The sequence below is a fragment of the Populus euphratica genome, unplaced genomic scaffold, assembly GCF_000495115.2.
Source record: "Populus euphratica unplaced genomic scaffold, PopEup_1.0 scaffold8.1, whole genome shotgun sequence".
Taxonomy (NCBI): Eukaryota; Viridiplantae; Streptophyta; class Magnoliopsida; order Malpighiales; family Salicaceae; genus Populus; species Populus euphratica.
Genome location: NW_011499855.1, coordinates 2,653,264 through 2,793,946, shown reverse-complemented (window position 1 = coordinate 2,793,946; position 140,683 = coordinate 2,653,264). Strand labels below are relative to the sequence as shown.

Sequence of the window (140,683 nt, the reverse complement as noted above, 5' to 3'; positions counted from 1 at the left end):
TTAAGAAAATTTAAAGGTGCACGTTCTTGAGTTTACATTAGCATTAACCATGTTTTATCAAGGCCCTTCGAGCACAAACTCAAAAGTCAAAATCTAATCACCCATGAAACCAAGCCACGCTTATCAAAATCTCCATACCTAACTAGGCTACCAAGGGCAAAATCTCAATGAGACTACAGGATCAGTGCCTAAGGAAACTGGGAAGTCGCACTGAAAAGGACAGAAGATGTTTAACTTAAGCATGCAGAATGTAGCTTGATGACATCAAGATACTTTTGTTCTTTCAAAATGGGGCAAGATATGGTTACTAGACCCAGCAGCATTTAACAGTCCTACCTGATAGTGGAAGCAGGCTCCAAAGTCATGGGGCACAACAAAGAAGTGATCAGCCCCTTCTGTACGATTCCAGTAAGGCCAATTGGAGGAGATAAGCTGTATTGCACTTCTCGTCATCCTTGGAGAATTGAAGGGCAACGGCAAGCCAGTAGGTGTGAGGTCACAAGTGGGGTATATAGGGGTATAAAACCAATCTGCTTCGTCTGGATTAAGGGTTCGGACTGGGCTGGATAAGAGAAATCTATGCATGAAAATTTCAGCAGCAAACATATGAGTGAGACATCTGGGGTCCTTCTGCAGCAATTTCTTGTTGTATTTACTAGGAAGCTCATAAACGAAGACCTTCAATCTTCCCACTGGATCATCTTCCAACACATCCCCAGCACTTCCTGCATTGTTGAAACCCAAAGTGCATTTTGTTAGTCATATCATACTCACGGCCAACATAACAAACAGCTCAAGAGAAATTAGACTAATTTAACAATTCTGTAGGGCTCATTTTTGCTGAAAGATGAAAAAAATCATCCAAGGATAGATATCAACATCTTGTAAAAGGTTTCTTGAGCATTTTCAGAAGCAAAGACAATGCATTCACTGGCAGGCACTATGTTTATGATAGGGCCATTACGGTTCATAAAGCATGAAAAACCGGGAGAATTAGGCGAACGTGTCCTTTAACTCCAAATTAAAAGGGAAACAATCCATATTACCGTTGCACTGAACTAAGTATGAACAAATTCCCAGAAGCTCCAAGAATTAATTTGCACAAAGCTAAAACCAAATGTGTTGGAACTTGTACTCTTTATGTCCAAATCCATTCTGATTCTGTACTAGCATGAGCACAGAAACCCCCATTCTCTATATTGCAATCTTGCAAAACTTCAAGTTGAAAGATCAAACTAAAACTAAAGCATCGTAAGAAAGCAACAGCAAACAATCAAACAAAACAAAATGAAGTCTAACAAAAACAAATAAAACCTAACCTACAAAAAATGAAAACCGCTTAAATTCCAATATAAAGTGAGACATGAAGTAGATAAAAGAATTGCACCTGAAATCCTCTCTGTGCGTAGTCTTTGATCAGCATTTTTTCCATCACCAAAACCGAAAACAATAACCACAACAAAAAACCACAAGCACACCCTCATTTTTCCAACCCCTGGCCCAAAATCTCGACTAAAAACCGAAATGGGTCTTCAGGGTGAGTCCAAAAAATAAGCAAAATGTAATGTTTATGAAGAGTCTATGGTTGATAAGTCATATTGATGAGTAGTTGAGGAGTTTACTTAGAGTTTGGGTTATGGGACTGAATATGAAAAAAAAGGAGAAGAAGGGTCGTTTCTTCAGGTAAAGATTGAAAGGGAAAGAAGCAGAGAAGAATTTGCTTGAAGAAACAGAGAAAGACAGCATTTTTTTTTTATTTCTTTTGACATGTAAATGCAGCAGACAACAAATCTTGCAGTATATTTGTGGGTTAAGTGAAAGCTTTGGTTGTTTTGCCGGTTTGATGACAGGTCTATCTCGTTGCCTTCGATTAACTAACAAAGACCTCTTACCTCTTTGGCTCCAATTTTTTAAACCTACGGTGGTTTCTTTTCTAGTAGCTTATATGCGGCGCCGTTTTGAAGCTTCTTCCCTTCTTTCTTTTTTAAATATATTTTTTTAATTCTTTCAACAAAACTAAATTACAGTATAATTGTAGTCAATCCTTGTATATAGAGAATCAAAAAAAAATTATTTTAGAATTTATTTAGTTTGGACTAATTAAAATTATATTAACTAAATAAATTATAGTTGATAGGAGTCTAATTAAGCTAACTCTTTAACTAGTTTAATTTTAAATCCGATCATAATTGGATTTTAAGACAAGGTCTATTTTAAACATTATTTGATATATATATATACACATACATGGTTAAAAATTTAAAGTTTGAACTTTTGTTTAAATACATTTATTATATAAGTCATATTATTTCTGAAAACACAATCTGTATGTTTTAAAAATTAGTAGATTACATTGTTTTCAATAGTATAACTTATGAAAACATGTTATTTTCTATGTTGTTTTCTTAAGTATATTTTGAGTTGTGCTAGTTTGCTAGTTTTATATATATATACACACGTTGCTATTTTCAAAAGAAAAACTACATTTATAGCTTATTTTTCTCTTGCAGGCTTTCCAGCCTTTCCTCGTCCAACACAAAGAGAAAAAATAAATAAATATCAATGATTCATGATTTGTATATATATATATATATATATAAAAAGAAGAAATAAAACCTATTTATTTAATCACAAGACCGGCCCTTTAAAATTAGAATATAATTTTTTTTCAATGGATAAAAGCACATGCGCAAACATATGGAGCTAATAGTCTCGCAATATATTATTTTTCCTAGTCAATGAGCGAGCACGTCTATTTCTGGTTGGAAATCTTCTGTGTCCTGTTCTTTTATTTCTAGCTTGAATATTCCAATGTCGTCCTTGGCCATAAAATAGCCAAACAAAAGCTACAAGGAGGAGACTTTGTCCTAGGATTTTAGTACTTTTATAAGGGTTTGGAAGCAAGAGGATCGAGGGAATGATCGGTGCTACCAGGCAGGACCCTACTGATCAAAACTTTTCACAGATTATGGGTTTAATAGTATAAAAGTTTTAATCCGAGAAAATTTCAAGTGTAACTTTGATCAATATCAAAAAATTAAAAAAAAAAGCTTAGAAGTTCACTGTAAATACAGACTTATTATACTATGTATTATATAATTATAAATATATCCCTTAATAAAAATTAATAATGTAATAATTAGCTATGATACAATAATTTCACGGGATTTATTAGTTATTGTTAAATTAATAAGAAATATAATAATATTTATTAATTTTTAAAATACAGTAAAATGATTAAATAATTATTACTAATAATGAAATTTATTTAATCGGATTCTAAAGGATTTTTTTAATTTTCATTTAGATTTTCTAGTTATAATTAAGTTAAATGGGAGATAATTTGATATTTTCAAATAAATAAAATATAATTTAAAAATCAAAACTAACTAACTCGTGCTCCGCTGTTTTCAAACCACACACGCGGCGGATTGCGGTGGCCGAGGATGGCCTCCATTGATGTTATTGAAAGAGTTTTAGCGGACCCTCTTTTTCTAGATAGCACGAGCAGTTTATTGACCTTTGATTTTGGCGACCATATTTACATTCTTTTTACCACTTTATTTAATGCAGTCAAATCAATAACAGGAATATTAAGTTTCTCTTATTTTATTAAAAATATTACCATTGCTTTAACCTCTTGTTTTTTGTTAAAAAATATTATCAACACCGAACAGCAACCCAGTGTGCGGCAAAAAAAACTATCTTTTTCACGAATGCCTTTTCTTCCACCTTTGGATATTGAATTTTGTTTGTTTTCCCACCTTTCCTCCCTGAAAAATAAAGTAAGAACTCGTCAAAGATTGGATTTAATATTCTTTTTATGGAGGAGGAGGGGTGCTCGGCCACCGGTTGAACCAGAATCTTGAAAAAGAATTCTTCTTGTTTTTTTAATTATTTTTTTAAAATTATTTTAATTTGTTAATACTAAAACTATTTTTTAAAAAAATAAAAATAAAATATTATTTTAATATATTGACGCGGAGAAAGCATGGTTTACTTGCCCAACAAACCCGCACTAGAAAAAGTTGTTGGATTCCCACGATTCATATTTCTATAAACAAAGCACAAAAAAGACATGGTAGGATCAACGAGGTGGTTGAGGAAGATAGGGTATTAGCTTTCAAGTTATTATTATTGCTTTTCATTTTTCTTTCTAATCCCTTGTATGGTTGCGAGAGAACTAATTATTTTGTAGGAACACACAAATTCAAGCGCCTAACTGATTTGAAGTTTGAACAAGGAAGAACAAACTCTCGGTATTTTCATTCCACTTTCCTCGATCATGTTAAGAGTTCCTGCTATAGAAATTCCATTCTTAAAAATGTCTGGAACATTTATGGATATCTTAATAACTCGTAAAGTCTGAGATCATAAATGTATCATAGCTCGTTGATGTTGAAGGGATCTACTATTGATTTGTACTGTGATGTAGACTTTTTTTGAAGTAAAATATATTATTTTAATATATTTTTAAATAAAAAATGCTTCGAGTATTAAACACTTAACATTAAATTTTATTTATTTTCCTGTGATGATTATGAAACATATTTTATTATTCTCTCTCTTTTCATACAGTTTTGGTGAGCAGAGCAGGCAGAATTTAGAAAATGGAATTCAGTAACATAGAGGAATCAAATGGGGTGATCACAGAAGAGAAAGAGAATGGAAATGAAATCAATGAGATTGAACAAAGCAAAGTGCGTCTCATGAGAGCCTTTGTTGAAAGAGAAGATCCCTCTGTCAAGGTTCTATCTTTTTTTCTCCTTTTCTTCTTTTGAAGCAATATGGTTAATGGGTTTTTGTTCTCACGAGGATTAGTGAGAGATATGACAGCTGACTTGTACTTGATCATGTGTTCTTTTTGTATATGTTTTTTCTGAATTAGATTAGAGAAAATTACATGTTGAGTGTGCTTTAGATTTTCATGTTAGCGGAAGAACAGAGCAGAGTCAAAATGCAGTTTTAGGCTTAGAGTTGCAGTATTACCTAATCTCACAAAAGAAAGGTCTAAGCTTTAGCCAAGTTGTAACTAGATTTTGTTCTTTAGTTTGATTCTGAACGTTCTTATCTTGATTGAAGTTGTGTTTGAGTCCAATTATCCACTTCATTTACACCCTGGGTTATGTGTGTTTATTTGATTTTTCAGGAAGTGGATGATTTTATGATCCGGAGATTTCTGCGTGCTCGTGAACTAGACATTGAGAAGGCATCGACCTTATTCCAAAAATACCTAAGCTGGAGACGATCGTTTATCCCTAATGGCTTCATAGCTCCATCAGAGATTCCAAACGAACTTGCCCAAAACAAGTTTTTTATGCAGGGTGCTGATAAGCAGAACCGTCCCGTGGTGGTGGTCTTCGGGGCCAGACATAAGCCTTACAAAGGAAGTTTCGAGGAGTTCAAGCGTATGTAGTAACCCTCGAAGCTGCATATTTTATTGTTGAATCCTGTGGTAACACAGATGAGAACTGAGTTTCAAAATTGCCTTGTTCTCTATCATAGACCATAGGAGACAACAATTTTGTTTTTTTAATAGATCTGGCATGGCAAAGTAGACTTGTGCTCAACTAACTTGGAAAGTTTCTTATCCTTGCAGGTTTTGTTGTCTACACTCTCGAGAGAATATGTGCCATGTAATTCTATCAGTTACAATTATTCATTTCCAATGCTTTTTTCTATCATGGAAAATTATATTTGCAGAAAAGGGCATGGTTGATCTATTTGAGTTACAATATCATTATAGTATGATACCAATATCCTATTAAGTCAATCTCATGCAATGTGAATCTCCTACAACAAAACTAACCGTGTATTTTGAGCAAGGTAGCTGGGTATTTGTTCAAGAACTATACGATTAGAAAAAGCAATTTCTAATAGAATCCAATCACAGAATTCTCTTTCGAGCTCATAAGTTTCAAAGAACAAGGTTGATTTTGTTATTCATTGTTGGTTTAAGCAAGCCAATCATGCTTGTGCAACGTCTTGGTTTTTTCAGAATGCCAGCTGGAGAGGAAAAGTTTGTGTCCATTGCAGATCTTAAAGGGTGGGGATACTCCAATAGTGATATCCGTGGGTATCTAGCAGCATTATCGATACTGCAGGTTTGATGTCCCACCATGCAATATTCCCATATAACAATTTTCAATTTGTTGTGTTTGCGGACTGAAGAGTCATGCTGATCATATCTCACTCGCTCTTATGCATCTTAAAAAAAAAAAAAAAAACATTTGCGTGAACATAAGATACACCAGCAGTGGTGTAGTTGTACTAAATTGTTGCTGTGGCTGAGATGCTTATATCAGCAGCCTGAATGTGTTTTTTTACAGGATTGCTACCCAGAGAGGTTAGGCAAATTGTTCATAGTTCATGTGCCTTACATTTTTATGACTGCATGGAAGGTTGTGTCCCCGTTTATTGACAGAAAAACCAAAAATAAGGTACAGAATCTCTTTCCTAGCTAAAAACGCATTTTTCTATGTTTTGATTGGACCAGCAAACGGGTGGACTTTATGGAAACAGTTCCACTACCTTTATATTTTCTTGAAACTTTCTACAAATCCAAAAATTAAAGGGTAAGAAGAGATATGGATGGTGCCTGGAACTTTACTTTTCTGAAACCAACAAACTTATTTTTCTGAAACCATTTCAAAAGGACAGTCATTTTTTTATTATTATTATCGTTATGTTGTGTTGTAGTATGGTTTATAATTCAAGGAATACACATTCTATTCTGAGTGGTCAAAAATCAATGTTTGAGGGCTGTCTATCTCAAGTTTCAGCATTGCCAAAGCCACAAAATGCCAGAAATTCCAGAATCTTTAGATGTTTGATTATGTTCTACAGAACTTTGGATTTAGACTGCAAGCCATGTATGTAGGTTGGCAGTCTTTGTCTGTCTATTGTTTGCCTGAATCCATCTCTTTTCCTCTGAACTTTCTGCAGATAATCTTTGTTGAGAACAAAAAACTGAAATCCACTCTACTTGAGGACATTGATGAGAGCCAGCTTCCAGATGTATACGGGGGCAAACTATCTTTAGTTCCTATCCAAGACGACTAACTAGTTGATTTATTACTTGTATTACCCGCATAGTTTCGGTTCTCAGCTCGACAACTTGTAGGCTTTGAGGAGTAGACAAGATAACCTATTTCTTCTGTACATTTGAGAATTGGACACGAGAGCTATGTTTATCATCAGTGTTGCTTTTATGTTATATGAACTCTTTCTTCTTCTTTTTTCCGGAATTGGATGATGCTATATGAACTCTTAAATGGCCTACATAGGAGATAAAAATAAATAAATCCCCAGCAATAACTGGGAATTCTGACGGGTGATTTTTCAATCCATTTGCCAGTGAAATTTTAGAATGAACTGGCGGTATCGATCAGCCACTTGATATTATAATGACATTATTTAATGCAATAGGAGCCTCTGATTCAAATTTAGGTTATCAACCATACACGTGGACTTGTGATATTAGCTTCTAAAATATTAACTAAATCGGTGATTCCCAACAGACACTAATTATTATTGATGCGAGTTTATTCTCCAAGCAGGACAGCATGAAGGTGTTAAAATTAAGTACCCATATAGAATTCATGTAGTATTTGGCACCCAAATACCTCCGTGTTTTCAGAACGGTGGTAAGCCCTGCACGTTTATTCCTCCGAGAGCATAAGTTTATTCCTCCGAGAGCATGATGTTTCATGCATCTTCAGCAACCATAATTCAAATGCAGATGGCATCTTTCTAACTGCAGCTAGCTTGAGAAGTGTTCTAACGTGACGGGATTGTTTGGAAATATATTTATGTTCACTTTTTAAATAGTTTTTTATATTAAAATACATGTAAATAATTTTTTTTATTTTTTTAAAAATTATTTTTAATATTAATACATCAAAATAATTTAAAAACACTAAAAACATATTAATTTTAAATTAATAAAAAAAATTTAAATTTTTTAAAAATACTTTTAAAACATTTTTAAAACACAGAAATGTAACTGAAAGATGAACATGCATATGCCCAAGGGAAATATCTTAACAGCTAATAGGACAGCAACAATCCCAAGTTCTGATTATTTGGTAGAATGAATTCTAAGTACAGCTACACTGAAAATTCCCCAACAAATATCCAGGTGTATTATTCAGAAAAACAATGCCCCGCCAATTGAAAGCAGCAGATACACAATCCGAATTGATAGCATTAAATGAAAATGCCAACAGTAAAACAACAAATTTGCAAAAATGTCACAACAATATCTATTATAAAAGAATTCCCGCCGAATTTCTCACCCAATGAGTAACTTTTCTCAACCAATGAGTAACTTGTTCTCCTCCAAGAAACTGTAAGTGGGGACCTCTAAATTAAAGGGCGCTGGACCCTTGCGAATCCTACCAGAGATGTCATAGTGTGAGCCATGGCATGGGCAAAACCAGCCACCAAAATCACCAGCATTGGGTAATGGAATGCACCCCAGGTGGGTGCAGACCCCTACCACCACAAGCCATTCTGGGTCCTTAACCCTGGCAGCATCCTCCTGTGGGTCACGAAGGGATGCAACATCAACACTGTTAGCCAGCTTGATATCATCTTCAGTTCGTCTTCTGATAAAAACTGGCTTTCCACGCCACTTGACTGTAACAGTAGAGCCAGGCTCAATGCTAGAGAGATCAACCTCAAGGGAGGCCATGGCAAGGACATCTTTGCTAGCAGACATGCTCAGAACAAACTTGAGGATCAAAAGACGAATTAAGGAGGCATACACAAACCTGCCACCAGTTAAGACAAAATAGGCAAAAGCACGCTTGCTGGGGTCACCCGGTGGATAACGCTCATGATTGTGCTCATCATAGACAATTTTTGAGGTAGGGTTCTTCACAGCTGCTACAGTAGCCGGGAGATCTGAGATGATACCCATATCCTGTCCTGGAGTAAGGGCTCCAGAAGAAAAACCTGTAATAGTTATAAGCCATTAGCAAATTCATTACAAACCACAGAATTTTAGACAAACAACATCAAATAACAAGAAACAATGGGCACTAAGCTTGTAAAGACATTGCCATTGATGTAAGAAGGGTAAGATCTTCCCTTTCAAAAAACTATCGGTTGAGAAGCAAAGGAAATCCAGGGTAAAATAAAAGGCACTTGTGGCACATTAACCGAGTAAGAACCTGCCACCTGACACCCCCGTCCCCTATTTCTACTTCTCTAGATGAATTTTTTATTTTCTTATCTGTTATTAGTAGCATTGAGTGCTTACACACACAACACAGATATATGGATGCTAGCCTGCCATTCCATTGGTGCCTTATTACACCAACAACACAGATCATAGACATAATAACTCCCAAAATATATTTATCAGAATGCACTTCATTAAAGCTACCATAACGATGTCCCAGCAGTTATCAACTGCAGCTGCTCGATACACCAATGATTATAAGAACAAAAAATAGAAGAAGCAGCACAGGCCTTCCTCCAAATGAGTACTTACACTATTTGAGCTTTGAGACTGAGCTTCAATGAATATAACACTTAACGAATTCTTAATTTTTTGTACTAAGCTTTGTTATGCACGCCAGTTACCAAAAGTGTGGCTCGCAACTTCAAAAAACTAAATATTTGAACAGATATTCGTTCTCAAAATTCTCAATAAATCCCAATAAAAAGTAAAAGAAAAATATGAAATTCAATGACACATTCATCAGAGATTTTTCAATTCACTCCAAGTCATACCAAACACAAAAAACTAAATTTGGTAATGGGACATCCAACAATCAAGATATGCTCGTGTCGTAACACCAAAAAAAAGAAGAATTTTCACAGTTGCTTCCAGCAATTTTACATTTAATTGAAGACAACGCAATAATAAAAATATTATATTCAAAAAATTAGGGTAAAAACCTTTATATTCATCTCTTTCAATTTAAAAATCTCCTCGGTCATCGAATAAACATGTTACAAATTAATAATAGAACAAAACAGAATCAAGCGCGAGGAATCAAACACAAAAAAGATACGAGGTCTAAAAATCTGAGGAAAGAAAGAGGTGACCTCTGATTAGATCTGGAGTGAAAGATAAATGGTAAGGGGGGAGGATGGATCTGGAAGAGGCGGCAGAATCACGACCATCGCTAAGGAAAGGACTGTTTTGAGAGACGAAGGCGGAGGTCGTCTGCGAGCACCTCCATGGTAAAGATGAGAGCCTCCTCCCTGCTACTCTTAGCATCTTCCTCGTATTATTCTTCTCTTCCTCTTTGCTTTTAGCCTTGGGTTTATTTTCTCTGGAGTCTACAAATAGGGGGGGCAGAGAGAGACAGGGTGATTGGGAGAGAGGCTTATAGGTTGGATTTCTCTCTCTCTCTCTTTCTTTTTTTGACAAATGTTAATTCACAGCTACAGCGAGGAGTCGTTCATTGCCTGGTCATTTCGTTAAAACGACATCGTTTCTTTGGTTTCTTCTTTTTATTTCATTTTATTTGTGAATTATGACGCGTGCTTTTTTATTATTAATATAGTCGTATTATTATAATTTTTAAAAATCTTATTATATCATTTTATGACATATTTATGATTTTTTATGTAAGAAATTACCGATGCAACTAACATAATTGGCGTGGACTATTTATAAAAATAGGGAAGTTGCTACCCCACTTTTTTCCTTTTCATTTTTCCTTTTTTTTTTCAAAGAAAATTCCTATAACTATATTTATCTAATCTCACAAAGTAAAATTTAAGATAATACTATAAATACAAAATTAAAAGAAATGATCACAATGTAAAAAATGGAAAAATGAGAAGTTAATTTTAAAATTCTTAGAATTTTAATTTTGATTTAAAAATTCATTTTATTTATTTTTTAATTCCTAAACTTAAGAGATAACAGAGAATATTGACAAAGAAAGAGAGTTTTCAGACGAAAATAATTTTTATGTTAATAAGTTTTTTTAATAAAAAGAAGTACAATAAAGATGTTTTTTCACTCTAAACAAGGTGAGAGAAGTTGATCGGTTTCTTTGTTTTTTTATTTAATTGATTTTTATTTTTAATATAATTTTTTAATATTTTTAAGATTTTATATTGAATTTTAAATATGTTTTCAAGCATAAACAAGTTAAAAACTAGATTTTGACGGTTTAAAAATATGAACCCAGCGCATCATCCTCTCCTTGTGAAAAAAAAAAAAAAAAAAAAAGGCATGAATTTAGGTCTTTTCATTAAAGCTAGGAACATGGGCCTGACCCATCAATATATGGTTTTTTTTTTCTATTCTATTTTTTATTTTTTTTGTTAGTTGTTTATATTTATATCCTCTCTTATTTTTTTTAACAAATTGAATTAGTTTTGTTTTTAAAATAATAATTAAGCTTTTTACCTTTTTTTAAGACATGATACTTTGAAAATATTAGTTTGATTTCCATAGAATTTTTCTCCTTTTATTTTTATATGAATTAGCTTTATTTGCCTGAAGTTTTTATAAAAACATAAATTATTTGTTATTAACAACAACATTGAGCCACTAAAATAAAATAAAATAAAATATTTAAAATAGAAGGATGGTCAGTGTAAATATTTTTATGTGTGTTTATCTTTTATTTCTATAGCTTTCCACTTTGATATTTTATTAGTATTAATAGCTCTATTATAATGCAATGCTAGTGATAAGACTAGTTATAACTAATTTAATTACAACGCGTGTATTTTTTTCTTTCATTCTTTCAAATTCCTCTTTTTTCTTTTTTCTTTTTTCTTTATTTTTTCTTTCATTCTTTCAAATTCCTCTCTTTTCCTTTTTCTTCTTTTTTTATTTTTTTCTCCTTCATCTTTCTTTAATATAAGGAGCAATCATACATAGATAATTGCAATTTTTAGCGTGAGGCGGTCTCCAACTCAAATCATTTCGCCACACTTTGTAAACTCAGACCACTCATGGGGTCGGTAATCTCTCTCTAAGAGGAGCCTCCTCGCAACAAAGGCATGTCATAAACCTGGAACTAGAAGGGTCATCGAAAATTAACAGCAGAGATCAACGGACATATGAACTTTATTTCATTTTAGATACGTGCAAGAACGATTCAACCTTTTCCTGTGGCATGCGGTTGCAGCGAGGATTACTATAGCTTCATGCAAAGTTCATGCATACAGAAGCACTTTCATTGGAGTCATCAAGAAAACTTGATGGACCCGCAAACAAGCCTTCACAATCAATGGTGAGTATGGCAATTCAGAGATGAAGACGAGTGTTTATGAGTTAATGGAAAATTCCAGAAGGAACACCCTTTTTTTGTCTGGTCATCCACGAGGCTTGGCAATAAGGAAGAAAAGGGTAACCACCAGTAAATCTATTTGCACCAAGGAACTGCATCCAAACCAAGACGAAGGGAAGAGGATTCATTAAAATCTCCCTGTTTATCCAATCACACAAGCCTCCCGGTTTCCATACATCAACACGACAACAAGAAAATCCACCATTTCCTGCCATTTGAATTCAATATGCAATGGAGAATAGAGAACTAGATTTCCAAACGATACAGCAGAAACCTGAGCAGGAAAAAATTGAGTGTGTTTAGAAATATAATTATAATTATTTTTTTGAGCGTCTTTAGAAATATAATTATAGTTGTTTTTTATAGTGTTTTTTACTTGAAAATATATTAAAATAATATTTTTTATTTTTAAAAAATATAATTATAGTTGTTTTTTAAAATATTTTTTTCTTAAAAATATATTAAAATAATATTTTTTATTTTTTAAATATCATTAAAAGATAGAGGGCAGGTCGGGCAAAACATGGAGTAAACGCAACAAGAGTTGACAAAAAGCCAATACCTAGACATAATTGCGGACAACAAGTGTTCTTAAAACATTAAGATCACTACTATTACGAGGATTATCTGATTACCGTATTCCACAAGGGTGTTGTTGCAGTTGCTATATACCTCATGTGGACACAATAGTTAACTGAAAAAATCAGTCTCAGCTGTAAGATGTGATTAACTGGGAACTTAAAAAGAGGATGAAAGGAAAGAGAAATAAAAAGGAAAAAAGTTGATTTGATAAAAAAAAATATATATATATATCGCTTTAATATAAACCAAACATTGCAAAACATAATAAGCCAAAAAAAATCACAAGAATATAACGAACCAAATTGATATAATACAAAGATATTTTAGAGCTTAAACCCATCACATTATAACTACTCTTCTTGTTTAACTGTTCATCACCCATATGTACTTTTAATTTTCTTCTCATCCTCCTAACTTTACTAATCGGTGTCGCTAGCGGCTCTCTTCTTATTTTAAATGGATGAGCACACAAGTGACCAAAAGGATATTCATCTGAAGCCCAATATGAATATATGTACGTAAAAAAATGAACCTACCAGGTTCAGCTCAACTTATCATTCCTGAAAAACAAATGAGACAATGATTAATGTCTATCATGGCTAAAGAAATTCAGTTCACAAATCACAAGTAGATTTTTCTGTAATTCATCAGTTTTTTGCAGAGAGAACTATCAGATTTGTAGGGCAAGACATTGCAGCATTGTGTAGTGTAAAAGACACGGGAGTGGTGAGGTAAATTAGCCAAAAACCCAATACATGGGCATCGTCGCATGCCTAACACATTAGGGGATCACCCAGACTCTAATCCTCTACAGATACTGAGGAGTGATGAGGGAAATTAGCCCACAAATCAGCCCATGTCTTGTGTCCATCAGTTACTGACTTCACAACTGGTGCCGCTTCTTCCACATCAACACGGATTTGATCCTTGCTATCCCTCTCCCTGATTGTCACAGAGGATATTGAATCAACTGTTATCGCAAAGGGAACCCCCAGTTCATCTGTTCTTGCATATCGTTTACCGATTGAGGTACCTATGAACAGCATTCTTACAGTCAGTCAAGCAGAGCAAAATTGTGCAGTGCAGAAATTTAAGCGACATCATAATACAATTAAGAATGTAATAGTGCTCTATATTAGAATCCTTACCACCAAAACAGAGAAAAATGTGTCCAGGAGCAACATGGCAGCAAGGTTCAAACACTTTAGACGGTTAGGTGGATCAAAATGCCTAGGAATGGTATAAGAAGATGCACATGCAAGCACCCAGCAATTTTAGTGTTATTGCATACCTTTTTTAGATTTTCCTAATTACTGTGACCAGTGCCCTCCCTCCAAACACACAAGACAACCAAAAATAAATTCAAAGCCATGATTTGCAATTAAAAAAACACATAGGTTATGGGAATATCATGCATTTCAGAAACATTGCCCTGAGGCTCCAATCTCGCCTTGGCATGGAAATTTATCCAATCATGCAATCCACGCAAACCTTCATTTAATAATGTACTGTTTAGTTGTCACTATTGGCAATAACAAAAAAAAAACCTTTCAAGAGCATCATAGATAAATATTGCTGCTCTTTTTCATTAAACTTTCCCTCTTTTTTTTCTTTGTTTTTCAAATAGGCACACTTCAGACCTATGATTTTTGACGATAAAATGCATGAACCCTAGCATACATGCATTCTTTCAACAAAACATCCCTAAACCTGAATCATGTGTCAATAATTACAACCTAAACATATTTCTTAGTAATCTCACAAAGATGCCTACAACTTAAGATGATTTATCTACACTCACCTGTAATATCAATCTTGTGAGAGATTCCAGCAGCAGTCAACGACTTAGAAATAATTTTGGCAACATCCTCATACTGCTGATTCTGGACGAGTGGAAACACAGTGCACTTTATAGGTGCCACAAGAGGAGGAAAACGGAAAACATTCAGCTGCTCATCCCCAGCTTTACTGGGCCTCATGTAGAAAGAGTGCTCGTAGAGACAATAGATTATACGCCCAATGCCAAAAGATGGTTCAATTACTGATGGTGTGAAAGTTCTTTGGTGTTCCTTCTTCTTCTCCTTTGAAATTGATACCATGTTCTTCTTAATTGTTACATTTTCCCCAAGAGTGCAAATATAAAATTCTACCTCTCCTTTGGTTTCCAGAGAGGCCTTCATGTCCAAAGCTTCTTTTTCGTTCATTGCCTAACACAAAGGGGGAAATCACACATTGAACAGCCACAAATAGTTTCATGATTGTTAGGTTCACTGATAAATTTCAGCTTTACCTCCAAAGCTTCAAACACCTTTTTTTGGTTACCCTTAAAAGCAAGCCCCAGCTCTTTCTTCACTGGAGCTATAACCAATTTCTGAGATCCAACATTAAAGGTTAAATATTGCAAGGGTTTACCATAAGCAGTTGAAATATAAGGAATTACAGAGTTTGGAGAAAAAAGAAAAATAGAATGGCGACAGGGTGTGATTACCTCCACCTCCCTTGGTTCTGAAAATTTTTCATGGGCTACAAGAGGAACTCCACTTTTTTCCTGACAAAGAAATAAAATGGTCATTAGTATTTACCATTTTTAGTTTTAAAAAATTAAAGCAGGTAAATACTTGGCACTTCCTTGCTGTACATGTTCTGTCTCTTGATAGCAAAAGCAGATACAATTTCACATATGATGCATGCTAAGTTTAAGGTGACAGTTTATGAATAAGCAATTTAGACATGCATATATCAAAGAGATTGATTCTCACCGAGTGAGCATGCAAGTCATATGCAGATCTATCTGCAATACCAACACACTCAATCCAACCATATGAAGACTCAATCTCAGCATCCCAACAGTCTGCAGCATAGTGGGCCATTTCATTTGCAAGATGCTGCCGGAATCGCAATCGGTCTTTGTCTATACCAAGGCGAGTTAGGAAAAGATACACTCTCCCAATGAAATAGCCGAGAGTTTCATTGTTGACAATTCCCTAGATGAAACAGGTCATTGGCATCGTGACAAAGAGGTAGATGTGGAAGGCAAAATGGTAACTGAAAGAAATTACCACCAGACTAACCTTAGAAACAGCTTCATCGAGCTGAATTTTCTTTGCAGACTGGGCAGAGATTTGTAGTTCTCTTGGGAACATTAGGAATTCAAGATCTGCAACTTCTGAGTATTTTGGGTGAGATTTGTACTCAGGATCGACAAAGTGCTCTATCTCTGCTAATGTGAATTCACGGACTCTTAAAAGGCCTTGGCGGGGAGAAATCTATACATGATAGAAAGCATATAGTCAGATCTGTGAGGAAAAATCATGATAACAGCCAAGGAAATCAAGACCATCAAGACAACTTTCATCATCATCATCATCAAAAGCAGTGAAACAAACAATTGCAACAAACAAAAGGCTATATTATGAAATATTATTGGCTCAAAACAGCATTGATTTGGCATTTGAAAACAAGTACTGCATAAAGAACTTTCACGTGCATTATATGACTAAGGAAAGAATTAAAACCTCATTTCTGAAAGCCTGACCAATTTGAGCAGCAGCAAAGGGGAGCTTCTTCCCATTGTAATAGTACAAATCCTTAAAATTAACAAATATGCCCTGAGCTGTTTCAGGGCGCATATACCTTTAACAGAAAAGGTGGGAGATGGTTTCAGTACCTAGTAACAAATTACCATGCCGCATATAAACTGAAATACCGCAAACTCAAAATGCAGATTCAGCACGTCATCATTATGGAAATTACATAAAAAGAATCAAATTATGTAAAACACTTACCCAGGGCTCAAACCAGAAGGACCGATTGATGTTTGAAACATCAAGTTGAATGGATAAGGATCAGAAAGTGGATTCTTCGTGTCTGGTGCTGTAATACCATACTCCTTGATCTTCGCCCCCAGCTCTTCAGCAGAGAGATCATCCAGGATAGCAAGTACATGTTTCAGTTCTGCAGCCTTCTCTGCACTTATGCTAAGATCTTTCTGAATCTTCTCATTACAAAAGTCCTTAAGCAAGTGATCCGCACGATAGCAAGTCCCAGTTTTTTCATCCTTGACCATAAGGTCCGTGAATTTATCCACGTGACCAGATGCTTTAAGGACAACCTCAGGCGTCACACATGGGCAATCAACCTCCAACATATTCTCCTCAAGAACAAAATGCTGGCAAAACATCACCGAAATTGATGTTAGCACTACCGAAATGCCAAATAAATTCATTTAACCTTTTACTCCAATTGGGTCGTTTTACCTTTGCTTGGAAATCCATAAAAAAAAAAATCAAATCAAAATTTAAACTTCTAGGCCTAATAGCATTGCAATTCTTTGCTGTAATCTAAAATCCAACATTGATTGATTCAGTTTTCAACAATCAAAGCAAAACAGTGACAGAGCGATCAATCATCTTTACCTGGCGCCAAAAAGAAAGAACATTAGACTTGACGGCGCAACCAGGAGGCCCATAATCATAAAGCCCAGCGACACCACGATAAATCTTAAAAGAAGGGATATAAAACAACTTCCGTTCAAGTGTATTTACCACAGCTTGACGGAATGCTTCCTTATTAACAGAACCATCAGGGCCGTTACCATTAACGGCAGCTTGAAGTTGTTTCTCCATCACGGACTTGTCTAATTTAGCGCGTCGGAGCGAGTCCTCGGAGGCGGCCATGGCTGGTGAAGGTTTGTGGTGGATTAGGGTTGAGAAAGGGGGTATTTTGGTGTGTAGGCGGCGAGAGAAAGAGAGTAAATGGAGGCCAGTGGTGGTTGATGAGGAAACCAGAGAAATGAGAATGCGCATGCGAGATTGGTGAGATTCTTGTGTTTTTTGTCACTAGGGTTTAAAGGGGGATTTTGTTATTAGTTCCGCGGTCCTTAACAAGGGGTGTTTGTTATGCTGGTTAGTGCAAAACCTATCCTAGGTTTTGCTGTGGATTCTCGAATAATTGCTATGTGGTTGGACTTTGGAGGTGGAGGTGTGTGTTTCTTTCGAGCCCAGTCCAACAATTAATATTTAAATGGTAGCCAACGGTTATTTAACAAACACTTTAAAAACTATAAGAGTGTGTTTGGTAATATGATAATAGTTATTTTTTAAATAATTTTTTATATTAAAATATATATTAATAATATTTTTTTTATTTTTTAAAAATTATTTTTAATATCAGCACATCAAAACGATTTAAAATGTACAAATCATATTAAATTTTAATAAAAATAAAAAATAAAAAAATTTTGAATTTTTTAGGAACGCAGGTTCAACTGCGTTCCCAAACACTACCTAAGACTTGAGCCGCTGCGAGTTTGTATTTTTTAAAAGAAAAAATGTTGATTAGGTGATGTAAACATGATTTAAAAAGAAATAAAAACACTTAAAGACTTGGGTTATAGTTTTGTTCTCTTATTATAGAATAATTCTATTTTAATTTAATAACATCCATGATGATGAATAAAAAAAAAATTATAATAAAAGGACATTTATAATAACTCAAGGGAAAAAAATATTTGAATGTATGAAATTAAATAAAAATAAATAATTAACTCAAGTTAATTTAAAGTAGTATAATTGTTTTACAACCTAAAAAATAAATAGCAAGTCAAATTTGAATTAACAAGCGAAACTCATAATCCATACTATGACATCAAAGAAGATTAAAGAAAATCATAAAATTATTTTAAAAAAATAATAATTATTATATCAAATAATGAGATTGAAAAAAAAATTAAATAAAATAATTTCAACCCACGTTAATTTTTTAAATTTGTGCATGAGTTGTTAGGTTGTTAACATTATAAATAAAAAAATCATGAAATAAAATTTTTAATAAATCAAATATTGAAGAGTAATGAAAAAAATTAAAATAATAAATTGAGAAAATGCAATGCATGGGATATGAAATTGAAAACTATTAAAAAATGCACAGTAGGGTAAAGTAGAAAATATCAAAAGAACAAGAACCAGAATAAAAAACAATATGTGACAAATTGGTATAAAATAATAAAATTTAAAAAAAATCAAAACCTTACAAAATATAAACATTGACGAAATTTAAAAGCAAGATAAATCAAGGGGTAACAAAGGTCTGCTCTGGGCAAGCACCATTCAGACACAAAAGGAACGCTAAAAGGATTCGATCGCGGCCCCAGAAGCTATCTTTTGGCTTTGGGCATTGACGCTAAGAAACCTCGACAATCCTTCAAGCGCTGGTGCAAAGCATATAGCGGTACTTTTGTAAATATTTATTAAATATTAAAGTGCAAATCTATCTCACCTAATAATAAACAAAAAAAAGTGAAAATAACAAAATAACCCTTGACGAACGCTATCTTTTTACCTAGAAGACATTATAGTAATGCTCCCGCGTGCAAGCCTAATTTTGATGGTTTTCACGACATTTTGGTATCTTTATCACCTAAATAATAGTAAAAAAATAAATTATCATCGCCAGTTTAAAAAAATTTATATTTTTCAATTATTTTAATATATTGATATTAAAAATAATTTTAAAAAATAAAAATTATTATTTTAAAATATTTTTAATTAAAAAATATTAAAAATAATCCGTAAATATCTATTAATTGTTTATTCCAAATAGAAATGAGAAGTAAGAATGGTTCCAATATCTCCCGTGAAAACTTGAAGGAGATTTTGTCGCTGTTTGTTTGCGAGATCTAGATTTTTTTTCATTTTTTATTATTTTTTTCTTTAAACTATTTATTTTATTGTTTTTATTTTATTTTAATACAATGATATTATTTTAAAAAAATATTACTGTATTTTCAAATAAAATTTAATTTAAAAAACAATATTTATCATAATACTAAACAATTCTTTAGCTGCCTAGGTTTGGGCTATCTAGGTTTTAGAGGTCATAGCACTGACATGGGGTCGTCATGAACAGTAACATGGCGTCGTTGTCAGATTTTTTTTTTTTTCAACAAGGCCACCTATTTAAAAATTAATATTTATATCATGTTATTTTGTGTTGATAAAAAAAAATTATAATAAAAAAATAAGAAACGAAGTTGATTTTTCTTTTTTCAATTTCATATTCGACCAATGCATGCTTGCATAGCCTTTGAACGGGTTTTTTTTCAAAACAAAAAAGAAGATTAGGATACATGTTATAAGTATAAACTAGTTACATGAACCGCATAATATTTAAGTTGATTTTCTTATATAAAAATATTTAAAAAATTAAAATCTAAAAATATTAGGTTTTTTTATAAAGTTGTATTCAAGAATTTTAGGTTTGGCTATAAAATCTGACTTAGGAGTAATGTTTATAATGTTAATAATAATATTAAATTTGCATGACTCGTGTTTAAGTGGGTTTGGCTATAATAGCAAACCCAGTAATTTTATATGTGGGTCTGGTTGTAAAGTATTTTTCTTTTTTTTCTTGCCATTTATTCTTTTTCTAGATGTCATACACGCGCAATGTCGTGAGCTTAGGGCATGCTTGTGTGTTGTCAGTTTGTGAAAAAAAACTTATATGTAGAAAAACTATTACAATTCACAATGTTTTCAAGAAAAAAACCACAAAATTAAATTCTTAAATATTTAAAAAACTACATAAACAAAATTTTGAAAAAAATCATAAAAAAATCAAAAGGAAAAAAAACATGCAATGAAACACTATAGCAATATATAATGTTTCATAAGGAAATCTATAGTTATTATTCTTAACCAACTTAATATTTAAAATAATAAAATCGATAAAAATAATATTAAAAAATAAAAAAAATCATGTGAGGGAATACTGTAGCAATTCACGATGTTTTTAAGACAAAAACTACGAAACTAAATTCTCAATCGGTTCAATATGATAAAAAAAAAAAAGAATCAACAAAGATTATTATGGAAAAAAAAACCATATGGGGAAACATTATAACAATCCACAGTGTTTTAAAGAAAAAACTACAAAGCTAAATTCCCAACCAACTCCATGTTAAAAAAAATAAAATTAACAAAAACAATCATGAAAGAAATGAGAAAAAAGGAAGAAGACAATTTTGGAAAAAAAGCAATAAAAAAATAAAAAAACATGTGAGGAAACATTGTAGCAAAACAAAAATAATGTGAGAAAATATTGTAACAATCCACGGTGTTTTAAAGAAAAAACTACGAAGCAAAATCGACAAAAACCATTTTGAAAAAAATAGAAAAAAAAAGGCATATAAAGAAACACTATAGTAATTGATAGGGTTTTTTTAAGAAAATATAAACGAAGAAAAGGAACAAAAATCTGAATGAACTGAGCTAACCCTTCAAAGCAAGTTAACCCATTAAACCCTGGATTCGCGTCATGAAAGTTTGATAACTAAATAAAATAAATAAATTATCAGGTTATCAACAATTAATTGGGCTAACCCGTTAAATCAGGTTGACCCATCAAACCCAAAATCCGTGTCATAAAAGTTTGATAACTAAATAAAAAATAAAACATTAACAACCTAAATTAAATAGAAAAATTAATAAAAAAGAAAAAACCCAAAACAAACAAAAGGCATCAGCCTTTTCATTGTGGATTACACTATGCAGTCCACAGTTAAAGGTATAAAAACGGTAAAAAAGCAAAAACAAATTATCTAATTACCCAAACCTAAGATAACCAAATAAAAAAAAAAACATCAACCAATAACTAAATAGAAAAAAATTTCACATTGATAAACTAAATTAAATAAAAAATATTAATTTAAAAGAAAAATAACAGGAAAAAAACTTACAAAAATAAAAAAATAATGAAGAAAAAGAAAAAAATCTAAATTAGTTGGGTTAACCCATCAAACCTAAGATTTGTGTCATGAAAGTTTAATAAATAAATAGAAAAACATTTAATATCAACAAATTAAATAAAAATAATAATTAAAAAGAAAAAAAAAAGACCTCACCTTTTTCACCATGGACTGTATTGTGCAATCCACAGTGAGAAATATTAACCAGTCAAACATGGAATCGACGTCATGAAAGTTTGATAACTAGATAGAAAAAAAAATAATGGGTTTACCAATAATTAACTGGGTCAATCCGTCAAACCAGATTAACTTGTCAAGTTTAGGATATGTGTCATAAAAATCTGATAATTAAATAGAAAAAAATTTAACATTAACAAACTAAACAAAACAAAAAAAATAATTAAAAAGAAAAAAATTTCATTTTAACTCGTCAAATCAGGTTAACCCATCAAATTCAGGATCCGTATCATGAAAATCTGGTAGCTAAATTAAAAAAACTTAACATTGACAAGCTAAATTAAATAAAAAAACTCATCAAAAGAAAAAAACAATTTTTTTTTAAAAAGACAGCTACAATACTTTTTAAGATATATTATAATATAATATAATATAATATATCAATAATAGGGAAAGTTAAAAGGCATGAGAAAGCTATAGTCATTTCTCTATGCCTTTTAGATTGTTGTTAACTAGTTTTTTTCTTTAAAAAATAAGATTATGATACGTGATGTATGTATGAACTATGCGACCCGTACTCCAACATGAGTTAATTATTATTGTTGTTGTTATTGTATGGAGGGGGGTTTTTAACATGTTTTTGCAATTTAAAAAAATTAAGTATGGATAATTTTTTTATGAATATAAGTAATCATATAAATCAAGAATCACATGTGCTAATAGACAAATAAAAAGTCATAAACGATACATGAAAATAAAAAATCAAGAAATAAATATAAATTCAGATATTTAATTTCAAAATACGAAGATATTTACCCGGATATGTTTCCTAAATCTGTTTACGAACATAATTTTCTATTCAAGCAAGTGATAATAGAAATATAGAAACAAATTAAATTGATTGAATAAAATAAATGGATAAAAAACACTATGCAATACTACACATATTATAAATATTACATTAAAAAAATATTTTTTTTATTTTCAAAACTAAAGTTTGTTCATGCAAAAGATAAAAAAATTAGAGATGTATCATAAAAACTCTTCAAATTTAAATGTATAACAAAAAAATACAATCATAATTTAAAAGAGGCCTTTTAAACTAAATGAAAGAAAGAAAGGGTACTAATCTATATATAAATTAATTTTGTTAGAGAAAATACCCTAAAAATCATCAATTTGAACCAAACTAGAAAAAAATAATCAAGGAAAAAAAAGCAAAGGTTATATGTTGCTGAGCTTGATAGGCCGAGCTAACCCGTCTAACCTGTTTTATTTAGACTCGTGCATGGGCTCTAATTTTTTTGTTGCAATTGAGGTGGATGATATATCGTCAACTCCATTTTTTAAAAAAATAGATAATATATTGTTTGATTCGCCTGAATTTCAACCATCATGGTTGATGCAAAATCATGATTTAAGTTTTTTGACAAAAAATCCTATTTTCAACCAATTTTTGTTCCAAACAACACATTAGAAACCGTATTAAACCTATAAATGGCCTCGAAAAACCATCAAAGAAATCAAAAATCAATTTGGATTTATATCTATTTTTTTCATGAACTTTAAAGGTAAGAAAAATATAACATGAACTCTCCTCGTCAAATGGAACCATTTGACACAAATCTAATCCGTTTTTGTGGTCTAAATAGATGTCAACGTCGTATTTATTTCTTTATTATCTGAATATGATGACCTCTCTTTATTCTCTCAGCTAGGAAATAAAAAAATAATAAAAATAAAATTTTAGACTAAAAAATCATTTTGAAAAATATTGAGACACCAAAATTGTATAATTTATGTTATTTTTAAAGTCTAAGAACCAAGATGTATTTTTTTCCAAACTCGTGACATGCTATCCATGTTCGACATCTTTTTTATTTTAGTCTCTCTTTTTTCAATCCTAGCTTTTTATTATAAATCAAAATCAATTAATTTCTAATTAAAATTAAATAAAAAAATAGAAGTTTGAGGAATAAATTAAAAAAATAATTTTACATCTACTATCAACAATGATAATATGTGAAATAACAATCAATGTACGCCTGCACGATAAAAACTCACACCTTTTTAATTTATACTTGATATTTCAATTCTACTTTATAGAAAAAACTTACCCATTCAAAGTGAGTTTTATGCAACGATACAGGACAACCTTCGATAATCCCCTAACCATCATCAATGAAATTCTAAAATTCATATTCATTCTAATTGTCACTTTGAAAACTTTCATGAACACGATTCACCTGTTAATAACAGTAATTTAGAACTCTTAAACAAGCTAAAAATGAGGAATGATTTAATATAAACAATGATATATAGTTGTTTTGATAAACATGGTATTTGACTGAACATAATAAATTTCCTTATCAATGCTAAATTATCAAATAATTAAGAAGGTGTATATAAGTATAATAGTAATTATTTTTCAAGATATTTTTCACTCATAAATATACTAAAATAATATATTTTTAATGTAAACACATTAAAATAATAAAAAATATAAAAACATTAATTTATAAATAAAAAATAATTTTGAATTTTATCCAACTTCTAGCTGGAAAGTAATATCAAATAGGGACTTATTGTTTGATATTGTGACGGCGGTTGTGGTTGTGGTTCAAAAAAAATTATTTTATAAAAAGTACTTTTAGTTGATGTTAATTTGAAAAAAATACATGTTTAGTTAAAATTGTAGTTGAAATTGAGGTGAAGCAAAAAATAGTTTAATATATTTGGTTAAAAAAATGCTTTTCAAATTGAAGTTATAAAATAATATATATATATTGATGGTTTTTAATTTAAGTATCGTAGATTTAATTATTGTTATTACATCATGAAATAAATAATACTCCATATAAAATATTTTGTATTGTTCCATCAAACTATCTACAATTCTATCATGTATGAATGTATTGTTTCATCAAACCATCTACAATTCTATCATGTATGAAATACATTTAACAAGGATTATATTTTTCATAAATTTTTTAAGAGCGCAATAACGTCAAGTAAAATATAATCAGGAACAAAATTGGAATTGCAATCAAATTTTACAAATACCACATCATCAAGCAATCTCTGTTTAATTTATATAGTGTTATTGAATAATGTTTAGTACTAGTTTTTTGAATGAAACACTATTTAAAATAATTTTTTTAATTTTGTTGGGTCGAACCCGATTCAATGTATTTTTATCTTTAAACTGGATCGATCCAACCATAATAATAAAACTTGCATCTACTGTTCACTTGAATAGTTGATGCATGTTTCACTATTCATGCTATTTATCCGAATAAGAAGCATCAAAGAGCTATTTGTTGTAATTTTAAAAAAACTATAGATTAACTGTAGATCTTACCAGTGAAAAAATATATTTTTAGTGATACCAAATAATAATATTTATAACTATAAATGACCCCACTTACAACCGGAACATAAAAGAAGCACTTATATTTTCAACACCAGTTGTTTCACATTGATTTCACTTTTTTTTTTTAATTTTCAATCCATAAATAATATAATTAAATTTATTCATTATATAAATTAAAGATATTATGAAAAATTGAGACTTCTAACACATGATTTACACATTTTAAGATTTACTAGTTATAATTCAAACTAATTTTATATTCCACAAATACATGCTCTGTATGACAGTCGAATACAAAAAACCGATTAGGTCAATATGAACACCCTCATTATCAGGAAAAAAAACCTGATTTTTTAAGCTGAATTTTAGACAAAAAAAAATAAAAATCCAAGAAAGGCAAGAAAATCTAAGATGTTCTAGAAATGTTGGTTGTAAATCTCGTTAAATTTGCTCCATCATAACTTCCATACATAGGTAGATATACATGCATCAGCTACAGAAGAACATACATGGAATGTGTAGCGAGGAGCGGGAAAAAAAAGAGCAAAGAGGGAAGGTACAAAATTCAAAACAAAATCCCAAAATTTGCCAATCCAAAATCCAAAACCGAGAGCCCCGTCCCTCTCCCCTGGACCCCACCTTTTGACCTTTTTATAAACACCCACCACCCACTCTTCTCCTTCCTCTCAAACACCAACTCCCTATTAAAATCCAGGTCAAAAAAGAAGCCGTAAACAAAAAAAATCAGTCAGTTACGCCGCCGTTACTTTTAACAAAATGGAACTCCCGTGCGACGGAGCCGGCATTTGCATGGTCTGCAAAGACAAGCCACCAAGTGAAGAGACCCTTGCGTGCAAAACATGTGTCACCCCCTGGCACGCCACGTGTCTCGTCTCCCCCCCTCAGGCGTTATCCGACACGCTGCAATGGGAGTGCCCTGACTGCTCCATGATTCATCCGCCGTCCACCTCCGCCTTCGCCTCCGGAAGATCGGAGGATTCCGGTGATCTCATCGCCTCGATTCGGAAGATCGAGGATGACAAATCGTTGACTGAACAGGAGAAGGCAAAGAAACGTCAGGAGCTGTTGAGTGGCGCCGCCGCCGGTCCGTCCTCATTGGACGGCGAGGAAAAGAAAGAAAAGAATGACGTGCTTGATATACTCGATAAGGAGTTGACTTGCTCTTTCTGCATGCAAATGCTTGATAGACCGGTTACAGTATGTGAAATCTGTTCACAAATTTAAAATCTTATAATTACTCGCTTGATTTTTATTTTTATAGACATGTTTTTTTTTTGGTAGACCGGTTACTGTATGTGAAATCTGTTTACAAATTTAAAATCTTATAACTGCTCATTTGATTTTTATTTTCACAGACATGTTCTTGATTTTACTTTCTTTTGAAAAATTTCCATCTGTATGTTTGTTTGCTTGTTTTAGCAAAGGTTTCGAGGGATTTTTGAAAAGAAGATGATGGTGGTGTCCTTTGATGTTGCTGGTTGTGTCATTGAAATAAAGTTTTTACCTCTTTTGGATGTTAAAAAGGTGAAAACAGAGTCGTTTTCAACGGTGATCCAATAAAGAAAAAAAGATTGCTATGAATATCGATAAAGTATCTGTCTCTAGCTTTAACTATTTTTTTGGCCTTTTGGATTAAGTTCAATTGCGGTGAATAGTCTCTAGATATTAACTAAGGAGTCTTAATTTTTTTGGATTTGAAGTGGCAGTCGACTAACTATGGAGCCTTAGTTGTTTTCATGGATAAAAAACTTGAATTTTAAATATTGTTAGTATCAATTATCCAGGAGAAGCTGAAGATTCAATTTAGATTGTTAGAAACCAGTAAGAAAAACTCAAAATGGGAAATTTATTCTTATGGGTTTTCAATACCATTTGCTTGAAGGCTGGTGCTTGGTATATTTTTGGTTCAGTTGCTCTAGTCATTGCGCTTGGATTGACAAATGTTCATGATTTCTTATATTTTTTTTTTCTTGTTTCAGACACCATGCGGTCATAACTTTTGCTTGAAGTGCTTCCAGAGATGGATTGGACAAGGGAAACGTACATGTGCATATTGCCGTGTACAAATCCCACCCAAGATAGCAAGCCAGCCTCGTATCAATTCTACACTTGTTATTGCCATACGTATGGCAAGGATGTCAAGATCCAGCAATGCTGGGGGTGCTGCGAAGGTATATCATTTTGTCCACAACCAAAACAGGCCAGACAAAGCATACACAACAGAGCGGGCAAAGAAAGCTGGCAAGGCTAATGCTTGTAGTGGGAAGATCTTTGTCACAGTTCCTCCTGATCACTTTGGGCCAATCCCTGCAGAGAACGACCCAGAAAGAAATATGGGTGTTTTGGTGGGAGAGATATGGGAGGATAGGCTGGCTTGCAGGCAATGGGGTGCCCATCTCCCCCATGTTGCAGGAATTGCTGGTCAGTCTACTCATGGTGCACAATCGGTGGCTCTTTCTGGAGGTTATATTGATGACGAGGACCATGGTGAATGGTTTCTTTACACTGGGAGGTATGCTGTCTGCATCTCTGCATTAGTTCTCATGTCCTTTTTTTTCCTGCATTATTGGTTGGCTTTTCACTAGTCATGAGTTGTGGTTCATTCATTGTTAAAGTTGAATGGACTTGTTTTTGCTTAAAAAAATGTCAGACTGAATAAGTTTTTTAATTTGGATTGATCTAACCTTAAATACTCAATGAATGTACTTCAAGTATGGCATGAAGGAATGGACTGTAGTGCTTGGTTACATTTGGCATGCTAAAGCACTGATATGGTTTGAAATTTTATGAGCAATGTCAAATGTAGTTGTTGCTTGAATTTTATTGCATTTGTTTTTTCCTTTTTCAAATTTGATGTTCCGTTTTAATTTGTGGTTGACAGTGGAGGAAGGGACCTAAGTGGCAATAAACGCACCAACAAGGATCAGTCCTTTGACCAGAAGTTTGACAAGATGAATGAGGCACTACGAGTAAGCTGCCTAAAGGGCTATCCTGTAAGGGTGGTTAGGTGAGTTGTGCTAAGAAGTGATCTGATGACCCATTAGTGTGCATTGCATCTTGTTACCTTTCATGGGGCCTTATATTTCTGTCATCATTAATTGCTGAACTGATTAGTGACAGTGATGTGGAGTTGCAGATTTTGTAATTGGGAATGAAACATCCTACCACATGATATGAGAAACTCTTGTTCTGTTAAAATTTGTCATTGTTATAGGTAGTCGTATTTGATAGTTCTGTCTAATGCTTAGAGATCTGTTAGCATTGTTTGCTTGGTTTCCAGATGTAGCCCTCACATCCCTTCTGGGACATTTTTTATTAATTGGTCTTTGCTATTTGTGATGTCTTGGATAAGCCTTCCTTTTCCTGTCATGAATTGGGTAGGTTATCTGAGGAATTTTTTTTTTCCTATTTGAATGCCAATGTGAACCCTCTCTGTTTGCTAGCAGGTCTCACAAAGAGAAGCGATCATCATATGCTCCAGAAACAGGTGTACGTTATGATGGGGTTTATAGAATTGAGAAGTGCTGGCGTAAGAATGGAATACAGGTAAATTTCTAGTGACAATTTTGCAATGCATCAAAGGGAAATCATGGACTTCATACTTGTTAAATGTGTTTGCTAACTACCACCTTTTTCATTTTAGGGCTTTAAAGTTTGCAGGTATCTCTTTGTCAGATGCGACAACGAGCCTGCTCCATGGACAAGGTATGTTCTGCTTCCTTCCCTCCCTGTCTCCCTCCCTCCCCTTCTATGACTTGACTTGATAGAAATCAAATTGCAGTGATGTTCAAGGGGACCGTCCCAGGCCTCTGCCTGTCATTAAGGAATTAAAGAATGCAATTGATATAACTGAAAGGAAGGGGTCCCCTTCCTGGGACTATGAGGTGAGTTCAAACTCTTTCACTTCAATGGTTCATTGTAGCAATGAGTCATTCATTTTAAAGTGTCCTAAGATGTTAACAATTGCTTCTCAGGATGAAAAAAGTTGCTGGATGTGGAAAAAGCCACCTCCAGCCAGTAAAAAAAGAGTTGCTGATAGTGTAGGTCCAGAAGATGGAAAAGTGATTAGGATAATCAAGCGACAAAAAGCAAATATATCTGTTAGAGAAAAACTTCTGAAAGGTAATGGTATTTGATCAATTTCAACTTGAAGCCTTTGATGTCCATTCTTCTGAATATGCAGTTTCTATGGAATGCATTTTGACCATGGTCATGACTAGTATCAATGGATTCATGGAAGTTTTGTTTGCTTCTGGCTGTTCATCAAGCAGAGTTCAGTTGTCAAATTTGCCGGAAGGTGATGGTCAATCCAATCACTACCCCATGTGCCCATAATTTCTGCAAAGCATGTCTTGAGGGTGCCTTTGCTGGCCAAAGTCTCACTAGACAAAGAGGTCAAGGAAGACGGACATTAAGAGCGCAAAAGAATGTTATGAAATGTCCATCTTGTACCATTGACATAGCTGACTTTCTTCAGAACCCACAGGTACCACGTGCATCAATTACATGCATTTTGATATGAAACAGCATTCTTGTGGCAAAACTGCAGGGATTCTTTGTTTTGTTTCATTTTTCAATTTTGTTTTCTAAAAGATTTATTGGGAGTCATGAAATCTCCTTTGAGAACAGTGGAAGTTTTCTTGACAGGTGAATCGGGAGTTGATGGGTGTCATAGAATCACTACAACAACAAGCTGAGCAGGAAAAACTGGACAACAATTCAGAAGAGTGTAGTGAAGAGAGTGATGCCACTGAGCAACGAGATTTGGTTGCTGATGACCAAATTGCCGAAGAGCCAAAGGATGAATCCCAAAACGCACAGAAGCAGAAAAAAGAAACTGATGGTGATGACATTGTGGATCGATCATCAAATGTGCAGACAATGAGTCCAGGGAAGGAGCAAGAAGCCTCAACCACTACTGATAGAGCCAGTCAATAACGTATGCTGGAGCCTGGAACGCAGAGCAGGAGCAAGGGAGCTGGGATGAAAGCTAGTCTCTTTTTTGGGTTACAAAGCTTTTGGTTACACGGTGGTTAATGACAATGACCCTGAATTTATATTATTTAGTGAATTTCATCCTTATGTATGAGCGGAGTTATCCTTGTTAACCTATCCAAATTAATGGCATTTTTTAAGCCATCAGTTATTTTTTGGCAAATGCGTTGCATATGCCTTTCATGCGTATGGAAATCAATGTCTTTCAAATGCAAAGCCAATGTAAAATGTTAATTTAAACCTTCATATTTTTAATATATTTAAGTTATAAAGAGGAACGCTTCAAAGCTGTAACTTTCATTTTTTTTTCCTTCCAATAATTGTTTCTTAAAGAACATTTTCTTTAATGATACCGTGTTACATAATGAAGAAAAAACATTAGATTACTTAACATTCTCTTGACTACCATTTTGATGCTGGTGTTGCTGATATCGCCCATGATGGTAGATGGGGATGGCCCTGCTGGTTGAACCGATGGCAGACACCGCGAATGTGCGAGGTATTGTTTATGGTGTCATTTATCGTTCTTGTGATAGCTCTGATGAAACCTCTTGGAGATTGTCTATGGATGACAAATTCTCTTCCAGAAATTGTACGGGAATGTTTGAGAAAGATGAATAACAAGATTGGTTGGTGTTGCTGATTTGCATCAATTGTATTATATGCAATATTGCGGCTGAGTTTTCAAATTTTAGACAATAATGTTCTGGCCGCATTGCTAAACAAACTCACAAACCCAAAAATGATTGACAAGTAAAATTGTTCAAGTCGTTAAATCCAAGGCTTTATTATAGTTCTATTTCGTTGAAGGACTTTTTAATTCTAATCCCGTTTTAATTCATGTATGTTACAAGCGATTTTTTAAATTTTTTTTTAAAACTATTTTTAATATTAACATATTAAACCGATTTAAAAATAAAAAAAATAAATTTAATTTTTAAAAAAAGAATTTAACGCCAAACAGGAACTTAGTTTGATGAATTCACTTAAAAAACATAACAAAGTCATCTTGTGATCTTTTACAGCGATCTCAGTATTTCTCTTCAAACACTAAAGTGTTGTTCTTGGAGAGAGATGAAAGAAGAAAAGATGATGAATTTATGATGGTTTGTTCATGCAATTTTTGGACTAAAGTGTTAAACACTCTAGTCTTGACGATTGGTGTATTTGCCCAGGCATTAAGAAGATTGTTTGTAAACTGTCAAGAGCTGGTATTGGACCAGCTCTTCGTTGTACAAGGAGTGGTTGACAACACCAGTTGACCGGCCTTGCTATTGGGCCCGTACAGACCCACTGGACCATTTCCCCCCCTTATGTTATTCTTCTTTTCTTTCACACCAACAAATATATTTTGAACAGAAAAAACCTTAGAGGTGCTAGTCTTTAGCTGATTTCAGATCAAACTTCAATAGATCTTAGAACATCACATGCATGATTCCATTATTTATACTTTTCTACCAGCCGAAGTCCACCGTTTATGTGTTTTTAGTATTAACGTATAAGATAAACTCCATGTAAATGATGAAATTAATTAAAAAAATAATTTAAGTTAACATAAATTAACTCATCGAATCTATAATTTAGATCATAATATAGAACAACTCTATAAAAAAAATTAAAAAAAATTAAAAATTCAATTTTTAATAAATCTAATATTAAATAATTAAACTTTTAAAAAAAACAAAGCAACTATGCAAGGAGATGAGAAGTGAATTTACCTTATCTTTTAGTTTTTCTTCTTCTGTTAATACTCTCCGTTAAAATATCTCTAGCCTTCCCAATAACCTGGTTTAAACTTTAAAGCATAATTATAAAACTTGAATCGGGACAAGATATGGATAATGAGCTGGGTAGGTTAACCTGACGATTTTAAATTTGTTTCTGAGAGATTAAAATGTTTTTTTTAAAATAAAAATAAAGATAAAAATAAAAGTTTATAGGTTCTTGATTAAGTCACAAGCTAACTTAGTTTTTTAATCAGGTCATGCATGCTTGTTCCTTTCCTAATTTTTTAAATAAAATTCAGCTCAGTCTATGTTGAGCTGGCTTTAATAATAATGGTTTAAAGTAATAACCTGAACTTTTTTTTTTTTTTCATAGCTGTAAGACTTAACACGGGATCAATTTTAAAAAAAATTGATCGGGAGCTCAACTTAAGTTAATCAATATTTTTTAAAAATGAATGAAAACTACGTCACTTTAATCAAATATTTTTTTTTTAAAAAAAAGTTATCAGATATTTTACTGGTTTTTTTCAACATAACAACCAGGTTGCAAGTCAACTAATTAGGTCACCTGGGCTTTTCTCGTCCATCATTTTTCTTTTAACCTGAATTGATTTATCCGGGTCCTTGATCCACCTGTTGTATAACAATGCTTTCACCTTTCGTTTGAACTTCAAAGTTGGATCCCTGCTTAAGTTTGAAAGGCCGAAGATGTTTCTGGGCCCATAATGGTAGTAGCAAAATAGGCTTCAACGGAATAACTCCGGGCCTTCATTTCCCGATTCAAACGCATAACGTCGCACGAAAAGCCCTATTAAGTTAAAATCTCATCTTCCAAATCATAACAAATAGATAGATTTACCCAATAAAAATAAATAAATAAAAAATATAAGTATAACAGATAGTATGAAAAATTCAATGCCTATAATTGTCTATATTCTCTAATCATGTGTTTTTATTTTTTCTATTTTAATTTTGTAATTCTACTCTTTTTTCAGTTAAGTGTCTCTATTAAAATATTTTTATCAGTGATGATGTGTTTGTTAATTAAATAATTGAAATTATTAAAACAAAGAAAATAATGAAAATTTAAACTGTGTTTCATAAGGGATTTTTTTTTTGGATTATTTGAAATCCCAAAACATGAGGATAAAAAATAATAATAAAAAGGAGAATTCCCTCCCCCTGAAATATTATAGTTACCCGCTTTCTCTTTTTTTATTGTTATTATTGGATTAGTTATTTTAGATTTTATTTAATAAAAAAAAACCAAAATAATCTCTTTTTTTATTTTTTCAATTATTTTCAATTTTTATATTTGTTTTTTTTCACTTTTCTTTTCTTTTTTTTTTCAATTTCCTAAACAATGATCCCAAAACAAAATTACATCTATTTGATATATACTTGATGGATCAATATATTTTATAAATATAATTATTATGCTTAAACTCATATTTAAAAGGACAAAAGACAAGGTAATTACTCATTATATCTAACCTTTATATAATATCAAGTCTAGATGACACGAGTCTAGCTTACTTTCAATCTTGATATTTTTAGATTTAGTTATGCATTGAGTTCAAATATATATAGGTCTAATTTGCTTTAAGACCCAATATTATTAGGTATAGTTACGCGCTGAACGTAAGTATATGTAAGTCTGATGAGTTATCAGACGCAATATCTTTGGACTTGCGATCATTCTAAGTCCAAATGCATGTGGAACTGGCAATCATTATAGACCTCGTATCGGGTCACGAGGCTTTATTTTATTATTCTTATGACTCTTAACATAAAATATTAAAAGTAAAAAATAATCATATCGTTACATCCTTATGTGTATAAAAAAATTTCAATGCCTTATCATATTTTCATCAATATTAATATCATATAGGAGTGTTCAAAAAAACGACTCATATGTAATGTTTTCATTATTTGATCTAACCCAGTCCATCAAAGTTGATCAATATGGATATTACAAATAATAGTGGGTCAAAAAACTAAATAAATAGATATTACAAGTGGGATGTGGGTTAAGATTTTCAAAAACTATCTAACTCGACCCAACCTCATATAATCCATTGAGTTAATGAGTAACCCTAACACTCAATATAAATATATTTTTTTGTTCTTCTTTCTCTTTATTTTTTTATCTCATGTTTCAATATTTTTTTATGTTTAGTGTTACCTATATATTTGAGATACTGTAACACATATTCCAATACCAGACAAATAATTATATGCTTTTAAAAATGTAATTTTTCTACAATTATTGTCGAAGAAGGGGATTTATACGCAAAACCATGAATATATGCAATATCCACAAAAAAGGTAGTTCAACCTAATATATCCAAATTGTTTGTTTTCAAATTTTTTTTAATGGGTCGGACTATAATTTGTAAAATATCAAAAGTTAGGTTGGATACAATTATGGGTACCAACAGGAACCATGGACACCTTTAATATTGTGTAAGGATACCTATCATTCATTAATATTATGTAAGAGATATTTATTATTTATTAATATTATTTGGAGGAAATGACATACTAACCCTTTCATTAAAGCAAATATAACTAGGTTTAGATGCTATATACACCTTTTGAACTATTTAAGTAAAAGGTCGATATTTTTCTATTATCTAAGTATTCATGATCTTATTTTCATAGCATTTATAATATACAAAAACGAACAAATACTTTTGTTCTTGGAATTTAAACTTTATTTTCTTATTTATTTCAATATCTTATTAAAAGTCACTAATTTTATTATTAAATGATCCCTAAATCCTATAAAAAAAATTTATTTTACATGTATTAGAGTTTTTATCACCAACTATCAATTTTATGGATTTTGCATAAGAGAATGTAGACATAAACATGTGATTATTCATTGTTTAAAATATTAAAATAGCCTCATAATTGAGCATATTAAATTTTATTATGTTGTAGCACTCTATCAACAATTTAAAAGATTCTAAGGTGTAAAATTAATGAAAAAAAGGTAAATTCATTGAAATTAAAAAATATATACTGAAAAAAATAAAGACACATACTCAAATAAAAAAAATTAAAACTAGAAACATCAAATTAGAAAATATGAATAAGCTCAGATACATTGACAATGACAAGCAGGACAAAAAGGAACGGCGGGGATGCTTTTCCTTTTCCTTTCTTTACTAAAAGAAGCTGCAAGATCACCAAACTCATCATCAATAAATTAGCAGGCACTAGCTAGAAACTGATTCCAAGCATTATTACAACATCTTCATTCAGGAGCAAGAACAAGATTCGCCAGTACAGATGATGGGAACTTGACTCATGTCCTTGTCGATCATAAATTCTACATTCCAGTAGTACTCGACCGAGCACTTTGCGACCAGCCTACAGTATCTATATATCTCATCCACCAAAACTTTAAAAGATTCTCGTATACATGCTTTGATGAGGCAAAGTAGCCAAAACAATCAGAACATACATCTCACTCTCATGCTGTTTGACACAGGAAATCTCTTACTTGATCACGTATTCAAGCCTTAAAACCATGCAATAAGATATGATCATCGCTTCAGGGTATTGCTCGCTATCTATCCCATTATTCATTCCAATATATATCTAGCCCGACTAAGTTCTTTTCTCGATGGATAAGCTCGGAACTTTTATGCCATTCATAATTTCTCGAGACCAGGATAAAGTAACTTCATATCATAAGGTGGTGATTGAGTATATTTTTCAAAACTCAAATTAAAAATACGTGCTGTACGTGTGTACACTCACACACACCCAGAGTATTTGGAACAAAATTAAAAATCACACCACTAACTAATAAGATGGTCCCATCAGCTAGCTAGGCGCTAGCTATGTAGGTATTATAGTCATAGCTACTAAGAGCCCAATCAGGCTATCTACTTAAATCATGTACGAACAAGGGTTAGAAAACGACTGGAAGAATCAAAAGAGATCACCTTGGCCAAACCTCCATGTGCAGATAAAATTACGTTTCAGAGATGTTTGACAATAAACCACATATTTTTTTCAAGATGGACCATGATTGTACTTGAAGAGCCGCAGGAGTGGTCTTATGAGGCATGAAGCAGAGCCGCAAGATTTGACATGGTGAAACCGAAAGCATACACAAAACCTTGTCACCATCTAAGACCTGGTCCCCCACCCCCATATGTCATTGTCATTATGAACCCTAATTCATGCTTATACTTTGGGATTTGAGACCTTGCCCACGTCAGATCTCACGCGGCTTACGTGGGTGATTATACTAATAAATTAAAAAGAAAGAAAGAAAAAAAAAGGGAAGGGAAAAGAAGTTTCCTCACCTTTTGTCGTTTCCGCTAACCATTGTCGTTTTGTGGCCATCTTTGTGATTGGAAATAGAAAAAGTCAAAAAATGACGCAACCATTTCTGGGCTTTGGATGATCTGAATCTGGCCCGCCGCTTTGTTTGGCAAGTGGGCACGGCCCGTGCATGCGTAACAGTGAAAGATCTTCTTTTTAATAAAGTAGCCGCTTCTAATCAGCATGCTATCTCAGGCTTTGCAAGCCAACATTTGTAGCCGTTCAAGTTCTATCATTGGACGTGGAAAATAAAAAAAACAAAGTCTATATATTAATGAAAGAAAGGGGCAATGGAGATTGTTTGCTCACGGAGACAAAGGATAAAGCTAATGAAAGTTCATGCATATAAGAAAGCAAGAGCTTAAGGTTACGTCAGTACTGGTCGGTGGAGCCATGCTTAATTATAAGCACGTTTCAGTCTGATAATTCTCTTGTACATCATTAAATATTTTACTAAACAATTAGGTTTTGTCGCTTAATTGGTTCACTTTAATGTTTCGCGCTTCTAACGTGTCTAAAGTAGTTGTCTTGATAGATGACAAATGATGAGAAGCCATGATTTCCCTGCTAAAAAGTTAAGCGACCCTGTTCTTCATTAGCCCTTCACATAGTTTAAATGTTGCCGATTGGAGGAAGTGTATAATATTGTTAATTTAACTTAGCATCTCGATAAACGCAATTAATTCGCGTTACTGATCTCTTCGAAGTGCTTGCATGCAATGTTATCTTGTCCTTTCCTTCCATTATTGTGAGCGATAGATCGAAGCGTGTCACGTTTTGACATGTCGTTGTCCTTTCAGCCAATATTCTTGAGCTTAATTGCTTAAAGTAGTCCTTCAAACTAAATGTAAATAGATTAATTAGAAATTCTGTGTGATTAGAACAAGTAACTTGATTTTAGAATGTGGGATACCAGCTATATATGTAGTCACTAACACTTAAAATAAGAGATTATAATTATTCTTTTTAGACAACATGAAAGTATAAAGCCAGCCAAGAGTATGAAGAGATTATATATATACATAAAAAAATCTTTAAATAAGTTAAGTAATAAAAATATTCATAAGATAGTTCTATATATTCTTTAATTTTAAGCACTAAGGAGGTTTCTATCAAATTTCTTCAAAATTTTGGATTGTGAATCCATCTTATATTGTTCAAGCTATAATTATACTTTGAAAAAAGAGACAGACATAAAGCGGTAAAAATAAAAATAAAATCATAACTCATCCAAAATAATAAAAATATTTCTATCTATAATTTCTCCTTTTTTGTTTATATATATATATATATATTTAAAGCTCCCAACTAATAAAATATTATTAAATATCATATATATTTTTTAATTTTTATAAATGAATATATAGTCCTAACTAACCCTACACGCAAAATATCTAGCAAGGAAATTGCAAACAATTTAAAAGTTCGTTTGGAAGATTATCCAAAGATTGTCGTGCACCCTAACTTTAAATGGCATCTCTTTTGGTTTGAGTACATTTACGAAAAATCATTTCGAGCTTTACAGCATGATAAAGCTGGGACGACAAGCCATCTTCAAGCTTAAATTTCACACCTTATATATATATGTATATATATTCTGCGAGACTTTTATTTTGATAACTTGCTATCAAATTATATTAGATTTATTTAATGTTTTGTATTGACTACAGATCATAGGTAATTAATAGAGCACTTTATGTAATTAATAAAAACAAGATTTAGTCTCTTTTCCCCTATATTTATAAACCTCATGATCCTTCCCCCCCCCCCCCCCCCCCCGGCTTCCCAACCCACAGGTTTAAAACATAAAAATGATCTATTTTATTGTATCTTGTTAATTACTTGGAATTGAAGTATCTACGACAATTTCTTACACCATGTTGTAGAAAAATTATTCTTTTAAAGGGTCTATACTCTGTAGTTTAAGGTTTTCACTATATTCTATTCTAGAATATTATTAATGGAGTATTATTTTGATGGGTGTTTGAGCTTTTTTATCGATGTTTTTTTTATAATAGTCGATTATATTATAATCCATCACTGACAAGATTGAGCTTTTTTATTAGACTTAATGTAATTTAGGTAATTAGAAATGGAAAAAAATGATATATATATATATATATATATATATATTTAATCAATGAGATCGTTTTAACTTGTATATCTCAAACTTCGTTTTTAATATTTGACACCAAATGAAGACAATGTTAGTGAACAATCGATCGGAGCAAATGCCAAATTACTTGTCTGCGATTAGATATGTTGGCGAATCAAATAATATTCTATCCTATCCTTAATCAATGAAGTGATGGTACTTTTGAAGTGTTTGATTCGAATATTTAGAGCATAATCAAAGGGCAACTTGGTGCATCAATATCAGCATTAACTATTAAAGAAATATATGAACCGACGTCTACTTTGGACTATATTTATTAGTTCAATTATCTAAACATCCTTTTTATGTTATCATATTTAAACTTGTGGTTACTAATATTAATAATTATTAAAAAAAAATTAGTCATTAATTTCAAAACTTGTAAGGATAAGTCAAAATATGTGTAAATTAATCTGAATATTCTACATAAATAAAAAAAAAAATCCATACAATCAACCAAATTTGAATTTAGTCATTAATTTCAAATTAATTTCAAAACTTGTAAGGATAAGTCGAAATATGTGTAAATTAATCTGAATATTATACATAAATAAATAAAAAATCCATACAATCAACCAAATTTGAAATTTGAAATATGGAATTCAACGAGATCATAACTCAACAGAAAACGATTATTATATTTTCTAGGTCTGGATGAGCACTATAGGTCTTCGGGAAGATCTCCACCATCTTTAGCTCAGAAGTTTAGCGAGCAATGCGTGGCTTGTGACAAATTTTTAAAGTTTTCCACAAAGTTAGCTTCGTAGGCTTGAAAATGAATGAATAAAAAATGCCCTCACATTGAATAAATGACAAGATATATATATGGGATGAACAAGTTATGAACGATGGCATGTAGATGAATAGATAGGCGTGCATGCGTGCGTTCAAGTCTTTCCAATAAATAACAAACCCCACATCGTTCAACTTTGCCAAGAGATGACCACATCCATCATCATTGTACAAGTACAAAATCAAAAGCGATTAAGACTTTGATAAAGACCTCATGCAAATACTTGAAAAAAATTAAAGAAAATGATACATCAACCAAAATTTCTCATATATATATATATATAGTTATCTCTCCAAGGATTACAGATCATGCATGCAAATTGCCAACTGATAGGTGATTTCTTGGGGTGACTAATATATATTAGGGTGTCTACCCCATGCATTGAAAAAAAAAAAGGAATTGAAAGAGAAGAGCTTCCAAAACACAACAAAAATACTTGGAAGGTCTTGATCAATTATGAACTTCTCGACATCTAATGGCATTACTGCTTCAAAGGAATGATGCTAATTAACCCATACTTTATACTTTCCTTAACTAAGGATTCCAAGCTGCCCTCTTAGTGCGGAAAGTCTAACATATTACTCGCTAGGATTACTGGAGTCCTTCCCATGTTTCTGTTGATCAGAGCTAGAGGAGCTATCGAACCTTGACGAGAATCTCAATAGATCTTGTTGTTGTTGTGATAAAAAGCTTGATGAAAAATGGGGAGCAAAAGGTTGCTGATTAAAGAGGTTTGAAGTGTAGTACGGGAAATTGGCATCATTGCTAGAAAGGATTTGTGCATATTGAAGCAAGTCTGGGTAAGTATCTGGTGCAAATGATGAAGGGGGAGGGGGAGGCGGAGGAGGAGGAGGAGGAGGAGGAGCAACTGGCCTAGGACTTTGTTCAGTCAAGAAATTGGATGAAGCCCCAGAACCCATGAAGTAGCCGAACTCGGTTTTTCCTTGAACTCTTTCGGGAAAATTAAGCTTAGCCTTGGTGCCTTTGAACTTAAGTGCTGCTTTGTCATATGCAACGGCTGCATCCTCAGCAGTGTCAAAAGTACCAAGCCAGACTCGGGCTGCCTTTTTAGGATCACGTATCTCGGCTGCCCATTTACCCCATGGTCTTTGTCTCACCCCTCTATAATGCCTTCTCCTTGTATTTTCTGCACAAACAAAATCGTCTGAGCGATTAATTATAAGGAACTGAATTTTAACATCCACTCATTATGGATACAAATATGTCAAAAAAGGTATAAAAAAGGATTCTCGAAATAGGTAAATACTGTAACTCAGTTACATAGATTAGACTACAGTTGGATAGTTTTAAGATTGTGCATGAGATAGTGTTCCAAGTGATGTAAGGACGTGCGTTCAACCCCTCTCCTCTGTAATATGCTAATATTATCAGGTACACGGTTAGGTCATGTTCACTAATAATTCTCCACTTTTCAATAGGGAAAGTTATAGAGAAACTTCTATATTTTTATTATGACAATATCACACAGATTTATTAAATTAACTTGAACAATCTTACTATTATATTTTATTGCGCTTAATTTGTAAATAAATGTAAATTATTAAGGTTTTAATTAACATTGACTATAAGCTAAGACATCTTGTCATGGCAAAGAACCATTGAACTCAAATAATTGAAATACTAGGTGAAATGAAGTTTTATTAATTTTTTGATATTGAAAAGAGATTGTATGCTTTAGTCATGTCAAAATAAAGTGGGATTTTATTTTAGAGATTAATATCTAGCCCCCCCCCCCCCATAAGATGATGTCTTCAAATTAGTTTTAAACTCTTAAAGATTAAATTCATATTCCTATCCTATCAAAGATAGATGGTCCACAATAAAGATTTTAATAAACATATCCATATGGAATTAACATAAGAACACAAATATATAAAATAAAAAATAAGTTGAAATCTTGGATTCTAAATCACTTGACAACACTAAAAAACGAGTTGAGAAAAGAAATAATGTTAGTTAATATATCCCACTTGAAATAAATATAATTAATAATGTAAAGTAAGCATATAAAATTCTGCAAAATTTACACACATATTGTATTAAGTAGATACAGCCTAATTCAAAACTTCTACCCCCCAAGCTATAGCTTGGAAATCATTAATTGTGTCAATGAAAGTAAGTCTCGGAGTAAATTAGTTATTATAAATTTTTATTTTTTGATGAAAAATATAGAGCGCCACCCCCCCCCTCTCTTTCTGTGTACATATAAAAAAGAAGTGCAATTTTCAATAGAAGGTTTATTGGACAGGTAAAGTAAAATGCAGTACTACAAAGCCACGCAAACGGAACGTGGGTTGGATAAATGGTCAGAGATTTATATATTTTTTTAAGAGTTTCTTATGATTTCATCCGAATAATTATAATTTGATGCGAGCAAAGTCGTTAAAGGTATTTAAAACTAAAAAGCAAACAAATTCGGAATTCAATTCCTGTAAAAGAAACTTCAACACAGAATTAATAGATTGTGTGGTTTTCATCAAAGACAAATACTTTGGTCTTACACGCCAACAAACGATGCTGTCCCTTTCAAGATTAGGCAAGGTGAAGCAACGAGAAGAACAATTAGAAATTATCAAAGGATAAGGCTCGAAGTCAATGTCCCAACAAAAAGGAATGCTAGTGATTCACGGAAGTGACCATCTCCCTCCCTTTTCCCTTCTAATACGAGGAATGTCATGAATCATGATAGGTTCACACCAATGAAGCTAGCTTCAGCCAATGCTTATCTCTATAAGGAAAAATGGTCAGAATCAACTAGCTAGAGTACATGAAAAATGATAGGTCACCACCTTGACATCACTAACATGTATCGTCTTGGTGAGATTTTGGTAAAGCAAGAAAGAGCGTCTTTGAGCAAGTAAGGTACACCTTATTTACTTTATGGTGTGTGTGTGTGTGAGAGAGAGAGAGAGTTTCTTTACGGAAAGCAAGATACAATGAACTTGGCGAGAAACCCTAAAATCGCCATATTAATTTCACATGTGCATCTCCGCAGAATAAAACAAATTGAAGGGGTTAGGCAGGCCCTCTTTTTTTTTCTGTTTTCTTTTTTTAATATCTTTTAATCAAGAAAAATAAAGAGAACGACATAGTTAGATAGGCAGATAGAGTGTGACAACTTTGACAAGATAATATCCATAGAAACAAAAATGTGAAGGCACCAAAATCACAAACTTTTCAACAATTTAAATACAAACAGATGATTAACCTTGCCGAGCCAACTTGCTACTCTAGATTGTTTTTCTTTTTGTTTTTTTCTTCTTCAAATTTTTGCTGTAAATCATATTTCATCGATCTTTTGGATCATTTGGAATAATAATGCCAAAAAACTTTATTAGTACTCGCTGGTTAAGGCATAAATAAAAGTTTTTGAAAAGAGGGACTCAAATTAATATAGGGAGGACATATAAAAGTGCAAAAATCACCAAGACACAGCACATATGTATGCATCCATTACCTTGATCTTGCACTGGTTGAGACTGGTCAGGTTCGTCTTTGACGACGGATTGCTCCAGAGCATATGGGGTGGATTGCACCGAAGTTGGGTTATTGTCTGTAGTACCCATGACTTGAGTGAGAGCTGAAACCATAGCAGACATGTCTGTCTCTGACCAAGTAGAGGCATAGGAAGGGAACTCATCGTGTTCTTTTTCTTTCTCCTCTGATGCTTCCAGTGGAAGTGGCCTCTTTCCATGCCTTCGATCCACCTTTAAAAAATAGTTTATGTACACTAAATTCTTCGGTTTTGGTATGATGATTCTAGGGCATGAAATGAGTGCTGTTGCTTCGCTAGATTTGTAGCTTCTGATCAAGACCTGAACATCAAGAATCAGATCGAAGGGCTGGTGCTGGGCTTTGTTGTACAGGGAGTGACAAGAGAGAGGGGAAGAGCTAGCCAGAGGAAGAAATAAGGGTTTGACAGGTAGTATTTATTGGTCAGTGTTTATCTCTTGTATCTCTAGCACTAGCACAATATAAAAAAGTTTGTTTTTTTTTTTTAAGAACCGGTGGTATTTCCGTATTTCTCAAAGGAAATAAAAAGTGACAGGTGGTATTTCGGCGGAAATTAATTAATCTGGCAATTATTTTAACGCCCCTTTGAGTATCCTAAAATAGAGATATTGCTCCTCTACTTTGAAGATTTGCGCAAATGCCCCAAAAAGGAGTTTTGAAAGTAATACACACTACAAATTCGTCTATTTCTCGATTAACATTAACTAAAAGAATAGAAGAATTCACTATTATTTTTCTTATTTTTTTAGATTTTTTTTAAATTTTATTTTTTAATATTAAATTTATTAGAAATAAAACTTAATTTAGAATTTATTTAGTTTTATTGTTAGTGGAGCTATCCTTATCAAAGAATCATCTCAACACAATAACTTTAACTGTAAGGTGAGATCTTATGATATAATTTATATTATTAATTAACACGTCCTATCAAGTGAAAATACTTTGGGTTTTAAATTTGCATAGACTCACGTTATCTTGTGCTTAATTTTTATTAAATAAATGGGGGTGGTGAGATTTAAACTCGTGATTACTTTGTCATTAAAACTTTGATACCATGTTAAATAACCATATCAACCCAATAGCTTGAGCTGTTAGATAAGATTCCAATATATGATTTATATTATTTTTTAACGATCCTGATTTTATAAATCAGGTTGTGAGTTCGACATATTAATGTGGATTGACTTAAGTTTTTTTAGATTCTTTTTCAATTTATTTATTTTTTAAATTCATTATTTAACATTGAATTAATTGATAGTTAAACTTCATAATTTGTTTCGGTTTACTTTTTACAAGATTATCTCAATCTCATAACTTAGATAATAAGTTAGTTAGTTAACTCATACCAACTTGGGTCATTTTTTATGTTTTTTTTTTCCATGTCATTCTTTAATATTAAATAAATAGGGAACAAAACTTCATCTTTGTTTTTTACTAGGTTATTCTTTAATATAATGCGGGTTTGATAGTTTGACTTGAGTAATTTTTATATTTTTTTTAGTTGAGTTTTTTTCAATTTCATTCATCAATATTAGATTGGTAGGAAATTGTATTTTATAATTTATTTTAATTTTCTTTATATGAAGTTATTATGGTCTCATAAACCGGTTTATAGATTTATTAGGTTAACCAAGTTAACTTGAAACAATCCAATATATTATCTCACTATTTAAAAAATAAGATGTTATCTTGGTATTTATTAAGTTAACTGAATTATATCATATTATTTGACTCACCATTTAATTTTTTTCAACTATAAAACATGTAAATAATATTTGAATATGTTTTTATATTAATTTTTTAATCCAATCCACCACTAATCTTAAGCAAATCATCTAGTTCTTACTGTAACATGAGAATCACCCTGTTTGTTTAGTCAATAGAGCTATTTTACGTGCGTTGTGCTAACCACTAAATAGTTGATGTCGTTTGTTTGTTTTTTTAATCAAAACGTCCAGAATTATTGTTTACTGTAATCCTTGAACCATAGATAATTTTTTAATTTAAGCCTTTTTTGTTGTATTTTATCCATTTTAATATTTAGACGTTATGTATAAATATATATACAACTATTGTTTTTTCGCAAGAATCAGGAAGAATGACGCAAATATCATAAGAAGTCAGGGGTTCATTTCTTGGCTATATTTTATGATACTGTAAAAGATGTTTTTTATATTGAAATTATTGGGACGAGTTTTTAATGATCTAACGACTTTAATCTCATGTATTTTTTATATTTTATATTTTATAATGCAAGCTGCGCAACTGATGTGTTATTTAACAGGAAATTAGATAGATTGTTAAATAAAGGATATATATTTTCAATTAAATTAGTTGTATTTTAATCAACTGGGCTGAAATGCCTAGAAATTTAAATTATCAGTAGTTATGATAATACTCTCGTGTAACATGAATTATTCCTCGTAGCTTTTCACCTCAAACAAGTCCCTTTTGCTTGACACAAGAATTCTGAGGGGAGGAATCAAGAACGGATGGTAGCTAGCTGGTTGAAAGGCTATCCTCCTAAAAAGTGATGGGTTCTGGTCCCACTATTATTTTCCAAATATTTGTCCCATCATTTTTTTTAGTCAGGTTTTTTAATCTTCAACCTTTTTTAAAAAAAAATTGTGCTCTATTAACTCTTATTATTGAGATTTTAATTATATCCATCCATTATACTTTATTAAGAAATTGTTTTTTTTTTATTAAGTAACTGAATCAATGAATTTAAATGAATCTTACTGACAATTAAAGTAGTAGAGTGATTATTTTACAAGAGTAATTTTTATGAAAATTAATCTCTTTATTTTTTAAAATTAGTTTTTTTTTTGTTTTCGTATTAAGATACTAATATAAAAATAAAATTTAAAAAATAAAAAATATTATTTTAATATATTTTAAAATAAAAAATACCTAATCACCATCTCAAATATGCACTATTTACCCAATTGGATTTTAAACGTTTTATTATTTTGTTTGTCAATTTATATTTCATGAAAATATACTGTTTATTTTTATATTTTAAAAATATTTAATTTTTTTAGTTTAAATTAATATTTTTTAAATAATTTTAAAGCACTAACTTCAAAAATAATTTTTTTAAAATAAAAATATTATTTTAATATATATTTTTTAAATTTTTTTAAAAATAAACATAAAATATTATTTTAACATATATTTTTTAAATTATTTTAAAAATAAACACTAACACATTGAGAAAAATCCAGAGCCTGCAAACTTGAATTATAAAATGCAAAGGTTTGGGGTGGGATTAACTGCATATGACGAGAGCCTGTGGCCTGTCAGAAAAGCTAACAAATAAAGAGTAATTATTTTACAAGCCCTCGTGGTGCCATTTCAGTGCCTAGCTACTCCCTAACTGTACCTATAATGGGAGGTTCTGCTTTCTTTATGTAGGACTTGTACAGCTAACAATTTTCTTTCCTTAATTAGTTTGGATGCTGTGATCAAGCTGTAAGGACAGAAACATGCAGGCACATTCATCTTAACAGAACACACCAATAAAATTTCATCAAGATCCACCTTCCGAACTTTCCAGTCTCGAGATGCAGCTGATGACCTCTCATCTTTCATTCTGTGCGTGTCTGGGGTTTAAGAGTGATTTTTGATTAAGAATATATTAAAACAATAGACAAATATTTAAAAATATTAATTTAATGTTTTTGTCAAATAAAAAACAGTTTAATAAACAGATCCAGCAACAAAAACAATCACTCCAGTTTTTATCGAAAGGGAAAATGGAAAGTCATCGACAGAATTTCTCGAGTATTTGGTGACACCCACATATACTACTGGTCTCTCTCTGTTACGTGCATGTGCCATCGCTCAACACATGCGAGATATGTCAGATTTGCACTCATGTGTTGTATATATATATATATATATATGCAAAAATGGATTCAATATTTGTCTCAACTTTCATGTGATCTTGCGAGGGTGTTTCCTCTGAAGACAAAGGACTCATGTAAGCACATGCCTCCTTCGGTCTTTCAGTCTGTGTGCTAAGGAATCAATAATATTTGACTCCTCCGGTCTTTCAAAAGTTAAAAAGTTTTAGCTGAGATGTATTAAAATGATATTGAGACTTAATTGGAGGAGCAATACTATCCATATATATATATATATATATATATTCACAAATAAAACCAATCATTCAATCGTTGGTATAACTAATTATCTTTGAGAAACTAATCAACGATTGATAAATAAAGAACACGTTGCTTTTGAATATTTCTAGTTCAAATCTTATGAGCTCAAATGTATTATTGGTTTGCGGTTCAGTCCACTGATAAAATTAAGAGAGGTTTGGCGTGTAAGCTTAAGCTAGATGGCATGGATCTTGTCCCATCAGGCCGGGAAAATCACACCACACTATCCTGATTTTTTGCATCTATCAGTTATAAATAATAGAATTCAATGCACTAATTAATTAAAATTGCTCCGATTAGACAGACCAGGTCCATGAGATTTTTTTTCTTCTCGAGGAAATAAATAAAAAAAAGGTTTTGGACCCGAACTTAGTCTAGTTAGAATTGAAAATTAATGTTACGATATTTTAAAATCTAATATGATCAGAAATGTTGTAATTTATTTTTAGGTTTTTATACAAAAAAAAGACAAAATAAAATAAATCAAAAAATATATTTACAAAAAAAATAAAAAAATAAAAACAGTGAAAAGAGAATACTAGAATGCCCTGATAATAGCAAAAAAATAGTTGAGGAGGTTTGAAAATAAAAAATATTAAAATTTGATAGTATTTTATTGACTGATAAGAGTCTTGTTGACTAAAAAAATCAATTTGATGAAGAAAAATCTAATGTCAAATATTTATAGATTTAATTAAATTTTATTTGAAGATTTAATTGAATTTATGAAAGGTTTAATTGAAGAAAATTTAATTATAGCGTTGTAGGTCAGAAACATATCTATGACCGTGAAAGTTTATTAAGGAGTAAGGCATGCAAATTAAATGTTTATTGTCACTAGAATCCCTAGAGCACCTTTCATTGACACTCTTGACCCCTCAATCCAAAATCAATGAGGTCTTTACCAAAGTCACACTTAAAAAATCTATCCACATATAAGATATCAACTCTTTGGAAAGGATATTAACTAAGTTCCCATCATCCACCAATCTTTGTAGATCCAATGATTAGTTAGAATCGTAGAAATCACTTGTGCGTTCTCATAAGGGTAAGTTATAATCTCTCCAACTTTTAAAGTGAAAGTTATAAGTTCATGATGATTTATTGTTAAGACCTGTTTTATATACTTTCTTTTTTCATTAGAAGTATCTCTCTTTATCGAAATGCCTTCTAAAATCACATTGATCTCAGGCAGGGTTTGAATAGATTGGTTGAACTCTTCTTTATCTCATTCCATATGGGTATGACCTTAACAAACTACTTCTACTTCGTACAACCTTTGGCAATAAGCCTATCAATCTTTTTCTTCAACATGAAAAAATCCTCGATATCACGTCTTTTGTCCTTATGGGACAAACAAAACTTTTTTGGAATTGTGTGTATATGGAGACGTTACTATAAAGGTTGGATATTGAACAAAATCTTTTCCCTTAATGGCAGTAAAGCCTTATGTGAGGGTAACATTCAATGAAGTTATATATCTCCTATTAGGGTATTGCAAGTGCTCCCTCACCAGTTTTTTTTTTTTACATTTCTCAAAGTATTATCTTTGTTGAAAAAGTGGTTTTATTTGAAAGATTTCTCTTCCTAAACCTCCTGATAGAAACACTAATAATTTTTACTTGTATATGATTCTTTATAACTTGTTTCATCTTCATGAAGCTTCTATTTGGTAAAGCATAAAAGTCATTCTACAGAGAACGTTCATTCACTCCACTTGTCAAAGCCTTTAAGGCTATTGACTTAATCAGTTCCTTTGCCTTAAGTATTTTTTTATTGAACCTTTTCAAATATGTCCTGGTATGGATTCCTTTTCTAATTGAGCAATACTAAATGGTTTTATAAAGCTTTTTTTGACGAGTTTACTAGTGTTGAAACATGATACAAGTTTAGTATAGAGGTTGTTAGAACCCATGATAAAGCTTGACTTTAAGTTGTTATACCAGACTTATGATAAACTTCTAAAAGTTGTAAGGAAGATTTTGCACATAACATCACTATCTTGGATGACTAACTCAAGGTTGCTATATATATTTTAGACATGTTCTTATGGTTTTATCAGGCTACCTTACTTGCCCAAAGTCATCTCCATAAAGATATACTTCTTTCCGATTAAGATGCGCAAAACTCGTCTAGATAAAGGTGATCCCTTTATCTTATAAGAACTATAAACCTTATCTTAGATGTATCTGCTAGATAAACTACTCCCATGTATTTTTTTACTAGGCTTTGGGGAGCTAGAGAATTCTAACGTAAAATTAAGGAATTGATAACTAACTTCTATTCCACAATGGCTAGAGAGATCACGTATATAATGACCAGGGAGAGCTTGATATTAATAAGAACAACCTTTAGAGGGAGTACGAAATCGTTGGGGTGGAAAGCTTTCCATGTCATTTTACTCAATCTCCTTCGGATAATATAATTGTTATTTAGCCAAGGAGGTAACTCGTGGTTGAAAAACTGGGTATGAGGGTGTTATATCGTGTGCCAAAACTTGCTGAGGTGGCAAAGTCTAGTTTTCTCATTGGGTTGCTGACACAACTTGAATAAGGACTTGCATTTGGTTAATAAGTTATTGAAATGTTGATTGAGTAGATGTAATATCAACTGTGAGGAGGTCTGTGATACATCCCATTACAGGTGTATCTTGATTGTCTATCATTAATAGTAATTAAGGATATCAAAAACCAGTTCTAGAAAAACCAACAAGGACTTGCACTTTGTGATAATGTTTCAAAATCCAATGTGCTCAAAAATAAGATTTTTTATTATTTGGATGATGGTTAATCATATATTCACGTTAATATTCAATTCTTTAAAGCTAATAAGGTGGGCAATTGATGGTAAAAATCCTAAAACCTATAAAATAGTCTATTTTAATTGGATTTAGGGAGTCTCATGTGATAAAATCAATAACTTTTACAAGAGAGATTGCAATAAATGAGAAAATACATTTTGAGCTATATGAATAAGAATGTTTATTTTTGTTTTGGTATGATAAATGTCTCGCGATTTAAAAGTATTAATGTCTAAAAAATAGAATTTATAAACTTTTTATTTGAATAATTCATAGGGTATTTATAGCTACTTCTAAATCTTATTATTTTGCAAGAGTTAAAGGGTTGAAGTATTTTTATTTATTTTATATCCACTATTTTTATAATTATCACCGCTTTAATAACTATTTTCACTGCTATCATCGATCATGGTGAGATTTTTTTTCAAAAAAAAATATGAATATTATTATTACACCAACACTTTCATTTCCACCGACATAACTTTTTCACAATCTTCACCGCTTTTTTCCCACCATCATCACTATTTTTCCACTGAAACCCCTCTTAACTATAGAATTAAACCTTTGAAAACATATTATTGTTATTACCATGCTATTATTACTACCATCATCTACCTTTTTTTTCCCTGCATGACCATTAATATAACCACTTCTATTTTTTTTATTATCAACATCCTTAATGAGATTATTTTTAATTATTATTTTAAAAGCAAGACAATAAAAATTTTAAACTTCATTATAAATTTTAACTATTGTTTCAAATTTAGTATTGGAGTTGAAATATTATTCTAATTTTTTATTTTTTCATTATAATAAAAAAAATATCTCACTCTTTTAGTTATTGATATATTTTATATGGTATCGTGGTATATGATATTTTTTAAAAGTATTTTTTATTTTTAATTATATCAAAATAATTTTTATTTTTTAAAATATAAAGACATTGAAATCATTAAAAAAACTTCTTTTTTTTTCTTTCAAGATAACAAATATATCTTTAAAAAATTTTATTGCGATCACGAACACCTTTTTATTATTGTATGCATTGCACCGAGTATCGAGCGCGTTTAGAGACAAGAAACATCTTCTTCTTGACGAGGTTCGGCGGTTTGACATGGACTGCAATTTGCATGTTTTCTTTTCGCAAAACACTAGAATGACTGAATGCTGGCTTTCTGTCATAATCTTGAAGAACGACAATAATTTGCAAGCTGATTAAGATGACTCGGTACATTAATTTCCATTATTGGAGAGATATTCTCACGATGACTTATTAAAACTCCATTGCTGTGACTTTTGTTGAGCGAATTCCATGTGTCACCTCTAATTAACTATGTCTGCATCGTGCAGTTTTTTTTTTGCTTTTTGAGTGTTTTTTTTATAAACATTAAATATATCATTTTAATATTTTTTAATAGTTTAAATGAGATGATTTCAAAAATAAAAATTTTTATTTTAATATATTTTTAAATAAAAAATTATTTTAAAAAACACAGCATACACAATATTAAATATACACATAAAGTCTAGCCAACAATAATAATAATAAAAAAAATCAAGAGCTTGCTGATCCCTCAAGTTACTTCAACTTGTTGATCCCTCAAGTTACTTCAACTAACCGACAATGATTTATCCATACACAATTATTTTTGAGATTTTTTTTAAATTAACACAATAAATTAAAAGTTTTGCTAGAATAATACATTTTAAAAAAATTCAATAAAACAACATATTTTTAGCTTATCATATTTTTAAAATACAATATTTATTAAATATTATTATTTCTAAGCGTGGTAATTGCCAAACACCACTTAAATATACATGAATTATGATATAGAAATCACACCCAGAACATTTTAGTATCACTACATATGCATACATCAAATGTAATTTATTTTCAAGTGAGACGATCGAGTTCGACTGAAGGGCTAGAATTCGAATCGCCACCATGCTATTCTGTCAAACAACCATGAAGATAGGTTTTACGCAGGGAGTCTGACCTTAAAACAACCAGTCTTGGGGTGGTCGCTGACTTCCACAGCCATATTCCCTCTTGACTAAGACCAGCGATTACATACTGGATGACTCAAGCCCAATGCGATCCTCCAGACGGTCCATGTCATTTTCCGAGGTTATAACCTATATAGATTATGCAAAAATGGGGTCGCTAAGCTCATAGCTACCTTTGCTTTTGTAGTTTTCTTGATGCAGTCCCAATCAATTGATTTTTTTTTTAATATGACCCTCCTATTTAGCCCATATTATTCAAACAAGTTTTTCCGTTTCAAATGTTGAATTAGTCTCACCAGTGGGATGCATTTCATAGTTTTTCTCTCTTTTAACCTAACATTGAGTTGTCTATCCCTATTTTAATAAAATTATATTAATTGATTATCAAAACTATAACATTCTTTTTTGTTATATTTTTGTGACTGAACCATGACCTGGATACAGCTAAATTAAACATGGAATAGAGGAGAGAAAATGAGTGATGGATGCTGATTGTCAAGCTAACTCGGCATTTAATATTTTAAGTTATACAAGAAGACTAATTTAAATAAGGTATTTAGAGAGCCGCATCAAGAAAATTAGAAAGAGGGATGTTTGAGCTTAATAATCCATCAAAATGGTGAAGCCCTTCTACTGAATAGCAAGATGGTTTACGGCCCAAGGAAAACAGTGCTTAAACTAGAGCACGCTGAACGTGATGCAGGAGAAACGCGGTCCAAGCTTAGGCCCTTCCAGGTAATCAGAACGAAGCAAGTTACAAGCCTACAACGTGTAGATATTTGGTGGCGGAGATGAAATTGAAGAAGAACGGACCAATTTTACAGAAAGAAATGATGTTTTTTTTTGCTGTGGTGATGGGTTTGTGAGGATAGCAAACGGGAAGAAGAGTTTTGGAACTGATAGCCTTCGATAGTGAGGTTGATCAAGCTTGCAAATCATGAAGGAGCTCAAAAGAAACAAGCACAAACCAAGTTTTTGTAAGCCTGGACTTGTCATGGCTACAAACCAGATAATTATCAGCAATAATCCAAATCGAGTTCGTCAATTCAATAGCATTGTGGCAGCAACAACAGAGCGTTGGCAACCATAAGCTTAGCAGATCCTCTGTAGAACAGACGCAGTGATGACAGCAGAAAAATGGATCAGCTTTCGCTTTCCGTAATTAAAAATCATGCTTAACTGCAGATCATTCAGCAGCAATATCAAAGGACAAATACTGTGAAAAGTAAATTATCGCTCAGGGAGCCCTGTAGCTCAGCTAAACAATTAATTAATTCTTGTGTTTTCAAAGACTATTATTTAATTTCTATATTTTCATATTCAAATTATGTTGCTCAGAATTGGATACAAGAATTAGATATGGTTACGGATTCAAGTATTAAGTTTTTCAAATTTAAGATCTTTGGATACATAACGTGGGTTAAAAGTCGAATAATGCTATAATATATACAAGAATTGGGAGAATGAACCGAAGCCATGAGAAAGGTAATGGCAACCCAAGCTGAGAACCCCAAACCCAAACTATATTGCAGCAAAGACCAAACCACCCTAGAGCCTCAAAGATGAACATGTGAGAAGTCAAATCGAGCACGTCCACAGTCCAGAGAGCCTGGGTCCATAGTGCCAAAACAGTTCTTAGCAACCAGAGCCGAGATCCCCAAACCCAAACCATATTGCAGTAAAGACCAAATCACTCCTGAGTCTCATAGACGAACATGCGCGAAGTCAAATCGAGCACGTCCACAGTGTAGAGAGCCAGGATCCACAGAGTCAAAACAGTTCCTTTTCACACGGTTTAAATTATCAGTCATATCTTTTCAGATTTTTTTTTTTTTCAATTAAGGGTCATTTTTGGTAAGAATGATGAAGAGATTGTAACATATTTAAGCAGAAACTATATGCCATGAAGAATGAGCAGGTAGAAGGGGAAGTTTGACTAGAAAACAATGCATTTTTTGAAACAAAATACTATGAAATTAAACATAGTGGACAATAATCAAAAGAATATTTAATTATTTTTAATATTACAATAATTAATTACTTAATTTTGATAAACTGAAGGATTAGATTATAATTTATAGTTAATTCAAAGGCAAATTAGCCCATCCAAATAAGAGAAGTAACAGAATAGTTGGATTCGATTTAAAATTTAAACAGCATACTTGAAATTTGAACTCTGCATGTCTAGCGCGCTGGCAGTCACAAATGTGGCTCGTTCATTTATGTAAACTAGCAGCAAAGGAGATGGAAGCTTCTCCGAGAAGAGAGGATTTTCAAGAAAGAACTATGAAGTTAAATACCATGATATAAGAACATAAAATCCCATAAATTTAAGCATAACAGGTTTTTATTTGGATTTTGACCATCTAAATTACTCCATAAATTCTTCTGCTTGTTATCCTACTTACTAAGCATGGAAAAAACAAAAACATCATAAAGAAGCAGCTCATAGAAGCATCACTTTCCACTATTAGCATCACACTGAAGAGATTTTTTATTGTCTTTTGGCGGAAGCAATGAAAATCTTGACGCTTACTTAGAGTCTTCACAAATTCCTGGTTAATCAAGTGATTTAATCTCCAACTGATAGCGAAGGATCCCTCCAAAGCCACCAAATCCTCTACAAAAATGAGATCTTCCTCTGAATTTTCTGTGACAATCTCAAGTGAGCAACCGAATGGCTTGTACACATCCTCAAACCGTTCCAGAACAAACTTTTCGTCTTGTACCTCGAAGTCGATGAAGTGATTGAATCCTGGAAGTTGTTCTGATCGGCATCTTGCTCCCTATTCAAATGCTTTATGATAATCTCATCCATCTTGGTGTTTTTCAACACATACCGGTTTATATCCAATGAAATCTTCCCAGATCCCCAGACCCTTCACGGGATCCTCCAAGCCATACACAAACATCCTGAATGACTTCTTCCAAGACTTTCCAATCAAGCGCGTCTCCAGTACGTACTTCACGTTGGATAGAATCTCCAAGGACAAGTCAATGGCTTGATCGAAACCCCGTTTCTCCACCACACGAAACATTTTCAACTTTTAACACTTCAGCCTGCAGGCGAATATCAAACAAGTCAGATCGGCTCAGCTCTGTCTTAAACCCAGCGGAAAGTATTAATCCAGCAACATTGGGAAGTGATGTAGTATAGTAATACCGAGATTTTCCCTGTATAGAATATGTGAGAGATGCTTTCATGAATTAACAGGACTGAACAAAAAAAGAGTCTCGTTAGATAAATATATTGACTTAAAATATCAATAACAGAATATTTGACTATGGAATCGGGTTAAAATTTTACAATGAATTAATTCTAAAGGCCGTTTACGCATGGGGAGTGACTGCATTGCTCATTAGATTGTTGGATCTCCTGAAATTAAATTTAGAAATTGTTGTTTGGGTCAATTTTACTATTTCCCTAGTTATTTTTGAAGTTATTATTTATTTTTGGATTTTGTGTTGATTTTCTTTACTGAATTTTGTTTTCTAGTTTAGATGAAAAATCTATAGAAAAACATAATAAACTTTATTAGAAAGCTGACTTGATCAAATTATTATTTCAATAATAAAATAGAGTTTTAGTGTTCTCGGTGTTTTATCCTTAAATCAATCTATTTTCTGTCTCCTTATACCCGGTGCTGTCTTGTTGTGCTTTCACATGAAGGATCTATAAAATGCTTTATAGAAAGTTCTGCTGCCTTCCTAATTAACATAGTAGTGGCGGCTTTCTGTCCGTCGACGATCAAAGCGGAGAGCTGATTGACCACCCCTACCATGTTTCTATGGGAGCTCAACAGTTAACTTGCTAAGTACCTCTCTGCTGTTGCCACTTAATGTCCCCAATAGACTCCCACATAAATAACAATAAATCCAAACTTTCCATCAGACCAGGAGCTCATGCAATGCTTCTGCATGAAACTTCTTGTCACAGAGAAAGAGAGACTGACTGATAGGCTTAAAAGGTGCAAAGGAAAGAGTAAACTGCTTATCTTTTCCATCTTCATACAGCCGATCCAGAGTCAAGTACCAGTCCATTGGTGGCGATCTCGGTGTAAAGTTTAAGCTTCTGTAGGCATGAGTATTGCATCCTGTACAAACTTGATGCTCGTCCTACACTTGATGTTGGCCGCGATTCACAATTCCTTGCTAAGCATTTTTGTAACTTTACAGATCTGATCCCATGAAGGACGAGAAGTGAAATCATCTCGTTCTTTCACCTGTCTTTTCCTTTTCCACATCTCAATGCTCGCGTTAGCTTCTCGAATATCTTTCCATTTAGAGTGTGATTCTAAACTGTGGAAAAATACGTTAGCTATGAGCCAACCTGATAAGAGAGAAGTGTAAAGCTTAGTGACGAGGCTGGAAAAAATCTCGGAGAGAAGGAATGGAGGTGCTTTTCATTGACATATAAAAGTGTGCTCGGAGAACTTGGTGGGGGCGATGACTCTTGTTAGAAAAACACTTCGAAGTTTTTAGTCAGTATAATATATGTATAGATGACAGAGAAAGAGCTGTGTTTGTATCCAGAGAGAGAATAAATGGTATTCTCTTGGACTCAATTTTTTTTCAAGTTCTGTATTAAATTTGTGTTGACTTCTGCGTTGTCTAAAAACATAGAATTTAAAAAGATAAAGCTCAATTTATATGGGTTTTTTAAAATTAAACAGCTAAGATATTTAATTTAAATATCTAGGCTATTTATAGATATATTTGTGGTAGTAGCTTTTTGATGTATCATCAGATCCCCTAAGTTTTGGTGACACCTTTTATATATACAAGCTGTAATAAAAAATAAAAAATAAATAGTTTGTAGGCATAGCCATAGAGTATAGCCGTGGGCTTCCGTGGGCTTGGGGATGTTGGGGGTGTTATCACATATAGTCAATGACATGGCTGTATAGGTGCAGTCATGGGTGTAACCGCTAGTATAGTCACATGGAACATAGTTATTGATAAGTCTTTAGGGTAACCATAGACATGGTCACTGTCATAGCAATCAATGCATTGAAGTTTTGTAAATTATGAAAAGAATTTTTTAAAAATAAAAATAAATTGACTTTTCTTTTGGTTTTTACAAACAGTTCCAATAATAAATTCTTAAAAGAAAGATTAAAGTTGTTTTTTATAGATTAATAAAACTGAACGGGAAGGATTTGATGAGCCCGACCATACCTATAAGAAAAATAACATGATACTTAAGTCGATGTGATATTTGTAAAGGATAATGGGGAAAGTGAGATGCATCTATGTAGAGAGAGAATAAAAGATATTATCGAGACTTAACCCTGTTCAAGTCTTGTGTTGTGGTATTGTCTAGACATAGAATCTAAAAGGACGAGCTACGACAAATTTAAAGTTTAGAAAAATAAAGTTATATTTATATGGATTTTTTAAAGATAAATAACTTAATAAATATCTAAAATATTTATCAATATATATATATATATCGAATATTTATCAAAATATTTATTGAGTTGTGTAAAACACAAATAAAACGATTTATAGGGGTAAATATTGTTCACTTTCAGGCATCAAGATATCCCATTCCAATATCTCTTCAGTAATGACGATATCCTCTTAATTCCATGCATATATTGCTAATTAATTAAGATTCAAAAGAAACAAAATACTAGAAACATTTTTAGAACTTTTTTTTTTTGTTCCTGTTCGAGAAACATTAAGATCGTAATTGAAATAGAATAAATTTTAGCTACCAGTGCATGCTTTTTTCAATAGAGATATAGGAAAAGGAGAGAGAGAGAGAGAGAGAGGTTAATCCCAGGAAAGATGATTTATTTTTTTAATATAAATTTTTTTTTGTCACTAAATTTCTCTGTTACCTATTTCTTACAGGTAGGTATATCCTCTCACAGTAACAAAAGCCTTTCTTCAATGAGCACGGAAACGTCGGTTCAATATCGGTGACAATTAACTGCAGTGGATTTATTTTTTCTTTATTATTGTTTTGTTTTATTCACATGATAATTTGGAGGGGGGGGGGGGCAGGGGGGAGCAGCCCCGCGTAAATATGACATCTGTGCCTAATTTAATCGCCGGTTCCGTGCAGCTAACAAATAAAATAAAAATAAAAAAGCGAATTTGCCTCTTAAAATAAAATCTAAGTAGAGAGCGATAATAAAATAAAAATCAGGTACTGATAACGACAGAGAGAGAAAGCGGTTTCTTGCTTTCAAAGTAGATCACCGAAGCAAAAATAAAACCCAATTTTTAGGAGAAAGAATTAATTATAGTTAGGGTTTCAAGTTCTTCCCTTCTATTGACCAGAATCTTGATTTTCAGGTATATATGTGTGTTTATCGTCAGCATTGCTATCTGCACTTTCATCTTTTGCAAAATCAACTTGCTTTGTTTTGTTTTGTTCCTGTTATAAAGAAAGAAAGAAGAAGATGCAGAATCAGGAGGGACAGTTAGCAGCAGATGGAGAAACAGAAGTGACTTGTGAAATCGAAGATTGGGCAAATTTTGGAGGAGGAGATGGTGATATTACGCAGCAGCAATCTAGTGTTCCATTTGTTGGCGACAAGGCAATTCTTCTTCTTCTTCTTTTTTGTTTTTTGTTTTCCATTCCTGTATTATTAGTTCAGCTTGTTTGTTTTTCAATTGAAGGATATTTTGGGTGATTGAATTTTACTTTAACTACTACAGGAGCCCTTGTCTGCATTGGCTGCTGAATATCAATCAGGCAGTCCTATTTTACTTCAGAAAATAAAGGTGGTTTTCTTGTTATCATCATCATTGCGTGTTCTTCTTTGTTCTTTATGGTTTTCTTGAATTTAATGATTTGTTGATTGCTGCTGCTTGTGTAGGTGCTTGGTGACAAGTATGTTGCAATTAGGCGAACACGTGGAGATGGGAATTGCTTCTTTCGCAGCTTTATGTTTTCATACCTAGTATGTCATTGTATTTTGTTGGTTTCTATCCTTGTGCCTTTTGTTGGAGGGAGCACCATATTTGTAATTTACCCTCTTAAATGAGCCGTGGTTTTCTTGAGATAGGAGCATATTTTGGAGAAACAAGACCGTGCGGAAGTTGATCGAATCAAAGCAAATGTTGAAGAATGTAGGAAAACACTGCAGAGTTTGGGTTATGTGGACTTCACGTTTGAGGATTTCTTTGCGGTAAATTTATCATTTACACTCTGTTACTTTATGCAGGATGTATGCATTATCCTTCTTTGAGCATTTTTTGACATCTTAAAATGTTTCACTGTGTGCCAGTTATGCAACAAAGACATTGCTTACGAATTGGTTCCTAGAGTGAACCAAAGTCAATATTAATGCAAATGTACAAACAAATTTGTAGCAAACTGAGTTTTAGAATATGATGTGAACATTTGAACTCCATTCTTGTAAGTTCAATTGATGTGATGACTTGGAGTAATATTTTCACTCTTGACCATCTTGAGATATGATGGAGCTGTGTTCTGTGCATTTTACTTGAATATGCTCGCTTGATTTTTATTTCTACCTCATATGAGGTGGATTATTAGGAAATGAAGGCATCGATGTTAAGAACTGCTTGAATAGCTTGGTCACATAAACATTATGGAAAACGAAGATTGACCAGTATAATATTTATTCTATGCTTGGGACACGGATGAATTCAGTTGAGTTGATGGAAGTTTTAATGTTTCATTGAAAAGTTGATGCCTCTAAAAGTTAACTATCTTGTTTCATGTCTTGCTTTAATCTCAAGGTAAGATTAATTTTTATTTGAATTTTCAAGCAAAAGTATTTTAAGTTGTATCAAGCTTTCTTCATAAAAGCTTCCAAAAAAATCATACCTTCCTTCAAGGCTTTTATGCAAATGATCTGCAACTCTGGTTTTGTTGTCAAAAAATTGCAGTTATTTCTTGAGCAGCTGGATGATGTTCTTCAAGGAAATGAAACTTCAATAAGGTGCCCCTTTTCCCTGCTATACTATGCGTGTTAGCAGTTAGGAAATACAGCTTACTTTGGGATTTTAACCTCTCTTAATTACTCCCCAGATCCTGTATTTTTATTTGCAAACATGAGCTGATGTAGTGCTACTCAGGGCCAAAATATTAGGTTCTGTTTATTAATGCTAGTCAATTGACCATTTGAGTTTCTAAATATTAATTCTGTTTTCTTTTGCAGTCATGAAGAGCTTCTAAATAGGAGTCGTGATCAGTCTGTATCAGACTATGGTGAGTTACTTGATAAAGTGATGGTATGGATTGATGTTTTGGCTCCTTCTCCTAACAAATTCGGTTGGTTAGTTGTCATGTTTTTCAGATTTGTGACCTCTGGTGAAATAAGACGACGCTCAGAGTTTTTTGAACCCTTTGTATTTGGATTGACAAACACTACAGTTGAGCAGGTCTGTTCAATGTACTATAGTTTCTGGTATTACTTTCAAACATTTTCCATGCTTTGTCAGTTTTGTACATTATCTAAAAAATGAGGATGAATTGTTAGCTTTCACTAGCATAACTTAAACCAATGTCCTTTACATCGAGTCCACATCTCTCCTTACTTGGCCCTTTGTGTTAACTTTTTCAAAGTTTTACATTTCAAACCATAATTTTTTTTAATTACTATTTTGATGGCTCTTCTTGGTGGCAAGTTTATTATGATAAGAAATTCAGTATCATATATTTCAGAAATCTAATAATGACTGCATAAAATATTGGAGTTCCCAATTGATTTATCTGTTTTGCCTTAGTTTTGCAAGTCATCAGTGGAACCTATGGGTGAAGAAAGTGACCATGTGCACATTACTGCACTATCTGATGCATTGGGTGTACCAATTCGTGTTGTATACCTCGACCGCAGCTCTTGTGATACAGGTGGTGTCAGTGTAAATCATCATGATTTCGTTCCTGCACCTTGCAATCTCCCAGGTGCTACTGGTGCTGGTTCTGAGAACATCAATCCCTTCATTACCTTGCTTTATCGTCCAGGTCACTATGACATTCTCTACCCAAAGTGATACCTTTTTCCATTATGGTAAGCTGCTCTCATCCTTTTGGTCGTCATGGTGCCTGGGTATGGGTGGGCAGGTGGACATATTTTTATGTTATTGAGTCTAGCTTGTGTGCAGGCCATTAATGATGTCCAGGTGATGGAGGCTGTCAAGGTAAATTTGAATGGTGACAAGAAGCACAAGCTTGCAAGGCAAAGTACTTATTCTCATCTGTATTTTGTGCTGTACCTTGTGATAAATGTTCAAATGCTTCTGAATTCTCTGAGTGGAGACCTTAATGCAAGGTTGCCTGAAAGTAGCGGGCAGTCATCTGTTACAATTCAGGATTGAGCATGTCCTCACCTGTGTTTAATCATCTTTGTGAAATTTTATTTACTAAGAGAAAGGAAAAGAAACACTGGTGATTCTGGAAAATCTTTTCATTCTGTTCGATGCATGCTATCGCACTTTTCCTCCACTTTTTCAAAGGCATCAAACATGGGCAAATCTGAGTTGCCATAATGGAGGCTCAAGTACATGCATAGAGGTAGGAATGGTCTTTCGCCTCTTTGGTCCATTTTGGAGCTTGTCATATAGGTGTAAAGTGCTCACTTTTTGGTTCTGGGAAATTTGAGGCCTTACCGAGGGTTATGATCTATCAATCTTTAATAATTCAGATAAATCTGAAGCTAATTGCAGCCCTAAAACCGCCCTATGGTGGGGGGCTGCAAATGACCTGACTCACTCTTGAGTTGCTCAAAGCTCCGCTTGTTAAGGACTTGGTTTGAAGTAGAATCCAAGCATGACAAATTTTAAACGATGCGAGTTTTATGCTTTCAACTCGTTATGAAATGAGAACACATCAAAGATAAAACTGCTTTGGTTAATTTGCAAATCGTACTCTGGTGGATGAAGGTCGGAGCTTGAACATGCTCCGGCATCCCTTGGGAGCCAACAATAATCCAACAAAACCCTCCATCGAAGTACTTTATTTTTAAGGATCTATTTCTACATTTCTAGGTTACAACAAACAATGCAAGGTCTTTTAATTTAATTTTGAAAATTTAACTTCAATGGTCTGCCAAGTAAATTATCAACATCCTTTTCCACTGTTATACTATTTTTACTTCTTGTAACGATTTACTATTATCCTCCCTCTTTTTTTTTTGTTACGCCTTCAATCACAGTGGTAAATCAATTGTCGAAAATATTTTATTCTGCCATATTCTCAGTGTTTGGGGTGATACCTATCCCTTCATGCTTTTCAGTCCTCGTTTAAAAAGAAAAAACAAAAAGGGAAAGGGAAAAGTATTTTTGAGTAGAAGTTTCTCAACGCGGCCAGCATGTAATGGTGAAACAGAACGGGGTATGGCATTTCACAATATGTTGCAGGTGAAGATAACTCAACCAGCCAATCAGGACTCCAAGCAAATAGCACAAAGAATTAACACACCTTATTCCGAGAACGGTAGCCCCCAAAGAAGTCGGCGGTGCAAGCATAAGCCGTTCAACCTACCACCAAGTCTATCCCTCTATGTGCTTGCTGAACAGAAAGAATTCCTTTACTGAATCAATCATAGATATGAACTAGGATGCAACATCACGTTCCAATAAACAGCCCATAAACTTGCGTGGTTCCAGAAGAGGAAGAGACATAAAAAGCTATGGGCACTATCATTAAGCAAGAAAGGCACACACGGGTTCACCGCTTCAAATTTTTTTAAAAAAAAGGTCTCTGACTACGGTATATTTCAGCGAGAAATTACATCTGGGATACAAGCCCAACATTCGAAAGCAAACAAAACCCCGGGAAATACAGAAGCCTCCGGAACCTCGGCAAAAAGATCCCTTATTGTCTCAGAAACTCCTATACATACTATGTTGTGTGTGTGTGTAGATTACTCTCAACAACATCCAAAATTTCGAAGCCCCACCTGATGCTTCTTTGTCTAACCATTTCAGAATTCTATGAAAATCTGAATAAAATTGGAAATTCAGTTTAGGTCTGGCTAAGTCCTATAATTTTTAAGAAGCTTCTCAAAAGTTGAAAAAAGTCTCTTTTTAATCAGCCACCACAGGGGCGGCGCCGAACTTAAATTACTCAGTCCTAAGAGGTTAGAGCCCACAAAAACAAGTGGCTTGCTTAATCAGACTCCTTTCCTGAACCTGACGAAGCATCCCCATTTGAAGAATCCTCCCCACCTGCCAGATTTGATGGGCTTCCTTGCTGGTTCTCCTCATGGATGATGGTTTGGGGTTTCCCAGTTCTAGTTCTTACATTAACCCCCATTGGAAAGGGCACCTGCCAATAAAGACAGGGTCAGCATGAAATTACTTTCATTCTTTTCTCTACGACTCTACCATAGTACCATTAAATAAGGAGGATTTGGTTGCTCTACAAGACTGAGGCCCATTTTCTGGGCATCGCAATAAATGAAAATTTTTCAGAAGCACAAAATTCCAACCACATTTAGCAGGATTTCTACGTTCTGTTTTATGTTCGTGTCAACAATGAAACACAACTAAAATCCAAATTGCCACACTTGCTGTAATGTGCATACCTGGTCACCTGCATTGGGTCCGTCAGTATTGAAGAGAATGGGTCTGCATCGCTTATCCTCATTCATCAAGCTTGAATTCTGGAAATGTGCAATGAGAGCTGCTTTTCCTTGTATGCGGGCGTATGCAAGCGATGCTACTTTTTCACTATTGAATTTCTCCCATTTCTTTCCATTAAATGCCTGCCATAATTTTAGTTTCCTTTTAGCTTTAGTCTTTGCATGTAACCTTTAGGGATAAATTTGCCATTGGCCACCCTTATTTCTATAACTACACTACCCACCCCTACCTCATGATCTTGTTGCAAGATGACCACTCCACCGTAACATTTAGGGTAATTGGAGTGGTCAGAATAATAAGGGTGGTTAAATTAATTTATCCAATCTGTTACAACAGTACAGTTACACATCACAAACCTGATAGAATGGAATTATTTGTCTGGGATCAATCATGTTGATAAACGCATACCCAACATTGCATTTGTTCTGCAAGAGTTGTTAATGTCAGGCATTGCATATTGAATGAAAGTTTATTAGAATACTATGGTTTTCCCACAATTCATCTTTAACCTTGAAATTAAAGGGCAACCTCTCTAAGATAAAAATGCACTTGCCTTAAAATCAATTGGTAGGTAAACAAAATTGTAAGTTCCTTTATGGCGTTCATCGATTGCAGCCAGAAGCATTTTTGAAGTATACCTGCCACCAACACCACATTGTCAGTGTTAAAAAAATAACATAGGCAAAAAAGAATTATTGGCAACATTTTAATTGAAATGTAGTAATAGTGCAAGTCTTTCTTGTTTTTTGAAGTTTGTTCTAAGTAGAAATCATTGAGCATGCCTGGACTTCACACTTTCATGGAATACAAGTTACTGTTCCAAAAACAAAGTTCCAGCAATAAATAAATAGCAGCCAACAAGCAGAATATAATCACGGATTGAAGTTAGGTACCACATACTTGTTAGGAATATTCTTTATCATAAGTGTTGTTCGGGTGTCTTCCCCTTGCAATATGCGATCAATGTCAAGCTCGTATTGTTTCTTGTCTGCCTGACTAATGCTGCCTTCATTTCTACGGCTTCTAGCACGTTCACCAGGAGCATCAATTGTATTAATCATGGGAATCATTTGGCCTCTGCCAGGAAACACCATGGACCTCTGTTGTTGTGATTGGAACCCAACATTTTGAGGGGGCATTGGAAGTTCCAGGCAGTTTCCCCCAACATGAGGAAACATCTTAGGGGAGAGAAATTCCATGGAGTGCAACGAATTATTGGAAATCCTCATGCTCCCAAGAGAACAGGGATGGAAACTGGAAGCATCAGGAGATTCCCCTGCATATGCATGCTGTCTATCCCAGAGAGAAGGATTGACAGCTGGCACAGATCCCACATGTTGGTTATTGATGGGTAAAACAGGATTAAGCATAGAAGGTGGTACTCTAGGAGGTCCATGCAGCCGTGGTCCAGGATGAGCTACAGAAATTCCATTGACAAATGATGGGGAGTTTGGCCAAATCATGCCTGGGGGCTGGTGATGATAGGAGTTACCCCATGTATAGTGATTTCCAGGTCGAGAGCAGCTTCCATTTCGGGCAGATCCAAAAACTGATAAAAAGGAGCAAAGGCCAGACAAATGAATCTTTGTGAGAATTCAAAATAGCAACAAATAATCACCAGTATTCTTCTGGGCCAGAAACTCAATCGTTTAACATGTATATCTTTCTATCATCTCAATTTTAATTATCTGCATGTGAAACTAGCAAATAAGTGAATCACATGGACGCAACGAAACCTATAAACCTTGATCTAGAAATTCCTGGAGTTCAATGGATAAGATAGGGAAGTTTGAAATTTTGATTCAAACTAACTAATAACTTTCAGTATTGTTAGTAGCCCCACTGGGCTTTGCCAGCTATATGAGTCAGAAAACTGATAAAAACAAATGAAAAGACAACTTCAGCAAGGTATCCCTGGCAATTACCTCCTTCACTGAATTCAATTGGGTTTCCATTTGGGCTAATTCTGGCTAAATGCCGGGTATCAATTCTTTCAAGTGGCCTTGGATTGATGTTTGCAGCCATTGCTCCAGGAGAGTTGCAGTGAACACCACTATTTAGACCATCATACTCGGGAAGTGAATGAGGATGAAAATTTAAAGTGCTCTGGATATCAAATTTCAAATGACCTGGTGAGTGACTGAGCTCAGCAAAGCCAGTTTGATTGCCAGCTGATTCAACTCTTGAAACTGAGGACATGCTGTTAGGAACGCTAGAAGAGATTCCATGATGCAATGCAGATTCCAAAAACGGGGCATGTGTTGCAGAGGGTGCTCCCAAAATAGGCCCATTATCCATGGCAGTGGATATAATTGTTCCTGTTAACAATGCTTCTTGAGAGACATGAATATTTATTTAGTGAGTAGGATATCTCATTTCCAACAATCTTACCGGAGAATCCAGTAGTTGAGTTATTGGGAGGACTGCTCTGCTGCAAGAAAGGCCTAAATTCATCTTGTTCCAACTCGGGAGGAATCTGGTGCAATAAACTGCAGCCAAAAACCAAAATAAACCTAGACTTTAGCAACAGATCCTAAGAAAAGCCTAGGTCCATTCAGCAGAAATGATGAACCAGCTACTAGTTGAATATTGGCAACAAAAAGTAATAAACGGTAAGGATGGAGTGGGTCTTGCATTTCAATCTTGCCATGCAAGTATAGATATTGAAATGTAAATGCGAACTGGGATACCCATTGATTCTGTCTGCTTAAAACTAATGTTTTTGGCCTATTTTATCCCACCCAAACATGGAAAGAAAGGAAATATTTCTGCTACTCGCCCACTTGCATTGGATAGGTAATCAAAATAAACAAAAGCAAAAGTAGAAAGAAAGTATGTGGGGAAAAATAAATGGAGAGTTAGTATGGTTGGACAATACCCACCGTCTCAAACCCCCTGGACAGCTTGCTTCAAGCTTAATCCGCTTCCCAGCAATATCACTCTTGTTCAAAGCATGAAGAGCAGCCTCTGCAGCTCTCACATCATAAAATTCAACAAATTTGTCATGATTTCTGTGTGGGGTTCCATGAATCTGCAATGCAAGAGCAACGTGGGTTCATGCCTTGGTCGTAGAGTTTCTCAAGAACAATATATGAAAATCAGCAACCAAGCTCACCTCCTTGATCTCTCCATAGACACCAAATATCTGGTGAAGATCGTCGTTTGAAACAGAAGAATCGAGGTTGAACACAGCAAGAGTGCCCTGGTTAAAATCTTTCTCTGAAGGGTTGTCCTGACAAAAGTAATTAGAAAGGAAACAGGTCATGTAACAAGATTCATGCATGTAAATAAAAGTCAAAAGTATGCAAGAGAGTACAAATCCTAACAAAGGGACTGCCATTCTGATAAAGTAACGTGATTATGGACTATGAACAACCATACAACCAGGAAAGGCAGCAAAATCCACCTTTGGAATTGAGTAATGAATGTCAAGTTTCCTACGTCTCAAAGGCCTATTCTGTAGTGCTTTCATCGCATTTTTGGCTGCTCTAATATCGTAATAGGAAATCATAACAAAACCTCGATGCTTGCAAGCCGTATAAAGTGTACGAATATCACCATATTGCTGCTCATTCAATATAAAAAAAATCAGTGAAACATTCTTTGAAGACAAATAGCTCAAGTTAACAACATGGGTGGAAGACAAATTAAAACACCATGTCAAACACATACCTCAAATACAGCCCTTAACTCAGACTCTTCAACATTGCTATTTATATTTCTCACAAAGAGCGTTCTAGAAGGGTGTTCACCATAAGGTTGTTCTCCTGCCACTGAAAGATTGCATGCCCCCAGCTGACCATTAGAAGCTCCTCCATGAAATTCAGAGTCAATCTGGGCCACAGAACCATCATCCCCCAAATCCATCCCCCCAACACTGCTGAAAAAGTCCAAATCCTCCATATCATCTCCACCACTGGGATGGTTGATATTTTCTACTCTATCAGTCACCCCACTAAATAAGTCATCGTCATCGGGAAGAAGGTTTCCAATGGTTTGGGCCTCAATTTCTTCAAGAGACTGAAAAGGTTCCTCTTCCTCGAAGTGAGAGGCAATGGTATCAACAGAATGGCCATAAAGAGAATTGGTTGAAGATAATCTCACTGCATCAAGAGCATGAAACTGTAGATCAGCATGCAGTATCCCAAAAGGAAACTACATCCTAGAAACCAAATCTGGATATGGGAAAGGCTGGCATGTGGTGCACAGTTTAAATTTTTGTGGACAAGGTGTGCAAAAACAAGCCAACTGAGAAAAAAAACTTACACTTCCTACTAAATAATTCTGATAATGAGCTTGAGAAGAGACTATTCTCGTGCTGAGCTGCCATCGCATTCACTTTGCCAACTTCTGCAAAATAAGATGCTGGCTGTACATTCAAACTGGTCCCTGTACCATCATTGTCCACAGGTCTCAACAAAGTCAAGGACCGACTTAATGCTCTCTCTGCTCCCACTGCATGCTTATATAAGCTATGATTCATTTTCTGGTCATGTGTTAGGGAAGGCTGAGGATGCTCAAGCGATTTAACTGACTCCACAGCTACAAGTTTCTCACTGGGTGACAAGACATATGATTTCCCAACTGCTCTTCAACAAATAATATCAGTTTCTATTCCATAAGAAAACTCGTTTACCATAATAGAAGAGCTATACCACCTACCAATGACATAATTTCACAAACTGATCATGCACTAAAAAGACTAGTTTGGTACAGAATTTAGAGACAGCAATAATTAATTCCATGGTAGAGTACATTCTAAAATTCTGATTAAATTTCAATATGGAACCAGCCCCACCTATACCAATCAAAACTGACCATACAGACTACATTGTGCTTCTATTAAAAAACACTTTTGAGGACAGCAGAAAATCCAAGTGAAAGGAGCCGTATAAGTATACGATTTATGATTCCTTCTGGTTCCTTCTTTCTATAAGATTATTAGAGGCACATGATTGATTGACGGATCAAGATTAGATATTCATTAACTAATAGTATCTTTAACATGGTAGAAGCTATGGCAGGTCAATGAACCATATTCACAAAATTAAACCATTATATTCTCAATAACAACAGAATACATCATCCTATAGATGTCATCAATAGCAGTTTACGTCACCCTATACACGTCATCAATAGCAGCTTACATCATCCCATGGAGCTAATTCTTCATTTGCCAATTCAAGATACTTGATAAATTATTTAATGTACACGTGGCTTATTAGGGATCTGGGATACAGAATTGAAAGATATATCCAACCTTCTAAACCACACAACAAAATCATGAATCAACAAAAAGGTGAGAATCTAGAAACGATCAGATCCCAGTTTGGGAAGAAAGATAAAGAGTTATAAAGTGGCTGACTATAAGAAAACACTTGTGTTATGTCCTAGGAATTCACCAACATACTTAGCTGCCATACAAACAATTGCAAGTTCTCAATCAAAAAGATCTAAAGGTAACAGAAAAAAAAAGATTCATGTAATGGCAGTCCATCTGATGAATCAAAACCATAAAACCTACGAGTGTCTCGAATATACTGACCGCGTTGATCAGGCATTGTGTCTGATTTCCAAAACCCCACCTGCCTCTGCCACGCAGAGAAAACAAAATCAATCAATAACAATACAAGCAAAAACCACATAAAAAATCAATTAAGCACTACAGTCTACACCAATAAATAAACCCTTATAAACATACAATCTAACCATCAAACAAAATCAGAAATGATTAAACTAAGGATGAAACACAGAAAGGCACCACCAGTTGTACCTCACTGGGAAAGGAAGCATCTTCAGAGGAAAATGATGATGAAGACAAACCCTGTAAGTCCATTATTTCAGATGGCATTATGATTTGATGCCTAAAACAAGACTATATAAAACCCCCCCACCCAAAGAAAAAACTCGAACTCCGCGGTTGCATCAACAATTGTGTAAAAAATATCTCAGATGCTTCTACGGAAACTCTGCAAGGCAAAAATTTGGACAGTTATGGATAGCAAAGTAAGGCAAAACTAGGCAACTTGATAAAAGCACAGTATAAATGATAGGATTACAAATAATTAATTTCATTTATACCAAAATCTGCAAGTTGTTTCAGCTTAAGCTCTTAATTGGAAAGTAAGCAATTATAGCAAGTCAAAACAACAAAAACAAAATTAATTATTCCTTCATTTGATGATGATGATGATTCACACCAACCAAACATGGAAAAATAAATTCAATTAAGTTAAAACATTAATAAAAATTAAACACAGAATTGTTAATTCATTGCAAATTTTGCAGGTGCAATTTTCAAAAAGATCCAAAACAGCTTAAATTTAACAAAATCGAGTTACCTAAAACATTTTTGGACTCCAAAAAAATAACCGATCAGATAATCAAAATTACAAAAGCACACCTTGGAGCGAAACAAATGTAACCAGCAAACGGACCTCAATTATTAAATAACAGAAACAGACTCCAATTCACGGAGAGAGAGGGGGGGATACATAGCGGAGAAATGAAGAAAAGAGAAGAATTTAAACAGAGAGAACTCAAACGAGAGAGATCGAATAAATTACGGCTAAAGGAAAGGGAAATTGAAGGAAGAAGGTATCAACTTATTAGTAGCATAGCATCTTTGCCGTGTAAGATCCTCCCACCAAACACTGCCTTCCTTCCTTGATTCTCTTTTAATTTCCCAGCATTGCACGTTAACCTCCCCTATATTTTATTTCTTCAATTTTTTTAAATACAAAGTTCCTCTCTCTTCAGCTAAGAATCAGATTCTCCGGCGGTGAGAAACAGAATTTCCGGCGAGATTGAGACCTCTCGCCAGAAAGAGAGAGAATGGGTGTGGTTGTTTTTTCCCTTAACGGAGAAAAAAATGAGATAAAAATGAAAAAAAAAAAAAAAAAGGACGGTGGTTGCAAAAACTAGACCACTTTCCTACAAACACGAGACCATGAGAGAGAGATGAGGCTGGGAGACCGTTAAGACTTGATTCTAACGCCGTTAAGCATGAAAGTCCAATTATCCGTTGTTAGTAAAAGAAAGAGAGAGGTCTTTTTTCTGTCTTTGCCGTGCATAGAATTAGATTAAATAGATTATTACTAAATAGACTTGAAATGCCACGCTGGCATTTTCTCTAAAGCCGGTTAATTTTAAATTTGAATTATGAAATGACGACAATGGACATGGTCTGCTGCAATTCAGCCTTCGAAACGTTTATCACTTTAAATTGCGTTTCGTTAGTTTTTGGACAGCACATACGAGTATATAAATATATATGTGTGTGTGTGTAATTAGTCAAAGAAAATGTGACAAGATTAATTTTATATTATAAAAATTTAAGAATAATTTTCTGTATTTTTAAAATAAAAATTATAAAAATATATATATATTTTTGCTAGTTTTATTTTTTCCATAACATAAACAAAATAAATTTATGATTAGTGATTTGTAATTTTTTTAAACGTGTGATGGTGATTTTTTTATATATTTTTTATTTGAAAATATATTAAAATATTTTTTATTTTAAAAAAATATTTTTAATATTAGTATATTAAAAAAATTAAAAAATAAATTTTATTAAAATTCTATTATAAACATAGCATTAATCAGAATTTAAAAAAGTTTCAGATAGTTTTGGCAACAAGGGTAAGAGCATATACTGATAATATCAGTATATTTAGAACTCAAACAAAAAAATTAACTCTTTTATCTATAATTCGTTTGAAGATAGATAACAAGGACAAATATTGCGGTAAAAAAACTTTACCAGGGTAGGGGTAAAATATTGGTGGTGGTGTGATGGTTGAGGTCACAGGATTGGTGCAGTTTTGGAAACTCCTCCTTAATTTAGTGGGCCTTGAGATTCGTGAGGTGTTTAAATTCTTCGATAAATGGAGAATACTTAAATGTTTTTATTATTGAGAAATTATCCTGTGAAGCAGTGATGATTGGCGTGGGAAATTTGTGGCGGAGAAAGAAGAGTTTCAGGATTTTATTTGCCACGCGTAGAGTGGGGAGTGGATGGGAGTGTGATGGTACAGTAAGAGTCGGGGAACTTTACTTCCCCTGAATTTTTTGAATAATCATGGTTGATGTAACGTGGCTGGATAAACGGAGAGAGTGTCCTTAAGAAATGATCGTGAGTGATTTTTCTTGCCGTAGAAGTACTTTTTAAAATGATTTTTATTTAAAAAATATTAAATTAATATTTATTATTTTAATATAATTTCAAATTAAAAAAATCTGTATTATAGTACAGAACATTCGCAAAGTTAAATGTAAAAAAAAAAAAAGATTTGTGAAAATTAGTTCGCACGTGTGCAAAATCAATTTATTTTTTTAGAATATCTTTTCTCTTTTTGGGTAACGAATATTAGACAAAATCGATTGGCTGGCCTGAGTTTGGATCGTCGAATACTGGGTGGGTGCTGAAACTTTGTCCTGCCTTTTTTCTTCTTTATTTTGACAAAGACACCAATTCCAGTTTTCCCTGCTTTTTTTTTTCTTAATTATTTTTATTACAATAGTTGAATTTTATTACGGATCAATATATTTATATCTGTGGTCGTGAAACTTAAAGACCAACCGAACCTTTTGAGTTTAGCTGGATTTTTACTCAATAATACTTGTTTTAGCTTAATTATTAATTAATTAATTAGCGGAGCAAACTAAATTTGATCGAGTCCTTAAGATTCAATGGCTTTAAGATAGAATCTAGACCAGTTTAACAATCGATTTAAAGTTCAAACAATCAACGAAACAAACTAATATGGTCGTGTCCTCGAGATTCAATGGCTTCAAGATAGAATTTAGAACAATTTAATACTCGATTTAAAGCATTGGTAAGCGCTGGGTGTATCTTTTCCTGATTATTTTTAATAAATGACAAATATGCCATTTATTTCTTCATGTATAATAATTGCAAACATGCGTGCACGGATAAAGTTCAGGAAACCCAATGGGACAACAAAAAAAAATTGACTTCGAGCATACGTATGTATCAAGGTAAATTATAAAATATTCAAAATGCAAGCATTTATCAAATCTCTTGAGTCTTTGAACTAGTTCTAAACTTCTATACCCGTGGACAAATTTATCACAACATCAAACTAAACCCAGCTTAGTCACGTCCTTAATTTGTCTTCAGTGGCGAAGGAGATTGCCACCCTTGGGTCCAAAGATTTTGTCAAGCCTTGCATGCATGTTATACCAAGTAGTTTTTCCTTGTACGATGTAATCCAACCTATTATTTATTTTTGTACGATAAATCTCTTGGGAAATATAAGAAAATGGTATGCTACCATTTTAATTTTTGTTTTCGTGGGTTTTCCTTATTTATTTTATTTCTATAGCCATCGCACCTATTGTTTCACATTTATTATTTTTATAGTGCAATGCATCGTTGTAGTACACTGATTATTATTTTTAACTCGAAGTTCTTAACTCTCTTAGTTGATTTTAGTTTTAAGTTTCTTTTTAAAAAATATATTTTTTACTAATTCATGTTATATACTATTTTTCTACGTGGTTTGACATTCAGATCCATTAGAAAAACTGTATAAGCATTTGTAGACATGATTATGCATGAATTAAAAAAAATTACAATTTACTATGAAAGAAAAAACTGAAATAATTTTTTATGAATACTTTAATGTGTTTCAACATGTATTTTTAACATCTATCAATAATTTCCCTATGAAAGAAAAAACAAATTCTGAACATCTAATTTTGATGGCCATTAATCTATATTTTGGTTTTTAAAAGGGTTTATTGATAATAAAATACAAAGAAAAATAAATTTAGGGTTCACAAGCAATGCTTGTCTATATCTATATGTATATGTATATGAAAACACAAGACTTGAGGAGAATTCGATCACCTGTAAATAAGTGAAATAGCCTGTAGCTTGTCATGTGGCTTTCAATATACACGTATAATTATATATTTTTCTTTTTTTAAACCCTGTAAAATACAACTGTAATTATATTAAAAACAGTGAAAAGGATTCATATATAATAAGATATGATTGTTTAAGAGAGATCATAAAAAATTAAAAATGCATGATTGATAAATATTTAATTTAAAATTTGTGATTAGAGACACGATTATCTTTAATACATGTTCAATGAAAAATCATAATAGTAACTATTAATAGGGTAGAATTATAATGTTTGACAACATTTGCAATCCTTTGATTTTTTTTAACTTCAACGAGAAAAATACATCGTCTTGGCACAATTGCTAATAAGCTAACACGAAAACACAAAGAACATTATTTATATATCCCATAGTATAATAACAAAAAATTATTCATGAAAAAAAAATGAAAATATATGATTTGCAAACACTCTTACTAGAGGATACGGTTACAAAATTCTTAGTAAGTGTCAAATAAAAAGTTATAGTTGTAAAAATTGAAGAAGCAGAGTCGAAATGTTTAGCAACATGTGCAATATTTAAAGAGGTGTGATTTTATATCTTAATATAATACATGATTGTTGGTAAATAAAATAAAAATGTATTATATCTATATAAACACTATTAATTTACATGGTTTATAAACACAATTAATTCAAAAAATGTAAATATTCATTATAGACATGTATGCATAGATTTTATTTATTTTTCATTACATCCACAATCATATATAATAAATGATTAAATATTCTTGTTTGCTAGGATTTAAATTTAAGAGTACATTAAAAATAATAATAACATGCACACAAAGTGCTTATACCCCACTAGCCCGTGTAATATATTAATTGAAAAAACATGGAAAGCTTAAGAATAGTTACAGGCATAAGTCCTTTTTTTTATGATTTAAAAATAAAATTATAATGAAATTGAAAAAAAGACTTATTATACAATAAAATTCACTGTACTTGGGTGTTGCCGTATCCGTCATGACAAGATTAGTACCGGTTATGGAGCCAGGTGCGCTCCTATGGTTTTGTGATGCAGTATAGATGCACGAACAAGCAGTCGACGGTCATTCGCACCTGACCATGCATCTTGGATCACCATCTGGCGCACAAGCAGCCAATGATGTGTCACGCCTGAAGCGCCGTTCGAGACTTGCACAGCAGCTTCGTCTAGTTGTTTATTTAATGTATTTTTATCTGAAATTAAAATATTAAAATGATTTAAAAATATAAAAAAATAATCTGCAATAAATAAGAAAATTAATTTTTCCAAAATATTTAAAAAATATATAAAAAATAACCCTACTCTTCATATAGGTAGGCTGGCCATTGCATAAAATGACAGCCTAACTACATGCAAGCACATATAGTTTTTTCATGAAAGGGGAAGGCGTGTTTTGATTTTGAAACTGACACAGTTACTGATACTTGGACTCATTCGCCTCCTCCTTTCTTTTCCACGTGGAAAAAGTTCCTTGTCCGGCATATTTTCTTTGTCCTTTTAAGATCTTCTCCGTGGAACACAATATCCCTAGCCGCACTTAAAGCCCCTCAAATCAAAAGTTCGCACGCATTCGTAGCCCTGAGTTTCCGTGACGACTTCACTACTGAATTTTCAACAGATTTACGGCTTGAAAATTGCACAGCAATTAATTTATTATTGATGATAGAATTAAATAAATTATCGTGAGTATCATGAGAAATATTCTCTTTCAAGGAAAGATATGAAATTAGTCGATCACTATAGTCTATACATGCGTCCAGTGCAAGATGAAAGATAGAGGACGGGTCTTGAATTTATTATTATCCACTGTTTCGGATGTATCATGTTAGTACAAGAGATGCCGGACGAGAGAACAAATATACTTCCTTTTTCAAGTAAAAAAAGAAGAAATAATTATTTCGAAGGTACAAGTAGAAAGCGTGCATATACATTAATTAATTACTATGAGATAATTACGTTATTAGTATACTAATTTCATGCTAAGAGGGAGGCCCAATGGATGTTAGATACAAAGTACCGAGACTTTTCCTCAATAGAATGCATGAATTTTTAATTTTTCTTATCTGAGTTCATCAATGTTCTTAAAAATTACAATCAATTACTTATTTTAATGTTTCACTTACATGTTCTTTGACCTTTACTAAGGAATAATTGCAGTGTTAATGCACCAACTTTCAGATTTTCTATTGTTTTATTTTTTACTGTAGCACACCAGCGTCCCAGTCAAATACTTTTTATACAGATTTATTATTTTTTCTATTTATTTTCAAATGCTTGATTTTCTTTATTAGAATTATAAATATTCAAATTCCTATAAAAAATTTATTTATCATTAAATATATAGTTTTTAATCTCGAAGTAGAACTTATATAGCTCATCAACAATTACAAGGCCTTTCTTCTTGAAAGAACTTTTTAATTTAAAATACTTTTGTGTATCAAACATAACATCGATTTGGAGGGTATTTTCTTATTAGAAAAACACATAATTGGCACAATAAAAAATTGGTAACAAAATTAAAAAAAAAGAGAGAGATTAAAGTGAGTACTCTATTAAGATTAGGTGAAAGTCCATGCAGCAACAAAGGATATTATCGTACAGTGGAGTCGTTGATAGAAGGTAGACAGAAGTAATTAATCGAAAAATCTCAAAAAAATCAATGCTCAGACGACAATAGTGTACTGCTACTGTAATTATCTTATTCTAGCAATAGGTAGTCAATACCACGCATGTAATACAACCCCGATGCAGCACCGCAAGACTCCTCCCGAGTAATTCCAGTGACTCTGTACTTTCTTTCTTTCTTGTGATATCTTGATGGCAATAAATATTCTTATTAATGAAAATACAAATTAATAAAAAAACACGATCGTATACACTTTATCATCTTCCGAATTAATAACAATTTCATCTATATAACGAGTGTTCGTAATACACACACCAATGGTTACCTCCTCTGTTTTGGTTCATGGTAGGTAATAATATCGTAAGAAAACTTTTGATTTAGAATTTCACTGTTTACTTGACATTTGTGCTCAGAGCGTATTGCAGGAAAATCTATTTATTTCAGGAGATCAAACTTGCAGTGACAGGGGTGGTTGAGATTATGGTGTAAATTATTTTTAAAAAATATTTTTTATTTGAAAGTATATTATAGTTATTTTTTCATATTTTTTAAAATTAAAATATTTTTTAAAAAATAAAAGTTGTAATAAATACGCTTTAATACTGAAAAAATAAAGTGGGTGATGATTTGACGTGGTAGAAACTTTGAAATTGATGAGCTGATCGACGACTTGGACAATATTTAATTATCTGATGCAGTTTAGTCACATGACGAGATGTCAACTTTCATTGCTTCACAACCTTTTCCCAAATGGAAGTCATCTCCTTCCTCATCTAAAATACCTGTACATGACTCCTGCACAGACAGCCTGGTCTCTGTGAAAAAACAAAAGAAATTGACAAGGATGGCCAGCTTTGTGAATTTACGAACCAGGTGGTAATGCCAGGACAACAAACAGCATTGTCTGAGGTACAAGGAACATTACTGTCTGCCAGAATAAAGGGCTTAAAGAATCGAGCTTGATGAATTAGAATAGAGAGAATGATTAGAGAGGGAAGCATGTGAGTGTAATGATAGATTGCTCAGGGTTCGTTGCTGTCTCTATTAGATTAGCCATGGCCACCCTATGAGATTCTCTCCTATATTTACTTTCACGTGTGTTTTTATATATCTAATCCCTGCAAACTCCTATCCCAATACATTTTAATATTTTCCTAAATAAAAAAATCCAGGGAAATTATTGTATTATTGGTTCTTTCAATTATTTTTTAGGGACCATTAGCCGTTGATTCTCGGGACTTCCCTGCTTTTGATTGGTTTCTCCTTTGAATTAAGCAGCTTTTTTTAAGGTTTTTGATAGCCATGGATGCTTTGCCTTTATTAATTATTACTATATCTGTATGCTTAGCTGTATGATATATTGACTGAATGGAAGTGTTGATATGGACAAGGTGTATAATTACACTTCTCTTTTCCTTTTAATTTGAGCACCAGATGGCCTTGTGTTTTCCCCCTCCTTTTCCAGCGCTGAATCGAACACCTTGAATACAAATACTCTTCCCTTTGAAAATTATATGAATCACCTTTTTAATTATGAGAAAAACGAAATAACCTGTTTTTATTTTTGTTTCCAACTGTTGGATGGACAGGGCTTAAGAAGCTCTTTAACCCAAGGCCAGCGATGATGAACAATGGCCAAGTGCCTAGAGAGAGAATTCAGCAGAGCATATAAACACGATCTGAGCTCACCTACACACCAAAAATCCTTCGCGAGGACTCCTGGAAAACCTCGGAGGCTCTAAGATATATATATTCTTCCCGGGTCAAGTCAGGTCCGGCACTAGCCAGTCCACCAGCACAACGGTTGGCTTCCGCATGGGTGAATGACGAGTTAAGATAGCAACTGTGTAATTATGGACGAATCAATATTCCTGTACTCATCCGGTTAGATCCATTACATAGCCAAATAACTTAAAAACTTGCTTAATTACAAGTTCCACGCACCTTCGCAGGTTAATCTCTCTCTGGGATTTACTCTCTCTCTCTCTGTTTTTTTTTTTTTTTGGTTGAAAAAAGTTATGTTCAGTATTAGAGAAGAGTAAAACATTTAAAAAAAATGTCAGGTGGAAAGGATATGGTAGAATAATTTACAAGTAATAATAAACTAATGGAGGAGAGAATCATTTACTCTTTCTAGTCAAAAAGTATTTTTTTATTAAAATTATATTTTTAATTTTATTTTTTAATAATAAATTTATTAAAGCTTAAAATTTATAATTTATTTTATTTTATGTTTTTATAAAACTGTATTATGGCCTAAGATGGAAGTTTTTATGAACTAACCTAATTGATTTGATGTTTGTTTTTGGGTTTTTTTGTAATTAATTTTTTGTCTCAATTTCATATATTTAATATTAAGTTGGTTGAAAATTAAGTTTTATAGTTTATTTCAATTTATTTTCTATAATATTATTGTAATTTCATGATCCGAGTCACAGGTTTTATCAGTCAGTTCTTGTTAACATGAGTTTTTTTTTTATATATTTTTTTTAATTTTATCGTCCAATATTTTATTGATCAAGAATTGAATTTTATAATTTATTTTTTTTAAATTATATCAATTTTATAATTTAGATTTGATTGACCAACTCGAGTCAATTAGGGTTACTTTTTTTTTCTAATTGATTTTTTTAATTCAATCATTAAATATTGGATTGATTGAGAATTTTAATTTTAATTTATTTTTTTAATAAAATTATTATAATTTTATAATTTAGATTATAAATTCTATATATTAACTTGAATTTACTGCATGAATTGAATATATTGATATTAATATTTTAAAAATAAGATGTTATTTTTAATATATATATTTTAAATTAATCAAGCCGCAAAGGTGGTGCTGATAAATGATGTAGTAATAACTATTATCCTCTTTTTAATTAGCACTAAACTCGGATTTCATTCCATAATGTTGATGATTTTCTAAAGGAAATAAATAAATAAATAGCGCAGAACATTCATAGAAAACCTCGATCCAGTTTATCTTGCTCCTCGGGTGGATTTATTACTGGGCAAGCATATCTACCGGTGGCATGAATTTATCTTGACTGGCCCAAGCTATCAAGTGGGCTTCAATGGGAATCAGCTCTATGCTGCAAGCATGCCACCAATCTGAAAAATGTAACTTACCTTCTCACAATGAAATCTGAAGAAAAAGGATTTTTAAGTTGAATCAACAAAAATAAATAAATAAATCAAATCTTCACGATAAAATTTAAGTTTGATTGCAAGAAATGAAATTAATAAAAAATATTATTTCACAATAATTTCACACAAACAAAAGAAATTAAATTATATCAAATTTTCATAGATACGAGAATTATTTTATTTTTACGAGATCAATCATTTATTACGCTTTACTCATGGTGAGTTGATCAAGGGTGGACTCCATACATTTGTCTGGGAGTGGGGAAGTTAAGACAGTGTAGGAGTTTAAAGAGAAAAAAACAAAAATGTTTATAAATAATTTTCTGAGTATTTTAAGAAAACATAAATTAGCACCACTGGTCGGGTAACAAATCTTTTTGATTTAAAAAACTTTTCTTTTTAATTTTTGTAGTTAATTTCAGGTTCAATTCCTGACCTTAAAATTAATAAACTAACATCTAGATGAACCCAGCTAAAATCCCAACACCGTTTTTTTTTTAAAAAACAGTTTATTAGTATAATTTTTGGCATTGTGTTCCAGGATTTTAATAAAATTGATTTTTTTATTTTTATTTTTAAAATTAAAAATAAATTTTATAAAATAAAAAATATTATTTTAATATATTTTTCAAATTAAATTTTTTTTTAAAAAAAAACAACCAAAACAAACACTCGTCACTCCCCATCTAGCAGCTAGGAGTGGAGTGGACAGCGCTAGTCTTTTCTTCTTGGCTAGAATTCCCGCCGGGTGTTTTTGTCTTGAATGATCCTCGAATCCAAATTCCGTTGGTTTATAAAAACCCTACGTTACGCCAGTCTCGAGGTTTTCTGCTTTCGGACTCTCTCTCACATTCCCCGTCCCTCTCTCCAGTGTTCTCTCTGGAATTGCTCCTGCTGGTACGTTCCTCTTGACTTGAAATTCGATTTACATAGCAAATTTTTTTTTTATTATTATTATAAATAAAGTTCCAGACTTTCGACGACCAACTCAATTTTATACTTGCATTGAGCCGTTTCTTTACTCTTTTTTTTTGAATCTCGGCAAATCATGGATACAGAATTTTTTTTCTTTCGATTTTGGCATTTTGCTTGTTAATGTACTGCACTGAGTACGACGAATTTTCTTTAGGAAATTAATGGCACCACCACTTCTTTAATGCAATGTAGGATATTTGAGGACTTGGGTTTTTCTTTTATGCAGTCTCCCTGTCTTTTTTCTTTTGGGTTCTTGAAAGTACTATATATTTTTTTTTTCTGAAGCCATTATTTTTTTTTTTTAATTTTGTCTCTATAAGAAGAGATTAAATGCGTAGAGTTTCGAAATACCGAATATGTGAATTAGAAGGTAGAGCTAGTAGGGTTGCCAGTTCCTGATTCCTGCTTTGGAAAACATGCTGATTGTTTTTCTAAATGTAGAATTCGGATATTGGGATTAAGTGATGAAGAGTCCTTGCAAAGAAAGCAAAATTCCCAGTTATAAATGTATTAAGCAAGAACCTTCAAGTGAAGCAATTGACGTTTCTGTGACAAAGAACATTGCACAACGAGTTCAAAAAGTTGAGTCCAAGGGGTATCTAGAGAGAAGATGCAGCCCTAGGCTTAAAAATAAGCCTCAAGAGAAAAGGCCGTGCTATGATGAAGGTCAGAGCATGAAGTTAGATGCTCCTGAACTCGACATCTGCAAGAAAGAAGTTGAAGGAGAGTCAACAGGGCCTGGAGTGAGAAGATGGTGTCCAAGACTTGAAAGTATACCTGATAAGAGTAGGCCATTATATGATGGAGATCAGAGGAGGGAGTTAGATGCTCCTAAACATGATGTGTGCAAGAAAGAAACTGGAGATTATAACCGGAAGAGACATTTAGAATCCCCTGTAGATAATGCTGGCAAGAGAAGAAGCTACATTAATCATCCAATGCAAGAATGGCAACCTGATATCGATAGAAAAGGCGGAGAAGATGGGCTCAAAAGAAGTGGTCCGGCCCTTGGTTCCTTGCCTTTTAAATTTGATGACACAGAAATTGAGTTAGAAAACAATGCTAATCTGAAATGGACGGACTATCAAAGTTTTGTAGCTGATAGTATCAAACAGAAGGCATGTACAGCAGTGAAAGAGACAGCAAGGACGTTTAATAATCATCACCTTAGCTGTGTTCAGGTGATTTCATTTATAAGGATCTTTTATGGAACTAATAAGTGGGTGCTTATGTATTTGTTTCAGTAATCCTAAAAATTACGTAAAATATTCCTTTGTTCTTTCCTCCTCTTGGCTAAATAGTGGTAAGGCACTATTTTGTCGTGGCAGTGCAACTTTAAATGCAATGACTTGACGTGGCAGTGCAACTTTAAATGCAATGACTTGAATGTTTATGGAATGAATATAAAAGAATGAAACAGCTACTGTAGTTTAACTGGACTGAAAAAAAATAGCTGGTCTGTGTTTTAGCTGCGATTTAAACTACAAAGTGGAATGCTGTGAATAGGAAGTGATGTTGCAACAATAACTGTTGTACATTGATTTAATGATGCTCTCAAAACTTTTACTGAGGAAAAGTTCAAACAAATCGCTGAAATAGTAGCTTTTGCATTTACAGAATAATCGATCAGTGTGTTTCATTTCATTAACTTAATTAGGAAATTTACTTCTCAGCCTTTTAGCTTGATGTGTTAATGGCCTAAGGCGGAGTGGCATCCAGAGTTTCATTCAGCATTGATAAATTTCTGAATATACTGTACTTTGGAATACGTGATCCCAATACTAATGCTAAATTTGTCTTGTAACATTGCTTGTGTGATAAATTGTAACGATGCATCTTTTTTTTTTCCAGCTAGTTTTACAAAAAAAATAAATAAATTATTTGTTTCTCAATAGCTAATTAATTTTTGATAAATAGTCATAACCTTATTTGGAAATATAATTTTTTCAAGAAAACCCGTGGTTCACTATTCTGGGGAATTGATAGCTTCCATTTCTTGATTTCTCTTTGTAAGTAATTTAATCTGGGATCATGCTAAGCAGCTACTTGGTGCTAACACAGGAAGAAGAGAAGAAATATGAAAAGCTAGAGGCCAGAGATCCTCAGGTTGCTGATTATACTGATAATGTGAGCATGCGAGCCTTCTCATTTTCATTCCCTCCCTCTGTTTTCTCTCTGGTGGGCTTTGATCTTTTCCTTTAAAACTATATTCAAATCTTGAACTTGGGACGCTAGTCAATATTCTCAAAAAGTTATGGTAACATGCATTTCCCTTTTTGTTGTTTTTAATTAATGTTTTGGACTAATGCAAATAGGTGTTAAGATTCTTGTTCCTTGGTTCCACTTAACATTTTCTCCATTAAAAGATGACGGGTGAACATGGAATGGAAGCACATTGCAGTTCATTTGTGCTCTTGTGCTTAAGCCTTTAAGTATACTTCTTCTACCATATGCTTTTTGTTTGCCATTTGTATGACTAAAGATGTACAGTATTTGCTATAATTTGAGGTAAAAATTACTAATAACTTCCATTTTTTTTCCTCTTGTAATTTATCATATCTCATATTTTTAAAAACATTTATGCCTTTTCTTTTGGAAAAATTATTTGGTGAATAGAACCATTTATGCAGAACAAATTGACCATCATGTGCCCGCTTCTCTAGAGACCGCTTTCTCCATTTCATCTCCCCACACGCTCTCTCTCTGGAGGAAGATCTTGGTCTTTGTGATTGTTATGCTAATGCTATGGAAACTTTGCAGAAGGGAAATTCATCCACTGCTAAGTGTACTTCAAAGCAACCAATTCCGAAGGAAATTTCCGAGGCAAGTTTATAGCAATCCTATTTCCTTCTAGTTAATAGCTGTGGATTAGCCAACAAAAATAAAATGCTTTGCAAGATTTTTTTTGCTTTATTTTGATGTAAAGGTGGTGAATACGCATAACCAGCAGACGTGCAAGTATTTAATCATAATGAACGATTAGTCTTTTATCATGCACATATGCTATGTTGTGTTGCTAATGCTAGTTCCCAGCTGCATGAGCTGACCATTTGTCAAAATCATTTTGAAAATCTGTTTTGTCTATTTCTCTCGTATAATGTTGGAGTTTTGAATCATTCTCTTTTGTTATTATGTATGGAACAATGATGATTTCTTTCTTTTTTGGTCATTCATGGTAGGCGTCAAAGAAGAATGAACAATCATACACTGAAAAACAAGTTGCTTATCTACCTGGTGGGTAAATCATAGTTGCATTATGCTTTTTTTTTTTTTTTTTTTTGCATTGATTTGCCTTGATATGCATGAATATATCTTAGCTATGAGCATCTTGCAGGTATTGCTGTTGGGCATAAATTCTTCTCTCGAGATGATATGGTGGCTACAGGTTTCTGTGGACATTGGTTGAATGGAATTGATTACATATGCAAGCTTTGTGGCAAATTGGTTTGCATCTACATTTCTTTTTATCTGGATTGCAAGAAATACATTTTCCTGTTTCCTTTATGATACTCATTTAATTTTCATAGCTCTGGTCTGCTGGATTCATTTTTCCTGTGCTAGGAAGTCATACATAGTGAAACGTGGTATTTTGGCTGTTTTCATTTTAATACGTGATATGAAACCTCCACCCTTATTTCTTGGAACCTCATCCCCTAATAATCAATTGTTTTCCTTATAAGATTATAGGGTTTTAATGGCATTTTCTGCCATTTTTGTTCAAGTTGTGGTGCTTTAATAACTGACTTGTCAAATTAGTTTTATCATCTCTTACATGTTTTGAAGAAAATTTTGAAAGTTATATTTATATCTATCATTAGAACATCCCTTTACATGAATTTTCCTAGACACTTAAAGAGTTGAGACTTGAGAGGTGTCCATGCATCAATGAAGAGCAGTGGGTCCAGGAAAAAAATTAATCTACAATTGCTTCATAAATTCATGTCATATAGTTGAATTGCTCTGTGAAGTAACTTAAAACATTTCAAAACATGCATGACTGTGTGAAAAATGTGAAAAGAAATTGGTTATGCTTTAATTTCTGCTTACTTGAGGGATGATGCTTGTGTTTGTCGAAGGTGTTTATCTGTTAGAAATTCTTTATGATTCTATTTGTGTTCCCTCTGCTTATTCATCTTCCAGGAAGATTAGTTTATGAAACAAAGTGAAGAATTAAAGTGATAAGCAATCTTGCCCAGGAAATGCAGTCCTGGTTGGGATTGCTCATGTAATTGTGACCCTGTTTGCAGTAGAGTAAACATAAGCTGAACTAAAGGTGATAAAAGCACTCCAAGGAATAGGAAATAGCACCCAATAGTTAACGAAATGAAAATTGCAACAGCTGAAACATTTTGTCAAATGAATTGAGCATCATCATCAATGAAGTAGTAAGGTTTTCTTGCAACTGGCTGAAAAAATATGTTTAAGCTTACTTTTAGTGTAACCAATAAACAAATATGGGCTTCTTTTGCCTCTAAACCCAAATTTCTGCACAAAATCTCAGTCAAATCCAAGTACAAGTGAATTACTAGCATATTTGGAAAACAAGCATCATTAAACCATTAAAGCAGAAAAAAGAAAGGGAAACTTCTACCAGCTATTTAAATCTTTGTTCAAACTGCTCCTTCCTTTTTCTGGTTTAATGCTTTGCTGCTTTCCAGATGTTTTAACTTCATTAAAGCAGAAAAAAGAAAGGGACACTTCTACTTGCTATTTAAATCCTTGTTCAAACTGCTCCCTTTTTACTGGTTTAATGCTTGCTGCTTTCCAGATGTTTTAACTTCATTACTATACTCAATGCATACTTTTGCACCTCTTTAATGTTCAACTATCTCTTGTAATATGTGCAGGGTAAGCACAATGAGTATAGCAGCCTGGTAGCAGTAGCAATCGTTTTGTCTGGACAACAACAAGATGGTGTTGATTGTTTAAATGAAGTAGTGTATACAGGCCAAGGCAGAAACAACATGAATGTTAGTAAGAGTCAAACTAAAGATCAAGTTATGCATTGTAGTAATTTGGCTCTTGAGGTATTATAAGCGTTTATGGTAGTTAAATGATATTGATCTATATTCTTGTTATATTACATTATTAGTTTATGTTTTTTAATGAGCGCACAGTAAAACTTTAAGGCTCTTCATATGAAGAGAGAGACAGGGCAGTTAGGGTATTGACTGTGGTCCCATCCCCTTCCTAGTGACCATTCATCTCCGTACATGTCCATCATGGTGGAGAGTTTGGGAACTATATTAATGGTGTAATTATGTTCGTACTTGTAAAGTGACTGAGCTGAAGCTACAGAAATTTCTCTCTTTCTTTCTTTCTGAATTCTTCTTTCTATTGGTGAAATGATACTTCCTACTTGGTTCTATGAAATATGTTTTATTATTTTTGTACTAATCACCGATCAGTGTTCAGTTTTGTTCATTTATTTCAAAAAACACGCAAACCATGGGGATCCCTTTGTGTGCTTTCCCCACTCTAAACAGATGCTTTTTGTTCATATTGATATAACCACTTGTATGAGCTGCTTTCTTGAACTTTGTTCATGTAGCTTATTTATTCTCATAACTGATTAAATCTTCTACTGGTAGTAAACAACGTTCTAAGTTATGATTTGATTGTTATAATAGCAATAGACATGTTAATGTCAATATTTCATGACTGGGAATCCATCACAATCTAGCTTCATGTATTATCAACTGTCCTCACTGGTACTTGGTACAGATATGTTGTCAACTTTCAAATCCTTTTTGTGTGTTTTATGGAATCTATTACTCAATTTTCATTTTGATCTTCTTGCAGAATAATATGGAGCAATCTGTACCTGTCAGGGTCATCTGTGAGCATAAACGTGGTGATAATCAAAGTGGCAAAGTTTACACATATTGTGGTTTGTACAAGGTTGGCATTATCAAAATTTACTTGCTTTAAAGAGTTTTATTTGGTTAGCATGTAAAATTGCATTTGCATTGTATCTGTTGAAGGTCTACTTGTGCCTACATCCTAATCACATATTCTGGGCTTTCTAAAAGACTTTAATTTTATAAATGTCTGAATTTCTAACTTGCTATTGCCAAAGGTTTTACCAAATATTAATTCTGTTGCCCTTCCTAAGCTAATATTTCTCATCATGTGCATGTCGTTTCCCTGTGCCTCCCTTCTCATAATTGGCTTCCAGTTTGGAAAAGCCTTTGTTTTTATTGCTTTGTATACATGGCAGACTCATTAAAAATCTCGTTTTCTTCCCCCTTAAAACTGTCAATTTTGATGCATCTGTGTTTTTTGCATCACTTTACAGATTTGATGCTGGCATGTTCCAGAAAAAATTCAGTGCAATTTATTTTTAATTGTTTTTCCTCATAGCTCTGATTTCTTAGAAAATAATTTTTGATTGCATCCTGGTGACCTGTTTCTTGAGCTGTGTGCTTTTTGTTTTTGTGTGTGTATGTTAAAAGAGGTCTTTGAACCATCATTTTTCTGAATATTAGCATTTGATGAGTCATAGGGAGATGAAAGATTTGAAAAATATTTGGAATTGTTTAACTGCTGAGGAAATTTTAAGGAAAGAAAGTAATGTTTCACTACCTAATGGCGTAATTGAATAATAAAGGAAAAACAAAGAGTGCAGTGCAATGCATTCTTTTTAAGTGGATTGAATATTGAGTATTGGATAAGCATAGAGGGAAATCATTTACATTTTTCATGATTTAAGTGTTGTGTTCATTATTATTTTTACCAATCCTGCATGGCTGAGTTAATAATGTTGGACGAATGTTGGTCAATGATGCTTGAAGCCATTCTAATGCGTGGTTTGTGCTGCACATGTAAGATTTTGAACGTGCCTCAACTTTGGTATGACAATCTAAAATGTGTTCAGCTAATTTTTCATTCTGTCTGCAGGTTGTACGTTGCTGGTCTTTTAAAAGGGCTTCTGGATTTACTGTTTCTAAGTACTGTTTGAAACGACTTCAAGGGCAGCCCAAAGTTGAGATAGATGAGGTGACCTTTTCATCCTGTTTTATAACCTAAAAAAAGAGTTTACCTGCTTTTTCATGGGTCATAATAGTTTTAATTTCAAATATCATTTACTGATGTGCAATGAGAATTCTATTAGTTATGCTTGCATGAACATTGCTCCTCCTTGTTTTTGTTCCCCACTTTTCTTTCCTTTTGTTCCGTGTAAGTTATTTTTTTCAGAATAACACCATCTTATAGTATATTTCCCTCTAATATTTGCTTGTTTAGTCCAATTTGTAGTTGGATGTGGTAGTATATGTCCCACACTTTACTGCAAATAAATCAGTAGTTTAAAGCTATCTGCTTTTCAGACATTGCTATGTTGAGTTTTCATTATCCAGTGTGTTCACCCTGGTAGTCATTTGTATTACCTGAACCTATTTGTTGCTTCTGTTTTAGGTTTGTTTTGAACGAGAAAGAACTATTGGCAAATTGCATGGGTATGAAACCTGTAGAGCTGTGATGTAACTGAATATGTACTATTTTCATGTGCATGCTTACATTGTGTAAACTGACAGAAGTATTTTATTTTCCAAGCTTGGTGTGTGAGGACATCTCTTTTGGGAAAGAAGACATACCTATTCCTGTTATCAATATAATTGATAATCCTCCTATAGCACCTCCAGGCAAGTTACTGACCAACTTATGCTTTTATGAGGGAAGTGGATCTGGTAGACAGACAGACTATATATATATATATATATGTATATCAAGAATAGCTTTGCTTATATATTCAGGCGAGTGCTGCGCCACAAGGAAATTTTTTTTTCTCAATGGAAAAAATCATTTACCTTTTGCATTCCATGCTCATTTTAGTAGATGATGCACATGAAAGACAATTTTTAGCATCACGTTGCTTGTGTTTATTTCGAAAAATGTTACAGTCTCACGAGATTGTATTTGGTTATCAGACTCAAATCCTACATCCAGTTTTCCCATCAGTTGGGAGAGGGAGATGAAAAGCTATGAAGCTTTTATTTATAAAAGATAGAATTACATTTTTTTTACTATTATTTGCTTATTTTAAGTTACCTATAGGCTATAGCAGTTAAACATGAACAGCAACAAAACTTGAGATAGCGTAGTTTAATAGTGAAACACAACAACTTGGTTTTTCTCTCAACTAATTTTGCAAGATTGAGCCCTTTGATTTTCTTTCTGATTGTAACTCAATCAACAACTTGGTTTTTCTCTCAACTAATTTTGCAAGATTGAGCCCTTTGATTTTCTTTCTGATTGTAACTCAATCGCTAATTTAACATTTTACAGATCTCAAGGTTCTAGGAACATGGTAGTCACTACTTCTAATTTTCATGTTTAATGTTGATTTCATACCTTTCTCAAGTACCAAGTCAGTAATAGTCTTATTTATTATTATTACTCAATTAGGTCTTACTGTATTGATAAGATGGCAGTTGTTGCGGTTATAGCATTGGCTTTCGTCAAGTTTTTGACATCTACCTTTTCAAACATGCTCTCTTTTAGCATACCATGAAAAATGGTATTTGTTTCAATGGAACATAATTTATGTTTAAAGGAATTGACCTTTGTTAGGGCAGTCACTGAATCCCATTAGCAAGCATTGCCAATAAAAGTGCTAGCACCAAGTTCGCAGGGGCTCTAGGCTTAAGTGGCTGTCATGCATCCGAGACAAGCAAGATTTCCAACTGTAATATAAAATGTAAAGTGACCTATATTAAGAGATTTATAATATATAATACCAGATTGCGTGGTAGCACAAAGACTTCAGATCCAACTTCCACATAAGCTGTTATTTTAGTTTGGAATATCTAATAGCATCCAAACAAATCATCAAGCCACTAAAACATAACTTTTCACTCTATTCTCTTGTACTTTGAGAATATGCTGGTTATTGGTAGTATTTATAAGAGATGGTTTTAAACAAGGACTCCATCATAATGTACTAAAAGTATAAAAACTACTTGAAATTTTTATTTGTATGTCATAATCATCATTTTCATCAAATATAAGACTTGAAATTTTATTTGTGTAGGTCATAATCATCATTTTCATCAAGTATAAGACCACCATCATACAAGGAAGATGGTCTTTCTGGTCTTCCTTTGTTGTTCCCGAACATGGCAGACATGTCTTTTTTACAGTTAAACTAATGACAGCATTGCAGCCAGGACATATCATGAAATAAATAACAATGATACATCATAATGAAAAATAAATAAAAAGAATATGATGACATCTTCATCAATGTGTTTGCTTTTTAATCTCCGAGCAGTCCTTAAATATGCAGGTTATGGGCATAATATGTAATTCATTGATGCCTCACATGGGGTTTTAAAGTCATTTTGGCCCTGAAGTGTTGTTTCTGGTGCCTGCACCGCAAGGAGATATTAGCCACAGTTTGACATAACATGATAGATTGTTTTAATAAAAGAAGAGTTTCTAGTTATCTGATTTAACTGTTCAACGAAAAGTGACTTTACACCATTGCAGGGTAGTTATTGCATTTGTTGTTTTTTCCACATGTTGTTTCATGAACTGGAGCATTTATTTCTGGTGAACAAGTGTGATAATGTGATGGTTAGTTTGTTGCAATTTTCTTTTCAGGTACATTTGATGTAATCATGTGGTACTAATAATACTATGTATTAATGTATCATTGAAATGAATGCAGACACAAACAACTTGCTCGTTTCAGGTTTAGCAATTATATTTTGAATTCTGCTGTTAGATCACAAATTTCTTGTATTTTTCTTAAGCAGAGAAACTCTTTCCTTTAGCCAAAAGAAATTCTCTATTTTCGTTTTTAGGTGATTTTTATGCCCCTTCTTGTCTACTTAGTCTGCCTTTTTTTTTTTCTTATTTGATTCGTCTCCTCTTGTTTGTTGGCATGTAAATAAACTAAACAAATTTATCTATGTTGTCTTTGTCAATGATTTAATTTTGAAATTATAGGCTTTAAATATATGAAGTCTGTTCAAGTTGCAAGAAATGTGATCATTCCTCCAAGTGCCTCTGGGTGTGATTGTAAAGGAAAATGTACAAATCCAAGGTCTTGTTCTTGTGCTCGACTTAATGGCTTTGACTTTCCATATGTGGACATAGATGGTGGCAGGTGAGATTTGAATGTGGTTCTTATAAAATTCATTTTTTTGGTTGCCTATTAGAATGGTACATTTTCATTTTGGAATAAATGAAGTTTTGCTTATTAAAGCAAGGGGAAACAATGAGATATTTTTTTCCACACCAATTGTTTTTATTTGTGCTGATACTCAACTCACCCAAGTCCCAGCCAAAAAACTAGATGGATCCAGTCATATGCATTAGTTTCTCTCTGATTTTTTTGGGCCAAACTTTCAATAAGTTGAGGCACAAAAACTTTTTACCACTTTAAGCCCTTTCATTATAGGTGTAACTTTTACCTTGTTGTCTCGTCTATATTTCAACCTTTTCGTGATCCTTTATCACGTCTCAATTGTCTGATCCAGACCTTTCGTTTTATAAAGATTGATGTGTTTATTCTTCATCTCGCCCATATTGGTTCTTGAATATATTTATTTTCAGATTGATTGAAGCAAAGGATGTGGTGTTTGAATGTGGTCCTGGATGTAGCTGTGGTCCTAGTTGCATTAACCGTGTCTCTCAGCGGGGATTGAAGTACCAACTCGAGGTATTTACATACGATCACGAACCAATTTCTTTTCAGCACAAGTCATCATATTTATTGGGAAATTTTCTTTGAACAGGTCTATCGTACAGCAGACAAAGGATGGGCTGTTAGGTCTCGGGATGTAATTCCTTCTGGTGCTCCAGTGTGTGAATACTTTGGAATTCTTAGGAGGAATGATGAGTTGGATAACATATCTGGGAATGAATTTATATTTGATATTGACTGCTGGCATACAATGAATGAAATAGGGGGAAGAGAGGTAATAGTACCATCGTTCAAGGAAATATCATTTCCATATCTTGTCTTCACCTGTGTATGACATGGGATTGTGGGAAGCATGAAAATTATAATACTAACTTCTTGTGATAGCTTTATATACTTGGTCATGGACAATATTTTGCAAGTACTTGTCTTGGTGGTCTTTCTGCATGCTGACACTGAGAGTTAACAAGTAAATATCAATTGTTGTTAGCCTGTGGCGCTATTTACCAATTTGTTCTCATTCTTATTCAAGACCAAACTGCACTTGGAATATGCATTGGACTTTTTGTTTAGCTTGGTTCTTATTATAGTGCTCGTTGCCAGAGCCTTTGTGTTTCCATTACTTTCATTCCTTCGCAATGGAATTTAAATGTATTTTCTTGCAGAGGCGACAAGGTGATGGGTCTGCACCTGCAATTGATCCTCTGAAGAAAGTAGATGTCAAGATGGATGAAAGTGAATCTGAGTTTTGCATAGATGCGGGCTCTTGTGGTAATGTTACCAGATTTATTAATCATAGTTGTCAGCCCAACCTCTTTGTCCAGTGCATTTTGAGTACCCACCACGATATCCGACTTGCTCGAATTGTGCTATTTGCAGCAGACGATATACTTCCTATGCAAGTAAGGTTCCATTTATGTTTCTCTTCCATTCACTTTGGATTGGATATCTTTTTAGTTTTTTTTCTGGACATTTGTTATAAGCTCCTTTTTTTCCACATGTTAAACTGGTATTGTAATAAATAGTTTTTGTTTTGGTATGATGTTATAACCTGGGCTTGCTTTTTATGTGATATGTCATCTCCTAGGCATCGACAACAAATTAAGAATAAAAGATGGTTTTTCTATGTTGCAAACAGGAACTTACTTATGACTATGGCTACGTGCTTGATAGCGTTGTTGGTCCTGATGGGAAACTAAAACAGTTGCCGTGCTGCTGTGGCACAGATGAGTGTCGGGGGCGCTTATATTAGGTAAGACAAAGGTTTATAAACTTAGATTACAGCTTGTATACACATTTCTTTTGAAATAAATAAAAAACACCATTGCTTGGTATTTCTTTGTATAGAATGCTTATTATATACAATAATTTATTTGGCTTGATGTGTTTTGATTGCTGAGATGCATCAAATTAATAATATTTTCTGGTGAATATCTTATTTCTTGTCATTCTTTGGTAATTATCAAGGGGTTGCATTTTGTTACATCTCTACCTGTATGCGTGCGGCCTTTTGGACTGCATCTTGCCTCCTCCACAGGGTCTTACGATAGGTATTAGTTATTTATAGTCAAAACGAAATCGGTGTATACTTGGTAGAAATGTAATGAAAGCAAGAGCAATTAATATCGTTTTTTACCTGTTTGATAAAGTCAGAACTATCTGTGTTTTATGCTTTCACTACACTAATAATTATTTTTTTTGGATTGCGTAAAATCCAATGTTTGAAATGATAGGTCCTACTTTCCGCGCGTATAGTGCCAATCACCAATCCTGGTATGAATTAATTCTTCTGTGGAAACTAAAGAAAAGGGTAGCACGATTGTGCACCAGAAAAGTGAAATCCCAAGGAATTGGGTAATATCCTTTGATAAAGAAGGCTCATTTCTTTTCTTACCTTTTCCCTCCATTACATTACTGTTGGTACAAATGGTTGGTCAAATATTAATCAAACCATAACATGACTTCATTAGCACGATTCTCACTCATAGGGCGAATTGTAGCCAGCAACACCGCAAATCACAGGAACCTCACTAACGTGTCTTTGCTAATTGCTATTGATTATCCCCCAAGGGGTGTCCTAGAGGCTTTCTTCAATGCCAAAACTTGTTCATGGATGTTGCTATCATTCATAGAACCTCCAAACCTCTTCAAAGCTGCATACCGGTGTTTAGGCTGCTTCATTGGATGTGCTTGATGGGGGGAGGGGGGGATTATTTTGGTGCATTGGTGGCCAATAGAAGTGCATAATTAAGGTTGTGTTGTGGGAACTTACGGTTGATGGAAACATATCTACCTGAACTGGAGCTGTCATGTTGATGTTTGCTGCCTGATCATTGTTTCCTTGAATACAGGCAAAGAGGCTGACACATGATCCATGACAAGGTTGAATTCATTAGCGAAACTTAAAAGGCCAGGTAAGCATGGATGTGATTGTAATTTGAAGTGTGGGAGGATTGGTCAGGTGGTGTTCCATACAGGCATACACACATGGATGAGAGAATCTTTGAAAGCCTAGGAATTGCGCTAGCGTGGCAAATGATTAGCTTATTATTAAATTATTTAAAGCTCAAGATTTTTAGGTTATTTGATAGTATGATTGAATTGTATTTTTATAAATTTTTATTTTTAAAAAAATTCAAATTAATATTGTTTTATTTTATTTTCTATTTTAATGTATTTTCAAGTAAAAAATATTTACCATACTTTTGAACATGCAGTTTGTCTCTTGGACTAAATTAAAGTCATGTATGAACATTTGGCAATCCAACACCTGTTACCAAAACTTGGTGTGAGAAAAACATTATAGGACTAGAGAAATTTTAATAATGTGGATTATAATGGTAGGTTGACACTTTTTCCCTTCAACAATTCAGCCCAAAAAACTAAGTTCCGATATTTTACAGGAGTTTTATTTATCATTTCCATTTTGAATGGGGATACAAAGGTCTTTTCAATCTTATTTTAACAATGAAACACCTTCACTAGTAAAAACAAAGCATTGGATAATTAGTTGCTAAAGGGTTTTTTAAGATTTCATATTTTTAGCAGCATGAAATTACAAACTTACCTTTTGTATCAAAATTAATTTAGGCTTCCTTTGTGGGCTTCTTGTATGTTTCATTTTTTTTTGCGCTATAACCAGATTAGTGGAGGGACAAATCGGTTTTTTACAATAATTAAAAAATATATAAAAATTTGAAACATGTTAGGCACGTGCTTAGCATGTAACAATGTGTGAAAGGATTTTATTGTGTTTTGGCAGCACGTGTGATGTCCTTTTATTGTGAAGAATTATCATCCACTATTTAATGGCATCCTCTTCCCTCACCGGTGGTGCGTGTTTGGTTTTTTTGGACAAAATATTACCAAAAACATCTTTCTTTTTTCTCTCCTTAAAATTAGCAATTGACATCTAAAATTTCATAAAAGTCCTTTTAGTTGAAAATATTTGACTTTGTTCTCTTAATTTTTTTATGAAACTGAATTTGCTTTTAAATTTAGCCTTTCAATTCAAAATCATCCATTTTTTTTTTAGATTTTAAGTTTGATGGGTTGATTAGTGGACTTAAATCTTTTTTTGACTTATAATTGTTATTTTTCTCAATCATTTCTATCTCATAATTGAAAAATAATTTTTTTTACAAAACTAGATTTTGCGTTTTTTTTTGTTTTTTTCAAATTATCCTAATTTTTTCTCTCTCTATTATTATTATTTTTTTTTTATCATTCAATATTAATTTTTCCATTTCTTTAAAATGTGATAAGCATTGATTGAACATTATTCTCTCTCTCTCTGTTTTTATCGGACTCTTAGCAAAACACAAATGACCTAGCTAAAAGAATAAATTGTGCGAAGGTGTATCATCCTCTTTTTTACTGTACTGTATCAAACAAACAAAAGCGAGATTGATCCATTAGTCGAGGAAAAGAGAGATTAAATAAACAGAAAAATGGTGTGTGATCTCTTCCACTGAAGGATACTTAAATTCGTGGGGGGGAGAGATGCTTAAATTTTGATACCATCACCAGCTGCATCCCTGTACGTAGGAGTCGAGAGTTGATTGGTGAAGTGGAAACCCAAGTAGCCATTCTGTAACATCTTATTTCACTATCTTTTTGGCTGTGAATCACTTGATATGGAGCACACTCAAGGCGCAAACATTTGCTGGCTCGTCATGGACTCTGCGGCCTAGCCCTAACATAATAGTAGTACACAGAGCCAGAGTCAAAAAGACCAAACCAATCCTCTCCGATCTTGCCGAATCCGTTTGGCCTCTTCCTCGAACCACGGCTCTCTATTTGGTCCTGATTATTTGTTTACAACATGTGAATAAAAGCATTGAAGAAGGCATATAACTTGTAAAGTGTGGTATGCATGTCTTGCTTTTTTCTTAGAGCTGGTGGCTACATGAACGGTCACTTAGCGTTTTTCTTTTGGGGAGTTCCCATTTTCCGATCTGTTGTTACTGTGTTAGTCTTTCGTCAACGATGAGATTACAAATTCATAGCCATGTTGACGACGGCACACACGTTGATCCCTTTCACCGAAACGAAAGAGTAAATTTGATCCAACTCCTTTTTCTTCCAATCCAGAGACGTTATAATCCCCCACGCCCAGTTACCCTTAACTCAAGAAATGATTAAATGCACGACTAAAAATTTATATAACTGTTAATTTTAGACTTCATGAAATTAATTTAAATATATACAAGCTAATCCAAATAACCACTTAATAAATAAAAAAATCAAATGCGTTTTCGATGGTGAATTATTGGCCCACTTCCACTACTTGTGATTGTCTTTTACTTGGACCCGTCAAACGATGAGAAAAATGCATGCCCAGCTATATATTCACTTGCATGCCATGGACTCGGCGTACCTAGCAGGCGTGTCTTGACGGGTTACTCACAAATTAGTAAAACCACATTGCGTGTTCTAGATTTCTTATGTATTGCCTAAATGGAAGACCTGGGTAACAAATAGGGCAATGATGCTTTGACACATGCCTATCACACTGTCTTTTGTTACCTAATACCGTATCTTATGGGCCAAAAATTGGTCTGAAACCATCTTGTAGCCATTACTTAGGGTGACATGCCACCAATAACTCATTGTCTCGGGACTGTGGGATAATAAATATTTGTTATTAGGCTTTTCTTGAGCTAAAAAAACCCCGCCAGCACCATTTTTTATTGACAAATAATCCCATTTGTTGTAATTGGATATTAGGAGGAAGCATGCTGCTAGGATCCTCAAATTGAAAGTTTGGACTTCACGAACGTATATGCTTACTAAGTCAAAACCCACCACCTTGATCCACACAATCAAGTTCATATATATATCAAAATGAAGTTTCTACGTTTGAAACGTTCCTAGTAGCACTATATATTTGAGACCGAACCCCATAGGCATGCTCAATTATCAAGTCAGCGACGGAAGGGGAGATTTGTCTAGTTAAGTATTGCTGAGATGTATTGTTTCTTATGGCTAATGGGATATTGTAAGGATTACGGACATCATCTATCTCTATATTGGTATGATATTGTTCACTTTGGGCCTAAACCCTCATGGATTTGCTCTTGGGTTATACCCAAAAGGCCTCATACCAATGAAGATATTTGTTCATCCTTATATACCCTTGATCCTTCCCATTTCTAACCAATGTGGGACTTTGGTCGCATACCCAACAATCCTCTCCTCGAACAAAGAACCACCGAGCCTCTCCTCAAACGATCATTTATCCATCCACTCTCTGCCAACTAGGATTTTTCATCCTCTACTTCTCTCTACTTCATCGTGTTGGGGTCAGGACATGTCCATGAAGCATCTGGAGAGCACTACCTGACTTGAGAGTTTTTGCTCTTTCTAGGTCAACTCCTCTTCACCGTGTTGAGATCAGGACACGTCCATGAAGCACACCGCCTATCCAATAGAGCTGATTCATGGATCACATCGTGATTTAATTAGGGCCCACCACCTTTTGTTAGGCATTCCGAGGATTCATCCATCATGGCTAACTCTGGGGCATGGCTCTGATACCACTTGTAAGGATTACGGACACCACCTATCTCCACATTGGTATGATATTGTCCACTTTAAGCCTAAACCCTCATAGATTTGCTCTTGGGTTATACCCAAAAGGCCTCATACCAATGGAGATATTTGTCCATCCTTATATACCCTTAATCCTCTTCATTTTTAACCAATGTGGGACTTTGGTCGCATACCCAACAGATATGACTGACTTCTATGATGAATTTTTTTTCCTTTTCTTAATTATTTTCATTATGTTTTTTTTTATATATAAATTGGGGTTAAAAGTCTAAAACTAAAACAAATAAGGAAATACTGGTCCAATCAAATTCTAATAAAAAACCAACACAAACACTCTGAAAGATGTTCATAGTCAAATCATCCCTGAAGGATGCTTGAAAAAACCAAAACTAATGAGCTAATCAGCGGCATCATTAGCTTCCCCATAAATATGTTGTCCAGTTCTATTTCCAGTCACTAATGTTAAATGATTTCGCTACCTCATGTCTCCAAATGACCAAATTCAACGGTTTAGATCAAAGATTTTTATTAAAAAGCCTCTGGTTGAATTCTAAAAACAGAAACGAATCAAGAATGAGAGAATTAGATTTCATTGTGTAGCTTAAAGGTCTTTGTACCCTCTCAAAGGGAAAAAAAAAAACACTAAAATAGCTAATAAAAAAGGAAATTGAGTTCTCTGGGCCATAGCTACGTGTTTTTGTGGTTCGGCTAATCTTGCATAGAGACTGTGGATCACGGAGATCCAACGAGTACTAACTTCCCATTAATTTGGCCTAGAAAAGTAACCATTAGACCCGACCATGCTTAACTCATCGAGAAGCCAATCAATCCAATCGAAACAGGTCACGCACAAAGAGATCCTCTTTTTTCTTTGAGTTGCGATTAAGTTTACAAATGAATAATATTCAGCGTGGGAAACATCACTTACTCCTTAATTGGTTCTAGTAGCAAACGCCATAATTAGAAGATAATTTTGGTGATTAAGAAACCATTTTGGACCCACATCTGCTGTCAGTCCCACAAGCCACAATAAAAGACCAAGAGTTGTTCAAGAAATTGTTGAGACTCTTGATCATGGTGGTCCTATGGTCTAATCAAAGATTAAGCATAATTTGTTTGGCTTTAGTTGATTACTCTAGACAATGCATGTGACCATAGCTAGAATGCTGCTTAATTAACCAGCCATTTGCGTGAGGTAACTGTAATCTCTTACAATGATTTCATCAGCCTTGAGGTGGAAATTAAGTCATCAAAAACATCATATGATTGCGCTGGTAGCATCAAATCTAATCGGGTGTTTAATTTTTTCAAGCAATATCTAACTTTGTTTTGGAAAGCTTTAAATTAAATTGAGAAAGACTTTACTATTTTTTTTTAATCCAGAAACTAGTTTAAAACAAGTATAATCATTAAGAAATAGTTAATTCATGCTCGTGTACTTTTCTTTTTATCAATAAATCAGTGTATTTTTTTTACGTGTTGTGACGAGGTTGAAGATCCTTTGATGAAGGGGCAACTCTTCTTCTTCAAGTTGATGTGTTTAAAATCAATTAAGGGAATGAAAAGAAAAGGAAGGGAGATAAAGAAGAGAATTTGGCAGAAAATAATTTGCCTGGCTCTTTGTTGTGAATTTTTGCATTAGATTTAATCTATTTTTGGTACATTACAAGTTTATAAATGTGTATGCTCGTACGCTAACCCTAGCACAAACATGAAAAATACAAAACATTGGAAGCATGTCTCAAACTAGAATAAAAAAAAAATACGAAACAAGAAAAATATGTTTTCTTGTATGGTTAGGAAATCTATTAGACCACCTCGCTAGTATTGGGCTCTAATATCCCTTTACAAGTTGAGTGAGAGTACACAGCTAATTTAAATAAAAAAAATTAAAAAAAAAAGAAGAAGAACAAAATGCATAGAGCTCAATGTTTGGTAAGAACAACATCTATCAAATCATTAATGGCTATAAATTAAGCTTGCAATTCCTTTTTGCAATCATATAACTGACAAAACAAAAATCAATTTTAACATATTTCATCCGTGAATAATAATTTAATTAGCTATAAGATAAGTTATTACAAGATTATCATAACATGAGATAAAAGAAAAGGATAACAGATAAGCAAATTCAAATAATAAAAAAGAGAGTCACAATAACTTAACAATAATTTTATATTCAGTCCTTATAAAAGATCAAATAATTATTTTCCACTTACTAAAGTTTCAAAAGATAAGATTATGATCAAGATCGACAGAATAAGAGCTCATAGAATTTTGATCATCAAAATTACCAACCAATTAGAGTTGTTAAAGCCATGGATTAAGATATTCTAATAGACATTAAAATATAAACCAAAATGAGATGTACAATGAACATAACATAAAATGAGATGTACAATGAACATAACATAAGATATATTTAACCACAAGTTAATGGTCCTCAAATGAAACATAAATAGGTTGATCAAAGAAATATTTGGTCATAAATGTAAGATATTGAAGAGTTCCAATCACTTAATAATACATGAAACAAGATTTGAATAAGCAGAAATTAGTTGTGCGAACTAAAAACGTTAAAACAAGGTCTAAATATTTTTGGACCCAATTTGATATCACCGAGTACATCCCATTGAGATAATTTTTTATCATTTGTTTTTGGATTTTAAACAAACCATCCGTGTTCCAATCGTGTGCATGCACAGTAAATATCAATTACGTGCTCGAGGGATGCTGACATGAAGTTTGCTAACCATTTCCTTCAACCGGAGGACAAAAGACGGGAGAAAAAATATATATATATAGTCAGAGAGGATCAACCAATAAACGCAGCAATTATAGGTTAGGCTCTCTCTTCATATTACATATAAGCCCATGAAAATGGAGGGGCCGTGATCATCAACCTGGCCCCCACCGCATCGCAGGAAGAATGTGACCCTTCACTAACCCCCTTATCCTCGCGCTGCCCCTCCTATGTGGAAGAAGCTTTCTTCTACAATCAGACACTTCTTTCATATATTGTTCGTCAAGAAACCAGATGGGTTAATTCATTTAATTAGCCAGGAAGGGATAAACTGACGATAAGAAGAAAAGAAAGGCAGGAAAAGGAGGTAAGGCACCGAATGAAACTCTCCCCTTTGAAATCCTGCCAGCAAAAAGTGGCTTTAAATTATGGGGCATGCTCATAAGTGAAGATTAGGGAAAAAGATTGGTGAGATTAGAGAGGTAGAGATTGACAAAGCTGTTCTAGTGGTAGGGTAGGATGCCCTTATCAGCATTTTAGTCCGCACCATGGCTAAAGAGGAAACTAAAAAAAGTGGAATCTTTTGCACTTGTAGAGAAAAATTCCAGGGAATAATTATATTTTATTTTAAAAGTAGGGATTTTTCTCTCTCTCTCCAATTAGGATTAAGATATTTATTAATTGATCGTAAAACAAAAATGTTAATTAATTAAAGAGCATTTGCGAAACCGTGGGCAAGAGAATCCACACATTTTGGATGAAAAAAGGATACGTAGCAAGGGAGAGGTGGCCCAATAAAACGTGTTAGAATTAATCATATTTTACTCGAAGATAATGACCTGTTGATGGGCCCTTGAAAAGTACTTAATAGGAAGGGCACCCCTTGTCCAAATCAACTATACCCTATGCTTATCAAACTACCCTTAATTATTCGTGAAATTAAAGATATAACCCTGGATCAATCACACAATTGACTACCCTTAATTAGGGATTGAGAGGCACCTCTCGGTCAATACCTCTGTTGTAAATAATAATAAAAAATTGAGAGAGAGAGAGAGAGGCGGAGGGAGGGAGAAAAGTCCCATACCAATCCCGTAACGCAAAACCTCTCTCTCAGTTTCTCTCCTCTCAATTCTGTTATCACGGGAAGGATGAAAGATTGATGACCCCTCCTCCTCTAAACGCCGTAACGGCTCTTCCTTAGAACGCCGTTACTTCCCCGCCCTCCGTTAAGTCACGTGCCTTTCGAGAAATTATAAGAAAAAAAAATCCTCTTTCATTATTTCCTTTAATTATGGCTTTAGAGCAGCAATTAAACTTAACCCCAACTCAAAACTCCGTTGACGGCGAAAGAACTAACGGCGTTGACACCAACATCCGTGACGGCGGAGATGACGGGAACAAAGCACCGAGACTCCCTCGTTGGACCCGGCAAGAAATCCTTGTACTCATACAGGGCAAGAGAGTGGCAGAAAACAGAGTCCGAAGAGGTAGGGCGTCGGGTATGGGCATCGGGCCGGGTCAAGTGGAGCCAAAATGGGCTTCAGTATCTACTTACTGTAAAAAACATGGGGTGAACCGGGGACCGGTTCAGTGTCGCAAAAGATGGAGCAATTTAGCTGGTGATTATAAGAAGATAAAGGAATGGGAGGCTTCAATAAGAGATGAAACGGAGTCGTTTTGGTTCATGAGGAATGATTTGAGAAGGGAAAGGAAGTTGCCTGGGTTTTTTGATAGGGAGGTCTATGATATACTCGATGGTGGTGGTGGAACGGTCCAGGAATTGGCACTAGCTTTGGCGCCATCTTCGGCGGCGGTAGAGGCGGAGACGATAGCGGAGGGGGTGGTTTTTGATAGTGGACGGAGTGCAGCGGCGGAGGATGGGTTGTTTTCAGATTTTGAGCAAGAGGAAGGAGGAAGGAGTCCGGAGGTTGTAGTTAAGGAGTTGCAGCCGATAAAGGCGGCGGTTGCTATTCCGACGCCGATTTCAGGTGATTTTTTTGGTGTTGGAGGGTGTTTTTTTGAAAATTCGAGGTTTCTGGGTTTATAAAATAATTGTGGTTTTGGTTCTGTAAATTTTGTTTGATTACTAAAGATTTAAGATTTAAGATTTTTAGTGGTAGACGATGATGCTATGAAGTTGGCGGTAGGATTTTAACACGGGCCATTTTGTTTGGACTTTTTTTAAAAAAAAAAACCTTTTCTTTTCTATATATTTATTATCCATAACAAAGATTTTAGATTGTCAGTTTTTAACCGGGGGGCATAATATAGTTGCTTATATTTTTAGCTCTTTGTTTGGCTTCTTGTCGTGTACAGAGAAACAGTTCCAACCAGCTCCACAAACAAGTCAAGCTCAAGGTAATGAATGCTCTGGTCTGATGATCTTATTGCAAGTTTATTCATGATTGAGTGTGAGGTGGAGGTGGAGTCGTAGCTCCAGCCTTCCACCGGACTATGTGGTTAGGACGAGCGCTCATTAAATCTTAGATGTACCTTAGCAAGGACTTCTTCTTTTTCAAGTCATTATGTTTTATGTGAATGAATACGTAGCAGACTCTTTGTGACGAATACCTGAACAGGGATGATTGTTTCAAATGAAAATATAATGATCATGTGGATTAAGAGTCATGGCTGGATTGTGACCCCGTGATCTTTAGATTGTCTTTTCGGACTTCGAGTTGACTTTTACATCAGTTTGTCACAATCTGCCTTTAATTCATGTCATCTGTGTTTTCCAAGGTTTTGTTGCCTACTAATTTTCAGTTGTGCTGTCACGGCTAATTGCATTATACATCGTGAAGTTTTTTTACCGGGAAAGTTTCTGTGGAATTCTTGTTTCAATATAGAAAGTGGTTCTTTTACAACCGTAGTCTGTCAAAAAAAATCGACTTCCTTGTTTAGAGTTTGTGTACCTGCACCAGTGTGTATATTTTTCCGTTCCCCGGAACTGAGCTGCTTCGATGATCAAAATAGTCAGTTGAGCAGCACTGATGTATATTTGTATGAAACTTCCAGGGTTTTTTTCTCTTGCTGGTTTTGAGAAAAGGCTGGTGATTAACCATTTTGCATCTTGGCTTGGTCTTTGAAACTTCACTGTAGACCTGTTTTACATGCAGAGAAATGTGCTCATCTTTTTTTGCACGTTGCAGGTTCACTAAATGATAAGAGACCTTCTTCAAATCCTGAGATGGGTTCTGCTTCACAAGATGATCGGAAACGAAAGCGGTATGCAATAGATGGGGGTGAGGAAACCATCAGTTCACATAGCCATTTGATTCATGTCTTGGAAAGGAATGGCAAGATGCTGACAGCTCAGCTTGAAGCTCAGAATACCAATTTTCAGTTGGACCGGGAGCAGAGGAAGGATCATGCAGATGGCTTGGTTGCTGTTCTTAATAAGCTTGCGGATGCCCTTGGGAAAATAGCTGATAAGTTGTAGCTAAAGCCAGATAGGTGATGTGTACATAACAAAGTTCCTAGTTCTATAGATTTAGCTGGGGGGTGAAGTATTGGTGAATTGATTTTGATGATTTATCTTAGGACCTCATTTCACACCTTGTGTTTTTTTTTTTTTTTTTGTATTTTTCCTTACAGTTCCCCACCTTTTTGGGCTCAGGTGCCATTATAGGCCATAGGGTCCTTGGGTAGATAATAAACTCAGAGATAAGCATATACACAACCACATTTCCGCTTCTTTATTGTTATGACTTGGATGTTTGGGGATTGGTACAGGTTACTCGTTATTTTAAGCTACAGAAGGCATTCCTTACGGGCAATGCGATCTCTATTGTCATTTAAATGGGCAAGTTCATCGTACAGGCCTTTCAATGCCTACACTCTATTTAAATTGTCGAAGCAATATTTGTTTCGAATTTTTGGCCCTCTACTGAGATTTGTAAATCAATTGTGATACGGTGATATCTACAAGGTCCAGATGGCCACTGTCGATGGAATAAATTGCTAATTTTCGAAAAAGCATGTTGCTATTTTTCACAAGTCGAGTGAGATTCCTGTTATTCCTAGGTACCAATGAATAGAAAACGCAAGCCATGGTTTTCGATCCAGAAGAGCTACCAGAAAATTTATACTGACAAGGAGCATGCATTCTGACTAGTGCAAAAAATGGCACCACCCAAGCTTGAATGACATCTGCAACTCGGGGATGCAGTAACATTAACAAATGTACTCGTCGAAGCTCAATTTCCATCATGACATGCATAAACCAAATAATAAAAGGTGAGTTTGCTTCTGCACATGATGAGTTGTGATATCATATATGTTGGAAACCAAATCTTCATTATCATACAAACCTGCATCATAGGGAAAGCAGCCAGGCTTGGAATCTTGTGAAACAAAACTAAGGAGAATTGCATGAAGTCATTATGGAAAACAAAATGAGATTTCTGTGCAGAAATCTAACATGTCTGGTTCAGAAATTTTACAGATCATCAAGAAATAAAAACAACAGATAAAAACAAGCTTGGCAGACGACACCTGCAATCTGCTGATGCAGGAGCCTACTTCCAACAGAACATGCGTAAATCAAGCGAAGAGATCCGCTCCTGTACAATAATAATTTGGGATTTCATTCAAGGGGAAATGCAAATACTTAACTATCCCCTTCGTTTACAGTATGAACCAAATTTTCATGATAACCTGCATGGTAGTAGAAAAAAAGCCAGCCCAAAACTTGCTGGAAACAGGGTTCTATGGAGGCATAAGGTCGGTAATAAGAAAGTGCAATGAGATTTCTTTCGTGAAATCTAGTAAGTAGGACTGCAGAAACCTCAAAATATATCAAGGATCAAAGTCATCTGAGCTTGACTTTGTTCGATACCTGCGAGCAGGTTTGTGGAAACTACTGTTTCTGTCTACGACATTTCTTTCTGGTTCATTTTCTGCCACGGCACCAGCTTCACACTCTTGGGATTCCCCAGCTGCAATGCTAATAGGGAAGTTTGGGGCATGCGCATGGTGATCGTTATGATGTCCCCTATCCTGCTTAACCATGCTGTCACTAGTTACAGCTTTTATTTCATCTGCCTTTTTCTTTGGGATAAAGGTCACTGATTTTGGAAGATCAGATGAAGCTTCCTCCAGCTCTGATTCCGTGGATTTAGAATGTTTGACCAGCTTACTAAAGTCCATATAAGCTCGAGTATTGGATTTTTCATCAACTTCAGTGGATGGATCAAAACTGTAACGGGTATACGTTGAAGGATTCCTTAAATAATCTGGAACTCCAGGAGCATTCTGAACAGTGAAAGATTGATCTTCTGAAACCAAATCATTTGCTGAAGAGGTGTTGATGGAAATGTCTTGAATGTCTACCGATGCTTCTTCTTTATGTACAGTTCCGCAACCAGGTTCAAACCTGACACGTTTGCATGACTTGAAATCTGAATTATACTGTTTCCTTTTCAATATAGACTTCAGTTGCCCGCCACCAACTTCGTTGGATGCCTTTGCCTGGCATTCTATACCTTTATCACAATCATTGTGAGAATTTAGTGTTTGAGCTTCAACTTGATCTTCTTGCAGCCTAATTTCTGCTGCCAGGTGATTGGCACGTGAATCCCTATTAGCATGTAATGACTTGGAAATCACATTGTAATAGTTTAAATAAGATCCTTGACCAGTAACATCCTTCATATACAGTCGCTCTCCAGCATTTTCTCTTCCCTCAGCCACTTTATCATACTCATCTTCCTCCTCCTGCATCAGTTGAAACCAGTATATGTCAGCCTCCGTTAAAGGTCACAGCTAAGCAAGAAGGAAACCAAGTAGATCTAAGGAAAGACAGTGGAGCTAGGAATAAAATTAGTTCTAATCTCTCTTCTTTTCACAATCCAACAATTCATAATCATCTACATATAATAGATTCGGGAGTTTCAGACTTCCCAGTCTAGGAATTTGATACATAACCTAAGACTCCTACTAGGGGAAAGGCTTTCCATCTTTCTGGTTATCCTAGAGAGCTTTCTAGGGATTGTTTCATGTGAAGATACTCTGACTTCTTCATTCACCTACACGGTATGTTTCACCTCGAAGCAGACTTTACAGGTTTATTAAAGCATCAGAATTCTTTTGTATTTCTTAGAATTGGAAGGGATAAAAAATAAGGAAATATTGAACAGACTAGAAAGTTTGTTCAGTGGGATTCCATTAATAGGGATCATGGTTTTCAAAATCAAAATAAAAAATCAGCCTCTTAGCCTAATCCGAGCTCTCTTCACATATAACAGAGTAATAACATAGTGTCCCTCGATCATCATTCGCCGGCCATGCCAAAGAAGAAGAAACAATAAACGCACACGCACACACGAAATAATGCTATGCAAAATAAGAATCTGACCAAAATTTTCAACCTAAAATTTATGCATCTACTAAAATGAATAAATGAGCAATGCAATCTACTCGATCTAGTATCATGCCAAGCCTACAAATCCAAAGATATACTGTTTCCAGTTATTGAAATTTTAATAGCCAGAATTTTTGCATTGTCACATTTGTCTTCTCAAAAGTTTCTAGGATGCCTAAAGTAATTTGTCAATGGGAAGAAAATAAAGCAAGCAAATTCCGTAGCTCTGACGCCTAAGAAGAGCAAATCAAGAAAATTGCTAACAAAAACATGACAGACTGAAGAAAAAATCTCTACCTCATTATCAAGAGTAGGGTCCAAACCAATCGAAGATCGAATCTCCCAGTGCTCCAAACCATCTTCCGACCGGTTCAACTCTCCATCGTCTTCGTCGTCATCAAGCTCATCCATGTCATCATCAGGCTCAAAGTGCTTCTTTTTCCTCCCCTTTCTTACCTTGTCAAAAGACGCGGCGCAGGGGATTTCGTCTCTATCGATGGATGCAGAGAGAGAAGAAGCGTCTCTCTTCCTCTCTTTCCTCTCGATCGCATCGTCGGTGAGAGACCATAAACCTGATTGGAGAGACGAAGAAGGTTGTGGTGTAGACGAAGAAGGTTGTGGTTTTGACGGAGAAGAGGGCGTGAGAGAGCCGAATATTTTATCAACTCGGTCTCTGAAACTGTTCTCCATTCTTTCTCCTCCCTGCAATCAACGACGGTGGCGGTAAATATAAAACTCTGACGAGTGAGGTTTTCGCATTATTTTTATTTTCGGATCGGTGGCGTTGGTTTAAACAAGGCAGAGATGGGGTGATGGTGTATACCTAGCACCGTCTTGTGGTGACTGTAGGAGTTCTGAATCGGTGCGTGTGCATGTTCAAATTCGGTTCAGAATCTTACCTGTTACCCGATAAAAGATCTAGGTTATTGGAGTGAACACGGCGGGTCAATTAACAAAACAATTAAAACGAAAATGACTTTTACGAAATGACAGCGTTTTAATTTTTTGTAGTTCTTATTTTTTATATATATAATTTTTCCTTTTTTTTCTTTAAACGTGGTCAAAAGTTATAAAAGCCATTGAAGATTTAAAAAAAAAAAAGTCAAAAGCAAGGGATTCTGAAACAAATATCACGAGCCTGTTTATTTTTTATGTTTTAAAAGTGGTTTTGAATTTTTTATTTTATTTTATCTTTATTTATTATTGAAACGATATTGTTAATTTTTTTAAAATATTTCCTTTTCTCTAGCACCTTTAAAGAGAAGCCACGTAATCTAAAGTCAAACATATCACTTCCCTTTATTCCTCTTTCGCTTTGTGAAAGTGATTTGCTCTGGATTTTTAAGAATTTAAGTTTAGTGGTCGCTTTCTTGGAGCGTCTTGCTCAATGGGGAATGGGGAAAGATTTATTATTTTTGTGTTTAAAAAAAATGTTTAAATTAATATTTTTTTATATTTTCATATTATTTTGATGTTTTAATATAAAAAATGATTTTAAAAATATAAAAAAAAATATTATTTTAACATTTTCAAACGAAAACAAAAAATACTGTAAAAAGAATCTGTTACTACCGTTTTGAACACTCATGACACTGTTGAGATTATTATTTTTAATTTGTTTTCTCTTGCTCTGGCACCCTCGAGTAAAAGATATCAATTCTCTCTCCTTCTCCTTCACTTTGCAAATGTGATTCGTCGTCTTGAGTGTTTTACTTGGCTTAGACTAAAGTCAAAGAAATCTTATCTCAAGCACCCTCCTGAAGAAGCCTCTGCGCTGCATTACAAATTAAAATGACATTATAATTCCAATTTTTATTTTCTTACTCTTTATTTGTTCCCCGGAGATGGTCAAATACTAGCCATGTTCTGCTCTCTTTCTTCTCTTCTTTCTATTTTTGCCGACGGCCCCAAAACAATTTTCCTTATTTCCCTCTCCTCTCTTCATCATGCAAAGAAAATCCAGCCAGCAACCCCAAAAAAACTCCAGCGACGTGATTTCTCTCTCTTACCAATGATGTTAATCACCGACCACGAACCCAGCTGTCCCCCTCGTCTCAGGCATTCGCCATCTCTCTTTCCCACACAAGCACTGGCGCAGGAGTCTTTTTTTGGCTTAGGTTTTGGATTGTAGTGTTTTTGGGTAACAAACCTGGGTTTTTTATGATTTCAGAACTCATTTAAGTCTTATTATTAGCTATGAATTTAGATGTGAATATTAATGGTTTGTGTACCCTTGAATTTGTACCTTGAACCATGCCACGTTGTCAATTATACGTCCCCCTCGTCTCAGGCATTCGCCATCTCTGTCTAATGTCTGTACCGCCCGCCTAGCTTTCTAAAGAGAACCAGCTAATAAAAACCAAAGTTGTGACCGCGTACACTTGCAATTTTTAAGAATTAAAGTATAATTCATCAGTCTTTAGTTTACTTTTCAGAAATTATTAATTTAAGCGCTGCAAATTTTAAGATTATTATGTTAATTTTAGGATCTTCGTTAATTTTAAAATCTAAAAAAATTAATTAAATTACATGTAACACGGTAAAAAAAACAGAAGAAGAGAAGAGCCACACTTGCAAGTTATCTTTGGAAACGAAATAAAAACAGTTTAAAAACCACTAAAAGCTAATTGAAGCCTCATTGTTCCTTGATGGAGGACTTTCTATTACCCAGGCGTCACAAGCAACGAACTTTGCCACCGACATATGTTTTATGGCAGTATACTTTAGCAAGATGATAGTTTCCAGAGAATAGCAGTGTTTGTAAATGAAAACACTAACCTTTCCGATCAGTAACTTGTTTTGCAGAGGAGAGAAAAGGGCCTAAGTTTTTCTTTTTAGGTGATAATTCTTGGAAGACGATGATGAACTATTCTTCTATTTTTTTCCTTTTTTAAGGTTTTTTTTTTAAATTAATATAAGTGTTGACTAACTTACATTCATTTCAATTAATTATTTTAATTATATAAATTTTTAATAGTTTTAAAATTTATAAAACCTAATTAGTAACCTATAAATAATAAATCCATGACCAAACCAATTAAACTACACCCTAACTTATTTTTTAATTAAAATTTTAAATTTTAAGGATTAAATATACCATCATATCTTATTTGAACCCATACCAGAAAAAACAAAAATACACTATAGTCTCCTTTATTTTTTTTTATAAATTGACACATCACACCCTTAATAAAAATCAATTCCTCATGTTTTAACTTCCTTATTAATTAAGCTCTTATCTATTTAAATTGAAATGTTAAACTTTGCAATCTTATCTAGTAGACAATCTTATCTGATTTGTATAATCTTGATAAACCTAATATTGACTAAATATAAATTAAATGTATATCTGATTATAATCAGGAGCATTATTAAAATCAAGTTCCGAAACTTTTCAGCTACAAATTCAACAATAAACTCCAAAAACCTTACCAAATCTCTTGCAACTAATCTTTTCCATCTCTGATCACATAAATATATCATCCTAAAAACAAAACCCACAAATCATAATCTCATAAAAAATACTAAAACAAAATTTGAAGGATACCCATTAATGATACACCTTGATGGAGTCAAATTAGAGGAGCAAGTCCACAGCTTCACGAGAACAATCATAATAGATACAAACAGACAGGGGCGGAACCAAAATATAAAATTAAGAGGGGTCAAAATACTGTGATTTATGCAGTGTTTTATAAGAATACTAAAAATAAATTTAAAGAAAGCTGGAAAAAAATTTTCCTTGCAGGGGCCGGGGCCCCTGCCAGCCTCCCCCTGTCTCCGCCCCTGCAAACAGAATAGATGTTTTAAAGAATTTTTACACAACGACAGTGTTTTGCTGTTAGTTTTTTATTTTTTGGCTTATACCTGAGTCGGTCCTGGTATGGTCGGGTCATTGAAAACTTGGCCGTTTCATCGGAATAAAGTTCTGGCAAATTCAGCTAGCATTGACCCGATCAGGTTTCGATTCTTAGATTTCTACAGATAATTTGTTAGGCTAGGTCGGGTTTTACAATTATGTGTGTGGTGATTTGCGTTTTGGGCCATGTGCTTTGATTTTCTGGGTTTCTATGAGATCGTGGCCTAATATATTGAGCTTGAGTCTTGACTTTCTCTGTCCAAATTTTAAGAATCCTGTGAATTTAGGCTGGAGTATAAAGGATTGGATGTGTTCTATGTTTTCCAAAATATTACCGATCATGTTTGTTACATTGTTATTTGAAGAAATTATAGTTATAGTTATTTTAAATTATAAATTGTAATCATTTATGCTGTCGTTTAATAACTAATCATTCCAAAATTTTGTTAGTTACTGTAATATAGTTTAATTAGAACTCAAAAGGTGCATTATTATCTTTTAAAAATATAAATACTATTCACTTTGTAATTAACAAGTGAATAATTATGAACTGTTAAGTGGATTTATTTAATGTGACGTAGAATACTATATAATCTCTTTATGATTTTCTTAACTGCTACGTAATTATAATACACGTGGATAATTAAATATATTTCTAATAACAAATATTTTTTATTACTCTAGAAAAGAAAAAAATATTTTTTCTAAAACTGGTAGCACCAATTATAATGACTTTAAGTAACTATATCAAGTCATCTAGGTACGTGGACTAACGATTTTAATAAGGAATTTTTTTATTTTTATATTCTAAATTTAAATATTTATATCTATTATTTCTGTAGTGTTTTACTTGCTAAGCTTGCAATATATTTAATAAATTTAAGGATTAGTGGTAATATTCATACGCTAATCCAATACCGTGAATTATTAAAAAAATAAATAATTATGTTAACATGCATCTTTAAATGCAAATCAATGATTAGATTTTGAACTCGTACGTGAAAGGTAATTATTCAAATATATAATTTGAAAGTTATTTGATTTCAAAATTAAACATAGCTATTGGTTTGAATATAAAAAGAATGTCACATTTTTATGAAACTTGCCATACCAGCAAAATATTTTTGCAGCGTGGAGATAATCAATAGCAGATAGAGAAATAGTATTTGTCTCACACTTACATGAAGGTAAATCATTATGCGGATTGCTTAGAGTTGATTATTTTAATTCCTCCTCGATAAAAATGTCTACTATACACTATACAGGATGTTGTATTATCTGATAATTATAATGGTTACCATTTCCTTTTTTTTGTTATTCCGTGTTTGGTTCCTTTTCCCGAGCCCAGAAACAAAAACAAAATCAGTAAAGGTTGCTTTTGGTTTTTGTTTTACCGCTTAATTCCTCTGGCGGTTGGAAGAAGAAGAAAAATGTCCTTTTCTAATAATAAAAAAAAAAAAGAGAAAGAAAGAGAAAACTAAGGAATATGTAGATGCTTCGATCAAACTAGCTAGATAGCTCTCGTTTTGTTTCACGCTAGGTCAATTGTTTTTACAATGTTGAAATCAAATATTTGGTGACATCAGCGTTTTTAAATCAACAAAGAAAATATAAGATAAAGGTATGAAAATCCTAGAATTAAGATAATAAAAAAGACCACTCACGTGGCCAGAACACCAACTTGAAAAATAAACTAAAAAATAATATAAGATAAGTATTTGTATTTATATTTAATTAATTAATTTAATTTAATTTGAAAATAAAATTCCTTATTAAACAAAGGTAAATTCAATGGAGACCAGAAATAAAAAAGTTAAAGTTTTTCAAAACAAACAAAAAATCTCATAAAAACAAAAAAATATTAGAAGACAGAACTAAAAAAAATCAAGCAAATCCAAATAAATTTTTCAAACTTGGTTTAATTTTTTAAACTCATGACCGGGTAAATTCTATATCCTGACTCAGCTAAGAAACTCGTTATTCGATGAATTTAATTTTAAAGAATGAAATAAATTAATTTAATTAAAAAGTTTCTATTAAAAAATAAGTTCCAACAAAGATGGGAAAAACCTGAGGTAATACCAAATAAATTTAATGTTGAATGTTAAAATAAATTAATTTAATTTCATTAAAAAATTCCTTTAAAAAAAAGCCAGACATACCAAAGACTGGAAAAATATTTAAGGCAACCTGTGTTTTTCTTGAAACGATTGAAAAATCTAGTAGAAAAAAAAATAATAAGGAATAAAATAAAAAAAAGGTTTAAAAAGGAGAAAAAACCAAGCAAACCTAATTTAATATATCAAAATTGCAACTCGTTAATTCTATATCTAAATTCAATTAAAAAGCTTAACATCCGATAAATTTAATATTAAATAATAAAATTACAAACAAAATAAATTAGAAAAAATCCAAGGTAAAAAATAGCAATAAAAAACAAGGATAAAATTCGATAAGAGAAAAAATTTAAGGATAATGAAATTGAAAAAAATAATTAATTTTGAAAACTATTTTAAATAAAATAAATTATGATAGAAAATAAAGACTAAATTTAACACATGAAAAAACCCATGGAGTATGAAATTAAAAATAAACTCTAATTTTATAAATTATTTTAAATAAAATAAATATTAATAATAATAATAATAAATAAATCCAAAGGAAAACTTAATTTAATGGTTTCACTGAATATGTTACAGGGTCAGCATGGTTTTCTAGGATGAGAGGAAAAAAAGAAGAAGAAATGATCGTTTATGACGAACTGGGGGTAATGAAGTCACACATATTGTCTAGGCATGTATGGACCTAAGCGTATTTTATCACCGTCTTGGAAGCACTGTCTGGCAAAGCAAAGCCTCTGTACTCGCAACCACAACTTTCCTAAAACTCCCACGTGTCTTCCTATAAATTATTTAAATAATGTTATATATTTGATAAAAGATGCATCAACTTCTTTGTCAGATTATTATTACTGGAAAACAAAGAGAAAATACATAAATACCCCAACATATCATTATTTGTTTTTTTAGCTTCTGGAAGTAATTTCAATAATTTGACGTGCAATCGAATCTGAAAAGTTAAAAAAGCCTCTAAATAAGAGATAAATGCCATTTTTTTAAGGGTAAAATAGTTATTATGCTATGTAAAAAAAAGGTGTGTAGACCAATTTGCTCTAAACTAATCCAGGAAAATACCCTTGAAAGTAACCCTTGTCTATAGAGACCAGTTTGCTCTCAATTAATTTAGGAAAATACGCCTAAGAACAACTCCTGTAAATTTTTCCGGGAAGTAAAAAGACACATCGATATAATCCACAGTATTTCTAATTCTATATACACAGTAAATAGCTTATCCATTTTATTTTGTTTTTATTTAATAAAGACAGAATTAAAACTCGAGTTTTAGTTTGAGCTGCAAACCCATCGGCAAGTAAAGTAATGGTGCCAACAACTAATTATTCCCAACCTGGTCACTTCGCCCAGGCACCAGTGGTCACTTGTTACCTCGAAAACCAGATGAATCTTCGACGATCCGTGCGCCACAGCTATTGATGTTATTGGATACCGTTTAAAATAGCAGTCCTGGGAACTGGAAGGCAGTAAAGCGGACAGCACTCTGGTGGCAAAAGCCATGGGCTTTTTCTAGCAGATCATGTCCCCAGCAAATAAGAATTCGTACACCACCACCATGGCTATTCCACATGGTGGCTTTCCTTTCGAGGAGGATAGAATCAAGCCGAGCACAGGAACGATTTGCAATTTTGTTAGCGCCCAGAATGGGACCCAGAGAAAGTTACGTCACCACCAGGCCCCGCGGAAATGGATGTAGCCATGTAGGTAGGGTACAGCATGTTGATCAGGGACAGTTTTCCTTCGTCGTCTAATTCTATTAATTGAAATAATTTTATTGTTTTCAAAATAAAGATCGTTGCATCTCTATTTATATGAAAAATGAATCACCGAAAAAATCCTCCATTTTTTTATATGCATAACGTAATGTCCATGACTGGGTTGGCACCCAGGGCGCGTTTAGAAACCGGCGTTGTTTTAAAATTTAGATTTTTTATTAAAAATTATTTTGATGTATTAATATCAAAAATAATTTTTAAAAAATAAAAAATGTTATTTCAATATATTTTTAAATAAAAAATACTTAAAAATACTACTATTACAATAATCTCAAACATGCAGTTAACACGCATCAGCAACCATTTCCAAATTGCCTGAGCGTTTCGCCAGCTGCTGCAATATATGACCGGGCACGCAACAAATTTGACCCCCCAGTTGTGGGTCATCTTTTAATTGAGTATCCAAAGAAAACAATATCCTAATTAGATATACAAGTATCCCGAGCTAAGCAATGTTACGCCTCCATGAGAAATAGTTGCTCGCTCTCCATGGAAAACGTCAAAACCACCTGAAAGGAATGGTTTCTGTAGCCAAAAAATTCAAGAGATCTGAAATCTGTTATTTTTTGAAACAAAATTTAATTATAAATTTATTGTTTTAAAATATCTGCTGTAGTCCATCTGATTATGGGCATAGAATCAAATTTAAAATTCTGTGATTAATTCTTACATAAAAAATGAAGAAGGACGTTTTAGATTTTTAACTTTCATTCTTGGTGATAAAACAACATTTATTCGAGTGCGTTTGATAGCTTCCGTCCGGGTCCGGATACCGATCTTACACAGAGTGGTAATATTGCTTGACATTGAATACTTTAATGATTCGATTCAAAAGGATAGTTGGTTTTTTTCCCTCCCTCTCCGACCACATCAAGACGCGGGCTATAAACTGTTGCAAAGCTTTGTCCATCGTCCGAAAATGACAAATACGGTGACACGAGATGCAGATAGCATCCAGAGCCAACCATATTTTCTTCAAAAAGTTAAGGATTGACCTGACAAATTTGACTGAGTGAACATATAAAAAGAGAAGAAAAGAAAGACAAGTGGTCAAAAAGAAGACAACATGGGCCATAGTTGTCGTCACAGAGTTCCTCTCTACTCCCATTCGGTTTTTTCAGGAAGTGGAGAGCTTTTATTTGAATTTTAGCTTATCAAAATTAGCTTTGGGCGTATTTTTATCATTAAAAAAAAATATAAATTAGCTTGAGAATATCTTTTATCAGAAAAGGAACCACGATGAACGATAATTTAAATTTGAAGATTGAATTTAAAGAACATGCGGAACCTAGTTATATATGTCTGTCTAATCACGAGCCATTGTAACTTTAAATTTTCGCACAATTTTATTGATATAAATTATTGATTCGTCAAGGAGCTTAGGATAGGAACGCATGTACCGTGTAACACATCCATGGAGAATCAATTTTTGAAGAGAATGGGTATGAAACGGTGAGTATGTCGATCAAAAAAGAATGATAAATGTATAAACTTTGTTAACTGTAGCTGGTGAGCATGGTAGGGTACGTGACTTTACCGCTAGCCATTCATCACCTGGTCCATCTAAAATTCGCTGCTTTGTACACTCAATCTATACGTGTATGTGTATATAAAAGCTATAATTACAAAAATTACACAGATAGTTTAAAAATATACAATAATTTCCAACTTATATAAATCACTGCAATAAATTCCACCTCATCATCATCGACAACACAATTCCTTTGTATTCTATCCTGATCAATCCTTAACCATGTTAATTACTTTCTAACTCTTCACTTTTAATCTTATTCCAGTAATTTACTTTTTTTATCACACTTATTATTACCTCTCATTGATAACCTTGTATTGTGAGACACGGGTGTTTTATTGATAGTGTGGCCTATCTTGTATGGTAACATTAACTCGAGCCATGTTTTAAATTTGTTTTGTGAATATCAACTTTACAGATTAATATTCAAATGTCTATTTATAATTATAACTTATATCTGCTAGGCTAACTTTTTAATTTTTTTTATAACAATTCTATTTACATGGTCAATTTATCAATTATCAATAATGATCTATATTTATATAGTCTGTTTATCAATTCTCTTGTGATAAGCCCACTCATATCGTAGGTTGATCATTTCCTGATTAGTAATCTTTATTTATGTGATTGACTTATCAATTTTTTTATAATACTCCCTCTTGCATGGTCAACTCATCGATTTTTAATTGGTGGGCTAACTCGCGTGGTCAGCTTATCAATTTTCTTATAACAACCCCATTCACATAATTGGTTTATTGATTTTCAATTAACGGCCCTCACTTATATGATCAGTTCCCTTATTTATATGATCAGTTTATAAATTTTCTCATAATGAAACGTGACCGGCTTATCAATTTTTTTTAAAATTCTTTCTATATTTATCATTTTTGTTGTTTGAGATGAAAGACACAGCAATAATAAATAAATTAAAAACTATTATTTTTTAACAGAAATTTATAATACTTGTTGATCTACATAATTAGTTATTTTTTCTGATAACATCGTTTCACCCACAAATCAAGTCAGCTAATCATTTATTTCATAATTTCATTTAACTTTTTTCTCTTGTCAACATGTCTTCATGATCGACTCTATTATTTTGAATCTCCATAGTCTTTCTTGTAGTTATTTTTATTTCTTTTACTTATTTATATGTTAGTTGATATAAACTTGAGTATTTGACATCAAGGTGTATATTTTTTCCAAATTTCTATAATATAACCCATGCGCTTAAAATAAAATCCTATAATTCATTTACCTTTTAAATCAATTTCACTGCTTCACTTGTAATTCGCACACATGTCATCAAAATAACATGAAATTTCAAAAAATTTACTCAATTCCTTCTCCCTCCTATTCCCTCAAGTACTGTATTACCCTTGGATTTATTTTCAATTACCATCACTAATTTACTCTGTTCTTAATTGTTCCATTTTCATTACCTCTTTTACAAGAAACTTTACAGTTTTCCTAGATTTTCCTCACAAATATTAGGTGAAAAAACCATAGATGCACCCCCCCCCCCGGCCAAAAAAAATAAAAAAATAAATTAAATAACATGGATTAAAGGGTACGAGATACTCTACCAAGTAAGTTTGAACCCAATTTACCTTCTCCTGTACAAGTTTCTCCTCTTCTCTCTTTCAATTTTCTTGTTTTCTCTCATTAACCCTCACTTCCTTTTACTTAAAACACTCTCTAATCTTGTGTTCCCGAGTTTAATTGTAGTAATCTATACACGACAATCTAAACTTGGTCTGTACACAAGAGGTTTGGAGAAAAACAATGGAGAAAAGAAGAAGAAGCTCTCATTCTTTCATCAATGGCTAGCGGGGTGAATATAAAGGAGGAGGGCTGGAATTTTTCTCAAAATTATATTTTTGCCATCGACTCTTTAATCAATTCTAGGTAATTCTTTGTGTTTTCTATAAAATTTTATACTGACTTGGAACTTTGTATTTCTTAACTAACCTCTAGGAATTATCTTATACTAACTTGAAATAAATTTATTTATATTTCTCCACAAACCTTCACGAATTATCTCATCCTAAATTTACATTATTGATTATTTTATTATTATTTTTCCACATGAGAGCTCCATTATAATTGAAAATTTGTACTTACTTATTTTTATTCTCGACGCTAAAGGTGCATTACTAATGCTTTTTATTTTGTTTTATCTTATTAATTTATTTTATGAATTTTTAGATATTCATTTAAACTCGTTTATAATATACTCTACATTTATTTCATTTTTTAAAAAAAATTAGCCCGAGGTCTAAAAAGTTTTATCTATCAACAGTTTATTTGTTTTTACTTGTCCCAGATTGCGACTAATGTTCACTACAAAAAACTTGCAAAAACATTAATAACTTCTCGAACCCGTTACCGCAATGAAGCAGGGCAAGCAACTACTTCCATCTAAAATTTGATGCTCTGAACAGTCAATAAAAAGGCCAGCATCACACGAGGCAGGTGAAGTGATTTTAGATCAATTGACTAACCAAATTTCATATGATCGAGGTACATGGACAATTATAAAAAAATGATTTTCTAAAATAACATAAACTTTTTTTTTGGGTTGCTTACCCCACCACAGTACTTACTTTCAATTAATAAATAAATATACATATATATTCCGTTTGGACAGGCCTCCTGCCACGCTCGTGCAGCAACATCAAGTAACGAAGAGAGAAAAGAGATGATTGATTGACACCATTGATTCCCTTTGATCTGCTTTGTGGGAGAATAATCACCCTTTTTTTTTTTTTTTCTCGTACTTTCCATGCCACCTTCTGTATATGCTTGCTTGAATACATCTTGATATTATTATCTACAATGTCAAAGATGCATGACACATCTTAACTTACAAGACTGACGCGTTGATGCATGCAATTACTGGGACTCTCTTTCATTTATTTTAATGCATGCAATTACCACTCTCCAACAACTATTGCGTTATTAGTTAAGAAACTTTTATTTTCACGTAGCTTACAATCCATGCCAACATAAATGCTGAGTATAAAATATAATTATCCCGAGGTTTCATTTAAATGATAAAAAAACTTTTTCTTAAAAATAAACAGCAGGTTCCTGTAATTTTCTGGGTATTGTCAAGAGCACTTGGAAAACACGCATGGTGCCTCAACGGTGCGCGTGATTACCGAGTAGTCGTCGTATACGGGTCCCAGCAGCTCGAAGGAAGGAAGGATGCTTCTCCGTTTTTAAGATACGGAAGGAGGAAGAGGTATCGCTGTCACAAGTTTATTTAAGTTGTAATAAATATTTTGATTCCATTTTCTTGGTTTCTTTTTTCCTTTTCAGGGGTAGTACTTACTGGTGGTGCTATCATTTTCTTCGTGTCTCCACTCGAGAATGGTAAGCAGAGAAGAGAGAAATTTTGTCTGGGGCCCTCTACTTCCCATGCTGAGTGTGCTCGACAGCAGCATCTTTCAGATTCGATGCTCCTCTACCCCACGCCCAAAGCCTCCACTCAAACTCACCTTCTTATCATTTACTGGCTCCGTTGCTTAGGTACTTTGGTATTGACTGGTTGAAAAATACACGCGATTGTAAGGGCGTTGGTGAAACTGGTCTTCCATGCTTCTTTCTTACCGTGTAAAGGTAACCACTGTCAGTAGCTCTCAGACCGTTCGCAAGCTACTCGAATGGTCGCTGCTAAACGGCACCGTTGGATTTGAAGATTGAAACGACGTTGTTTAGTGGTAATCTTAATCCTCGAACTCTGTTAAAATCGCCATCTCTCCACTAAATTTGGCTCGCAAAACTGAAAAGTAGTCCCAATTTGGCCAAAAGAAAAATAAAAAGAATCCTAAAAAAAAAACAGAGACCCTCTCTCTCTCTCGGTGTGTTTAGTGCTTTTATCTATGCTTTTGTGCTGTTGTGTGAGTGTCTGTCCGTTCGACAATTCCAGGTTTTAATGAATGAAGTGGCTTGATAGATCCACTCAATTTCCAAGACTTCCTTAAACACACACAAATCTCGTGTTTTCTTTCCTCGCCTAGGGTTTCTTTCTTCTTCTTTTGTTCACTCTCCTAGGGTTTTTAAAAACCAGAATAAACAAACAAGCAAAAAAAGCTAGAAGATAAACAAATGTGTAAAAATAAGAGCTCTCTTAAGTTTTTGATTAGTATATTTTTATGAAGTGGCGATTGGGATCGGAGTGAAAGAGGGCAAGATCTCAAGTCAATTGTGATGATACTAGGTTCGATCGAGCATTTGTTGGAATGTTAATTAGAGTTAGTAGTGAAGAATCGAGGTATCAAAAATGCATTTCACAAAGCTCGATGACTCTCCTATGTTTCGAAAGCAGGTTTGTGCTCTTGCCTTCTCTCTCTTTCCGTGTGCTTCTCTTGTAAGGAATTGAAGCTTTGTTAAAGTAACCTCGATGATTGCCAGCTACTTGTAGCAGTGGTGTACATTTTTTCCCCTTCGATTTATCCAGTTGTTTTAATATTTTATTTAAGGGAAAATGAATTAGAACGTTTAATTGATTGTGTTTTGTTAAATACAGGGCATCTATTCAAGGAAAGAGAAATAAAATATCAATTGCTGTTGTTGTTATTTTATTAAAGGAAATTTTATTTGTGGAATGAATATCAGACAAATGTTTTAGTAATTTGTCTGATATTTAGGAGAAAATAGATCCGCGTTAATAATTCGGCTTTACAATTGCTACTCCAATATGTCTCCTGTTGATACTTTCCATTTATATTTTTTCCCCTCTAAAATATATTTTTCCAAATTTATTTTGCAATAAATTGCTTGTCCCGTAGTATAGCGGGCTCTTGATAATTTATTTGGTGGAGCAGATACAATCACTGGAAGAAGATGCTGAATCATTGAGGGAGAGAAGTTTAAAGTTCTACAAAGGATGTAGAAAATACACGTATGTTCTCTACGTTTTGGTTTTTGCTTTGATTGGCATTATAAAAAGAAAAGCCTCTATTCATAGTATTTAGCTAATTAAACGATGTTGGAATTTCCTTGCAATGTTTTATATTCTTATTTTTTTAGATCAGTTGACACTATAATAAAAGCTAGCAGCTTTTGCCTGTCACTCAAGTATTTGTAAACTACCCACCACTCTTTTAGACTTCTAGTTGCAAGTTGCATGTGGACCTGAATTGAAGGACCTATGCATTACAGGGCTCAGGATTCCTGGATTTGATTTTCTTGCTTCAGAACCCAGTTATTTAGATATAGACAGGAGTGCAGGATATGATTCCCAAAATTAAGAAAGCAAATTCATAGCTGAAACCTGAAACCGCGCCCCTTTTCTTATTCTTCATAGCACCCCGAGTACTGAAATTCATCACTAAGAGTCCCTGCTTAAAGATAAAACAGTTTTTATATTAATTTATGTTTTTTTAAGTTGGTCAAGTTTGTTCAAATATTCCAAGTTACTCAAGGATGTGAATCTGTTTGGCATTATATGCAGTTGCGTTTTCTTTCTTTCTCTCACTTATCTATGTTACAAGCAATGGGTTTGTGAAGAATTTACCTTTGTGCTCTTTTTTTTCCTTACTTGCAGTGAAGGGCTGGGGGAGGCATATGATGGGGACGTTGGTTTTGCTAGTGCTTTAGAAACATTTGGTGGAGGGCATAACGATCCTATTAGTTTGGCTTTTGGAGGTATTTTTACTTGAAATTCTATTTATTTGTTGTGGCCTAGATGATGGACATTTTTCTGTTGTGTCATTGGAGAGTTGCAAGCACCAAGACTTTTTCTTCTCTGTTGCTTGATTAGTTGTTGCCAATCAAGTGCCGTACTCATTTCAGTTTGTAGGATGTCTTAGTTCGCCCTGGTTAATCTTGGTAGTGTTGAAATTTTAATTGTGTTTATTGAGATTATTGATTGAACATCTTGTGCTAATGTAGGCCCTGTTATGACCAAATTCACCATAGCCTTGAGAGAAATTGGGACATACAAAGAAGTTCTCCGATCCCAGGTGACATTTTGTAATTTATTGCACTGAATGATTGACACAATAACATCTCTTCTTCTAGAAGTGATTCTGTTCTTATTGTTATAGCTTAAGCTTAGTTAATTGAACTTAAAAAAATGTGTCACTTCTGTTACAATTCCTGTACTTAGTTTGTATGCTGAAGTTTGTTGTCAAAGGGCAAGACTATTGCATACATGTCCAACTTCTTTTCCTTTACAACCCATTTGGGCACCTGATAAACGGGATCTTTCTAGATAACGTTTCAAATAGAGCAATAAAATAAGATCATTCATACAAGAACTTTTTGATCATAAAAACTTGTAATAAACTTCACATCTACTTGATAATCAGCTGGAGAAAGCATAGGCATCTAGTAATCCTGAGCTCAAATAGAGTATTTGAACCCATGCTACATAGAACACAGAATTTTAGGTACAATAGCGGGCATTTATTGAGCTTATCTGGAGAAAACGATCCAGTTCTTGCTCTTTCTTAAGAAAAAAGATGTTTTGTTCTCTGGTGTGACCTGAGCTCCTTTCCTTTTGCTTTTCAGGTTGAACATATGCTGAATGACAGATTATTACACTTTGTCAACATTGATTTGCTTGAGGTGAAGGTACTTAATATTGTCAAATGCCCATCATTGTCTCCTTATGATGGTCAATGAATGTCATGCAAATCTGGGGGGAAGGCCAAGCAACCAAGTTCATGCAAAATATAAATTTTGCAAGGCTGTGATGTGACTTTTCCTTATATTGTAACTTAAATATAGTACCATTTAGGATTGATTTATTGATAGCCATCCAACTTTCTGTGCTGCTCTCTCACATCAGATTCACATTCTCCAAATTGTTAGTTCAACTCTTGATTATTGTGAGATCTCTAAGGAGTTTTATGGTTTCCCTGTTGTGAAATTGCAAATTTGTTTTCATGGCTTCATTTGATGTGTCTGTACACTTTAATGCTCCCTAGTTCCTGGATATTGCGTTTAATTGCTACTTTAAAAAATCTTCTCTTAATGCAGGAAGCAAGGAAGCGTTTTGACAAGGCTAGCCTACTTTACGACCAGGTATTTCCCTCTTTATAAGATTTTAATATGCTGCCATCTTTTTAGATGCCATTTGATTGAAAGAACTTATCATGGTAATTTAACATTTTTTCAGAATAATTCTAGACTTTTAGTACCATTAACTATGAAGTTGACTGCTAGTCAGAAATGTTGGGATGAACCTCTAATGGTCTTTGTTCAGTCTAAGGAAATCTATGTATTGCAATAATGCTACAGTTAAGTTTATTATCATCCCAAGCTATCTCTGCAACCTGCAATGGTAAGTGAAGTCAAACACAGCATGCAATTGATTTGCACTACTTTTAGGCCGACAAATTTAATACACTAACTGGAATTGAGCTGAAATCTGCTGCATCACACATAAAAGAAAAGACACACACACACACACACATGTATCTTTATGTTGCTTTGGGAGGTAAGGTTTTAGTTTTCGAAGGATAATTGACTTTGTGCTACCAAAGCTCTGTTTGGTCTGGTATGTTACACATATTTCACCATGAGCTGTGGAATAGGAACTCGAGATGTGCAGTATCCACAGTAGCATGGATGTTGCATCATGTTGATGACTTGCTCATGCACTGTTAACTAGATTTTGGGGGTGTTCGAGTTGTTTACACATGGCCATTGCTAATAAGGGGGATATACAAAATGCAACTTGAGCCATGAAGTTCCATACTTGAATCTATGCAAAATAGTCTTTTGTTTGTAATTAATGTTCACATATGCGACAGGCTCGTGAGAAGTTTCTGTCACTGAGGAAAGGCACGAGGTCTGATGTGGCTATTCTTTTAGAGGAGGTATTATGATTTTGCTGCGGTTCTTATCTTTGGCTGTGATCTTGAATGTCCTCCATTTTATATTTCTAATTGAGTTTTGATATATACCAGGAGCTTCATAATGCAAGGGCTGTGTTTGAGCAAGCTCGCTTTAATCTAGTAAGTAAAACCCAAACTAGCTACTTCATCCACCACTCCTTTTTTTTTTGTAAAAAACTTAATATAGTTAATATTAACAATTATTCTGATGTTTCAAGAACTTGGATTTTATAATCTGCTCACTCTGCATCCAGGTAACTGCTATTTCTAATGTCGAAGCAAAGAAGAGGTTTGAATTTTTGGAAGCAGTCAGTGGGACAATGGATGCACATCTTCGTTACTTCAAACAGGTAGGACACATGGTGGTACTTCTGTACTTTATGGACTTACTTTAAACTTTATCATGCATGTGCTCATGTAAAACCTTTGTTGCTTGTAGGGCTATGAGCTTTTGCATCAAATGGAGCCATACATTCATCAGGTTTATTATTACTAAGTATTTCTGTAGATCACAGTCAACTCTTCCAATAGTCATGTCATTATATTCAAAATACGTGAAATCTGATTATTGTTTTTAGGAAGAATATGTTTTGTTCATACTTCCTGCCAAAAAAAAAAAAAAAGAGAAAGAAAGAATAAGAAGGAAAGAGAAGAAGAATAAAAGAATGATTATGCCATTCAGAAGCTCCATTGGATTTTAGTCATCAAACAACTTTGCCATTTAAGTGAGGGCTGACAAGGGAGCATGGTTAAAGGAGAGAATCAACCAACAATAATATGTGAGCTCTTGCCATCTTAGAAGCTTCACAATCTTGTGCTCCAATATAAATCTTAGCTTTTGGGATGTTTGAATGGTGAGGAAGGTTGGTGTGGTGGACCCTACTATTTTGAAGAGGCTCTATTTTATACAAGTAAATATTTGTGGATTGGCAAGTATGAGGATGTGTACAGAGGCGAGACTTTGGCAGGGTTGGTTGTCTCAATGACTAGCTAATATCTAAGTATTCAACTTGCATTTGTGTGCCTAAATTTGTTTGATGGGAATTGATTTTGGTTAGTTTTTAACTTTTCTGGACTTCCTACATGTCATTAATTTTGTATGTTGAACTGTAAAGTCTTGGGTGAACATGGCACAGGGCAAGCACAATGGTAAAGAAAAAAAAGAAAAAAAATGGCATCAAGTCTTTTCTTAGTTGACTCATGGAAACAAGACGTCTCTTGTTGTTTTTGCAGGTTTTGACTTATGCTCAACAATCAAGGGAAAGATCTAACTATGAGCAGGCATCTCTCAATGAAAGGATGCAGGAGTACAAGAGACAAATTGATCGCGAGAGTAGATGGTCTTCCAATGGTTCTAATGGATCTCCAAATGGAGACGGTATACAGGCCATCGGTAGAAGTTCACACAAAATGATAGAGGCTGTTATGCAATCCGCTGCAAAGGGGAAGGTGTGTAGAACTTTTACACCTACGAGGGAACTTTTACAGATCCAATTCTTTTCCAATTGAATTTTACTTCTAAAACAAGAAGCAAACTTTCAGGTTCAAACTATCAGACAAGGTTATCTGTCAAAACGATCCTCTAGCTTGAGAGGTGACTGGAAAAGAAGATTTTTTGTTCTTGATAGCCGAGGAATGCTTTATTACTATCGTAAACAGAGCAGCAAACCTTCAGTGAGTAATTATGTGAAAAATAAGTTTATTTATAGAGTGCTTGAAGTCTATTCTGTTCTTGATGCCTACTTGATTTTTTCATCATGCTTGATATGTTTTATAGGGTTCTGGCGGTCAACTTTCTGGTCAAAGGAACAGCTCTGAGCTTGGATCTGGATTGTTAAGTCGATGGCTTTCTTCTCACTATCATGGTGGAGTGCATGATGAAAAGTCTGTTGCTCATCACACCGTGAACCTTCTTACATCAACAATCAAAGTTGATGCTGACCAGTCAGATCTGCGATTTTGCTTCAGGATCATCTCACCAACGAAGAACTACACATTGCAGGTATGATGTGGGATGTATCTTGTATATGTGGCTTGTGAGTAAAAGCTGCCTTGCATTTTAAATATAATCACCGTTGTTGATTTCTGGCAGGGACGGATAAGATGTGTAATTAAGGATGTTGTCTGCAATAGATCCTTAACAATGCCTATTTATGCATGTCAGTGCAGGCAGAGAGTGCACTGGATCAAATGGATTGGATTGAAAAGATAACAGGGGTTATTGCTTCACTACTAAGCTCACAAGCTCCTGAGAGGGTAACTATTCGGAGCATTGTTGGCATTTTAATTCTCAAGACTTTTTTATGAGTGTAGTTTTGTTAAATTTCAGTGTCTCTCGGCTAGTCCCCTGGGAAGTGGTCATCATCGTTCTGCCAGTGAGAGTAGTTCATTTGAAAGTACTGATTTTGATCCTTCTGTTGATGAATATGCATCTGAGAGGAGCCATGCCGCCTTACATCATGAACGAGCATTGAGAAGTTCGCAACAGCAACGAACCAGTGCAGAGAAGCCAATTGATGTGTTGCAGCGAGTTTGTGGAAATGATAAATGTGCTGATTGCGGTGCCCCTGAGCCAGATTGGGCATCTCTAAATCTTGGAGTTCTTATTTGCATTGAATGTTCTGGTGTTCACCGTAATCTTGGTGTACATATATCAAAGGTAAACTTCTTTTCAAGTTTGGAAGATTTGATTTTTGGCAGTATTGCTTTGTGAGCCATGCTTATTTCTTAATAAACATTATGCCATTAATGTTGGAAGAAAGTGGGTGGTATCAAACGCTTGTTGGACAGCAATATAGACCAGTATCTGTGAAAGCTGCTTCGAGCAGTTAGAATAATCATTAAATAAAGCAGTTAACTATCATTTTCCTTCATTCACACCAGATTCAGTAGCCTGAAGAATATTAGCTAGGTGGACAGACTTTGGGATGACTTGATTGACTTGTCAATTACTACTGTTTTTCACTTTTCACTTTATCAACAACCAGAAGATTGTATGCTGGTCCTGAGCGTCTATCTCTTTCATCTTAAAATAAATTGGCAAAGTTGCTGTATAATTGGATAATTATCTTAGCAGATTAGACAGGGTTTCAGCATATGCTGATTGTTATGGACAGCACTATTCTTGAAGGTGCTCTGGTTATGTCCATTGTTAATTCCTAATGGTGATATTAATATTGTCTGTTCATCGGTCCAGCTCTTAATCTGTTGAATTTAATTGCAGGTAAGGTCTCTTACACTCGATGTCAAGGTGTGGGAGCCATCAGTCATAAGTTTGTTCCAGTCTCTGGGAAATGCCTTCGCTAACTCAGTCTGGGAGGAATTATTGCAATCAAGAAGTGCCGTGCAGGTTGAACTCATCCCCACAGGGTAAAGAACCATGATTGAAATTAACATTCCCATTTATCTCAAGCTGTATATAATTACTTCTATTACTCGTTGCTAATATTCATGAATGTTCTGTGGGTGAAGCTTGTTCAAGTCTGATAAACCACAGCTGCTCTTTATCGGCAAACCCAATCCTGCCGATTCTATATCTGTAAAGGAGAAGTTTATCCATGCAAAGGTTTAACTAATAACTTTGTCCCTACTTCTAGAATCTGTTCTTTTAGTTGCGGATAATTGTTCATGGTTTTTTTCTTTTTTATGATTGGGATAAGCTATTGTGGACATGTTAGAACTTGGAAGTGAAATCTTTGTTTCCTTTGGATGACAGTATGCAGAAAAGGTATTTGTTCGCAAGCCTAGAGACAACCAAAATAGTCAATCAGTGGCCCAACAGATCTGGGAAGCTGTTCGTGCCAATGACAAGAAGGCTGTATACCGTCTTATTGTTCATCATGAAGCAGATGTCAGTGCTGTGTATGAGCAAGCATCTTGTAGCTCTTCCCTAACACTTGCCAAAGCGATGCTATTGCAAGAGCAGACAAACCCTGAACAACTCTCCAGCTACTCAGCGGGGAATTCATTGGATAGGTCTTCCACTAGCTCTTTAAACTTTGCAGGGTCAAGTGAAGGCCTGACCTTGGAGGATCTAGATGGTTGTACCTTGCTTCACCTTGCTTGTGAAACAGCCGATATTGGCATGCTAGAACTCCTCTTACAGTATGGTGCGAATATAAATTCAACCGATTCTAGAGGTCAGACACCGCTCCACCGTTGTATTCTCAGAGGCAGACCTTTCCTTGCAAAATTGCTCCTCTCAAGGTGAATTTTACTAATCTATGTCTTGTCATGATTACATCACGCATGTGCCGTACAGTTTATCACTTACCATCTTTGATAAGCGCATCACTCTGTCCAGCATGCTTCCTACAAGGGAAAAAAAAAGCATTATTAAGATCTGTGAAATGCTTTACTAAATTGTCCTAATGCATTTGCAGGGGAGCGGATCCACGAGCTGTTAATGGTGAAGGTAAGACCCCGCTCGAGCTTGCCATAGAGTCCGGCTTTGATGAGAGTGAGGTCCTTGCATTATTATCAGACTCAAATGGTTGACATGCTCAAGAGAGGAATATATTTGATTGGTGACTACAATGAGGCTGGAGAGTTGAAACATAAATTGGCTGTGGTATTATGCTTTTTTTTTTTTTTGTAAGTATATTTTTAAGTTTAATCTCCATTGAAGATGAAAGCAGGGTTTGAAATAGAGGAGAGTGGTAGGTTGGCCTGCCTGCCCCAGGGGCATCTCTGCAAAATTAGTCGGTGAAGATTGTATTGATAATCTCCCCCTGGTGAGAACGAAAGGGTCTGCTATGTGAAATGGTTTTGTTTAATCAACTTGTTTTGTTACTTTTTGTGGTGTAGCTGAGAGGATTTAGGTTTAGGGCATTGTGTATTTGTACATTTGATTTATTCTAGTGAGGCTTTCTTGTGAATGGAAGTTTGCACCACCCAGGAAAAAAAAAAAAAAACCCTCAAATTTTTTAATTAGAATCAAGTGCTAGATAAATGCCGTGGAATTGAACTGAAAGCCAACTTTTATAGTAACTTGAGAGAATTGAACTGAGAAATTTGGAACAGTCCCCAGCAGTCTCTGATTGACTAAACACTTGAACGTACCTGACAGGCATGAGCAGGTTAAAGAAAAGCCCTGGTATGATGACCAGCCATATCTCTGATGACCTGATACGCGGCAGTGCTGTCAGACTTGAGAAAGGGAGCCGGTTCGTGATTGATTGAGGAAAGAGTAGTTAGGATTGAGGGAGTCAATTGAGGGAAACGTTCCACCTGATGATAAAAGAAAAGGGGGTGAAAGGAACTGGTCCTCCCTGAAATTGCTCTGCCCAGGTCCGTGTTCCCAACCGTTCAAGGGAGGTGTTCTCTGCAATACGACACTGTAATGAGTTAAGCACCAAAGGGGACTGGTTAACGTTAACAATTAATAACTAACTCTAACGTTAATAATTAACACTTAACTCACCTTGTTAATTAGTGGGCAATGCTATAATTATTACTTGAGTACTACCAATGACAGATGAGGGTGACAGTATTAAGGTTAAACATGTCGTTGTCTTGGATAGAAAGATGATGAAGAAAAGCAACCGTGCACTTGTGAAGAGGCTTATCCAACAAACAAAATTATTTGAAGAGGATGCCACTTGGAAAGAATTAGAAGAATTGTCCGAACAATTTTCAGAATTCAAAATTGATTCTTGACGAAATGAATTTTTCGATATATATATATATAAAGAAGGAAAGAACGACAGGGAAATGCACTTCTTATCGGGTGAAGAAAAGAAGTATACAATTACAAATCCTACGATAAGACAGTGGCATTTGTTTAATAATCATAAAAAGTAAAAACCTCATTCCAGCACAGATTCCCGCGATGTTCCTTCCTTTCCATATCAACGGTCAAGATCTCATCAAGACATCAACAAATGAACTCCTCCTTTACGCTGTCCCTCGCTCGCTCGCACCCAAACAGTTCGATGTTTCGCTTTCGGCCTGACAAGAGGGATGCCTGTCCTTACATGGCTATGGACCCAGCTCTGCTCTGGTCTTCTGAAAGGCGGGAAGGGAAGGGAACCCCAAGTTTTAGGATTGTTGAGGATGGATTTAAAATTGTATTCAATTTATTTTTGGATATTTTATAAATTAAAAAATATGATCTATTCAATTTTTTTTTAATTTGGGCTGCTTGAATATAATATTAGACAAACTTGTTAATTATAATTATCATGATACCTTAATTATAATTTTCATGCCTTAAATTATTACATCTTTTTACTCGGGTAAAAAGATAAACTACCTTTAATTATCTTAAAAAAATTACTAGAAAACCCAATAACAAGGAATTTAAAGAAAAAATATTTTTAAATAAAATAAAAGTAAATTTTAATTCTGTATCTTATTAAATGTACAAGCAAAAAAATAAAATAATATATAAGTTAAATCGAGTTAATTAGATTTAAAAATATATAATTTATTATTTAATCCGCAATATTTGTTTTAAAATTTTTTAATTTATTATTATTAATACTATTTATATTTTCCGAGTTTGATGAATCATCAAATAATACAAATATTATAAACGAAATCTTGTTCTTTTTTTCTTACACCCCAACCAAGTTTTGTCCTCATGAGAAAGAGAAAGAAAAGGAAGATTGAGAGTCCCCTTCCCTCTAGAGAGAGAGAGAGAGAGAGAGAGAGAGAGAGAGAGAGTATCGCACACTGAATGTGTTGTTTATTTTCTAGAGAGAGAAACTGAAAAAAGAAAGAGACTCCCATAGGAGGAGGCTTTAGCTAGTAAGTAGCTGCTGTAGTTCTTTTTTGTTTCTCTACCTGCTACTTTTAGTATTATATTAACTGTTTTCTTCTTTATAATAGCAAGTAGTTGAGGGCCTTTTGATTTTGTTCTTGAGGTGGTCAAAGAAAACGAATAGTCACTACTCTGACTTACTATTAGAATAAAAGAAGATTGTATCATTTCTGAAGTTTTTGTGTTTCTGGGTTTGTTGAAGACCTTTTCCTTTGTGAAATGTGGTGTATTTTGGGGGCAGTAACCAATGCGTGCAGTGTGAGTGCAGCTCTCTTAGTGTGAAATTCACCGAAGAAGTGGGAATCAGTGACGTTAAGATTCTTGGTTTCTTTCTGGTGAAGATTTTGAGTTGGGATTCGATTTTTATCTCATATTATCCCTTAGTTTCCAACACTTGGAAAAAAAGTTCTCTTAACAAATATGGCTTCATATATATGATGGGGTTTCTTTAAGAAACTGGTCCTCTTGAAACTCGCTGGGTTTCTCGTTTTCAAGCTCCTTGGAGTTGGTGTCCTTGAGAATGCCAAAGATTGAAGCTTATGATTAATGGTCTTGGGTTTAAGCGAGAATCTTGAGTTATAAGGAGTATTGAAGATGTGGGTTATGGAGATTTTGTTGAGCTTGTGGTATCATTTATAGGGTCCTGTGGGAGGTCTTGAGGCCTTTTAGGTCCTAATGGAGAAAAGAAGATATAGTCTTGGAGTTAGCAATAGCACAGTCACAGCTTCACTGCCTTTTCTGTTCGTTCTTTGCTTGTACTGCGCAAGTGTACAATGTCAAGAAAGTAGTAAAGTCACACCTCCATCTCCTTCTACTCCAACCCAATCCAAGAATGGACTCAAGAGAATACTTGTAAGCATCTTCTTAGGAGTCTTGACTGGATTAATAGGAGCCGTTGTTTTTGCTTTTGTAGTCCGTTTCTTGGTCCGGTACATGAAGAGAACTCCGATTCTCAAAGGCCCAGTTATATTTTCTCCAAAAATCACTCCTAAAAGTCTTCAATCAGCTCTTGAAAATGAGAATCAATTGCTAGGTTCAAGCTCCAATGGAAAGTATTACAGGACTGCACTGGACAATGGGCTAACCATTGCTGTCAAGAGGTTCGAGCCATTTGAGATTGGCTCCCCTGAGAGGCAGAGCAAATCAATAAAGAGAAGGATACAGCAGGAGCTGGAAATGCTAGCTAGTTTGAGACATCGGAATCTGATGAGTTTAAGGGCTTATGTTCGCGAGCCAGATAGGTTCTCTTTGGTTTATGATTATGTGCCAACCGGGAGTCTTGAAGATGCAATGAATAGAGTGAGAGAGAATGAGTTGCAACTTGGATGGGAAGTTCGGCTTCGGATAGCCGTTGGGGTTATTAAAGGGCTCAGGTATCTTCATTTTGAATGCGCCCCTCAGATTTTGCATTATAATTTGAAGCCCAGGAATGTGATTTTGGATGCTGAGTTTGAACCAAGGTTGGCTGATTTTGGACTGGCTAAGCTTACGCCTAATTTGGATAGAGCTACGTCTGGATATAGTGCTCCTGAGTGTTTCCAAGATTGCAGGTACATGAAATTAATTTTCTGCACTTCTATTCAGCTGTAATTATGATATGACTCGATGACTTGTAATTGTAGTACTTAAAAGTTCAAACATGTGGGAGCTTCATCTTCATCACTATGCATGGTCTCTGCATCAGAATGGTTTCTAATTATTGCGTTTCTTTTGGCAGCTTAATAATCTGATAGTTAATTATATTAACGTTAATGTTTAACTTGCTTCATGGTTCTCTTTGGTGTCTTTGAAGATTCAACTGTTTTATTAGACTGTAATCAAGATGAATCATCTGACTAAAGTGAAAGCTAATCTCGCTAATAAACGAATGGGAAGCAAATGGAATTCGCTAAGCACCTTTATAAACAAAATCAATCTCTCTTAGCTAAAGTGCCTTTGAGAGGTCTCCACCTGGTATGCTTTTATTGGCATTTCTTGATGCTAATTTGCTGGGGTTTAGAATGTGTTCAGCCATGATCTCTAGCCTTTATTTTTTTTACGATATGCATGATTGCTTTCTTTTATTTCTGATGCATGCTTTGTTTTAAAGCTAAAACTTCTTTATGTGGTTATATAACAAAGATGAATGGATATTTCCAATTTCGATAGGTACTCGGATAAAAGTGATGTTTTCAGCTTTGGGATGATATTAGGTGTTTTGCTAACTGGGAGAGACCCTACAGATCCATTCTTTGGGGAAACAGCTAGTGGGGGTAGTTTGGGTCGTTGGCTTCGACATTTGCAACAAGCAGGGGAGGCGCGAGAGGCGCTTGATAAGAGTCTTCTTGGGGAAGAAGTTGAGGAAGATGAGATGCTTATGGCAGTGAGAATTGCTGTTGTTTGTCAATCAGAAATGCCTGCAGATAGGCCTTCAAGTGACGAGCTTGTCCCCATGCTATCCCAACTGCACAGTTTTTAAAGGAAATGTAAGTAAAGTCGCAAAAAAACACAGGTCAAATTGGAATTTTGTTGAGTTCTTGGTTTGCAGTTCATGTGGACCAACTCTTTTCTCAGATTGGTAAAGTGGTCATGACGTGGAGCCCTATGGTTGCTTTTTTTCTTTGGTTTCCACCAATTCTTGAAGTTGTAAGTTCTGCTAATTATCATACAGTAGTTTGCAGTGTTGTATACCTAACCAGTGCTGTGACTGAAGATTGGTAAGTCAAGGAGGTTACTTACTTTAGAGGAAAAAACTCATCATCAATCGACTAAGTGGGACACGATCTGCATTATCGTGTTCTCTCTTCTAACGATGGTGGGATTGTGTTGGCTGTCTTTGTTTGAACGAAGCTTTTTTGAAATTGCACGTCCTTTTACCTTAAAAAATCACGCGGTTCTCTGTTTATCTACTTTGTCAATTAAGGGTGCTGTCAATTCCAAAGCAACAGGAACCTTTAAACTTTATTGCATCAAATTAGATCCAATTGTTGATTGATCTTTGTTGAATGTTGCTTGTGTAGGCAACTTGTCAATGTTCATGAAACCTTTAAACTTCACTGCATCAGATAGAACAAGGGTGGAAGTAGATTTTATTGCATATGCAACGTGTCAATACATGCTTGGCAATATGCCTTTTCATGTGGGAACTTGTTTGAGTTTGGAACGGCCATTTTAATATCGCAAGACCATCGAAACTGTTTTTTTGTTTTTTTCATTTCATTGAAGTTGAATGCAGTGCAGTTTATTCTTGCGTTTCTCCTTTCTGGGTTAAGAAGGGCACCTTTTCCTTGCCTTTTTAATTCACTAAAGAGCTAGAATATCTTCTTCATGTGGACAGTTCACGCATGCATGTTACTACCACCAATAAAGCTCTGCAGCATATATTATAGTATGAGCTTAGCTGATCTTAATGGTTTGGAATCATTAACTCCAGCTGTGTCTCCTGTAAATGTCTTTCTGGGATTTCTCCTGTTTATATTGAAGAGTGAATGTTGATGGGATGAGCCCAGCAGTGAGTATGTATATGGTAAAATGTACCTGATGATGTGGGCATGCCTTGGGAGCATGAAAAGCTTGCAAAAAAGCATGAAATGGGATACCGAGAGATCGGAAAGGTCATGCTTCCGGGACCAAAAGCAGGAACATGGTGCGATAGGCTTTAAGTTGAGTAATAATAGAAAGTGTCAATTTGCCCTTACAGCTGTCAATACACGGGCACTTGCTGCGTTATTCGGAAACGCGCAAACGGTGTTTTACAAAAAGAAAAAAAATTATTAAATTTTTTTTTATATATATTTTGATGTCGCTTTTAATATATTTTTATATAAAAAATATTTTAAATAATAATAATAATATTAGCATGCCAGATAATCCCTAAATTTTCATGCAAGGCCGGGTCACCGGCTCCTAGCAACTCTTCCTGTTGCCATTTTGTCGTTTGTGTGATGTATTTTTTTTTTTTTAGATGGATATTTCAGACTCGTTGACATAATTGATCCAAAGTTAATTATTGCATTGGAGGATGCTAAAATGATACGTCTGTGATATCGACCAGTGTGCAAAGTGCAAACCATGTCGTCTGGTTTCAATGATGGCACGGGGCTCTTCTTCTCCTTTTCTTTTTAACAGATTAGGTACCCGAGGTTTTTTTTTTTCTTTAAATTAATTTTTTATATTTTTATATTGTTTTGATATAATAATATTAAAAATAAATTTAAAAAAATAAAATAAAAAAATATTATTTTGATTAATTTTTAAATAAAAAATAATAACTACTATAATGCTAAATATTAGCATTATGTGTTATCATAGCAAGGGTGTTTTGTTTTGGTTTATTTCATTTGATTTTTAATTTTTTCATTATGATTTTTCATAAACTTGGGTTAAAGATACGAGCTTAAAATATCAAATTCTCTTTTTGTTTTTTCGGATTTCGATATTTGCTAGCAAATAAATCGAACTACATTTAAAATCAAATTATCAAATCAAACAAACCAGAACTAAATGAATTAATTTATGGTAGAATGGTTCTCCATGAACACAAAAGGAAGATAGAATTACAACGGCTAGGTGCTTGTTGGCAACGCGGTGCTCTGTTGAAAGTTTTATATTTTGATGCTTTTAATGAGGTCTGTATTACCAAACTTAGTGGCTTCAAGCTCTAATTCCACACACGGTTCATAGAAAGTGCAGGCAGCCATATTTCTGGCACCACCACTTGTCCCTCCTGTAACACCTAACAAAAGCTTGGCTTCGCCACAGAGGGCCGTCTCGAGGTTACGGACTCCCAAATGCCCCCCGATCAAATGCAAGTTCCCCAGTGGCAAACGACACCTCAATAGTTGATTACAGCTCCTTTTCCGCGCATGTTCTGTCCTCCATCACCCTCAGTTTCCTTTCTTGAACTTTAGAAGTTATGATTAACAATTTACTTTCTTTACATGTTTTGTCCAGGGTTTTCCCAGCTGAGGCTTGTGAGACAATAGGAGGGGAAGCTTGCGATGTTGACATGTATCTTGAAGTGAAGCTCAAACCAGATGCTAGAAATACTCCTCGCAGCACTTCACAGCAGATTGACAAAGAATATTTAGAGTACAATTGTCCCAAGACGTAAGACCTTAGGATCCCATTTCTCATTTTACAAGTTTTAAAGATTTGCAACTAGAAGAATTGAACAAAAAATCTGAGATTCTAACGAGGATTTTTTTTTTCATTACAGGGTGTTCCAAGAGGAGGCTTGTGATGATCTTGGAGGAGAGTTCTGTGACCCTGGATATCAGGGATGAGTTTACTAGTAATATCTTATCAAGAATAATAAATACGAGTGTCACCCTACCATGTTCGTGACTTCCTTTTCTTTGACTCTCTGAATATGAATCTTGAGTCTTTTGGTAGCGTCCATACTAAAGTTCTTGGAAGTGAACTTATTGTGAATTTAGCTTTCTATACTATCAAATATTCTTGTGCACTGTGATGCGCGGGGCTGGAAATGATTATGAAGTTAATAGAGAGGAAAAATGATCATTTCAAGTTCAGGTTATGTCAGTTGCATCTGATATTGAAACTACGCGAAGCATTCTAACGAACCAAGCCACAGCAGAAGTGCGAGTTTGTGGCTTGCATTTGACCGAATTCACATTTCATCTTGTAAAATGTGGTGACAATTTTAATGAAACTAGAAGCGCGACTGAGGGTAAAAACAGTGCAAGAAGAAGAAATAACCAAAATGGGAGTGCTGTAAACTTTAGTTGCAGGAATAACCATGACTAATTACAAAAGAAAAGGCACGCTTCTGCTCAAGTGTTTAGAACTATCAAATGCTGGAAATGAAAATTTTGATTTGCAAAACCAGGGTATAGATAAACACATATAGGCACATCTTTTACTGGAAACTGGAACTAGAAGTCACCTTATCCAAAAGAAATGCTTGTTGATAGTATACCCGTGATTTTGTTGGAATCATATAACATCATTTAGCGGCGATTAATTGCTCTACACTAGCACTAACAACAGCATGACTGTCTATCTCCTCATCCTCAATTATCCCTTCCAACAATAGACGCTGATAAACTAACGTGTACTTTGCAATCTTCATTTTCTCAGTGTTGTCACTTCCCACGTTGCTGTAATTTTTTAGGAGAAATGATCCATTGCCATCACCTTCATTATAAACAATCAGCCAGTCAATCTAGCGATATTGCAAACAAAGAAATGAGACACACCCATATGATATCGGAGGCAGCAAAAAACAAAATAAATATCATCTTGTTGAACAAACCGTTGATCGTGAAAATGGATGGAACCCATCTTTTATAGAGGAAGAGCAACCTCGGGGAGTCTCCATGGTGTGTATCAGAGATCAAAAGCTTGCAGTGTCCTTTGTCACTGCGATTCCAACAACTTAAATCAGATATCTCTATTTTTAACTTTTAATAAAAGATTATGAAACTCAAGCAGTACAGTTGCAGTAGTAACTAAAAAAGCTTACTTTGAGGACATTACTGCATTGTGGCACAAAGCTAAAATCCGAACCAGTGCTAAGTCTCTTCCACGAGGATTACCATATCTCTCTTGACATTTCCTTCAAATTCGGAAAGTAAGAAACCCAAATGAAGTTAACCATAGTAAATTCAGTACATAACCTCTCACACCGGGAGAGAATTGGAAAATGAAGAAAAGGGAATACCTTTCGTAGAAAAAGTCTCCAAAATCATCAACAACCACAGATAGAGGAAATGTATCATGCAGGTGGAATGCAGCAAAATACTTCTTGATTCCTTCATCGTCTTCCACATACCTTTCAAAAAAGTGAATCGATCAATGATTACAATTGTAGCTCAAATGCAAGCTATGCTTAAGATAATTAAAAGTGCGTGGATTCTTTACTTCATTTGAATGCGTTTAAAGATATCAGAAGACGGTTGAATACCCTGAAACATTTAAGAAGTATTCACTCTATCAGAAGATGGTTATACCCCAGAGAAACAAAGAAACAATAATACTTCTTTTTCTACAAGGGAGAGTAGTTCTCACCTGAGAAAGAAAAGGAGGGGCGCTTTCTATCCTGCTACGGTGGCATATGAAGACCACTTTGCGATCATCCTCAGCTTCTAACGCGACGTTGTAAGCGAACTGGAAAAGTAGAGACGTTTTCCCGCTGCAAATTCACTCTTGAAATAATTACACCTTGGAAAACTATAAGAAATCGGGGGAGGATAAGCGATTACCAGGAAGGAGGCCCGGAAAGAAGCATAAATGGGTGGGACTGCGACTGGGACAGAGAGTGGCGGTGAGCAAAGTCCAAGTCCATTTGGGTCGTAGAGAAGAATGCCTCAACCATCCTCGTTAGAGATGGAGATGCCTTACTGGTAAACTTGCAAAGCGCCTTGAGGTTCGCTAGCTGAAGATATGGGGTGGCCTATGTAAATGGGAAGGCTTCATGAGCCCAAAACTTGGAAATCTTCAAAGCCCATGGTGATTCTATGCTTGCTCTCCTCTTGGGCTTGAGGTCACTATATAGACATGATTCTTTTAATAATAATGCACTTTCTCCACGATTTCCACATGAAATTGGCGTCATGCAACGGACCAAAAGCCACGGGAAATGTAAACGAGTTTGAATTTGTATTTTTTTAATTTTAATTTTTTTTAATTATTTTAATATGATGCTGTTAAAAATATTTTTTAAAATAAAAAATAATTTAAAACATAATTAATACTGCACTTTCAAACATCGTAATATAATTTAGTTCACATTGCATTGATATTTGAGTTAGGGGTATTTGATACTGAGTTTCACTTGAATTTCATTAATATTTAAATTTGTTTTTATTTTAAATTAATTTTTTTAGTATTTTTAAATTGTTTTAATATGATGATATTAAAAATAAATTTTAAAAAATATAAAAAATATTTTTTAAATATTTTTTAAATAATTTTTTTTTTTAAATAACAGTTATTACATTTACAAAGCTTGCTTTTCTTTTCTTCCAAATATTGTTTGTATCCTTGGCTGAATTGATCTGTTCTCTTTTAATTACTTTCTTCAATTAGCAACTCTAGACGTCAATCCTTGTAACCGCACCAATACGGAGAGAGAATGTGTGAATGAAACTTTATATTTTATAAAATTTCGAGACCAAAACGTATTTGTATATTTATGTGCGAGGAATTTGTGTGATGAATTTATCATTTCCTATTCAAGACACTTAACGAGGAACCAATTCATTTATTATTACCCTAGCAAATTACTTGTCCACAGTTGATTCAAATGATTACGAAAAATTTTAAACTTTGGGTTTGCTTAAATACTTGTTTGTAAGAACTCCTAAAAAGGCATGGAATAAATATTTTTTCATCTAAGCACTGTAGGCACACTCATGGGCGCTACTGTGTCCATGAGGTTTTTTTTCAATCTTTTTAATTATACCCACCTAATTGAAAGCTAATTTAACTAAAATTATTAAAGAAAGATAAAAAAGACAAATAACGAGAGTGAACATACAGAGGAGATAGATGGTGTTTTCTAACTTCTTTGTGAAATGTTCAACTTGGTCGCCATACTTTCTAAATTATAAAACTCATGTCCCTCTAATTTTTAAAGTTTTTTAAAATCAAATCTAGTCCAAAACTTTATTATTGTTTAGTTCATTGTATGAGAGATGAAATAAAAAATCATCGTATTCAATGATAAAAAGAAAAAATTATCATTAACATTAATTATAGCTATAAAAACAATTGATTTTGGTATCAATCAGTTTTATTTAGAAAAGAGAGTTCCATTAAGTGTTTTTTCACATTTAAATTGTCTAAAAAATATATTTGAACTTGAGAAAAAATTTTGTTTCAATTTGTGTTTGAGTTTTGTTTCTATTTGTGTTTGAGTTTTTGGATGGTTTTTTTTTAGCTATGGATGAATTTATCAAAATATCTAGAATATTTTCTAGGTGTGTTGGGTCAGAAATGAGTTGAAAAATTATTTTCTAAGCAACAAATTATCAACTTTGATTTTTCAAAAAAACCAAATAAGGCATATCCTAACTTTAATTTTTCTTAAAAAATCCAGGGCACGTCATCTTCTCCATCAAAAATTAAAATGTAATTAAAGACCCACATGCTCGGCTCTTTTTAAATGGGCTAGACACACTAGCCTCGATTGTTGGACAACAATGCCTTGCCCTTTTCTTTTTCTTTTTAATTGATGTCTTTTTTAAATAAATTTCTAATTTATAGTCAAATTGATACCTCTTCTCCCTTATTTTTTTTTATTTTGATTTATTTAATATTTTTTAAATAACGATTAATTTTTTATTTTTATGCATTTAATTTTCGAAGAGATTATTCTAATTCATTTATAATTTTTTTTTATGTTTTATATAAATGAAAAACATTATAAAAAAATATTTATTTTTTAATAATATTTCTAATATGTATAACCTTGCATAATATTTTTTAACTTTTATCTTATTAGATTAATTTCACATGTGTCTATTTTTGTTATCTTTTGATTAAATAAAAACTTGATTTTGATAAATAAAATCATTAAACATAACCATGTCAAAGGCATGTGTTGTAAAGTTAAATATTTTGATTTATATCTATTTCTCAATTTTTTCAATTTTATCTTTATTTATCATTAATGACTTTTATTTATATATTAACATACATGATTCTCAATTTATTTTAGTTAGATGTTTGTATAATTTTTTCAATTTATTCTTTTTTCTATACAAGAACACGCATTAAAGAGACCTATATATATATATATATATATATATAAAATCTAACCTGTAATAAATCATGAATCAAATAACTAAAGGATAGGGAGGATAAAATTTAAAATAAACTAAAGGGCAATTACAATTTTTTGACTATGGATGAAATGAAAAGAAAAATAACTCTAATAAAAGAATAAAAAATCAAAAGAATGAGGATCAAATTAGAAAAATAATACATCATAAATTTGAATTGAATGATAAAATTGAAAATCAATAAAATCTTTACAAAAAAATCAAGAAAAAAAATAGACATAAAAAAAATAAGTACAAAATAGAAAAAAAAAAACAATACAAGACAAATTAAGATTGAATGATGAAATTAAAAAAAAAATATTTTTTTTTGAAAAAAACTAGGAGTAAAAAATAAAAAAAATAAAATAAGAACTAAAATTAAAATATAAACAATAAAAAAACAAAGTTATAAGTCTTTAGAAGAGAGAGAGAATAAAAATAAATAAATCTAACTAGCAATAAACTGCTCCACCACTATTAATATGTGTTGCAGCAATAAAAAAAGAACACATAAATGATCGAAACAACACGATGGAAGGAGATTTGTGGTTGTAGGAGCACATTGCTCGCAATGCTTAAAATGCGTAGACACCTCTCAAACAATAATAACTTTTTTTAATAAAATAATATATATATAGAAAGATTAAATTATCCTCGATGAATATTGAAAAAACAATAAGAATCCTAGTATTTTTTTTTCTACGGAAAAAATATTATTTTATTATTTTTTAAAAATTAAAAAGATAAAAATATCCTTTCTTGTTAGTTTTTAAAATATTAATTTTAAAAATAATTGAGTTATTTTATTATGTTTAAAAAATTTGTAAAAAACATATATACTCCCAATCAGTTCCTTAATTACTAATGGGCAATGTGAAAAAGCAAAATACCCCAAACAGATTGATTTTTTTTTTTGAAAAAAAGTAAAGAAATAATTAAACTGTTACAATGGATTGTAAAATTTATCTATATGCGTACTGAATTTGCCTCTCTCTCTCTCTCCCCACACAGACACACGCACGCACCTAATGCAAATCAAGATAGAAAACTATGACAACAGCTACCATCCTATAATCATCATATTATTATTATTATTATAAATACCATAACTATAATTTTTGTTCATATTGTCATCTAACCACCACTATCATTTTTATAAAAAAAATTATAATTTTCTTATTTTACTATTAAGTATGAATGAAAAATAATATACATAATAGAAAAATATATTTTTTAATATATTCAAATAATGA

The 140,683-nt window shown here is 33.7% G+C and overlaps 14 protein-coding genes and 1 pseudogene across 26 annotated transcripts in view; 7 read left to right on the top strand and 8 right to left on the bottom strand.

Annotated features, from left to right (window-relative positions):
• LOC105123108 (probable beta-1,4-xylosyltransferase IRX10) overlaps window positions 1-1,631 on the bottom strand; it is a 3,561-nt gene extending 1,930 nt beyond the window's left edge. The window contains exons 1-2 of the mRNA XM_011022596.1: window positions 1,388-1,631; window positions 337-725 (exon numbers count right to left, since the gene is read on the bottom strand). Coding sequence (XP_011020898.1) covers window positions 337-725; window positions 1,388-1,484 — 486 coding nt within the window. The 5' untranslated portion in view covers window positions 1,485-1,631. The remainder of the gene's footprint in view (window positions 1-336; window positions 726-1,387) is intronic.
• A 2,390-nt stretch (window positions 1,632-4,021) lies between these two features.
• Window positions 4,022-7,247, top strand: LOC105123104 (random slug protein 5-like). The gene is made up of 7 exons (XM_011022593.1): window positions 4,022-4,259; window positions 4,579-4,748; window positions 5,150-5,408; window positions 5,600-5,636; window positions 5,999-6,104; window positions 6,330-6,440; window positions 6,946-7,247. Exons 2-7 carry the CDS (start codon window positions 4,611-4,613, stop codon window positions 7,060-7,062), a joined length of 768 nt encoding a protein of 255 aa, XP_011020895.1. The 5' UTR covers window positions 4,022-4,259; window positions 4,579-4,610; the 3' UTR covers window positions 7,063-7,247.
• An 808-nt stretch (window positions 7,248-8,055) lies between these two features.
• LOC105123103 (cytochrome b-c1 complex subunit Rieske-4, mitochondrial-like) lies at window positions 8,056-10,387 on the bottom strand. The gene is made up of 2 exons (XM_011022592.1): window positions 10,060-10,387; window positions 8,056-8,958 (listed from the first exon to the last, which is right to left on the bottom strand). Exons 1-2 carry the CDS (start codon window positions 10,232-10,234, stop codon window positions 8,315-8,317), a joined length of 819 nt encoding a protein of 272 aa, XP_011020894.1. The 5' UTR covers window positions 10,235-10,387; the 3' UTR covers window positions 8,056-8,314.
• A 2,957-nt stretch (window positions 10,388-13,344) lies between these two features.
• On the bottom strand, window positions 13,345-17,748 carry LOC105123102 (glycine--tRNA ligase 1, mitochondrial-like). Its single transcript, XM_011022591.1, has 9 exons — window positions 17,270-17,748; window positions 16,640-17,022; window positions 16,370-16,487; window positions 15,926-16,120; window positions 15,614-15,838; window positions 15,343-15,402; window positions 15,145-15,225; window positions 14,656-15,061; window positions 13,345-13,887 (listed from the first exon to the last, which is right to left on the bottom strand). Exons 1-9 carry the CDS (start codon window positions 17,657-17,659, stop codon window positions 13,655-13,657), a joined length of 2,091 nt encoding a protein of 696 aa, XP_011020893.1. The 5' UTR covers window positions 17,660-17,748; the 3' UTR covers window positions 13,345-13,654.
• Window positions 17,749-25,762: 8,014 nt separating this feature from the next.
• LOC105123101 (E3 ubiquitin-protein ligase ORTHRUS 2-like) lies at window positions 25,763-30,435 on the top strand. Its single transcript, XM_011022590.1, has 9 exons — window positions 25,763-26,365; window positions 27,148-27,680; window positions 28,050-28,175; window positions 28,615-28,714; window positions 28,812-28,873; window positions 28,950-29,052; window positions 29,143-29,290; window positions 29,440-29,654; window positions 29,816-30,435. Exons 1-9 carry the CDS (start codon window positions 25,925-25,927, stop codon window positions 30,104-30,106), a joined length of 2,019 nt encoding a protein of 672 aa, XP_011020892.1. The 5' UTR covers window positions 25,763-25,924; the 3' UTR covers window positions 30,107-30,435.
• An 8,995-nt stretch (window positions 30,436-39,430) lies between these two features.
• On the bottom strand, window positions 39,431-43,172 carry LOC105123100 (ethylene-responsive transcription factor ERF113-like). Its single transcript, XM_011022589.1, has 2 exons — window positions 42,661-43,172; window positions 39,431-40,329 (listed from the first exon to the last, which is right to left on the bottom strand). Exons 1-2 carry the CDS (start codon window positions 42,800-42,802, stop codon window positions 39,761-39,763), a joined length of 711 nt encoding a protein of 236 aa, XP_011020891.1. The 5' UTR covers window positions 42,803-43,172; the 3' UTR covers window positions 39,431-39,760.
• An 11,082-nt stretch (window positions 43,173-54,254) lies between these two features.
• On the bottom strand, window positions 54,255-56,065 carry LOC105123175 (eukaryotic peptide chain release factor subunit 1-2-like; annotated as a pseudogene).
• A 1,730-nt stretch (window positions 56,066-57,795) lies between these two features.
• Window positions 57,796-61,086, top strand: LOC105123099 (ubiquitin thioesterase otubain-like). Of its 3 annotated transcripts, none has more exons than XM_011022587.1 (10): window positions 57,796-58,001; window positions 58,095-58,246; window positions 58,368-58,433; window positions 58,529-58,612; window positions 58,718-58,840; window positions 59,568-59,620; window positions 59,840-59,889; window positions 59,962-60,062; window positions 60,408-60,691; window positions 60,775-61,086. In XM_011022587.1, the coding sequence occupies exons 2-9, from the start codon at window positions 58,109-58,111 to the stop codon at window positions 60,672-60,674; spliced, it is 882 nt and encodes a 293-aa protein (XP_011020889.1). In that variant the 5' UTR covers window positions 57,796-58,001; window positions 58,095-58,108; the 3' UTR covers window positions 60,675-60,691; window positions 60,775-61,086. The 3 variants fall into 3 exon arrangements, with proteins under 3 accessions (XP_011020889.1, XP_011020890.1, XP_011020888.1); XM_011022588.1 differs by having other exon boundaries at window positions 57,797-58,001; window positions 58,099-58,246; window positions 60,786-61,086; XM_011022586.1 differs by having other exon boundaries at window positions 57,797-58,001; window positions 60,786-61,086.
• Window positions 61,087-62,348: 1,262 nt separating this feature from the next.
• On the bottom strand, window positions 62,349-70,157 carry LOC105123098 (protein MEI2-like 4). 4 transcript variants are annotated; one of them, XM_011022585.1, is made up of 15 exons: window positions 69,872-70,157; window positions 69,040-69,235; window positions 68,791-68,857; window positions 67,533-67,850; window positions 66,939-67,369; window positions 66,673-66,831; window positions 66,382-66,498; window positions 66,149-66,297; window positions 65,658-65,755; window positions 65,396-65,584; window positions 64,167-64,815; window positions 63,820-63,904; window positions 63,623-63,691; window positions 63,209-63,388; window positions 62,349-62,949 (listed from the first exon to the last, which is right to left on the bottom strand). In XM_011022585.1, the coding sequence occupies exons 2-15, from the start codon at window positions 69,115-69,117 to the stop codon at window positions 62,791-62,793; spliced, it is 2,748 nt and encodes a 915-aa protein (XP_011020887.1). In that variant the 5' UTR covers window positions 69,118-69,235; window positions 69,872-70,157; the 3' UTR covers window positions 62,349-62,790. The 4 variants fall into 4 exon arrangements, with proteins under 4 accessions (XP_011020887.1, XP_011020885.1, XP_011020883.1 ...); XM_011022583.1 differs by having other exon boundaries at window positions 65,192-65,584; window positions 69,833-70,155; XM_011022581.1 differs by having other exon boundaries at window positions 65,192-65,584; window positions 69,872-70,155.
• A 9,497-nt stretch (window positions 70,158-79,654) lies between these two features.
• LOC105123096 (histone-lysine N-methyltransferase, H3 lysine-9 specific SUVH4-like) lies at window positions 79,655-93,139 on the top strand. Of its 5 annotated transcripts, none has more exons than XM_011022578.1 (17): window positions 79,655-79,863; window positions 80,383-81,122; window positions 82,003-82,068; window positions 82,702-82,764; window positions 83,121-83,175; window positions 83,276-83,385; window positions 84,789-84,968; window positions 85,744-85,842; window positions 86,842-86,940; window positions 87,358-87,398; window positions 87,496-87,584; window positions 89,893-90,052; window positions 90,502-90,607; window positions 90,684-90,866; window positions 91,255-91,491; window positions 91,728-91,841; window positions 92,941-93,139. In XM_011022578.1, exons 2-16 carry the CDS (start codon window positions 80,406-80,408, stop codon window positions 91,839-91,841), a joined length of 2,319 nt encoding a protein of 772 aa, XP_011020880.1. In that variant the 5' UTR covers window positions 79,655-79,863; window positions 80,383-80,405; the 3' UTR covers window positions 92,941-93,139. The 5 variants fall into 5 exon arrangements, with proteins under 5 accessions (XP_011020880.1, XP_011020879.1, XP_011020881.1 ...); XM_011022577.1 differs by lacking the exon at window positions 92,941-93,139 and adding an exon at window positions 92,057-92,294; XM_011022579.1 differs by lacking the exon at window positions 92,941-93,139 and having other exon boundaries at window positions 84,789-84,911; window positions 91,728-92,037.
• Window positions 93,140-100,193: 7,054 nt separating this feature from the next.
• On the top strand, window positions 100,194-103,228 carry LOC105123094 (uncharacterized). Of its 2 annotated transcripts, none has more exons than XM_011022573.1 (3): window positions 100,194-101,377; window positions 101,706-101,747; window positions 102,506-103,228. In XM_011022573.1, the coding sequence occupies exons 1-3, from the start codon at window positions 100,681-100,683 to the stop codon at window positions 102,826-102,828; spliced, it is 1,062 nt and encodes a 353-aa protein (XP_011020875.1). In that variant the 5' UTR covers window positions 100,194-100,680; the 3' UTR covers window positions 102,829-103,228. The 2 variants fall into 2 exon arrangements, with proteins under 2 accessions (XP_011020875.1, XP_011020876.1); XM_011022574.1 differs by having other exon boundaries at window positions 100,199-101,377; window positions 102,539-103,228.
• Window positions 103,229-103,736: 508 nt separating this feature from the next.
• LOC105123095 (uncharacterized) lies at window positions 103,737-106,723 on the bottom strand. The gene is made up of 2 exons (XM_011022575.1): window positions 106,048-106,723; window positions 103,737-105,104 (listed from the first exon to the last, which is right to left on the bottom strand). Exons 1-2 carry the CDS (start codon window positions 106,438-106,440, stop codon window positions 104,187-104,189), a joined length of 1,311 nt encoding a protein of 436 aa, XP_011020877.1. The 5' UTR covers window positions 106,441-106,723; the 3' UTR covers window positions 103,737-104,186.
• A 12,102-nt stretch (window positions 106,724-118,825) lies between these two features.
• On the top strand, window positions 118,826-127,782 carry LOC105123092 (ADP-ribosylation factor GTPase-activating protein AGD3-like). Its single transcript, XM_011022569.1, has 19 exons — window positions 118,826-119,380; window positions 119,880-119,956; window positions 120,602-120,702; window positions 120,949-121,019; window positions 121,570-121,632; window positions 122,041-122,085; window positions 122,817-122,882; window positions 122,973-123,020; window positions 123,155-123,250; window positions 123,340-123,381; window positions 124,134-124,349; window positions 124,443-124,574; window positions 124,678-124,902; window positions 125,070-125,156; window positions 125,230-125,559; window positions 126,124-126,269; window positions 126,372-126,465; window positions 126,616-127,106; window positions 127,283-127,782. The coding sequence occupies exons 1-19, from the start codon at window positions 119,336-119,338 to the stop codon at window positions 127,395-127,397; spliced, it is 2,490 nt and encodes an 829-aa protein (XP_011020871.1). The 5' UTR covers window positions 118,826-119,335; the 3' UTR covers window positions 127,398-127,782.
• Window positions 127,783-129,514: 1,732 nt separating this feature from the next.
• CRN (Protein kinase superfamily protein) lies at window positions 129,515-133,362 on the top strand. 3 transcript variants are annotated; one of them, XM_011022572.1, is made up of 3 exons: window positions 129,515-131,213; window positions 131,812-132,128; window positions 132,954-133,362. In XM_011022572.1, the coding sequence occupies exons 1-2, from the start codon at window positions 130,339-130,341 to the stop codon at window positions 132,119-132,121; spliced, it is 1,185 nt and encodes a 394-aa protein (XP_011020874.1). In that variant the 5' UTR covers window positions 129,515-130,338; the 3' UTR covers window positions 132,122-132,128; window positions 132,954-133,362. The 3 variants fall into 3 exon arrangements, with proteins under 3 accessions (XP_011020874.1, XP_011020873.1, XP_011020872.1); XM_011022571.1 differs by lacking the exon at window positions 132,954-133,362 and having other exon boundaries at window positions 129,515-129,650; window positions 129,732-131,213; window positions 131,812-132,528; XM_011022570.1 differs by lacking the exon at window positions 132,954-133,362 and having other exon boundaries at window positions 131,812-132,528.
• A 1,997-nt stretch (window positions 133,363-135,359) lies between these two features.
• LOC105123091 (tRNA dimethylallyltransferase) lies at window positions 135,360-137,044 on the bottom strand. The gene is made up of 7 exons (XM_011022567.1): window positions 136,869-137,044; window positions 136,675-136,798; window positions 136,528-136,571; window positions 136,328-136,438; window positions 136,130-136,222; window positions 135,920-136,026; window positions 135,360-135,801 (listed from the first exon to the last, which is right to left on the bottom strand). Exons 1-7 carry the CDS (start codon window positions 136,979-136,981, stop codon window positions 135,611-135,613), a joined length of 783 nt encoding a protein of 260 aa, XP_011020869.1. The 5' UTR covers window positions 136,982-137,044; the 3' UTR covers window positions 135,360-135,610.
• Window positions 137,045-140,683: the final 3,639 nt, after the last annotated feature.

Bases quoted from the DNA above. Each gene is read 5' to 3' on its own strand.
- CRN (XM_011022572.1), top strand. From the start codon at position 130,339: ATGGAGAAAAGAAGATATAGTCTTGGAGTTAGCAATAGCACAGTCACA. The intron at 131,214-131,811 runs GTACATGAAATT...CAATTTCGATAG, and splicing joins GAGTGTTTCCAAGATTGCAG to GTACTCGGATAAAAGTGATG.
- LOC105123092 (XM_011022569.1), top strand. From the start codon at position 119,336: ATGCATTTCACAAAGCTCGATGACTCTCCTATGTTTCGAAAGCAG. The intron at 119,381-119,879 runs GTTTGTGCTCTT...TTGGTGGAGCAG, and splicing joins CTCCTATGTTTCGAAAGCAG to ATACAATCACTGGAAGAAGA. The intron at 121,020-121,569 runs GTGACATTTTGT...TTTGCTTTTCAG, and splicing joins AAGAAGTTCTCCGATCCCAG to GTTGAACATATGCTGAATGA.
- LOC105123099 (XM_011022587.1), top strand. From the start codon at position 58,109: ATGCAGAATCAGGAGGGACAGTTAGCAGCAGATGGAGAAACAGAAGTG. The intron at 58,841-59,567 runs GTAAATTTATCA...AAAAAATTGCAG, and splicing joins CGTTTGAGGATTTCTTTGCG to TTATTTCTTGAGCAGCTGGA. The intron at 59,890-59,961 runs GTGAGTTACTTG...TCGGTTGGTTAG, and splicing joins TCAGTCTGTATCAGACTATG to TTGTCATGTTTTTCAGATTT.
- LOC105123091 (XM_011022567.1), bottom strand. From the start codon at position 136,981: ATGGTTGAGGCATTCTTCTCTACGACCCAAATGGACTTGGACTTTGCT. The intron at 136,799-136,868 runs GTAATCGCTTAT...GTGAATTTGCAG, and splicing joins CTTTCCGGGCCTCCTTCCTG to CGGGAAAACGTCTCTACTTT. The intron at 136,572-136,674 runs GTGAGAACTACT...TAAATGTTTCAG, and splicing joins CCCCTCCTTTTCTTTCTCAG to GGTATTCAACCGTCTTCTGA.
- LOC105123102 (XM_011022591.1), bottom strand. From the start codon at position 17,659: ATGCGCATTCTCATTTCTCTGGTTTCCTCATCAACCACCACTGGCCTC. The intron at 15,226-15,342 runs GTAATCACACCC...GTTGGATCTCAG, and splicing joins CAGAACCAAGGGAGGTGGAG to AAATTGGTTATAGCTCCAGT. The intron at 15,062-15,144 runs GTAAAGCTGAAA...CCTTTGTGTTAG, and splicing joins AGGTGTTTGAAGCTTTGGAG to GCAATGAACGAAAAAGAAGC.
- LOC105123100 (XM_011022589.1), bottom strand. From the start codon at position 42,802: ATGTCTGCTATGGTTTCAGCTCTCACTCAAGTCATGGGTACTACAGAC. The intron at 40,330-42,660 runs GTAATGGATGCA...TTGTTTGTGCAG, and splicing joins TCAACCAGTGCAAGATCAAG to AAAATACAAGGAGAAGGCAT.
- LOC105123098 (XM_011022583.1), bottom strand. From the start codon at position 69,117: ATGCCATCTGAAATAATGGACTTACAGGGTTTGTCTTCATCATCATTT. The intron at 67,370-67,532 runs GTAAGTTTTTTT...CTCTTGATGCAG, and splicing joins AGAATTATTTAGTAGGAAGT to TGAGATTATCTTCAACCAAT. The intron at 62,950-63,208 runs GTATGCACATTA...CTTTATTGGCAG, and splicing joins GACCCAATGCAGGTGACCAG to GTGCCCTTTCCAATGGGGGT.
- LOC105123101 (XM_011022590.1), top strand. From the start codon at position 25,925: ATGGAACTCCCGTGCGACGGAGCCGGCATTTGCATGGTCTGCAAAGAC. The intron at 27,681-28,049 runs GTATGCTGTCTG...TGTGGTTGACAG, and splicing joins TGGTTTCTTTACACTGGGAG to TGGAGGAAGGGACCTAAGTG. The intron at 28,715-28,811 runs GTAAATTTCTAG...TTTTCATTTTAG, and splicing joins GGCGTAAGAATGGAATACAG to GGCTTTAAAGTTTGCAGGTA.
- LOC105123104 (XM_011022593.1), top strand. From the start codon at position 4,611: ATGGAATTCAGTAACATAGAGGAATCAAATGGGGTGATCACAGAAGAG. The intron at 4,749-5,149 runs GTTCTATCTTTT...TTGATTTTTCAG, and splicing joins GAGAAGATCCCTCTGTCAAG to GAAGTGGATGATTTTATGAT. The intron at 5,409-5,599 runs GTATGTAGTAAC...TTATCCTTGCAG, and splicing joins AAGTTTCGAGGAGTTCAAGC to GTTTTGTTGTCTACACTCTC.
- LOC105123103 (XM_011022592.1), bottom strand. From the start codon at position 10,234: ATGCTAAGAGTAGCAGGGAGGAGGCTCTCATCTTTACCATGGAGGTGC. The intron at 8,959-10,059 runs GTCACCTCTTTC...TAACTATTACAG, and splicing joins CACTCCAGATCTAATCAGAG to GTTTTTCTTCTGGAGCCCTT.
- LOC105123096 (XM_011022578.1), top strand. From the start codon at position 80,406: ATGAAGAGTCCTTGCAAAGAAAGCAAAATTCCCAGTTATAAATGTATT. The intron at 87,399-87,495 runs GTATGAAACCTG...TTATTTTCCAAG, and splicing joins ACTATTGGCAAATTGCATGG to CTTGGTGTGTGAGGACATCT. The intron at 90,053-90,501 runs GTGAGATTTGAA...ATTTATTTTCAG, and splicing joins GTGGACATAGATGGTGGCAG to ATTGATTGAAGCAAAGGATG.
- LOC105123095 (XM_011022575.1), bottom strand. From the start codon at position 106,440: ATGGAGAACAGTTTCAGAGACCGAGTTGATAAAATATTCGGCTCTCTC. The intron at 105,105-106,047 runs GTAGAGATTTTT...CAACTGATGCAG, and splicing joins ACCCTACTCTTGATAATGAG to GAGGAGGAAGATGAGTATGA.
- LOC105123094 (XM_011022573.1), top strand. From the start codon at position 100,681: ATGGCTTTAGAGCAGCAATTAAACTTAACCCCAACTCAAAACTCCGTT. The intron at 101,378-101,705 runs GTGATTTTTTTG...TGTCGTGTACAG, and splicing joins TATTCCGACGCCGATTTCAG to AGAAACAGTTCCAACCAGCT. The intron at 101,748-102,505 runs GTAATGAATGCT...TTTTACATGCAG, and splicing joins ACAAACAAGTCAAGCTCAAG to AGAAATGTGCTCATCTTTTT.